Source organism: Oncorhynchus keta, chromosome 7 (genome assembly GCF_023373465.1).
Source record: "Oncorhynchus keta strain PuntledgeMale-10-30-2019 chromosome 7, Oket_V2, whole genome shotgun sequence".
NCBI lineage: Eukaryota > Metazoa > Chordata > Actinopteri > Salmoniformes > Salmonidae > Oncorhynchus > Oncorhynchus keta.
Genome location: NC_068427.1, coordinates 16,161,574 through 16,305,752, shown reverse-complemented (window position 1 = coordinate 16,305,752; position 144,179 = coordinate 16,161,574). Strand labels below are relative to the sequence as shown.

At 42.2% G+C, this 144,179-nt stretch overlaps 5 protein-coding genes and 1 long non-coding RNA gene across 16 annotated transcripts; 1 reads left to right on the top strand and 5 right to left on the bottom strand.

Annotated features, from left to right (window-relative positions):
- Positions 1–25,045: 25,045 nt before the first annotated feature.
- On the bottom strand, positions 25,046–39,456 carry LOC118386080 (homeobox protein PKNOX1-like). Of its 6 annotated transcripts, none has more exons than XM_035773479.2 (13): positions 39,105–39,345; positions 38,233–38,296; positions 37,699–37,810; positions 36,347–36,477; positions 35,939–36,110; positions 31,650–31,838; positions 30,090–30,195; positions 29,823–29,920; positions 29,608–29,736; positions 29,408–29,484; positions 29,068–29,228; positions 28,689–28,811; positions 25,046–28,477 (listed from the first exon to the last, which is right to left on the bottom strand). In XM_035773479.2, the coding sequence occupies exons 1-13, from the start codon at positions 39,136–39,138 to the stop codon at positions 28,428–28,430; spliced, it is 1,446 nt and encodes a 481-aa protein (XP_035629372.1). In that variant the 5' UTR covers positions 39,139–39,345; the 3' UTR covers positions 25,046–28,427. The 6 variants fall into 6 exon arrangements, with proteins under 6 accessions (XP_035629372.1, XP_035629373.1, XP_035629376.1 ...); XM_035773480.2 differs by having other exon boundaries at positions 38,605–39,344; XM_035773483.2 differs by lacking the exons at positions 38,233–38,296; positions 39,105–39,345 and adding an exon at positions 39,364–39,456.
- Positions 39,457–39,915: 459 nt separating this feature from the next.
- On the bottom strand, positions 39,916–44,348 carry LOC118386081 (NADH dehydrogenase [ubiquinone] flavoprotein 3, mitochondrial-like). Its single transcript, XM_035773485.2, has 3 exons — positions 44,207–44,348; positions 43,669–43,771; positions 39,916–40,237 (listed from the first exon to the last, which is right to left on the bottom strand). The coding sequence occupies exons 1-3, from the start codon at positions 44,249–44,251 to the stop codon at positions 40,068–40,070; spliced, it is 318 nt and encodes a 105-aa protein (XP_035629378.1). The 5' UTR covers positions 44,252–44,348; the 3' UTR covers positions 39,916–40,067.
- A 2,839-nt stretch (positions 44,349–47,187) lies between these two features.
- On the bottom strand, positions 47,188–55,773 carry LOC118386079 (calphotin-like). The gene is made up of 7 exons (XM_035773478.2): positions 55,670–55,773; positions 55,138–55,241; positions 54,468–54,573; positions 49,327–50,538; positions 47,848–47,911; positions 47,618–47,742; positions 47,188–47,532 (listed from the first exon to the last, which is right to left on the bottom strand). Exons 2-7 carry the CDS (start codon positions 55,180–55,182, stop codon positions 47,501–47,503), a joined length of 1,584 nt encoding a protein of 527 aa, XP_035629371.1. The 5' UTR covers positions 55,183–55,241; positions 55,670–55,773; the 3' UTR covers positions 47,188–47,500.
- A 6,954-nt stretch (positions 55,774–62,727) lies between these two features.
- On the top strand, positions 62,728–75,391 carry LOC118386078 (uncharacterized). Its single transcript, XR_004826153.2, has 3 exons — positions 62,728–62,794; positions 62,958–63,021; positions 71,678–75,391. It is a non-coding gene; the product is annotated as an uncharacterized LOC118386078 (long non-coding RNA).
- Positions 66,688–103,367, bottom strand: LOC118386077 (high affinity cGMP-specific 3',5'-cyclic phosphodiesterase 9A-like). Of its 5 annotated transcripts, XM_052522060.1 has the most exons (20): positions 103,203–103,367; positions 102,870–103,046; positions 90,765–90,835; positions 90,343–90,453; positions 88,835–88,878; positions 87,381–87,435; positions 87,023–87,093; positions 79,306–79,390; positions 78,758–78,818; positions 77,672–77,746; positions 77,408–77,494; positions 77,148–77,252; positions 76,385–76,467; positions 76,092–76,248; positions 75,780–75,893; positions 75,449–75,553; positions 67,525–67,653; positions 67,318–67,413; positions 67,133–67,190; positions 66,688–67,016 (listed from the first exon to the last, which is right to left on the bottom strand). In XM_052522060.1, the coding sequence occupies exons 2-19, from the start codon at positions 102,930–102,932 to the stop codon at positions 67,143–67,145; spliced, it is 1,560 nt and encodes a 519-aa protein (XP_052378020.1). In that variant the 5' UTR covers positions 102,933–103,046; positions 103,203–103,367; the 3' UTR covers positions 66,688–67,016; positions 67,133–67,142. The 5 variants fall into 5 exon arrangements, with proteins under 5 accessions (XP_052378020.1, XP_052378021.1, XP_052378017.1 ...); XM_052522061.1 differs by lacking the exons at positions 77,672–77,746; positions 103,203–103,367 and adding an exon at positions 77,824–77,898 and having other exon boundaries at positions 102,870–103,167; XM_052522057.1 differs by lacking the exon at positions 103,203–103,367 and having other exon boundaries at positions 102,870–103,164.
- Positions 103,368–103,980: 613 nt separating this feature from the next.
- On the bottom strand, positions 103,981–131,909 carry LOC118386075 (glucose-6-phosphate exchanger SLC37A1-like). 2 transcript variants are annotated; one of them, XM_035773475.2, is made up of 20 exons: positions 131,673–131,736; positions 126,462–126,543; positions 126,160–126,233; positions 125,722–125,827; positions 125,392–125,470; positions 118,166–118,301; positions 117,921–117,997; positions 117,623–117,789; positions 117,425–117,483; positions 116,748–116,828; positions 116,525–116,653; positions 113,305–113,395; positions 109,221–109,283; positions 108,893–108,978; positions 108,637–108,685; positions 108,376–108,449; positions 108,194–108,272; positions 107,948–108,045; positions 106,437–106,513; positions 103,981–105,345 (listed from the first exon to the last, which is right to left on the bottom strand). In XM_035773475.2, the coding sequence occupies exons 5-20, from the start codon at positions 125,436–125,438 to the stop codon at positions 105,330–105,332; spliced, it is 1,329 nt and encodes a 442-aa protein (XP_035629368.1). In that variant the 5' UTR covers positions 125,439–125,470; positions 125,722–125,827; positions 126,160–126,233; positions 126,462–126,543; positions 131,673–131,736; the 3' UTR covers positions 103,981–105,329. The 2 variants fall into 2 exon arrangements, with proteins under 2 accessions (XP_035629368.1, XP_035629366.1); XM_035773473.2 differs by lacking the exon at positions 126,160–126,233 and having other exon boundaries at positions 131,673–131,909.
- Positions 131,910–144,179: the final 12,270 nt, after the last annotated feature.

The following is a 144,179-nucleotide window of genomic DNA, read 5'->3' as shown; positions in this document are numbered from 1 at the left end:
TGATAATTTTTAGGGCCTTCCTCTGACACCGCCTGGTGGAGAGATCCTGGATGGCAGGCAGCTTAGCCCCAGTCATGTACTGGGCCGTACACATTACCCTTTGTAGTGCCTTGCGGTCGGAGGCCGAGCTTTAGCTGTACCAGGCAGTGATGCAACCAGTCAGGATGCTCTCAATGTTGCATCTGTAGAACCTTTTGAGGATCTCAGGACCGATGCCAACTCTTTTCAGTTTCCTGTAGGGGGAATAGGCTTTGTCGTGCCCTCTTCGCGACTGTCTTGGTATGTTTGGACCTTTCTAGTTTGTTGGTGATGTGGACACCAAGGAACTTGAAGCTCTCAACCTGCTCCACTACAGCCCCGTCGATGAGAATGGGTGCGTACTCTGTCTTTCTTTTCCTGTAGTCCACAATCATCTCCTTAATCTTGGTTACGTTGAGGGATAGGTTGTTATTCTGGCACCACCCGGCCAGGTCTCTGACCTTCTTCCTATAGGCTGTCTGAGTTGTGCTTGGTCATGCAGTCGTGATTGAACAGGGAGTACAGGAGGGGACTGAGCACGCACCCCTGGGAGGCTTCAGTGTTGAGGATCAGGGTGGCAGATGTGTTGCTACCTGCCCTCACCACCTGGGGGCGGCCCGTCAGGAAGTCCAGGATCCAGTCCCTCAAAGCTCATCACTAAGCTAAGGATCCTGGGACTAAACACCTCCCTCTGCAACTGGTCCTGGACTTCCTGACGGGCCGCCCCCAGGTGGTGAGGGTAGGTAGCAACACATCTGCCACGCTGATCCTCAACACTGGAGCCTCCCAAGGGTGCGTGCTCAGTCCCCTCCTGTACTCCCTGTTCACCCTGTTCACTCCCTGTTCACCCACGGGTCTTGTGTTTCTGGGATCACAATATAGTAGCCATATCTAGGAAAACCAACGTTCCAAAGGCTGGGCCTAATATAGTGTACAAGAGGTCAGACAATAAGTTTTGTAGCGATTCCTATTTTGTCTGTGGTGTGTAATGAGGAGCAACCAGACACTGCACTTGACACATTTATTAAATTGCTTATCCCAGTTACTAATAAGCATACACCCATTAAGAAAATGACTGTAACAACTGTTTAATCCCCGTGGATTGATGAGGAATTGAAAAACTGTATGGTTGATAGGGATGAGGCAAAATAAATGGCAAATAGGTCTGGCTGTACAACCGATTGGCAAACGTACTGCAAATTGAGAAATAGTGTGACTAAACTGAATAAAAAAGAAGAAGAAACTATAATATGAAACAAAGATAAATGACATAAAGAATGATAGTAAAAAGCTTTGGTGCACCTTAAATGAAATTTTGGGCAAAAAGGCAAACTCCGCTCCATCATTCATTGAATCAGATGGCTAATTTATCACAAAACCCACTGATGTTTCCAACTACTAAGATTAGCAAACGTAGGTATGACATGCCAGCAACAAACACTGACACTAGACATCCAAATATATCTGACCAAATTATCAAAGACAAGCATTATAATTTTGAGTTCCGTAATGCAACTGTGGAAGAGCTGAAAAAAATATTGTTGTCTATCAACAATGACAAGCCACCGGGGTCTGACAACTTCGATGTAAAATTTCTGAGGATAACAGCGAATGCTATTGCAACACCTATTTGCCATATTTTCAATTTAAACCTATTAGAAAGTGTGTGCCCTCAGGCCTGGAGGGAACAAAAATTATTCCACTTATTCCCCCAAGGGGCCCAACCAATCAGCCTGTTACCAACCCTTCGTAAACTTTTGGAAAAAATGGTGTTGACCAGATACAATGTTATTTTACAGTAAACAAATTGACGACAGACTTCCAACACTCATATAAGGAAGGACACTCAACAAGCACAGCACTTACACATATAACTGAATATTGGCTGAGATAAATTTATGATAAAAAGATTGTGAGGGCTGTTTTGTTAGACTTCAGTGCAGCTTTTGATATTATCGATCATAGTCTATTGCTGGAAAAAAGATATGTGTTATGGCTTTACACCCCCTGCTATATTGTGGATAAAAAGTTACATGTCTAACAGAATACAGAGGGTGTTCTTTAATGGAAGTTGGTTAATACATGACTCCATATGTGTTATTTCATAGCTTTGATGTCTTCACTATTATTCAACCATGTAGAAAATAGTAAAAAATAAAAGAAAAACCTGGGAATGAGTAGGTGTGTCCAAACGTTTGACTGGTACTGTATATACTAGGCGGTGTCAGAGGAAGGTCCAACAAATTGTCAAAGACTCCAGTCACCCAAGTCATAGACTGTTCTATCTGCTACCGCACGGCACGCGGTAACGGAGTGCCAAGTCTCGGTCCAAAAGGCTCCTTAACAGCTTCTACCACCAAGCCATAAGACTGCTGAACAATTAATCAAATGGCCACCGGACTATTTACATTGACATCCCCCTTTGATTTTGCTGATACTCGCTGTTTATTATCTATGTATAGTCACTTTACCCCTACCTACATGTACAAATTGCCTCAACTAAACTGTACCCCGGCACATTGATTTGGTACCGGTACCCCCTGTATATAGCCTCGGTATTGTTATTTTATTTTTTACTTTAGTTTATTTAGTAATTGTTTTTCAACCTCCATTTCTTGAACTGCATTGTTGGTTAGGGGCTTGTAAATAAGCATTTCACAGTAAATTCTACACCTGTTGTATTCGGCGCATGTGACAAATACAATTTGATTTGATTTGAACTTGTCCCTGGTCCAATGGCTCAATTTACCCCACAGCAACCATTTTGACTATATTAGCCCACACAGCTATAAGGCTGCATTTTATGCTAGGTTTGGGACCTTATATTGAAGCTTATAGAGACCCCAAATGATGTATCAAACTGTTTTTAAACAATATACTTTGAGTTAGATGCAAGCATCATGAAACCTATAACACAATACATTTATTTGACTTTGTGAAAATCAGGTTTTTTGGACCTAAATTGATTCCCACTTTTTCCATGTGGTTTCTTCCTTCAGACTCATTGAAATTATGACCTATTCCTAAATATTTGGTCACATGACAAATGTTATGTATAGAAACTAATCCTTTAGTAAGGATTACTGTTTGAGGATTATTAAAACAGAAGAGGAAAGGTTTCACATTCCAACCTTATGTCTATGCTATTGTCTCCCATGTTGAACTCAAGCAAAGAGTATGAGCATCTCTGGGTTGTAAATCCTAATCCAGTCTACAGTTTTATTTGCATGGCATGTGCAGAGCGTCCTCTGCTGGCAAAACCCAAGCATGGCACAATACCTCTCTGAGGGAAAAGTTCACACACTACTTACAGTGAGGGGGAAAAGTATTTGATCCCCTGCTGATTTTGTACATTTGCCCACTGACAAAGAAATGATCAGTCTATAATTTTAATGGTAGGTTAATTTGAACAGTGAGAGACAGAATAACAACAACAAAAATCCAGAAAAACGCATGTCAAAAATGTTATAAATTGATTTGCATTTTATTAAGGGAAATAAGTATTTGACACCTCTGCAAAACATGGCTTAGTACTTGGTGGCAAAACCCTTGTTGGCAATCACAGAGATCAGACGTTTCTTGTAGTTGGCCACCAGGTTTGCACACATCTCAGGAGGGATTTTGTCCCACTCCTCTTTGCAGATCTTCTCCAAGTCATTAAGGTTTCGAGGCTGACGTTTGGCAACTCAAACCTTCAGCTCACTCCACAGATTTTCAATGGGATTAAGATCTGGAGAATGGCTAGGCCACTCCAGGACCTTAATGTGCTTCTTCTTGAGCCACTCCTTTGTTGCCTTGGCCGTGTGTTTTGGGTCATTGTCACAATGGAATACCCATCCATGACCCATTTTCAATGCCCTGGCTGAGGGAAGGAGGTTCTCAACCAAGATTTGACGGTACATGGCCCCGTCCATCATCCCTTTGATGCGTTGAGGTTGTCCTGTCCCCTTAGCAGAAAAACACCCCCAAAGCATAATGTTTCCACCTCCATGTTTGACGGTGGCGATGGTGTTCTTGGGGTCATAGGCAGCATTCCTCCTCCTCCAAACACAGCAAGTTGAGTTGATGCCAAAGAGCTCCATTTTGTTCTCATCTGACCACACTTTCACCCAGTTGTTCTCTGAATCATTCAGATGTTCATTGGCAAACTTCAGTAGGACTACAATCTTGTCCCTGACATCGTTGGAGAGCTCTTTGGTCTTGGCCAAGGTGGAGAGTTTGGAATCTGATTGATTGATTGCTTCTGTGGACAGGTATCTTTTATACAGGTAACAAACTGAGATTAGGAGCACTCCCTTTAAGAGTGTGCTCATAATCTCAGCTCGTTACCTGTATAAAAGACACCTGAGAGCCAGAAATCTTTCTGATTGAGAGGGGGTCAAATACATATTTCCCTTAATGAAATGCAAATCAATTTATAACATTTTTGACATGCGTTTTTCTGGATTTTTGTTGTTATTATTCTGTCTCTCACTGTTCAAATAAACCTACCATTAAAATTATAGACTGATCATTTCTTTGTCAGTGGGCAAATGTACGAAATCAGCAGGGGATCAAATACTTTTTTCCCTCACTGTACTGTATCTAGCGATTGATTATTGGAGACTGAGAAAGCCTCTGGCAGATTACCAGGACAATCACTTTCCTTATGGTGGCATAATGTAGCATAATGCTTGCATTGATTTAATATAATTTTGTACAAAGCCAGGGCATGATTTACAAACAACACAAGATTTTATTTTAAACAGGGCAAATAGATCAGGCATAATAAAACATTGAAGCTACAATCAAATAACCTTGTTACCTGGTCCCTTAGTAGTTGAGACTATTTCCCTTAAATATTGATGATTCCCTGCAAGAGAAGCAGAAGTGAGAATAGGAGAGATGGGTTCCAGAGCCAGACATTCATATATAATATGTGGGAAGTTGGGGCAGACAAAGGGTACCAGTCAATCGTTTGGACACACCTACTCATTCCAGGGGTTTTCTTTATTTTTTACTATTTCCTCTTGTGGAAAAATAGTGAATACATCAAAACTATGAAATCAAATCAAATCAAATCACATTTTATTTGTCACATACACATGGTTAGCAGATGTTAGTGTGAGTGTAGCGAAATGCTTGTGCTTCTAGTTCCGACAATGAAGTAATAACCAACAAGTAATCTAGCTAACAATTCCAAAACTACTACATTACATTTACATTTAAGTCATTTAGCAGACGCTCTTATCCAGAGCGACTTACAAATTGGTGCATTCACCTTATGACATCCAGTGGAACAGCCACTTTACAATAGTGCATCTAAATCTTTTAAGGGGGTGAGAAGGATTACTTTATCCTATCCTAGGTATTCCTTAAAGAGGTGGGGTTTCAGGTGTCTCCGGAAGGTGGTGATTGACTCCGCTGTCCTGGCGTCGTGAGGAGTTTGTTCCACCATTGGGGGCCAGAGCAGCGAACAGTTTTGACTGGGCTGAGCGGGAACTGTACTTCCTCAGTGGTAGGGAGGCGAGCAGGCCAGAGGTGGATGAACGCAGTGCCCTTGTTTGGGTGTAGGGCCTGATCAGAGCCTGGAGGTACTGAGGTGCCGTTCCCCTCACAGCCCGTAGGCAAGCACCATGGTCTGTAGCGGATGCGAGCTTCAACTGGAAGCCAGTGGAGAGAGCGGAGGAGCGGGGTGACGTGAGAGAACTTGGGAAGGTTGAACACCAGACGGGCTGCGGCGTTCTGGATGAGTTGTAGGGGTTTAATGGCACAGGCAGGGAGCCCAGCCAACAGCGAGTTGCAGTAATCCAGACGGGAGATGACAAGTGCCTGGATTAGGACCTGCGCCGCTTCCTGTGTGAGGCAGGGTCGTACTCTGCGGATGTTGTAGAGCATGAACCTACAGGAACGGGCCACCGCCTTGATGTTAGTTGAGAACGACAGGGTGTTGTCCAGGATCACGCCAAGGTTCTTAGCACTCTGGGAGGAGGACACAATGGAGTTGTCAACCGTGATGGCGAGATCATGGAACGGGCAGTCCTTCCCCGGGAGGAAGAGCAGCTCCGTCTTGCCGAAGTTCAGCTTGAGGTGGTGATCCGTCATCCACACTGATATGTCTGCCAGACATGCAGAGATGCGATTCGCCACCTGGTCATCAGAAGGGGAAAGGAGAAGATTAATTGTGTGTCGTCTGCATAGCAATGATAGGAGAGACCATGTGAGGTTATGACAGATCCAAGTGACTTGGTGAAGCGAGAATAGGAGAGGGCCTAGAACAGAGCCCTGGGGGACACCAGTGGTGAGAGCGCGTGGTGAGGAGACAGATTCTCGCCAAGCCACCTGGTAGGAGCGACCTGTCAGGTAGGACGCAATCCAAGCGTGGGCCGCGCCGGAGATGCCCAACTCGGAGAGGGTGGAGAGGAGGATCTGATGGTTCACAGTATCGAAGGCAGCCGATAGGTCTAGAAGGATGAGAGCAGAGGAGAGAGAGTTAGCTTTAGCAGTGCGGAGCGCCTCCGTGATACAGAGAAGAGCAGTCTCAGTTGAATGACTAGTCTTGAAACCTGACTGATTTGGATCAAGAAGGTCATTCTGAGAGAGATAGCGGGAGAGCTGGCCAAGGACGGCACGTTCAAGAGTTTTGGAGAGAAAAGAAAGAAGGGATACTGGTCTGTAGTTGTTGACATCGGAGGGATCGAGTGTAGGTTTTTTCAGAAGGATGGCAACTCTCGCTCTCTTGAAGACGGAAGGGACGTAGCCAGCGGTCAGGGATGAGTTGATGAGCGAGGTGAGGTAAGGGAGAAGGTCTCCGGAAATGGTCTGGAGAAGAGAGGAGGGGATAGGGTCGAGCGGGCAGGTTGTTGGGCGGCCGGCCGTCACAAGACGCGAGATTTCATCTGGAGAGAGAGGGGAGAAAGAGGTCAGAGCACAGGGTAGGGCAGTGTGAGCAGAACCAGCGGTGTCGTTTGACTTAGCAAACGAGGATCGGATGTCGTCGACCTTCTTTTCAAAATGGTTGACGAAGTCATCTGCAGAGAGGGAGGAGGGGGAGGGGGAGGAGGATTCAGGAGGGAGGAGAAGGTGGCAAAGAGCTTCCTAGGGTTAGAGGCAGATGCTTGGAATTTAGAGTGGTAGAAAGTGGCTTTAGCAGCAGAGACAGAGGAGGAAAATGTAGAGAGGAGGAGTGAAAGGATGCCAGGTCCGCGAGTTTTCCTCCATTTCCGCTCGGCTGCCCGGAGCCCTGTTCTGTGAGCTCGCAATGAGACGTCGAGCCACGGAGCGGGAGGGGAGGACCGAGCCGGCCTGGAGGATAGGGGACATAGAGAGTCAAAGGATGCAGAAAGGGAGGAGAGGAGGGTTGAGGAGGCAGAATCAGGAGATAGGTTGGAGAAGGTTTGAGCAGAGGGAAGAGATGATACTACCTTATAGACACAAGTGTAAGGGGATAAAGAATATGTACATAAAGATATATGAATGAGTGATGGTGCAGAGCGGCATAGGCAAGATACAGTAGATGGTAATTGAGTGCAGTATATACATATGAGATGAGTATGTAAACAAAGTGGCTAGTGATACATGTATTACATAAGGATGCAGTAGATGATATAGAGTACAGTATATACGTATACATATGAGATGAATAATGTAGGGAACATTATATTAGGTAGCATTGTTTAAAGTGGCTAGTGATATATTTTACATCATTTCCCATCAATTCCCATTATTAAAGTGTCTGGAGTTGAGTCAGTGTGTTGGCAGCAGCCACTCAATGTTAGTGGTGGCTGTTTAACAGTCTGATGGCCTTGAGATAGAAGCTGTTTTTCAGTCTCTCGGTCCCAGCTTTGATGCAGCTGTACTGACCTCGCCTTCTGGATGATAGTGGGGTGAACAGGCAGTGGCTCGGGTGGTTGCTGTCCTTGATGATCTTTATGGCCTTCCTGTGACATCGGGTGGTGTAGGTGTCCTGGAGGGCAGGTAGTTTGCCCCCGGTGATGTGTTGTGCAGACCTCACTACCCTCTGGAGAGCCTTACGGTTGTGGGCGGAGCAGTTGCCGTACCAGGCGGTGATACAGCCCAACAGGACGCTCTCGATTGTGCATCTATAGAAGTTTGTGAGTGCTTTTGGTGATAAGCCGGATTTCTTCAGCCTCCTGAGGTTGAAGAGGCGCTGCTGCGCCTTCTTCACGATGCTGTCTGTGTGGGTGGACCAATTCAATTTGTCTGTGATGTGTACGCCGAGGAACTTAAAACTTACTACCCTCTCCACTACTGTTCCATCGATGTGGATAGGGGGGGTTTCCCTCTGCTGTTTCCTGAAGTCCACAATCATCTCCTTAGTTTTGTTGACGTTGAGTGTGAGGTTATTTTCCTGACACTACACTCCGAGGGCCCTCACCTCCTCCCTGTAGGCCGTCTCGTCGTTGTTGGTAATCAAGCCTACCACTGTTGTGTCGTCCGCAAACTTGATGATTGAGTTGGAGGCGTGCGTGGCCACGCAGTCGTGGGTGAACAGGGAGTACAGGAGAGGGCTCAGAACGCACCCTTGTGGGGCCCCAGTGTTGAGGATCAGCGGGGTGGAGATGTTGTTGCCTACCCTCACCACCTGGGGGCGGCCCGTCAGGAAGTCCAGTACCCAGTTGCACAGGGCGGGGTCGAGACCCAGGGTCTCGAGCTTGATGACGAGCTTGGAGGGCACTATGGTGTTAAATGCCGAGCTGTAATCGATGAACAGCATTCTCACATAGGTATTCCTCTTGTCCAGATGGATTAGGGCAGTGTGCAGTGTGGTTGAGATTGCATCGTCTGTGGACCTATTTGGGCGGTAAGCAAATTGGAGTGGGTCTAGGGTGTCAGGTAGGGTGGAGGTGATATGGTCCTTGACTCGTCTCTCAAAGCACTTCATGATGACGGAAGTGAGTGCTACGGGGCGGTAGTCGTTTAGCTCAGTTACCTTAGCTTTCTTGGGAACAGGAACAATGGTGGCCCTCTTGAAGCATGTGGGAACAACAGACTGGGATAGGGATTGATTGAATATGTCCGTAAACACACCAGCCAGCTGGTCTGCGCATGCTCTGAGGGCGCGGCTGGGGATGCACATATGGAATCATGTAGTAACCAAAAAAGGTGTTAAACAAATCTAGATCGATATTAGATTTGAGATTTTTCAAAGCAGCCTTTGCCTTAATGACAGCTTTGCACACTCTTGGCATTGTCTCAACCAGCTTCATGGGGAATGTTTTTCCAACAGTCTTGAAGGAGTTCCCACATATGCTGAGCACTTGTTGGCTGCTTTTCCTTCACTCTGTGGTCCAACTCATCCCAAACCATCTCAATTGAGTTGAGGTCGGAGGATTGTGGAGGCCAGGTCATCTGATGCAGCACTCCATCACTCTCCTTGGTAAAATAGCCCTGACACACCCTGGAGGTGTGTTTTTGAGTCATTGTCCTGTTGAAAAATAAATTATAGTCCCACTAAGGAAGGAAGTGGATGGCTGCAAACTTTCTACTTTTAAACTCGGACAAAACAGAGATGCTTGTTCTAGGTCCCAAGAAACAGAGATCTTCTGTTGAATCTGACAATTAATCTTGATGGTTTTGTACAGTCGTCTCAAATAAAACTGTGAAGGACCTCGGCGTTACTCTGATCTCTCTTTTGACGAACATATCAAGACTGTTTAAAGGACAGCTTTTTTCCATCTACGTAACATTGCAAAAATCTGAAACTTTCTGTCCAAAAATGATGCATAAATATTAATCCATGCTTTTATTACTTCTACGTTAGACTACTGAAATGCTCAACTTTCCGGCTACCCGGATAAAGCACTAAATAAACTTCAGTTAGTGCTAAATGCGGCTGCTAGAATCCTGACTAGAACCAAAAAATGGATCATATTACTCCAGTGCTAGCCTCCCTACACCGGCGTCCTGTTAAGGCAAGGGCTGATTTCAAGGTTTTACTGCTAACCTACAAAGCATTACATGGGCTTTCTCCTACCTATCTTTCTGATTTGGTCCTGCATATACATATACCTACACGTACGCTACGGTCACAAGACGCAGGCCTCCTAATTGTCCCTAGAATTTCTAAGCAAACAGCTGGAGGTAGGGCTTTCTCCTATAGAGCTCAATTTTTATGGAATGGTCTGCCTACTCATGTGAGAGACGCAGACTCGGTCTCAACCTTTAAGTCTTTACTGAAGACTCATCTCTTCAGTGGGTCATATGATTGAGTGTAGTCTGGCCCAGGAGTGTGAAGGTGAACGGAAAGGCTCTGGAGCAACAAACCGCCCTTTCTGTCTCTGCCTGGCTCGTTTCCCTCTCTCCACTGGGATTCTCTGCCTCTAACCCTATTACAGGGGCTGAGTCACTGGCTTACTGGTGCTCATTCATGCCGTCCCTGGGAGGGTTGCGTCACTTGAGTGGGTTGAGTCACTGATGTGATCTTCCCGTCTGGGTTGGCGTCCCCCCTTGGGTTGTGCCGTGGCGGAGATCTTTGTGGGCTATACTCGGCCTTGTCTCAGGATGGTAAGTTGGTGGTTGAAGATATCCCGCTAGTGGTGTGGGAGCTGTGCTTTGGCAAAGTGGGTGGGGTTATATCCTTCCTGTTTGGTCCTGTCCGGGGGTATCATCGGATGGGGCCACAATGTCTCCTGACCCCTCCTGTCTCAGCCTCCAGTATTTATGCTGCAGTAGTTTATGTGTCGGGGGCTAGGGTCAGTTTGTTATATCTGGAGCACTTCTCCTGTCTTATCCGGTGTCCTGTGTGAATTTAAGTATGTTCTCTCTAATTCTCTCTTTCTCTCTTTCTCTCAGAGGACCTGAGCCCTAGGACCATGCCTCAGGACTACCTGGCATGATGACTCCTTGCTGTCACCAGTCCACTTGGCCGTACTGCTGCTCCAGTTTCAACTGTTCTACCTGTGGCTATGGAATCCTGACCTGTTCACAGGACGTACTACCTGTCCCAGACCTGCTGTTTTCAACTCTCTAGAAACAGCAGGAGTGGTAGAGATACTCTTAATGATCGGCTATGAAAAGCCAACTGACATTTACTCCTGGGGTGCTGACTTGCTGCACCCTCGACAACTACTGTGATTATTATTATTTGACCATACTGGTCATTTATGAACATTTGAACATCTTGGCCATGTTCTGTTATAATCTCCAAATGGCACAGCCAGAAGAGGACTGGCCACCCCTCATATCCTGGTTCCTCTCTAGGTTTCTTCCTAGGTTTTGGCCATTCTAGGGAGTTTTTCCTAGCCACCGTGCTTCTACACCTGCATTGCTTGCTGTTTGGGGTTTTAGGCTGGGTTTCTGTACAGCACTTTGAGAAATCAGCTGATGTACGAAGGGCTATATAAATACATTTGATTTGATTTGATTTGACTAAGCGCAAACCAGATGGGATGGTGTATCGCTGCAGAATGCTATGGTAGCCATGATGGTTAAGTGTGCCTTGAATTCTAAATAAATCACAGATAATGTCACCAGCAAAGCACCCCCACACCATCACACCTCCGCCATGCTTCCCGGTGGGAACCACACATGCAGAGATCATCCCTTCTCACAAAGACACAGAGGTTGGAACCAAAAATCTCCAATTTGGACCCATCAGACCAAAGGACAGATTTTCATCGGTCTAATGTCCATTGCTCATGTTTCTTGGCCCTAGCAAGTCTCTTCTTCTGATTGGTGTCCTTCAGTAGTGGTTTCTATGCAGCAATTTGACCATGAAGGCCTAATTCAAACTGTCTCCTCTGAACAGTTGATGTTGAGATGTGTCTGTTACTTGAACTCTGTGAAGCATTTATTTGGGCTGCAATCTGAGGTGCAGTTAATTCTAATGAACTTATCCTCTGCAGCAGAGGTAACTCTGGGTCTTCCTTTCCTGTGGTGGTCCTCATGAGAGAAAATTGTTTAAAAAAATAAAGAAAAACCCATGAATGAGTAGGTGTTTCCAAATTTTGAACTGGTACTGTGCAAAATTATAATAAATAATAAATTATAATAACTAATAACTTCATTTGCATAGCGCTTTTCAACACAAGTAAACAAAGCTCTTCACATCATAAAATAATACATTAAAAGTGCTGACAAAGAAACAATGATAGGAGAAAGGAGAACAGAAAAAAGAAAGCAAACTAAAGTCATACATTGCAATCATACATGAAAAGAATCTTTATAAAAATGTGTCTTCATCAGAGATTTAAAAAGAGCCACTGAATATGCAAGTGTCCTCTGGAAGACCATTCCAAGGTCTAAGGGCCCTAATGGCAAACGCCGGTCTCCTTTTGTTTTCAACCTTGGAATGGTCAACAGTGGCCTGCCAGAGGATCTCAGAGACATAGAATGGGGCTAAGCCTTACATGTGATTAATAATATTTTAAAATATATTCTAAAAGTCACTGGTAGCCAGTGTAAAGAAACAGGTGTGATATGGTTACATTTTATGGTGCCTATTAAAAGCAGAGCTGCAGCATTTTGAACTAAGTGTAGACAATGGAGTGATTTCTGGTTGAGACATGTATACAAAGAGTTACAGTAATATCGGTGTGAGGAAATAAAAGTGTGTATAACTTTCTCCAGATCAGTGACTGAAAATACTTCAATTTATATATGTTACATGATTAAAGCAGGTCTGGACAACCAGTGTTGGGGAGTAGTGAACTACATGTAGTTCAACTAGTAACTTAACTACATGCAGTAGCTTGGTGGTATTTGAACTAAATTCTAATCTTGGTAGTGTTTTTTTTGTAGTTAATTACTTGTTTGCCATGTAGCGGTGTAGCTTACTACTAGACCTACACACTACTTCTTCAGCAAAGAGAAAATAACCATCTTAATTCTCACTTGAAACATCATTTTTGTTTTTAATAGGCTAAATGAATTATGTTAACATCTGACAATTAGTAGTCCACAGTGGTGTAAGGGACTTAAGTAAAAATACTTTAGAGTGCTATTTAACTCGTTTTTTGGGGTATCTGTACTTTACTTGACTATTTATATTTTTGCCAGCTTTCTCTTCACTACATTTCTAAAGAAAATAATGTACATTTCACTCCATACATTTTCCCTGACACTCAAAAGTACTTGTTACATTTTGACAAGTAAATGTTCCAATTCACACACTTATCAAAAGAACATTCCTGGTCATCCCTACTGCCTCTGATCTGGCAGACTCACTAAACACAAATGCTTTGTTTTGTAAATTATGTCTGAGTGTTGGAGTGTGCCCCCGGATATCCATCAATAAAAAAAAGTAACAAATGGAAATTGTATTGTCTGGTTTGCTCAATATAAGGAATTTGAAATGTTTTATACTTTTACTTTTACATTTGATACTTAAGTACATTTGAGCAATTCCGTTTACTTTTGATACTTAAGTATATTTAAAAACAAAAACTTTTCGACTTTTACTCAAGTAGTATTTTCCTGGGTGAATTTCACTTTTACATAAGTCATTTTCTATTAAGGTATCTTTACTTTTACTCAAGTATGACTGTTGAGTACTTTTCCCACCACTGGTAGTCTATGATATTTCAGATTTAGATATGATTATATATCACGAAGTGGTTTCCATGTAGTGAACTACTTTTTCAAAGAAACTTTAATTAAGGAAACTATATATTTGTTAAGGTAGCTTTGTTTAGATTAAATATATCCAGTGTGAAGTATAATGAACAAAAATATAAACGCAACATGCAACAATTTCAAAGATTTTAACTGAGTTACAGTTCATATAAGGAAATCAGTCAATTGAAATAAATTAATTGGGCCCTAATCTATGGTTTCACATGACTGGACAAGGGCCCACCCACTTGGGAGCCAGGCCCAGCCACTCAGAATCAGTTTTTCCCACAAAAGGGCTTTATTACAGACAGAAATACTCCTCAGCAGCCCCTGGAATTTTTCGAATAAGTTGTTCATGCACTAATAAGCCACCATTTGTTTTAAAGAGCATTTAAAAAGCAACAAATTCCTTTGAAAACAGCCTATGTGGCATCGATATGAGTCAGAAACAGTTATTCTAGTCAAAATTGACTACAAAGTGTAAAACTGAGTTTGGAAAATCCGTGCGTCACAACGAGTAAATTAAGATTGGGTTTTGTTTTGACAATGCCCACTAACATCGGGTGAACAGCTGCAGAGATAGCTCTCTATCCAATAGCATAGACAGTGAGACAGACTTGCCCAGCAGCTCGGACTTTGTTTACAAAAGACAAATCTCACACGTTTTTTTTACTTGAGAAATACTGCACCAAACACCTTAGTTAGATGAAAAATCATGCAACTAAAACATCCTCGAGATAGGTCTGTAATTACTCAGTGAGGAGGCGTCTAGACTGGGGTTTTTAAGGAGAGTTTGGACCAGAGCGGTTTTATAATAGGCTGGAAAGGAGCCAGAGGTCAGGGAGCTATTTACAATAGACAGAATGTTGGGGCCAACAGTAGGCATACCTATTTTAGTAGTCTAGTAGGGATCATGTCCAAGGGGAAGTATCACTGTTAGGAGGGCACCAAGAACACGCTCAATTGTCTTAAATAGAATTTAAGTTGTGGGAGTCCTCAGAGATCAGAGTAGACATAAATTCCCTTTCAGTGTGAGTGGGGTTGGAGGGGTCGAAGGGAGGGGAGGGTATGACCTCTGGTGTGCTCAACAGATACTAGCCTTCAACACATACTAGTGTGGGATTAGAGCAGGGGATGTATCAGGGGGACAGAGCATCAAGAAGACACTTTATCATATTTTTGGTTGAAGCACCTCAGTAAGTATCGGCAAGTAGAGATGTTCAGTTCATGGACAACTTGAGAGGTTCAAAGGACCAGGATATGAAAGGGTGTATGTTTTGTTTTTCGAGCAGTTTATTTACTCAACCCAAACCATACATCTAATTTTCACATTTGGTTTATTCTACCTTAATCTTTTTAAATTAATAAATGAAAACAAAAACCTTATGAAAGATCTACTGACTTACTCAATGCCAATCTACTACTTTTGGCTAAATATAGTGAGGACGGGACAAGACAGGGGTATCTTGAACCTGTGATAGAAAATCACTGGCTGTGAAGGTAGTAGTAGCCTAACCTTCACAGTCTGCTCTGAGGTTTGCTTGGGTGGATATGCTCAGAGTAAAGTTGTTTGGAGCTTGTCGCTATGAGGACACAACTGCAGGGAGCAATGTAATTATTTTGCCATGGCTCCGTGTTTTGTACACCAAATAGGATAAGGATGGATCTTGGATCTGATTTATTGCAGCCACTTTTTTTTTTACCAATATATATTTTTTAAACAATGTGCTTTCCCTTCAATTCTATATTATTCTTCCCAGGACATTTAGTTGAATCTGAAAAGAAAAAAACAAACATGCAAATGCCCTAGCCTCAGAAGAGTAAGTGGGATCAACAGTTGGATCAAAAGTGGGATCAATGCACGATTATAAGTGAAAAATGTAAATGCTTCAGTAGTTCATTTTTAGTTACTTGCATTCAATTGTTAATATTAATAACTTCGAGGGGGTTTCCATCACAAAAAAAGATTGCTGTTTTGATACTGCTGTAAAAGTGCAGTAACTGCAGTTGACTGTGGTATTTTGGATGCAGTAGTTGCAGAATAACTGTAGTGTATTGCAATTACACTGCAAAATGACTGCAATAAAAAAACTACTTGGACAAAGTACTTTCAGTTATACTGCAATCTTTTTTTCATAGTTTTTTTCTGTTAATAATGCACAAAAATTTGAAGAGGGGGTTAGAAGTATTGTTTATTTATATCTATGGAAAGCTGAATAAATACTTTATTTTAATTTCACAAAGTAACTTGGCGAACCATCCAGTTTGTCAGATACATTCAAACCAATTAGTTTTGACATTGCACAAGTACGCAGCAACATTGCATTTTTGGTAATGCTTTATCTGTTGTCTGGCTGGTTGTCATGTGGCTCTGAGAGGAAAGACCTTATGTGTTTTTGCACCCCTTGTGTGAGATTTTACACATGAATGGGGCTAGATGTGAGAGGTGAGCTGGCCTGACCTCAGGTCACAAAGCAAGACAATTCCAAGCATTGCTTTTATGGTGTGGAACACTCCTGTGGCCCCACAGTGGGAGGAGTTTCAGCAACTGCCATTTTAGAAAGGAGTTGGTAGCATTGCTACTTCAAGGAGTCCATTACTAGCTCTCACACTGAGATGGTATGGGATTCACACATGGATCTGCATAGAAATAAAACTCCCTACTGTTTAACACAAAAATAAACAGTTTACCATATTTTTAAAGCATCTATGCCAAATAAGTGTTTCTAGTTTCTTAACTTATCTCCAAATTAAAAAATTGCATAGGTGACATACATGGACTTATACTTGCAGGATGAGCTGTACCTTCAAGGTCATTTTAACAACATAAAAATGTATGCATTGAGAATAAGGGCTTTGAACATAAAATGTGTGCATACAATGCCGATTCCTTTACGTCCAGTGTCACCTTGACTCACAAGTTGACAGTTATACTGTGTTAGTAACCAAGTGGGAAATGGAAATTTACCACATACGACTGGTAAAAACCCATTTGAACGGCCCTCCATCTGGTAATTTCTTATGGGAAACTCGTCTACCATCCTGAGCTCCCACTTCTCCCACATGCTGACGTCACCTACTAAAGAAATTAACTTGATAATGGCATTTCGGCAGTTAAATGCAAAAACAAATCATCATTGATAAGAAGCACTGTAATTTGTTAACAAGCATGATAGCTGTACTTTTAGTTTATGGTTTACACAGCTTGTTGGCCATTAGCAAATCAGTGTTTCTCAACTAGTTAAAACCACGTGAATGGATTCAACTGGTATTTACGACTTCACAACTGGTAAATTCCCACCTCCAACTTGGTTATGAACGCAGCATTACTCTATGGATAATTCCGAAACAGAGAGTCAGTGAAACAATACCATACAGGGGGAAGAATGAGGGGTTTCATGTACACTTTTTCTTTGGTTGTCCCCATGGGATAACTCTCTGTGGAAAGGGTTCTACATCTAACCCAAAAGGGTTCTACCTGGAGCCTAAAATTATTCAAATGGTTCTCTCATGGGGAAACCCAAAGAACCCTTTTAGGTTTTGGATAAAAACCTTTTTGTCAAAGTGTAGGTTTCACATGATTTCTTCACAAAACTAACACAGTGTCATAGTATTCCACCTAACAGTCTTATACTCACTATATTATAACATAATTTGAAAACTCTGAACTATGATGATGACATACTGTAAATAAGAAGTTTGTTGCCATTTAGAAGCCAGAGCAGAGAAGAGGCACTCATCAGAAGGGAGTGACAAGTGGTAAACTACAATAGGCCTACTGTATGGTGCTCTGGCATCACCTGAATGTAGGGGGAATTCAAAGTGGTTCCCTTCACTACTCAGGACTAGTACTGAGTCTATTGCAGGACTCTCCAACCCTGTTCCCGGAGAGCTACCTCCTGTAGGTTTTTGCTTCCACCCCAGTTGTAACTAACATGATTCAGCTTATCAACCAGCTAATTATTAGATGTTCGCTAGATTAGGGTTGGAGTAAAAACCTACAGGACGGTAGGTCTCCAAGAACAGGGCTGGATAGTATGTGCAACAACATGAAGCCAGCCATCTTGGTTTTTGTTGGAAACATCATCTATCATATCAATAATGTAGTACTTTCCACGACACTGGTATCTTTGTAATTTTCTGTAAGGATGAAGCACCATGTCATATAGCCTACAGCAGTGGTTCCCAACCAGGGGTACTAGGACCCCTGGGGGTACTTGGCCTATCCACAGGGGGTACTTGAGAAGGCTCAAGAGACCATAGACATGCTGGTCAAATGTACATGAAGGGGTACTTCAGGGGTACTCCGGGCACAGTAAAATTCAGTTGGTGGTACAGTAACCGAAAAAGGTTGGGAACCACAGGCCTACAGTATGCATTTTCACCTATATTTATAATATTTAAGACATTATAGCCTACTAAGCTATTCATATCATTTTTCTCTCCAAATCATCACATTTGCATCAGTGTTCATTTTGGCACTCTTTTTTAGATTGAGTCTAGTCTTAGTGATTTTTGACAAAAATAGAATTAAGTCTTAGTCACATTTGTCATTTAAATAATGATTTCATCTAGTTATTGTCAAAATGATGAAAACAGTGGGACATTTTAGTCAACTACATGCCCTTTCATGCTTTTCATGCCTGACTTCCATGAGCACAAACATACATAGCCTTGTCCTACAAACTTATCTTCCTAACAGCAGAAATATACAGTGTAAGAAAAATATTATATTATATAAGAATTATCTGGCCATGTAAAATCCTAATCCAGCCTACATAAATACTGCACATTAAATACAAAACAGACGCACACAAGCAGAGGGAGAGAGCAAGTGCGAGATTTTCACCCAATGGTATCGTAAAGTAGTATGATTTGCACCTCAGCATGTCCAAACGTAGAACGGGAGGTATTAATGACTGTTTCGCTCAATGATGTAGTCGAGTAACCAAACATCGAGTCCCAAGTCCCCTGTGCTTGAGTCCGAGTTCGAGTCACCAATGGTCGAGTCGACCCTATGGTTAAAGTTCAAGTCCCAGTGCTCGAGTCTGAGTCATTGGGTCCACATTAAGTTAAAATAAAGTTATTTAGACAGCCAGATATAGCGTAGTGGCAAGAGGGATTTCGTCAATAAATTGTTTGTGCCAAAAAATGTTTCCATATAGGCAACAGGTAATGTTAACAGGGCCACGATATACATTTCATGAATAAAGCCGACGTCATTCCTTATTCAAAATGTTAGAGACGCATGATTGTTCTATAGCATATTTCTATGTGAACATTCAAAAGCGTTACCTCCTGGTGAACGCGACCCAGGTTGTTAGCTGTAGCTAGCTAATGAGCCAACATGACTGAACAAGGTAGCTTAAAGAAATGGTCCAGTCCGCAAGATCCTAGTTTAAGAACGGTCTGCAATATACTTTATGAATGTAAAATGCGGCCCAATGCACGATAGAAAGAAACGTATATATTTTAGATGAGATTTGGGTTTAGTATAGGCATATAGGCGTAATCACAGTGGGGGGGGGACAATTTATTAAGATGGAATTCCGAAATGACCGTAGTTAAATTGACTTTGCAATAAAAGTAATGCTTGTTAATTATTATTTTTCTGTACACAGACTAAGCCAATTCCTCGTTATCTAAACAACATGTTCATCAATTGAGAATGCATTAATGATTTAGGTAACATTTTACTTAAAATCCTTCAGTTATAACGCATTATGGTGATGTTATAAGGCATCGTAAGACGTGTCATGTAATATACCCTTTTATTATGTTATATAATCTAATAATGATGCTGATTCCTGGATAAATAATAGACGTTTAGACCTCTTTATAAGAGATTATATATCATGTTGTTTATAACAAGTAATAAAGCATTTATAGGCCTACCTGCAGGCAATGTTAACAAAGTGTAACCACGATTTACCTCCAATAGCCTATTCAGTTGTGTAACTTTTCAAAAAGTCATGTAAATCTCACCTACTAATTAATTAATCGTCCATATCATAATGATTTCTGATTGCATAAGAAAGAAACCCATGTAAAATCTAAGACAGAAAATACTTCAGACTGATTAAGAGAGTAAACTTTGCTATTTTATCTCCACTAGTCTGCAATCAAATAATTCATCATGAGACGCATAGGCTACTTGAACTAAAATGTTGCAGTTGATCCATTATTGATATATTTGTAGCCAATCGATGATCGATCAATATGACTTCGAACAAGAAAAGAGCTCATGGCCAACATTTCCATTGTAGTAAACTCGTGTTTTGGATTGGCGGAGGGTAAAGATCGGAAGTAGTTTATTTATGCTAATGAAGGAGTTGGGGTTGTAGATATTTACGTTCGACGGCGGGAACCGCCCTTCATTCACCACATGGTTAAAAGCAGGGGACGTTCGCGCCACTTTCACAATTTTACTACGATTCACAAAGTCCTGTCGAATCAAAATAGCAGCATACGGGGATGCGTTTATTTCTGTTTTTTTTACTTCGCTACGACGCATTTGACAAGTTTATGGTTTAGTTTCGTAGGTATGCCTGGAGCATTGACAGTAAACGGTAAGTCTGCAGTAGTGAGTGAAGATGGTGGATTTCAGAGGCGAATGTCTTAGTACGCGCATGTTATTGACAAGAAACCTGTTGTTAGCCTCTTCATGGGATGCGACTGTAGAAGTTAAACAATGCTTATTTATGCATTTTATTTATCAAATTGATGCAGGGAATATATTCTCTATCGGCTGTTTTTGCATTTAAAACAATGTAACGTTAAGAGGCGCATGGCCCCTTCCTCCATAGTTCTGAGAATGAGGGAGATTTGAAAAGCGTGCACTGCTGCCTCTGCAATGCTTCTACTAGTGTGGCTAGTGTAAGTGAACATTACTTTAGGTAATTATGGATATGTCGCTGGAAATATGTTTGTGTAATGGTATACATTTTATGATCAGGCAATAAATAAAGTTGCGTTATTTTGTCTGTTCAGTGGCGTGTGCGTTGAAGTGCTTCCAGAACAAAGCAGTAACACATGGGGCTGAAGGCCGCGCGCCTCTGCTAGCTTGGCAGGCTATGCCAACGAGCACTTGGCTAACTAAATTACTTTGCCTGTCATTCAGATAGCTCGTTAGCCACCCGCTGGTTGATAGCTGTATAAAATTATTGCTGGGCAGACTTTGTTTCGCGTGTTAAGTGTCCATATCGTGTAGTCGGTGACATCAACAATGTTGAAAAATATGCGCAGAGTTGAAGGCCGGGAGGCAACTTTAGCTTGTTACAGTAATGGCTTGCGGTTTTGAGCTTCGTATCTGTTCTTGTTTTCATACGTTGGTGTAAATCTTTCCCACATTTTGTACTAGACTCTCAATCTATGATTTAGCACTAACATTAACATGCCGAAGTTGGTCTCAACGTGACACTTGTCGTGGCATGGGCTGCCAGCGAACGTTAGCTAGCTTCTCACATGCTTTGTATGCAGCGTCTTGATGTGTGGATTCATGTTAAGTTCGCGATATATCATTCGCGTGGGGCGCTTGGCCAACTAGCAAGGCATATTTCCATACCTCAACATGTGTAGTCTATGGATCTGTTAAGTTGATTATGGGTTATATTGGTGGTTTATTACAACTAAAATGTATATTGGTATTGCGGACTCGGCGGCGCCATGTTAGCTAGTGCACAACGTGGGGGAGGGGTATTGAATTTAACGCATGTGCAGTTCCTACGACGTGGGCCACAAGTTGCGCATTTCATACAAGATTTACGTTTGCCATGACTTCCAAGAATCTCACTATTGGATTAATTAGCACCATGTTGGTAGATTGCGTGCTTGATCTTTACGCCTGTCCAAATCGCCTTGTGTGATGCATTGACAATATCCGTTTGTTTAATTCCGTGAACAGAATTGAAAGTAACATTGAGCCAAAAAATATCAGCATGGGTTACTTTACAATTTCTGTTGCCAGGCATGTCACAATGTATTCCTGTTCTGAAATCGTTTTGCGTGATGTAGGTTTAATTTCTCAACTAGTGATCAAGTTCTCAACCTTAATCCTATGTATTTTAGAAAATTCTGTGCATTAGTCTTAACATAAACAGTAGAAATTAATTGCTTTTTCTCCTTTTGCAGACAGTCATTGCATTGTGATGCACCCCTAGAATCAGATCCCAGATCACAAGTAATTGACCCCGAAGCCTAGCATCTGTTGGTGTTGGAATGCTTCACTGAACTGGCAGTCACTGTAGCGTCAAAGTGCTTACAGTGCAGGTAGTCTTCTAATATCTACTGCAGTGAAGGCACTTTAAGCACTATACTGACACTGTCTTCATTGTACACTAATCTTCCGAACCTTCACTGGTGCTTATGCTAAGGTGCATCTAGTGCAGATAGTGAATTAGACTAGCACCTACTGCCCTAAGTGCTCCTTCTGGCATAAGGGTCTGGGACTCATCTGGTCTATGACGTGTATGATTTATTCTTGCAGATCTCTGCTAGTTTTGCATAGTTGCACTACAAGAAAAATTGAGTTGTGCAAATCTATGCAAAACTGTCGGTGGCCTGTGTGTCCATCTGTCCTGTTTGTCTACATTGACATCGGTTGAGCATCCTGGAAGGCGCTTGGACATCCAAGACCCTTTCTCCCACAGCAATGTTAATGTGCGCTGCAGATGGGTTTCAGCAGTATTAAAGTGCTTATAGTGCAGGTAGTTTTATGGATATCTACTGCAGTGTGAGCACTTGAAGTACTTCTAGATGCATGCATCACCACCGGGTACAGCAGATGCCACTTGGGGATGGAGCCACTGGTCTCTGGTTAGTTTTGCTGGTTTGCTTTCAGCTTTTCAATGTACTGCTGTGCAAATCCATGCAAAACTGATCATAGCAGTGATTTAAAATCATTCATCAGAATAGCAATCCCTTTCTGTGCAGGTTGGGATAGGCAGCAATGCTCATTACTTGTATGGTATTGCACTTGTCCCGGCCTGTTGAGGACTTGGGGTATTGTCCTGCTGCTGAAGGTCTCCCGGGTGACATTACAGACCGCAATCTCTGAATGTTTCCAATAGATTTGAAGGAGTGTCTTGATTTGCTGACTGCTTTAATAAATTATTTACTTTTGCTTACGGCTTCACTCTGTAAACAGTATCTTGATTTCATTGTAGCTTGTCCATCCAACAGAAGATGGTATTGTTATTTCAAAGATGAATGTAGTAACATTGTGTTGAAAGCAAACATTTTAATGATATAGGACAAAATAAAATGTTGATTTCAAGATGTTGGGATGACTGTTTGTGTGTGAAATGGTTTCTCAACTTTATAAGCCTTCATTTGTCATGTTGAAGGCGTAAACCAAGTTTGTTTTAAATGGAGACTAAATCTGTTTAGTGGCTGTGATAAGCACTTTTTGTTCATATTAATGTTCTGTTGGTCCTTAATATGACCCCTGAGCAAGTAAACGCAAAGCTATAATGTAGCTGCAAACCATGTCTAATTCTTATGTCATGGCTTTGTAGATATAGTTTGTAGCCACTTTGCACAATTATTATGCTCTTGAGTATGAAACAAGCCCATTTTGAAATTACATGACCAATGTGGTGAGATATGCTCTGTGGCAGGGATGTCAAACGAATTCCATGCAGGGCAGAGGAGGAAGTGCGGCCTGAAATCTGTCCACTAGAATAAACCCACGAAGTGAGGAATTGAGGTCGATGCGCATGTCTAATCTGGTAAACAAAAAAATGTATTTACTATTTTGCTACATGAGCCTTACTTGATTGAATAGAAGTTCTGTGATGGTTAGGTTATGAATGCACTGATTGCATTTTGGCAACGGACCCAATAATTACTAAATTGGCGTTGTGTATGCAAGAGATGGACATATAACCTGTTTTAATATGGACATTGAGGCCTTCCACCATTTTAAAGTAGCCAAATAGGGTGGGGATTCCTGTGTTTGCAGGAATCAGCCAATGAAGAAAATTGGCCACCTTTAAAATGGAGATGGCACTACCCATGCTGTCAGGTGCTGCAGTGGCACAAAGATTTAGCCTGTTCATATTTGCACTCATTGGCTAGAATGGTCCTGCCTTCCATCTTTGAGGACAATTGATTTTCTTAGAGCGGTCACTCTAAGACAGTCTTTGGCAGTGTTTGTGCTTTTTTTGACTAGACAGGTGAGGGGAGTTCCTATCTAATCAGGTACAATGGAGTAGTGACAACACCAACACTCGACCCTCCGTTAAATTAACTTGGCACCTGGGGTGTGTTCAGCAGGACAATGTTTTGGAACGTTCAGATGGAAATGTAATGTAGAACAAATATTCCTCCATGTAGATAGAAATGCCACAAATCCATCTGCAACATTTGGCACATATGAACTGAACTAGTCATGTCAAGTTGTTGATTGGTTTAAGCCTTAAAGAGATCCTATTAACTACATGTAGGGTGAGACGTGTTCTGTTTCCCAGCAGCATTCTCCTAGCCTGCAAGATCCATCTGACAACACAAAGATAAAACGTGTGTAGGCTATACTATTTCCTGTCTAGAGTTATCCTGGTTACTAAATTCTCAATTACCACTTGAATAGAGTAGGCCTGTCTTTTTAAGATTTTGATGCAGGTACCATCGGTGTCATGTAAAATGTTCACGTGCGCCAGGGATTGTGTGTTGTCAGTTGAACTCTTTGATATTTACTCACTATTGCATAAACTGTTGTATTTATGTCAGGAGGTAAAATTGGCTCTGTGGATGTGACCAGAGAATGATAAAATAGAAAGCATACACGTTGCAGTTATGGTTGTATCCAGCAGATGGAAGCAAATGCTTTAAGCTTTCCTCGGTTTTTAGCGATTTCATGGCCCAATGGTGGGAATTGAGATCGCATTTTAGCACGTATTTATGGTTTTACGAGCGATCAACTGGCGATAATCTGGTGGCCATCTGTTTTTATGTAAGAACATATGAATAATTAGTGGGTGTTCTGCAACTATAGGGAGAAATTGTGTATTCAAGTGTCCAATCCAAAGGTATAATGGCAGTGTGAACATGCAAATAAATATCTACGGTGTATACATGAGTCCAAGATCTGAGCCACCCTAAAAAAAAATGGTAAAGCATAACAAATGCATCCGCTTTTTTGCTGGTGTGTATGCAGTTCATTATCAGCCTGCCAAAATGATATGTTAGTTGTGGAAGGTCTGAACTGCCATATTTTCAACGCAGCATACAAAGTTTGGTTTTGAGTGTATGTCTTCATGTGTATACAGTACATTGTGTGTGTTCTACTGCAAGGAGTCATTGTTGTCCAGGCCTAGCCCAGCCATATCATCGCTTACCAAGTTGTGGGCAGTGTCTTGAGGTTACCTGTGGTTGTATGCCAGGGTGACATACCTGCCATAACCTGTGGGGTTGACCGTTTGTCACAAATCATGTCTATAACCAAGCACAATGAAGGTAGAGTAACACTTGACAGTTGGGTTTAGGCATTGTTTATTCCAAAATAAAGCTTTAAGGCAAACAGACAGAAGTGAACAGTAGATAAAAAGAGACATGTGAGAGAGCAGCTGAGACCCACCGGACCCCGAGCCTGAAACTGGGGATCTCAGGCTCAGGTTTGAATGATACATCGGTGCAGGTTTTCATAAATTGTGCAATAATATGAAAAATAAGATGGAGCGTTAGGGAAAACAACATTCCTTAAAGCTGGCCCTTGGTCAGCCATAGCACTAGTCTTTCATTCCCCAGAGGACCAATGTGCCGTGCCATCTGTAAGGTCTGAGGATCCCAACTGCACTCTTGATTAACACATGCAAAATATCCTTTTTTTTTGTTTGTATTGCATCTGTCTGCCGAAGCACCATAATATCGATTTCAGTTCCATGTGATTGTGTTATAAGCCTAGTGTACTGGATTGTGCACTTGAAAGTGACATCTATGCTACTATTATAAATGATTACAAAACATAACACTGGCAAAACTGGACTTGTTTGTAGAAAATTAGAGTACTGCAATCAATTAACTGTGATCAAGTACATATCAGTCAGTATATTTGAATTTCAAAACTGTGATTGACAATGTAACATTACTATGCCTTAGCCAAGTCAGTGTCCTGCATTTTAGCTTCCTTTCGACTAATTTCACTATAGGTATATAGCTTCATCTAGTTAAGCGTTCTGTGGTAGTTAGGTCTTAAAAAAAAAAAGACCTACACAAGGCCTTTTTCAGATCTGGCGTTTAAAACCAATAGGCATTTTGTTTCTCATTCGTCTTAAATATTTAGAAAACTTAATCGGACCCTGGTAAATAGGGCAACTAGCTTAAATAACGAACCATTTTGTACAAACATTTCATACAAAACAAGAGAACACAAACTCAAAAACATATCCTTATGTTCGTATATAAATAAGCATCGCCATTTTTTTCTCACGGGCTCTGTTGGGCCTATATAGCTTGGCAGCTTGTAGTCCTAAAAAATGGAAAGGAGTTAGCGTTTTCTACCTCCGGTTTGTTAGGCATTCCTATGGGAGGAAATGATGTGGTTTTGGGATACATGCTGAAAATGAAGTCTGGGGTTAAAACAGGCTCAGGAGGTCTTATACATTTTGTTCTGAGATATCAGTCAGTTAACATGACCTTTATGAAGTCTTCGTGCTTAAAATGTCAGTTGCTAACGAGTAGCCATCTGTCAGAGAAATGGAACTACAGTAATAGCCAAATTCTTCGTCACACCTTCTGCTTTACCAGCTTGGATGGTAACGTTATATTGTTTTGGTCCAGGTTGCAACATATCTCTTCAGCGAGAATGTGCTTTTTTTAGTTTCCCTGAACAATGTTGTCCAGAGACTACTTTGGCCCAGCAGATAAGGTAAACTAAAAGGCTGAACACACCGCTCGCGTCGTAAAATACATTTTGAAATCTGTTATTCAATTATTGTGCGCGCGCCAAAGAGCGTCTGCGTTGCCATGGGCTAAAATAGAAGTCATTCCAATTTGCGATGCGGATCGCGCTGCAAGATCTGCCTCTCCCATCTCATTGGTTTATAGAAGCAAGTACCCACTTGCCATCTCCTCATTGGTTATACCCACGTGGGTGATCGACATACGAACGAGGTCAGTGGCAGTGATGCACCTAATTTATGACAGTTGCCAATCGCAATATAAAGTCATGAGAAGAAAAAGCCTGGAAGGAAGAGAGATGACTAGAAACGATTCGGTTGACCGTTTGTGTGGATTCATTGGTGGAGTAGAGGACCTTGTGCATTTCAGGTAAAATAACAACTCTGTTTATATCCCAGGACAAATTAGCTAGCAACAGCAAGCTAGCTAAATTTCCATAAATGTTTAATGCTTTTTGAACCTGTCCCCAAATTAATATAATTGGTTAAGAGTTTGTTTTGATATTTTAAGCTGTGTGTCGTGCTCGCGTTTGGTGTGGGGGGACAATACATTTATGCATGATGGTGCACGCGCACTGCCGGTTTAGGTTCCGTGTAAGCCTGTTATATTTTTACATCAAAGGTATTTGATCAAAGGTGTACATTAAAAAAAAAAAAGTTAAACTTATGACATCCCACTTGTTTTGATTACATAAATGCCATTAAAAAAACAAAGTGATGTTAGCTGATATCTCAAAGAACAAAAATGTTTAAGATCTCTTAAGCCTGTTTACCACGTACCTTATTTTCCGCATTTAACAACAATTTCCCCCATAGGCGTTGGCCAACAAGCCATAGCGGAGTTAACCTCCCATTAGTGCCTACAAAACGATGCTATTGCTCTCTAGAGACCCATTTCCCCAGCGTGTCATGAAAAGTTGGGCACGAAATTACTCGTCAGATACCTTGTTTGCCATACGATCACATCCAACTTAAAATGCAGCTTGTGCAAGTTAACAATTGGTTGTCTATAGCAATCAGTCTTGAGTGTTTTCATGGTCATCACAAACTCACTGTTTAAATGTGTTAAGGTCCCGACATCAGCGTTAGCTATCCTGCTACAGAGCTTTCTAATGTTAAACGCAGTTTCATGGTAAACAGAAAATGGCTCTATAGGGCCAGTCTGTAAGCCTGAGTCAGTCATGGTCAGAGTGGGTAAAAGTCACAGGCATGCAAAGTGAACAAAACAAACTATTACTTGAAACTTGGCAGCCAAAAGCAGATTAAATGGAAAAATAAGAATCATTCAACATTTATTAACGGAGCGTACAAATGTAATTTTTTTTCAACACTTCATGATTTGTTTTGGCTGCGTCCGTTCTTTGTCTTTTGGAGCATAGAATTATATTATACAAAAAAAGTGCACTCGCCTACAGACTACGTAGTGAAAAACAGTTTCTGAAATGAAACTTCTCACACACAGCGCACTCCATTCAATAAATGGACATCAGGAGTGCTCCCGTATATCTTGTGGTTGTGCTGTGTAAACTGATTTAGAGTGTGTGCAATGCAATATCAGTCTATCTACAGTACATACATGATCTGAGCCGCCATTATTTTTTTGCATAACATTGATCTGATTTTGTGCTAGTGTGTGCACACTTCATTAGCAGCCTACATCATTCAATATCAGTCTGCATACATGTATGTTTGTTGTGGAAGGCCTGAATTACCATATTTTCAACGCAGCATACAACGTTTGTTTTTGAGTGTGAGTCACAGGAAGTTGGTGGCAACTTAATTGGGGTGAACGGGCTTCTGGTAATGACTGGAGCGGAATCAGTGGAATTGTATCAAATAAATTAGCCTAGTTTTCAGGTGTTTGATACCATTCCATTTTCTCCATTCCAGCCATTTATTGAGCAGTCCTCCCCTCAGCAGCCTCCTGTGGTGATTGTATACAGTACGCCTGTGTGTGTCCTACTGCAGGGAGTCACTGTTGTCCAGGCCCAGCCCAGTCATCTCATCATGTGGTCCTTCTGTGGCTCAGTTGGTAGAGCATGGCGCTTGTAACGCCAGGGTAGTGGGTTCGATTCCCGGGACCACCCATACGTAGAATGTATGCACACATGACTGTAAGTCGCTTTGGATAAAAGCGTCAGCTAAATGGCATATATTATTATATTATATTATTATATTATTATTATTATTATTATATTATATATTATATTATTATATTATCGTCCCTGCTGTCTCCTGATTCGTCTTCGCTGTGCCCGCCGATTATCACTTGCTGCACGGCCAGCGTGGCGCCGTCTGAAGTCAGGCTCTGGAGACCCTCCACACTCATTGTTACCATGGTGCCTGGGGAAGAGGCAACCAGGAGAGGACACATCAGCGACATTACATTTAGTCTCTTATTGAGAAAGAAGTTGCTTTACCAGGAGAGCCTTGACTTTGCCTTGTGAATGAATTCGCCTTGTGTCTATCATTCCCAATACAGTAAGCTCTCCTGTGCCTAGTTGCTTTAAAAACAAGTATAGCCAACAGCTCTAGCAACTCGCAATACACAGCAGTGCTGATCCAATGACCATTGTGGCAAGCCAGTAGCCATATGTACCATCTGCGATCTGGACCTGTTGTTGGGTCATCCCCGTGGCGATGGAGTCAGGCCAGAAACGCTGTAGCGGCCGGTTCGGAAGCGGTTTCTTGGTTTTGGCCGTCTCCGAAGAGCTGGCGTCAAGCATGGGCTGCAGGATCCGCCTCCGCGCATTGATGAACCTGGAACGGAAGGAGAGATTGGACCCATCATGAGAAGGGGAACGAGTGTTGACCAATCACTTAAGGGAATTGAAGAGTTTGAAACATTACTTGAGGTTCCCTCTAAGAGAAGTCGTTCTGTCATTTCATGCACGTTGGCGGTTATTCATGGTAGTATGGCATGGGTTCATGTAACTCACCAGTTGTTGACCTGGAGGAGGCTCAGGTTAGTTTGGGTAGCGATCTGTTTCTTCTCATCCTCTGTGGGGTATGGGTGCTATGGAAACAAAACAATTAAATAACAGTAATTACGTAGGGCAAGATTAAAACACTGCTAGCCAACCAAATCCCAGAATCATTCCAGGTTGCAACCCATAGAGTTGGCCTGTGTTCTACTCACCCCGATGTGCTGGAAGAGCCAGGAGCGCATGACGTTGGTCGCTTGTTTTGGAAGGACGCCACGCTTGTTCTTGGACGAGCTGTCGTTGTGGCCGAAGAAGCTCAGGTCCTGGTTGAGCTGCAGCTGAAGCTGCAAGAGAGGCATTTACATTAGCACACTCTTCAGCAGGCAGTAAATGTCAACGTTTTATATTTTAGTCCAGACAGATGTTTTACCTGTGTGTTCTGAATGTGTATAGTCTGGGGAGAGAGCGTCTGTGACACCAACTGACCCTGTGAGTTGACTACTGTGACAGGCTGGTACACTGCGCCACCTGGAGGACACGCACATGTAAGGGCTGCAAACAGACCACTTTAAACTGCAGGTACAGAGAAAGTGTACCAGCTGGTTTCAGTCTAACAGTCCTATTGGGCTGATGGCGGTGAGCAGTGGTGGTTGGTGTCTGAGGGTACCGGTGTTTGTTGTATGCCAGGGTGACATACCTGCCATAACCTGTATGGGGTTGACTGTTACGTTGCCTTGCCGCAGGGCTGACGCTGCCACCACAATCCCCTGGGGACTGAGGGTTCCTTTGAAAGAGCTGGAGGTCTGCACAACACACACAGAACACACACACCGGTGAGTTAAACACTATTCCGCCATGGGGCGGTAGGGTAGCCTAGTGGTAAGAGCGTTGGACTAGTAACCAAAAGGTTGCAGTTTCAAATCCCCCCAGCTGACAAGGTACAAATCTGTCATTCTGCCCCTGAACAGGCAGTTAACCCACTGTTCGGTCATTGAAAATAAGAATTTGTTCTTAACTGACTTGCCTAGTTAAATGAAGGCTCAGTTCACCTTTATTTTTTTACCTTATCAGGTGTATATGCTACATAGGGTGTGTCTGTGGTGGGTGTATAGCACAAGTGTACGGTGGTATGTACAGTGGGGCAAGAAAGTATTTAGTCAGCCACCAATTGTGCAAGTAATCTCCCTCGATCTGGGGCTCCACGTAAGATCTCACCCCGTGGGGTCAAAATGATCACAAGAACGGTGAACAAAAAACACAGAACCACACAGGGGGGACCTAGTGAATGACCTGCAGAGAGCTGGGACCAAAGTAACAAAGCCTACCATCAGTAACACACTACGCTGTCAGGGACTCAAATCTTGCAGTGCCAGACATGTCCCCCTGCTTAAGCCAGTACATGTCCAGACCCGTCTGAAGTTTGCTAGAGAGCATTTGGATGATCCAGAAGAAGATTGGGAGAATGTCAGACGAAATCAAAATATAACTTTTTGGTAAAAACTCAACTCGTCGTGTTTGGAGGACAAAGAATGCTGAGTTGCATCCAAAGAACACCATACCTAATGTGAAGCATGGGGGTGGAAACATCATGCTTTGGGACTGTTTTTCTGCAAAGGGACCAGGACGACTGATCCGTGTAAAGGAAAAAATGTATCGTGAGATTGAGTGAAAACCTCCATCCATCAGCAAGGGCATTGAAGATGAAACGTGGCTAGGTCTTTCAGCATGACAATGATCCTAAACACACCGCCCAGGCAACGAAGGAGTGGCTTCGTAAGAAGCATTTCAAGGTCCTGGAGTGGCCTAGCCAGTCTCCAGATCTCAACCCCATAGAAAATCTTTGGAGGGAGTTGAAAGTCCGTGTTGCCCAGCAACAGCCCCAAAAGATCACTGCTCTAGAGGAGATCTGCATGGAGGAATGGGCCAAAATACCTGCAACAGTGTGTGAAAACCTTGTAAAGACTTATAGAAAACGTTTGACCTCTGACATTGCCAACCAAGGGTATATAACGAAGTATTGAGAAACTTTTGTTATTGACAAAATACTTATTTTCCACCATAATTTGCAAATAAATTCATTCAAAATCCTACAATGTGCTTTTCTGGATTTATTTTCCCTAATTTTGTCTGTCGTAGTTGAAGTGTACCTATGATGAAAATTACAGGCCTCATCTTTTTAAGTGTGAGAACTTGCACAATTGGTGGCTGACTAAATACTTTTTTGCCCCACTGTGTGTGTGTGTGTGTGTCTGTGTACCTGGGTCTTGGTGGGAGAGTAGCCCTGTCCAGGTGAGTAGGGGCTGCCAAGCTCTCCACTCAGCATGGTCTCGCTGTTCATCTTGGTCTTGAGGCAGGCGATGTAGCGGCTGCAGAAGTCTTTACAAAGGTCACTCACCTTCTCCAGCTCTAGCAGGTGGATCCGCAGCACCTGGATGGCCTTCACCATCTGGAGTCAAAGGTGAGGGAGGAGGAGTTAGCAGAAGCAAGGACATTTGCACTAGAAATGGCATGTATGTTGTCTGTAGTGTTACGTAGTACATTCATTATTCCACTAGTAGCTACTTTGGTATAAGGCCTTTGTCATGCTGTGTGTGTAATGTGTACCCAACTTGCTTTATTAACCCTTTAACATGAAACAGTAGCTCACTTTGATGCGCTCAATACGGAAGTGGTCCGATGAAGCGGATGCTAAGATACAGGACTGTTTCGTTAGCACAGACTGGAATATGTTCCGGGATCCATCTGATAACATTGAAGATTCTCCACATTGGTCCCCGACTTCATTAATATGTGCAACAACGACATCGACCCCAGTGACCAACCAGAAGCCATATTCCATATCCCAACTAGAAGCCATGGATTACAGGCAACATCCGCACTGAGCTAAAGGCTATAGCTGCCGCTTTCAAGGAGTGGGACACTAATCCGGACACTTATAAAATGGGACTGCGTTTATAAATGGTATCATCCCTCCCACAAACTCCACTGGCTCCCAGTTCAATATATGATCATCTTCAAATTGCTTAGGCTCACCTACAGAGCACTAAATGGACTGGTGACCACATACCTTTACTGACCTCCTGCACCCATTCACTGCGCTCCTCTGACACTGGCCTCCTCACCATCCCTCGCTAGTCTAGTTTACTTACATGGGTAGTCTGTCATCATATTTAGTGTTCTCCATGCGCAGTCTCATGTTTACTGTACTTTTAAACACAATGTATTCGGAAAGTGTTCAGACCCCTTGTCTTTTTCCACATTTTGTTAAATTTTTCACATCAATCTACACAATATATCCCCCCAATGACGAAGCAAAAACAGGTTTAGACATTTTAGGAAATGTATATAAAAAAACAAACTGAAATATGACATTTACATAAGTATTCAGACGCTTTAAGTACTTTTGTTGAAGCACCTTTGGCAGCGATTACAGCCTCAAGTCTTTTTGGGTATGACGCTACAAGCGTGGCACACCTGTATTTGGAGTTCCTCTCAAGCGCTGTCAGGTTGGACAGAGGGCGTCGCTGCACAGCTATTTTCAGGTCTCTACAGAGATGTTCCATCAGGTCCAAGTCCAGGCTCTGGCTGGGTCACTCAAGGACATGCAGAGACTTGTCCTGACGCCACCTCTACGTTGTCTTGGCTGTGTGCTTAGGGTGATTGTCATGTTGGAAGGTGAACCTTTGCCCCAGTCTGAGGTCCTGAGTGCTCTGGAGCAGGTTTTCATCTATCTCTGTATTTTGCTCTGTTCATATTTCCTTTGATCTTGACTGGTCTCTCAGTCCCTGCTGCTGAAAAACATCCCCCCAGCATGATGCTGCCACCACTGTAGGAATGGTGCCAGGTTTCCTCCAGATGTGACACTTGCCATTTAGGCCAAAGAATTCAATCTTTGTTTCATCAGACCAATCTTGTTTCTCATGGACAGAGTCCTTTTGGTGCCTCTTGGCAAACTCCCAGCGGCCTGCCATGTGATTTTTACTGAGAAGTGGCTTCCGTCTGGCCACACTACCATAAAGGCCTGATTGGTGAAGTGCTGCAGAGATGGTTGTCCTTCTGGAAGGTTCTACCATCTCTACCGATGAGTACTAGAGCTCTGTCAGAGTGACCATCTGGTTCTTGGTCACCTCTCTGACCCAGGCCCTTCTCCTCCGATTGCTCAGTTTGGCCAGACTGCCAGTTCTAGGAAGGGTCTTGGTGGTTCCAAACTTCTTCCATTTAAGAATGATGGAGGCCACTGTGTACTTGGACCTTCAATGCTACAGAAATGTTTTGGTATCCTTCCCCAGACCTGTGCCATTGACACAATCCTGTCTCGGAGCGCTACAGACAATTCCTTCAAACTCATGGCTCGGTTTTAGCTCTTGACTTGCACTGTCAACTGTGGGACCTTTATATAGACAGGTGTGTGTGCCTTTCCAAATCATGTCCAATCAATTGAATTTACCACAGGTGGACTCCAAGTTGTATAAACATCTCAAAGATGATAAATGGAAACTGGATGTCGCTGAGCTCAATTGAGTCTCCTAGCAACAGGTCTGAATAGTTACCTTATTTAGGTATCTGTATTTTTAATACATTTGCAAAAAAAAGTAAACGGTTTGCTTTGTCATTATGGGGTATTGTGATTGACAATGAATTTTGTTTAATACATTTTAGAATAAGGCGGTAACATTACAAAATGTGGAAAAAGTCAAGGGGTCTGAATACTTTCTGAATACACTGTACTTTAATTAATGGGATTTTATTGCTTTTTATCCTACTGATTTTCTTGTGTATGTAAAGGGACTTTGCGTGTTGTGAAAAGTGTTTAAAATAAAATGTATTATTACAAGAAATCTCACTAAGACCTCTGAGCCATCAAACAATCAAAACGTCAATACAGGACTAAGATCGAATGCTACTACCCCACTCTGACATTCGTCGGATGTTGCAGAACTTGTTTACAAAGGGAAACCCAACTGCGAGCTGCCCAGTGACGCAAGCCTACCAGACAAGCTAAATTCCTTCTATGCTTGCCCCGAAGCGAGCAACACTGAACCATGCAGAAAGCACTAGCTGTTCCGGACAAGTGTGATCTCATTCTCTGTAGCCAATGTGAGTAAGACCTTTTTTTTTTTTTTTAACGGGTCAACATTCACAAGGCTGGTCGGGCCCAGACAGATTACTAGGATGCATACTCAGAGCGTGGCTGACCCCGTCTAATACCTACATGTTCCAAGCAGACCACCTTAGTCCCCTGTGCCCAAGAACGCCAACGGTAACCTGCCTAAATGACAACCACACCGTAGCACTCACATTTTGTAGCCATGAAATGCTTTGAAAGGTTGGTCATGGCTCACATCAACACAGTCAGTCATCCAAGACACCCTGGACCCACTCCAATTTGCATACCACTCCAACAGATCCACAGATAATGCAATCTCTATTACACTCAACACTGCCCCCTCCCACCGGGACAAGCAGAACACATATGTGAGAATGCTGTTAATTGACCACAGCTCAGCATTAAACACCATAGGGCCCGCCAAGCTCATCACTAAGCTCTGTACCCTGGGACTGAACACCTCCCACAGTCTAGTAATTTTACTCCCTCTACGTTAGGTTAATGTGCTGTCACTACCATCATGGGACATTTGATTTAGTCTGTGTTTCAACATTCAACCCACATAATGCATAGTACATTTAAAAAATTGAAACACAAAAACCATGATTCTCTTTTAATAATTGAACAGAAACCGAACAGACCTCAAACACATCGCTGAGCACTAGTGCTTAGTTCCCTCCTGTACTCACTGTTCACCCAGGACAACAACCTATCCCTCAACAGCAAAACAAAAGTAGATCATTGTAGACTACAGGAAATGAAGGGCCAAGCCCGCCCACATCCACTTCGGCAGGGCTGTAGTGAAGTGGGTCAAGAGCTTTCAAGTTCGTCTGTGTCCACATCACTAAGGAATTATCACAGTAAAAACAAAGACTGAGAACTCGGGAGACTGAAAAGATTTGGCATGGGCCCTCAGATCCTCAAAGTTCTACAGCTGCACCATTGAGAGCATACTGACTGGCTGCATCACCGCTTGGTATGGAACTGCTTGGCGTTAGAGGGTAGTGCGAACGGCCCAGTACATCACTGGGGCCAATCTCCCTGCCATCCAAAACCTTTATACCAGGCGTGTCAGAGGAAGGCCCTAAAAATGGTTAGACTCCAGCCACCCAAGTCAGTGTTCTCTCCGCTGCCGTAGGGCAAGCGGTACCAATGTACACAGTTTGGAACCGACAAGACCCTAAACAGCTTCTGCCCCAAGACATAAGACTGATAGTTTGTTTAATGGTTAACCATCTCTTTTCTCTCTACCTTGTTGGGAAGGGCCTGAAAGTAAGCATTTTACTGTTTGTCTACAGCTGCCGTTTACGAAGCATGTGACAAATAAAATGTGATTTGACATTCGATGTGTCAATTGCAGATATTTTGTGAATAGTGTCACTAGAGGTCACAGTGATGCAAAATCATTCAGAGTATTGACAGCAGACGAGGAAGCTGACCAGATTGTCGAGGTCAGGATCCTCGCTGAAGAATGCTTTGCCCTCTTTCTCCTGGCTGCAGACAAAGTTCTCGATATCCACGTCAAAGCTGGCTGACGTGATGCAGTCTGAGCCCTGTGTCGACTGCTCACATTTCTCAAAGAGCAGGGCCAGGAGAGGAAACAAGGGATGCCTGCCACACACACACACACACACACACACACACACACACACAGAAAAACATTACCAAATTGCTACTATCTACAGTTGTCACATGTTGCCATTTCTACCCCATACTTTTATTTAGGTAGGGCACATAAGCCCGATCATCGTAGACTGCCATCGTCACTAACATTATCCTGATTAAAAGTAGTTGAGGGCGTCGCTTGACTAAAGTTTTGGCAGGGGGCCAACAGTTAGGAGGTGTACCGGTATATGGAGGCCTTATCTACATCAAAGGGTGTCTGGGGTTCAGTGGGGGCAGGACTGGAGGCTGCAGCCAACCTCTCCTCACTGAACTTCTGATCATGATCAGCATCACTCTCCTTCTGCTCCACACCCTGCATGAGGAGAGATGACAGCAGAGTAAGGAGCAATAGTGGTGGACAGGTAAAGCTCAGAACCCTTCCTCAACAATAAGGCATGAGAAGATTGGAAATGCCAACAAGACCAATAGGTATAGGTACTAAAAATTATAAAATGCCATTTACCAGACGCTTTTATCCAAAGCGACTTAGTCATGCGTGCATACATTTTACATATGGGTGTCCCAGGAATCAAACCAACTATCATGGCCTTGTAAGCACCATGCTCGACCAACTGAGCTACAGAGGACCACTGAGTACTTCAGTACAAAATGGAAAGGATATAGCATATCTTAACAATTCTAAAATTGGTGGATGATGCAGAAGTGTCCTGGCCATGGCAGTATCTCTGGTCAGTGCCAGAATAGAAAGATGGGTGGTGGCATATCATATTTAACCGTTATTGATAGCCATGCCAAGCTTTAACTTGTGCTGCTTTATTCAGATTGTCAGTCAGTGTGTAGTTACTCCACAAAACGAACCTAAATGAGTGAAAGGAAGCATGTACAAATATAAAAATATTCCAAAACATGCATCCTGTTAGCTATTAGGTACTAAAGTAATACTGCAAAACATTTGGCAAAGAAATTGACTTTTTGTCTGGAATACAAAGCATTATGTTTGGGGCAAATCCATCAATGATGGTCTGCTTTCCAACAGACACTGGGAGACAAATCCACCTTTCAACAGGACAATAACCTAAAACGCAAGGCCAAATATAACCTGGAGTTGCTTACCAAGACGACATTGAATGTTCCCGAGTGGTTTATTTACAGTTTTGACTTAAATGGCTGTCCAGCTATGATCAACTTCCAACTTGACAGAGCTTGAAGAATTTAAAAAAAGAATCAAATGGGCAAATATTGTACAATCCTGGTTTGTAAAAGCTCTTAAGAGATCATTGACAAAAAGGGCAAAAATAATTTTAAATCCCACTTTGTAACACAATGTGGATAGTCAAGGGGTGTGAATACTTTCTGAAGGCACTGTATATCCATCTCCTTGCCCATACATTTTGCAATACTAGTCATTCTAAATCCATTAATGACTCCATTAATGATACTTTGCCATTAACTGACCGATTTAAGAAAATGTCAATTATCATCTCAAGAACTTCAAATCTTCCCTTCACCCACCCTTGTGGTTTATGTAGGCCTCAAATCGGAGCCTCAGACTAAATTTGTCCTTCTGACCCACCTGCTGCTCTCTCTTTGTGTACTTGTCCATGGAAACTGATTGGGCAGCCATCATATTCACTGCAGACGCCACAAACACTGAAGCATTATAAGGATGTGGAGAGTTGGCGGACCTAGAAAGAGACATAAACCCACACATTTTTGAGAAGTAAAGACTATTACTATATCAATGATGATTAATTATGATTATACTAATGCAGGGCAAATATGAAAAACTGACTTCTAATTAAAATGGTAGTACTGATATTGTATTGTGAATAGAGTAGGGTTGTGGTGGGAGAAAGTTGTTGCGCTTCAGTGAAAATTTATTTGAATGGTTCATGTAAATAGTTTTTCCTTCTGACAGAACAAATGCTATAAACATTTGATCGTTGTGATAGTCTAAATACCATAACATTCCACTTTTATACTTGGCTAAATGTCCATATTTCTATGAATGGAGCATTGCAAAGCTTGATTGCTCTGACAGAGGTGGTCTTCTACTTTACTTCAATACCATAAAAACGATATAATCCAGCTGCCTATTTGACTGTACCGTCTGTGTTCAAAGAGAATGGGACAACATGCATCCATCTCATGTCTCCATCCAGATGAAAGGCCTTTGATGATTTGGGGAACACAATGTATCAAGTTTATTCACTTCCATTCCAATGTTTTGTTCACGTTTAACTTGTGTTCAGCAACATACCATACAATGTAGCGAATTGACAAGAAAGCGATGAAGGTCAAACATATCCGTCTATCATAATTAATGTTTACACACCCACCATGTTGAACTGACTAGTTTGTAGGTGGTTAGTTAGCAAGCAAGGATCAGCTGTAAACCATGTGTAGGAAGACGGTCGAGTGAGAATTCAGTCGAGAAAATTAAATTTTTGAGAACGTTAGCTACATAGAAAATGTTTACCTCTTCATATCCAGATTGTACGGTCGCTGGATGAAATAACACGCTGTAGCTATAGTAGGTCATTTACGAAAACAGCGAACGCAGCTAGGTCAGTAACGTTAGCTAATACATTTCAGTTTTATTTGACAATCTTTTCGAAAACAACCTCAAACTTATGTCAACTATAATATGCATCACCCCCTCTACGGCCGAGACACCCACTGAAGCATCCTTGTTTTAAACGTAGGTTGACCACATTTACTCAAACGTAGCTAGCAGAAGTGCCATATTTATCAGCGGCGTTTGCTACGGATTCGCTAGCTAGCCGCGCGGGATAACAAACTGTCAGCTTATTGAAGTGCATATACACGCCTAGTTCATCCAATATGTATGTACATTGTATTCCAGTATTATTACTGTTAATGTGTAAATATGTCTCTTTAATTTGAGATGGTTCTAAAATCCTGCCCACAACAGTCAAGCAAGCAAGGAACAGATGCCCTTCCCTTCCCCATTCGCACTTCTACTGATGGGGATAACGCTGGGGCCTCTCATCTAGCTCTTGCCCTTTATTTTCCAGAATCCTTCTCCGCCCAAAACGCGGACATTTTTAACTCTTGTAGATTTGCATCTTCCTTGGCCCCGGCCATCTATTCCCTGCCAAATAAACTCCACTGGCCTGGCTGTGTCCCTAGCTTTAGCCCTAGGCATTTTTTCTTTGCGTCCCAGATTGTTTGATTGATAGGGAACAGAAAAACACGATTTTGAGTGACAGCTTACCTGAGTGCCAATCTTCGTCACACTGACAAGCGGCTGCAGCAATGGGGACTCGCAGTTGTCGCGCTGCGTCATCGCGTCTGGTCACGCAGGGTCATTTACTCATGAATATTTATAAAGTGGGAGTCTTCGTCTGGTGTGCCTTTTTCCTCTCCCATAGAATCTAGGCACGCGGCTGGTAGCGTACAAGGCTAAATCTATACCACTGCTGCTCTCTAGTTTTGTTCAATCCAAAATTAAAAGCCCGTATACCAATTACATTAATGTATTTAACTTGTAATTTACCAATACCCATCCTCCCACATCAGTGGGTATTATTACACAGAAGATCCATTCTTCTATGATGTGTATTGATTGTAAATGCTGTGATTAGGTCATGTGTACTGTACTTTCAGGCCCAGAGTCATTCGGGAGTAATTCAAATAGACCGTAGAGTAAAAACATTTGCATGCACAGCACTATTCAAATGACCCCTAAAGTTAATTCCAGAAAATAAGAAATGTTAGAAAATATCTAACTTTATACAAGAGAAAAACCTCAAACATTACACAAATGTCAAAGCCTCATATCCCTTTCGTGTAGTTTAATATCATACATTTCCTATAACAATTGCAAGCACGTCTTAGGGATCGTAAAGTAGAGGGGGAAATTATTCTTAAGACACCCGGGCCATCACGTGGCCTGGTGTCCAGGCAGGCTGGGCCATCTCAGTGTCTGGGGGAGGGTCTGCCGGAGGAGGGCTGGGGCAGACGGTACTTGGCCATCTCCAGGTCCAGGTCTGCGAAGGTGTAATGGTTGTAGTTGTGGTGCTGGAGGTTCTTGTAAGTACTGTTGTCGAACGACTCGGGGGCTGGCGCTGGAGGTGCCTCTGCCGCCTCTTAAGGGGTTAGAACACAAAAACGGGTATAAGAGAAAGCACAGTAATATAGGTAACCTGGCTGACCAAGGGGCTGGAGTTTATTAAAATAAAACCATAACTCAAAAAGATAGAAATAAGCAGTTTGCTGAATTAGTGAGTCCCTTTTGGTTTTAGGGTCTTATTCAGAACCCTATCAACCATCAAAACCTAGCAGAAAAACAGCACAGTGCTCAGTGCTGCCTGCAATCCATTGTGTAAATCAAATTGAAGGCTGACCGGGGTACTGCAGGCTACCATTACAATCCAAATTCCTTAACTTGCTCTGTGTGGGATTTTAAAATAAATCCGATCAAGAAGCAATTATTGGCACCAGGATTGTCTTCGAAATGTTGTTTTATTTACACTAAGACTGCCATTTTTTCCATTCACTATAACGGGGAATCCTGTTTTCTGCAAACAATGCCTGCAGTACCACAGTCAGCCTTGAACATTCATGGCTTCAAATGAGAGGGGGCAGTTGTTCTCCCCTAGCTGGGCCAAAGTTTGTATCTAAACTATTTCAAAGATACTGTTGGATTTTCCAAACTCGCCGCACTCTTGCCAAAGAGGTAGGCTCACACTGCTCATAATAGCATATGCACAGATCAAATATAAGGCATGAACTCTGATTAAGGTGTTTACATGTGCCAATAATGAAAATAAATTCCTACAAAATAAGGGTAGTGTTCACATGACTAATGCCAAACTATTGCCATAATCAGTTTAATATCTAATTATTAGTGTGCATGTAAATATACTAGACAAAAGAGTGAGGGGGGAGGAAACAGAGCACGATTAGTTTACTGCCATTTTTTTGTTTTGTGAGAAAATATCCAATGTGAGCCTGTAAAATAACATGTATCGCAGCATCTTTCAAAAATATACAGTAACAATGATGGTGTGGGGTTAAAGTGTGCAGAAGACAAGGAAAACCTCAATCTGCACAATGCAGGCAAGGCAATATAAAATACATTGCTATGTAATTAACGTTCTATATGCAAATATAGATCCTAAGTCCCAACTGGGAACCATCAGTACAGAGGTAAATGCAAGTAGAGCCGAGCATTTAACGCAAACATGCGTCATGCACTTGGCTGAAGTAGCCAAAATTATCGTGTGAAATGAGTCTACTTTCACTTTAAGAATTTTGCATTACACACAGCAAGAATACTAGCTAGAGCAAATTAAATGGCATAATAAAATGGCTGGGAGAAAAAAAACAAAGCAAAAGCACTTATGTTAGGCACTTTAGAGTATTAACATTTAACAGTATGTGTTATGTTATGAAAAACAACATTTAGAAGAAATATAGCCATCTGTGGTTGGAAAGGTCCACAGAGGAGAGAAATAAAATGGTTTTATGGAGGTGCGGTGTATACCCTCAGAAGCCTCAATCGGTACTGCATCAACCAGGGCCTCTGCATTCAGCTCCTCTCCTGCTTCAGTCACAACAAGGGCGGTGTCTACCAGCTCCTCCTCCGCAGCTTCATCTACCAGCTCCTCTGCGGCAGCTTCATCTACCAGCTCCTCTGCGGCAGCTTCATCTACCAGCTCCTCTGCGGCAGCTTCATCTACCAGCTCCTCTGCGGCAGCTTCATCTACCAGCTCCTCTGCGGCAGCTTCATCTACCAGCTCCTCTGCGGCAGCTTCATTTACCAGCTCCTCTGCGGCAGCTTCATTTACCAGCTCCTCTGCGGCAGCTTCAACTGGGGCAGCTTCAGAAACAGCCTTGGCTGGTGCAGCTTCAACGGGGGCTCCCGATGCAGCTTCAATAGGAGTTCAGCGTCAACTTTTACAGGGGCAGCTTCAGATACTTGTTCTACTGCTCCTTGAGCTTCGTGGGCAGCTTCCATGACAGCTTCTGGAGTGGCTTCTACTGCAGCTGCGACTTCTGGAGTTGTCACTTCAACCTCTGGGGCAGCAGCGATCTTAGGGGCAGAGTCTACAAGCTCCTCAGAACTTGCAGCAGGGGCCGTTTCAGGGGCAACCTCCACAGCAGCTTCAGCTGGGGCTGCTTCCTGGACTGGAGCGGGGTCAACCAGCTCAGCACTTGCAACCAGTAGTGTGGTCACGTGAACCTCTTCGGCTACAACTTCTGTTGCTTTTTCCTTATCTTCAGTAACGGCATCCAGAGTCACTGCAGGTGTAGCCACTCGCACAGCTTCAGCAATGGCCGCAAATAAATCTACTAGGATTGCTGGTTTTACCTTTGATTTCACTTCAGACTTATCATCCTCCACAGACTCAGCACGATGGGGCTCTGGGTTCAGTGGAGGCAGCAGCAGCCACTCTGGGTGGTTCTGCAGAGAATGGAATGTCTTCTCGCGCGGGAGATTCAGAACATACAGTAAAAACAATCTCAGCGACAGGGGGAGCAGCATCCACGATTCGGTGGCAACATCGATTACAGGTGAGGCAAAATCGATGGGAGCAGCAATGTTAGCGACTGGAGCAGGTTTGGCGACAGCCTCCGCTTCAACTGGGGCCTCTCATGACTGCTTCAATGGCAATAGCATGGGCGACTGCTGTGGCCTCAGCGACTGGTGCAGCGGCTTCTACTACTGGTGTTTCTGGTGCTGCAGCGTCCTCTGCTAAAGGAGCTGCAGTCTCTGCAACACTCTTAGAAGCAGGAGCAGCCACCTCAACGACTGGAGAACTACATCGACAGCAGGACGAGCCATTTCTTCGGCCACAGCAGTTTTACAGGCGTAGCTTCGGCATGGCTTGTGGAAATGGGAGCTGGTTCTGCAGATGCGGAAGCTGCAACAACTATTGTTTCGGCAGTGACAGGGCTAGCCACTGTTTCGATTTCACCTAGAGCCTGTGCTGGGAAAAGTCCTGAGGCTAAAAGCTTAACAGGAAGGCAAATGTGGTCTTGTAGGCTAGTAGTGCTACCCTCTCTTCTGAGGCCTCTAGGGCTGAGCAAATGGTACAGGTTACATAAAACTACCAATACCAAACAACATACAGAAAACTCACCTAACCCCAATGCTTCTGTAGAACTACAGAAATACAATTGGCTTTAGAAAATGGTCATGATTTATCTGTAAGATTCCAGGAATTTGGTCATTGGATTAAGTTTGTTGGCACATAGTTTGAATCATGGAGATAATCCAAGTGTGGGCTATACCAGAGAAAGAAATGTCATTCAGGTTTAGCTACTCAGGGGAAAATAAGAAGGACCTAGCAATGGCATATAAAGTAAACCAGTATTTCCCAACTCCAGTCCTTGAGTACCCAAATAGCACACATTTTACCCCAGACAAACACACCGGAGTCAACCTGTCAACTAAGTTAATCATTAAGCTGAATCAGGTGAGTTTGTATGGGGCTACAACAAAAAAGGTGTGCTGTTGGGGGTTATTGAGCGCGGAGTTGGCATTGACATAAACAAAAACCTGTGCTCTTACTTGCAGCCTTCGCCTTTTTAGCTTTCTTTGGCTGCTCCACCTTGGTGCAGAATGCAGCCACAGAGGGGCACCTCGAAAGGACCCAGCTCTCTCGCTGGAGAGCCTGCACAGAAATAAATGCATTCCATTGTAAATGCAGCGTTCATTAGCCTTGGTGTAAGTCTATTTTTGCCCTCCTTATGGAATTGTCATGCTGACCATGTATGGCTTGACAAACTGGGACCAGCCTAAGCACCCGTGCCCTGGCTCAGTTATTTAATGTGTTACCAAGCTATCATAATGAGCACGTATTTTTTATTATGCATTGTACAATGTCATCACCACAATTTACGTCTAAATAAAAAGCCATAGGTGCAGCCAAGTCTCAAAACGTCAGCTAACAAGCAGTCCAGCTCAGGTCAACAGGACCGGCGAATTCGGTTGTTTAACAACATTTTTGGGGGCTACGTTGATTAGAAACCAATCATCTAACGAATACGTTATTTCTGATATTACAACTGAAGAACAACATATTTAGTCAATAACCACAACATTTTACCTTGAGAGACCCCAGTCGTCCTAGCCAAAGTAAGGAAGTCGCCATTTTGGTGCTCCCTCTATTATTTTCCGTGGGGAAACAAAAGACGTGTACATACACATCATTGGCCTCTTTTCTTTTTTTCCTGTGTTTAAAAAAAAAATGGCGGTTGGCAACCGAAAAGTACATTACCGCCACCAACAAGACTGGATAGTGTAAATCCATTACACTATGTGATTCAAAACGGGGAAAAATACTAATAAAATGATCCTGCCAACTAACCCTTCACTTACCAAAACCCACCATTCCACTACCTTGCTTTCTTTGGCGGGTGCAGGGTGCAGTTGCAGAGGGGCTCCTCAAAAGGCCCGAGCTCTCTTGCTGGAGAGCCTTCACAGAAAAAAATAACATTCCATTGTTTTGTATTGTAAATGCAGCCTTCGTTAGCCTGGGTGTCTATTTCTGATCCTTTTCTGATCTACGCCAGGCCAACATCCACATATTGTGGTGAATTGCCTCCTCTTAGAAACCTAATGTGCATCTCCGCTGCGTTTTCTAGATAATCCTCTGTGGAATGGCATATACGGCGCAGTCTGAAAAACTGTCTTCTTAGAAGTCCTCTTTTTAATGGCTCAGGATGGAAGCTGTCCCCCTATAATAGAGTATATCTGTCTGTTTCTTTTCTATACAGAGTTGTTAACAAGGGTTCAATTTGATTTCTCAATCCACATATCGAGGTAATGAACACGTTGAGTGTCACATTCAATAGTGAATTTGAGATTGGGGTCAATGTCATTGAGTAGTGTCATAAAATCTGACAGCTCTTGTTCAGTTCCTTACCATATGCAAATGTCATCAATATATCGATACCACTTCAGGACTTTATTCAAAAATAGATTTTCCTTTTCATTATGAACAAAACGTTCTTCAAAAAGACCCACATAAAGGTTCGCATAGCTCGGGGCGAATGTGGAGCCCATCGATGTTCCATTCGTTTGGAGGTAGTATTCATCATCAAACCTAAAATAGTTATGTCAAAACATATTCTGCCAGCTCTAGAATGAAGTTTGTTGGTGGATATTCATTAGTATCTCTGTCTCCCAAATAGTGTGCTAGTGCTGGCAGCCCCCCCCACACACACACACACATACATGGGGGATGCTGGTATATAGACTCTCGACATCTGATGTGATCAGAATAGTCTTCTTTTAAACCCGTTATTGGTGAGATCTTGTTTATGAAGTCTATAGAGTATTTTACATATGATGGCAATGCTTGCACGTGAGTTTTAATTAAAAAGTCTACAAAGTTCGACAATGGCTCTAGCATTGAGCCTATTCCTGCAACCACTGGCCTGCCTGGATAATTGCCTTGTGTTTTAAGGTTTGTAATTTTGGTAAAACGTACAGGCATGGACGTATAGCAGATTTGCAGTAAAGATATTCATATTCAGGTTGAGATAAGGTGGTTTAATAGGGCTCCAGATTAGAGCATATATCCCTTTGGAACACCTGTGTGGGGATCAACACTCAGTTTTCTGTAGATACGTTCAGTACTGAGTTGTCTCTGAATTTCTTTATATTTTTCATAGTCGAAACAACCACAGCACCCTCCTTTTTCCTTCATCTTGTTCCTCTGTTGCCATGCACCTGCAAAGAGATTGCTCAGATGTGCGAGTGCCTTTTGAATTTTGGGCCAAATAAAAAGTAGATTTTAGTCATTTATCAGATGCGTACAGGAGCAAATAGGGTTAAGTGCCTTGCTCTAGGGCACAGACAGATTTTTCACCTAGTCAGCTCAGGGATTCGAACCAGCAACCTTTAAACTAGGCTACCTGCTGCCCTATTTAAAAAAAGTACACATTTTAAAGGAGGTTGGTGGCACCTTAATTGGGGAGGATGGGCTCATGGAAATGGCTGGAGCAGCATTAGTGAAATAGTATAAAATACAAAGACGGTTTCCATGTGTTTGATGCCATTCAATTTGCTCCCTTCCAGCCATTATTATGAGCCGTCCTCCCCTCAGCAACCTCCACTGATATGTTCCATCAATATACGGCACCCCAAATCTAATATGTGGACATACAGCATCTGTAATTAAAGGTTAAGGCAAATCTGTATTCATCTTATTCATAGGAATTTATGTGCAGTTGTACAATACATACACTGAGTGGTACACCACCCAATCCACAAAAATAGTTTGCTTCTACAGTGAGTCACATGACCGTGGCTTGCTATATAAAGCAGGCAGACAGTTACTGTTCGAATGAACGCTAGAATGGAAAAAACGAGTGACCTAAGTGACTGAGCGTGGTATGATCATTGGTGCCATCTCAGAAACAGCAGGCATCTTGAGGTTTTCATGCACAACAGTGTCTAGGTTTACCGAGAACGGTGCAACAAATAACATCCAGGTAGCGGCAGCTCATTGAGAGGTCGAAGAACAGAAAGAATCATGCAAGCTAACAGGCAAATAACAGCGCAGTACAGAACAGCATCTCGGAACGCACAACTCGTCAGTCCTTGTCACGGATGGGCTATTTCAGCAGACTGCCACACCGGGTTCTACTCTTATCAGCTAAAAACAAGAAGCGTCTCCAATGGGTATGCTATCACCAACAATGGACAATTAGGAGTGTAAAAACATTGCCTGGTGCAACATATCCCAGCTCCTGTTGTGTCATGCTGATGGCAGAGTCAGGATTTGGCATAAGCAGCATGAGTCCATTACCCATCCTGTCTGGTGTCAACAGTACAAGCTGTTGGCGGTTGTGTGGGAAATGTTTTCCTGGCACACGTTAGGTCCCTTGATACCAATTGAGCAATGTTTCCATGCCCCAAATAATTCAGGCTGTCTGACCCAGTACTAGATGGGTGTCACTAATAAACTGGCCACTGATTGTGTATGGGTAGTCTCTTGACTTAAGCATTGCATGTGATGTACAATGATGACTTACAACATATTGATCCACTTTCGGATGAAACATGCAACGGAGACAAAAGTAAAACAATATGGATCAGAGTTTATTTTTCCCTTATCCAACTTAAAACATTTCTGGATCTTCATCCTATGCAAAAGCATATTTCACAGCTCAAAGTGCAGCATCAGCTTGTCCTCCAACACGTACGTCTAATACAGACTAATTTGCAAGAACATTTCTAGATACACGGAAACAGCTGTATACCCCACAAACAAAATGAATGAACATTATTTTAGCCTTGATTAGATATAGTAGCCTACGTAATTTATTACTAGATGTCCGCTTCAAAGAACAGATTGACAGGAAAAGACAACAGAAAAGTTGACTGGTGATGTTTACTTGGGGGCAACTTCCTCCAACTTGGGCTCTGAAGAAGGAGAGAAAGGGTGTGAGATGAGAATTCTATGTAAAGCATTTTTTAAAAGATTCATGACCTTTATAAAACTACTAACCTGGGAACTTGAACTCTGGAAAAGCTGTGAGGTCACCACCGCCATACAGCCTCTGGAGTTTAGTCAGCTCTTCTGCCAAGTTCTTCTCATATGCAGGGCCTGCATCTACCAAACCACCACTAGCCCTGAGAGAAAAAAATAGGCCTAAACGTCAGCTTGATGACAAAGGGTGTGATTGTAAGCAAAACCGAAGCGCTAGCCACACAAAAAAAAAAAACTCTGTCACTTACGCGCTCTTTGAGGAATACTCGCGGATCGAATGCAGGAATAGCTTCTGGATGGGGTCCAGTTGAGCTGAGAGTCCAAGAAAAGACAATTATTTTCCATTCATTCACAGAAATTCCAACTATGACCATGCCCCTTTGGCTTAAACCATATGATTAAAAAAACAAATCCCATCTGTGACCTAAACCCTCATGCACAAAACAGCACCTGGGAGTGGTAGACAGTATAGCATCTACAGGGGTAAGAGAGGAAAGGATTGAGTGTGAAAGGTCAGGTAACAGGTTAAATAAGTTCCGTGTCATGCTAGGCATCACAAGTTGGTGCCATCACTTATAGCACCATAGCATCACTTGGCAGACACTGGATCTATATTTGAGATTGAGATGTCCAATTTAAATCCCTGCATAACCAATTCATGTACATTACAAAAAAGGTAATCATTGACAACCTCTTCCCCTACTCATGTTTAATTCCACACACAGCAACCAAGGTGCAAACTCAAACTCACCGAGTGCATTGACCACAAAGTGGATGGAAAGTTGACATTTCCAAAGTAATCTCATACAGCACCAAACAAATACAGAAGTGAGGGGATCAATTACAGATAACTGATATCATGCACCTCCCGGGTAAAACAAGTGCGACAAGGGAAGAGTAGGAAATCAGACCCCATTTCACAATGTAATCCATCAGTAGCTGCCCAGAGGCAACAGACTGGCCAAAACCCTGGTTGGTTAGTATGACCATAACATTACTTTTGACAGTACACAGTAACTTTAGCATTAACCGTACAAATAATCTTTAACAAACACGCCAAACAGTAGTTTTAATTATTTAAAAAAACAAAATTAGGGGCATTGAGAATCAAGTCTTTGAAACAATATTTGGTGAAGGGAATAGAGGACGAGGAAATGAGGAGTTGTGCAAATACATTAATTGGCAGGTAAATGACATCACAATGATCAAGTGAAAATAGAAAGGAGAGGCTGAGAAAAAAAGATGAGGGCAGTTCAGAATTAGTGAGTGCTGGAAAAACATGGCAAAATAAAGTGCAGAAAGACACTGAGCCAAGCAGATCAGTGCAGGCCATCACAGATGAACCCATGAGAAAATGATGATGCATCCAGATGCATGCATCAAGGTGGTCAAAGCAGCATGGTTACAAGTTAATGCACACAATCCCAGAAGGACCACAACTACACAGAGGAGAATGGGGTTGTGTGGCTTGAGTCTACATGGCTGCAATGTAGAAATGTGGTAGTTAAGGGACATATAGCATGGAGTAAATAAGCCCACTAAAAGAGATAAGCCAATAAGCTGCCCAATGCAAGAACGAAAAGCGCTTTTGTGATTTTGGTTATCTTTACAAGTTATCCTTACAGTTATAATATATTAACATCAAATGGGAATACAAATATGACTGTTGGTAGACTGTAGGGTCCACAGAGAGGAGAGAAGGGTTTAGGGGGGGGGGGGGTGTATACCCTCAGAAGCCTCAATCGGTACTGCATCAGACGGGGCCTCTGCAATCAGCTCCTCTCCTGCAGCCTCCGCCACTACAGGGGAGGTGTCTACCAGCTCCTCAGTGGCAGCGTCAATGGGGGCAGCTCCAGCTACAACCTCTGCAGTAGCTTCAGCCACAAGCTCTGCAGTAGCTTCAGCCACAACCTCTGCAGTAGCTTCAGCCACAACCTCAGCAGTAGCTTCAGCCACAACCTCAGCAGTAGCTTCAGCCACAAGCTCAGCTACAACAGGGGCTTCGGCTGCAGCTTCAGCAGGGGCAGCTTCAGCCACATCTTCTGCAGCAGCTTCAACTGGGTCAGCTTCTACTGGAGCCTCTGCTACGGTTTCAACATGGGCTGCAGCTTCAACGGGGGCAGCTTCAGCCACATCTTCTGCAGCAGCTTCAACTGGGTCAGCTTCTACTGGAATCTCTGCTACGGCTTCAACATGAGCTTCAGCCGCAGCTTCAACAGGGGCAGCTTCTGCATGGGCAACCTCTACTGGGGCTTCAGCTGCTGGTGCAACGGCTTCAGCGGGTGCAATGGCTTCGACAGCGGGTGCGTCTTCAGTGGCAGTTTCAACAGCGGGTGTGGCAGCGTCGGCTGCAGCAGCAGTTTCAAAGGCAGGGGTGGCTTCAACTGCAACGGCTTCAGCTGCAACAACGGGGGCAGCTTCAGGTGCAATGGCTTCAACTGCAATGGCTTCAACAGCGGGGGCAACTTCAGCAGCAACATCGGGAGTGGCTTCGGCTGCAATGGCTTCAACTGCAACAACGGGGGCAGCTTCAGCTGCAATGGCTTCAACAGCGGGGGCAGCTTCAGCAGCAACAACGGGAGTGGCTTCGGCTGCAATGGCTTCGGCTGCAATGGCTTCAACTGCAATGGCTTCAACTGCAATGGCTTCAACAATGGGGGCAGCTTCAGCTGCCAGAGCAGCGGCTGGAGTCGGTGCAGCGGCTTCAGCAACTGCTTCACCTGAGAGGGCAACGGTTTCTACAACTGCAGCGGGAGCTGCTACAGCTTCAGTGGCGGCGACAATTGGCTCTGCGGCAACTGCTTCAAAAGGTTTGAGGGTGGCAGCAAGTTCTGCTGCGGCAGCAGCTGCTGGTGTCACGTCTTTCCTGGGAAATTCCACATATGTTCTGTGTGGGACAAGCTTCTCTATATCGAAGTATGTTTTGCCCTGGGACTTTTCTAGGACGGAGGAGGGGTGAAAACAAAGGATTTATTTACTTCTATTCATACTCTATGTAGTGTAAAAGGCTTGGACACCAACTTTTCCATAAAAATGTGGACGAAAATTACCCAGCACAACATGGCTACCCCCAGAGTATTCAAGAATGTCCCTTTGCAAGACACATATGGTGACTAGACAAGTGCCAAATTTCAAGCAAGGGTACAAAAAGTGTTGTTGTAATATTAAAATGGACTGCTGGTGGCACATACATTGGAGGACAGCTCAGTAATGTCTGGAATGAGCACACTTAACGGTATAAAAACACAGTTTGATACTAATCCATTCCAGACATTATTATGAACTGTCCACCTCTCACCAGCCTCCTGTGGGAGGGACATATTACAAAACCCAAATGTGAATCAAAGTATAGTTTCATAATTGAAGTGCTTATGTGCCACTAAACAAAAATTGGCCACTAGATAAAACTAACTTTCATTAACAATTCAACTTAAGGATACAGGTATTTGAAAAATAACAGATTTATAGGCCTATTACTGAAAGTTGAGAAATGTGGACACCTGGGGAAGGAAGACTTTAAATTCAAAATGTTCACCACAATTCTTTTTTTTTTTAATGGTTGAACTAGCCAAGATAATTGTGGTACAAGTAGCCCGCAGAAAACAAATCTCTAGAAGATTCAGAATTGTAGATTTTTCAGCCTTTAGGCTCCAGGGACCCAAGAACGCTTGAGCATCACTTTCCCTTCAGCATGTAGACCTAAATGACTTCAGTTAGATTATCATCTTCAGTTCTTCTCCTAACATCGTCTTGACTTCTGCCAATGTCTTTGGCACCTACTGTACACAGCGTCTTCAGCATCTGAAAATTATTTAAAATGTAATCTGGGGGGGCAAACCTTTCTTCTATGCAACTTCATAATGACAGTGCTGGTCAATCTTCAGTAAAGGCAGGATTATGGAGTGTTCTTGATTAGTTATGGAAATGTTCCACAATACTTCATATTTAAAAGTCTCACGACAAATAGAAATCTTCTGGGACAAATGGAGTGGTCATGTCACAAGTGGGGTGTTTAATCAGTCAGATTGGGGTGTTTATTCAGTCTTGACATCACTGGGTCTTCATCCTCTTCTTCCTGGAGCAAAAGATTAATGCCGAACTGGGCCCTTTTATTACAGCTAAATGAAATCTCTAGATGGTTCACAGCCTAGTCTCTCACTTTGTCATGGTGTGCCAAGTATTTGATGCCTTTGTAAAATATCCAGCAAAATGATGCTAAAAGGGTCAGTTTATGGAGTTAGTCAGTCTATTTGCCTAATTATACTTGTACCACAATTTGAGCACTCTCACTATGCTCAAGAATCTGCTCTAGTGATGGGAATTTGGGCTCTTTTTACTGACTCTGACTCGCCCTGCTGGCGAACAATGATCTAAACTTGAGTCATGATTGTACAAGCTTCTCATTCAAATGTTGCTCACCATAGGGGGCTTATTGGAGTGGTCACTTGTGACAGACTTGTAAAAGTGTGCTTAAAAACAAAGTATCCTAAAACGTTTTATTTTTTAAACATATTTCAGCAAATAAACACCTGTTTCAAATAAACTTAGGGTCTAAATGAATTGTTTATGAGATTACCATGGACAAAGCTTCTGATTATTGCCACAGTCATGTGCATTAAAAAAAATAAAACACCTAACTCAAGCTAGGAAGTGATGAAATCCGCAAAAGCAAAATTCTGTTGAGGCAACAGCCAGGCATTTTGGAATAGATCCAAAACAGAGATGCATGAAGTCGAACTTCAACGTTTAGGCGGTGGGCCGAAGCAAGCTATCTGCTTTAGCTTTCGAGATGATCGATCTCTGTTGAGGGGGAGCTAGTTTTTGCATATCGTGTCTATTTATTCTGAACATATTTCCATTTGTTGGTAATGTCAATTCTTACACATTTTTGCAAAAAAAATGGCTTTTTTGTTAGAGAAAGAGAGAGACCTCTGTCCGACAAACTGCCATTATGTAGTCTTATATTTTCAATCTTCGAACTATTTAGTTATAGAAATGCGATACCATCAATGCAATATATAAAATGACTCCCAACATAGAACGCAGCAACCTTGGTAATGTATTTTTGTAATTTTCTACATGGTAGAATAGTAAATAACATCAAAACTATGAAATAACACATGGAATCATGTAGTAACCAAAAAAGAAATATTATAAAATATATTTTGATTTGTTTAGTAGCCACCCGTTGCCTTGATGACAGCTTTGCACAATCTTGGCATTCTCTCAACCAGCCATGTTATAAGTTAATTTGTGGAATTTTTTTCCTTAATGTATTTGAGCCAATCAGTTGTGTTGTGACATGGTATGGGGTGGTATACAAAAGACGTACAAAAAAACAACAAAAAAACACTTCCTTGGTTACTGCATGATTCCATATGTTACTTCATAGTTATGAAGCATTCTGCAGCGATAGGCCATCCCATCTGGTGTGCGCTTAGTGGGAAAATAATTTATTTTTCAACAGGACAATGATGCAAACACACCTCCAGGCTGTGTAAGGGCTATTTGACCGAGAAGGAGAATGATTGAGTGCTGCATCAGATGACCTGGCCTCCACAATCACCCGACCTCAACCCAATTGAGATGGTTTGGGATGAGTTGGACCGCAGAGTGAAGGAAAAGCAGTCAACAAGTGCTCAGCATATGTGGGAACTCCTTCAAGACTGTTGGAAAAGCATTCCAGGCGAAGCTGGTTGAGAGAATGCCAAGAGTGTGCAAAGCTGTCAAGGCTGGTCAAGGGTGGCTACTTTAAAGAAAATATATTATTAAAATCTAAAATATATTTGATTTGTTTAACACTTTTTTGGTTACTACATCATTCCATGTGTTATTAGAGAGTTTTGATCTATTCACTATTATTCTACAATGTAAAAATAAAATAAAAACCCTTGAATGAGTAGGTGTGTCCAAACTTGAACTGGTACTGTATATACAGCGCCTTTGAAAAGTAGTCAGACCCTTTGACTTTTTCCACTTTGGTACGTTACAGCCTTATGCCAGCTCTAGGAAGTGTCTTGGTGATTCCAAACTTCTTCCATTTAAGAATGATGGAGGCCACTGTGTTCTTGGGGGCCTTCAATGCTGCATACAGTTTTTGGTACCCTTCCCCCAGATCCTCGACACAATCCTGTCTCGGAGCTCTATGGACAATTCCGTCGACCTCATGGCCTGCTTTTTGCTCTTACATGCCTTTCCAAATGATGTCCAATCAATTGAATTTACCACAGGTGGACTCCAATCAAGTTGTAGAAACATCTCAAGGATGATCAATGGAAACTGGATGCACCTGAGCTCAATTTTGAGTCTTATAGCGAAGGGTCTGAATACTTATGTAAATAAGGTATCTATTTTTTAAAAATTATAAATTTGCAAAAAAAAATCTAAAAACCTGTTTTCTCTCTCATTATGGGGTACTGTGTGTAGATTACTGATTTTTATTTGATCCATTTTAGAATAAGGCTGTAAAGTAAAAACATGTGGAAAAAGTCAAGGGGTCTTAATACGTTCCCTAGGCACTGCATCTACATCCCATCCCAGCACATGGGCTGTTAGTCTACACTTGTTGTTTACTAAGCATTTAACAAATACAATTTGATTTGACTCTAGCGCCGCAGGAGCATATACCAACCCTACTGTCAGCAGGTCAAACAAACTAATTAAATGAACTAGTCACTCAAATCATCAAATCTTATTGGTCACATACACATGGTTAGCAGATGTTATTGCGAGTGTCGCGAAATGCTTAAATGCACAACTAATCATGACTCGGGTACGTAAAAAGCGTTGTTCAAAAAGAACCAATCGTTCGTGAACTCCACATCACTAATCTGCTCAAGTATCATACACTACAAATAATTGTACTTACTCTCTGAACTGCTCTTCTTGGGCTTCTTGGGACCACCAGCATTCGTGCATAAGGCAACAGCTGCAGGAGCTCTCCTCAAAGAGCCCCAGCTCTCCGCATGCACGCACTGATCAAAGTACACACGAATTAGTGATAATTCACATGACTGCAACAAACTAATAATTGTCAGACAAAACTTGAGATTTGCAGTTAGTTAACGTTCAATGTTGAGTTGGTTGGCTATTACATTTAAGCGCAGAGATGTTAGCTATAGCAGAAGACTAGCTACTCCTACTACATGGCGAATAGGCCCCACCGCCCAGCCATCTAGCTGTCTAACATCAACGTTTACGTATAGAAAGTTAGCGAGCGGTCACAATCTTAAATAAATAGCTGATATAGCTATATACTTTGACAACTTGTTTACTCACTCAATAGTTTCTCATATTCTAAATTAACCACGTGTGCACTTGATATGAAAAGTATACCGCTAACGTTAGCTGGATAGCTAAGTTATCTAACGTTTGCTAGCGCTTTCCATGTTTCTAAAATCCAATCAAGCACACAACTCACGTTTTTCTCAGCACAAATGGAAAAACAAAGGAGCAGGTTATTATAGGTGTCTTTTCGAAAACAATGGTGCGTTAAAACCTTAAAGAACACTGTGGTTATGTGCATGACATTTCATTACCTTGAGAGAGCCAAGTCGCCCTATCCTCAGCAAGGAAGCCGCCATCTTTGCGCTTTAAAATCCTTCCTATGGAAACACTGCTTGATCTTCGGCCCGCAGTCTGCCTGTGTGTGTTTTAATAACAAAACAAATACAAATATATTCCATCATTTTTTTAATCATCACTTTATAACAGAATGCATGTGATCATTGTTAGGGAAGTGAGTTAATTTTGCGACACAACAATTAACAAATATGGAACGTGTTCATTGAAGCAGTAATAACAATAGTTATTACACGTCTGCAATATAGAACGATTACATGATTGATAATTTATGCGATTGCCAGTTTGTATTTTAATTATTCTTTACGAATGTGAGATCAGGGTCAATATGCCGTTGCCATAAGTTCAGTGAACGTTTTACCAACTTTAGTAAAGTTCAATGGCTTCTTTAGTCAAGAAACATCCTCAAACTAAGGTTCGACCAATGGTGGATATTTGCTATATTTCTATAGCCTAGCTATGAAGTTAGAATGAAAATAGGATATCTACCAATAGGTCTGGAAGGGCAAATCTTGAAGCTCCTCTGCCTGGTGGTCACAGCATCAAGCGGCTTTACGTAACAGAAGCTCAAACAGTGACAGTACACACCCCCCTCAAGTCTGGGACACAATCAGTGCAATGAAAGTGCTTGTGGCAAAGATAACAGCAAATATGTTTTTAACTAACCCATTGTTCTATCAGTGTAACAGTGTGCAAGAGTTTTTATATAATCTTCAACATAATATCAACATTTATAATGCACAGTTGATGGACCTATCAAGTTTGTTTTCCGCACTTCCTTTTGTTTTCATACTGCTTCTGTATTCAGGTCCAGCTGCACATGAACATGACATGAAACAGTTTTTCAACTCATCTTGACATGAGTTATGTAAATCTCTATTCAGGCAATAGTTTTCTCCCTTGTTAAAGTCACCTTACTTATTTTAAAGCAACAAAGCTTAGTTCATAATTCAAAGGAGTGTACATTTTGTTATTTGATGACGTAAATGAGGTGCGACAAATCCTTTCGCACATCTGTCACAGAGTTTCTAAATTCAGAGGTGCAACATCACACAATTTCCGGAAACGCTTGTGAAGCAGACCCGGTCGGGATTTTATTAGTAAATGAGAGAAGTTAACATTTCTTCCATGGTTAATTTGATCGAAATCTAAAGGTACAAACTAGATTCGACCGTTAGACCCGATTATGTGTTTCTGTGCATGAGTTTATTAGCTCGCCAACGTCGCCATGGCATCGCCCACAAGCGTAATCGAGGATGTTTATTGGAGAAGCAGTTTCTAATTATCTTCATACTGTACTGTCTTTGCTTCTGTGCTGGTCCGTGCTATCACGAATCCTTGGGACGTCTCTACCATATACATATTAATGAATAGAACGGGCTTGGAAGCTCTAACCCTGGCAATTGAATTTCCTGATTTGTTGTTCTATTATGACTAAGTACGTTTGTTTTCAGAATTTAACAAATAAGAAGTAGGCCTGTCTTTTATTTCAATATTCTACTAATCCACAACGATTTATAAAACCATATTTTTAATACTTTTAATATTTCCATCAATAATTAGTCAATTATTGCACCTGATTTTGACCCTGAAAATATGACTTATATTTTATCTTAAAGCTTTTCAGCAATTAACTAAATGTGTGCAGTACGAATGAGAATGATGGAGGCCACTGTGTTCTTGGGGACTTTCAATGCTGCAGAAATTTTGGTACCCTTCCCCAGATCTGTGCCTCAACACGATCCTGTCTCGGCGATGTACGGACAATTACTTCGAATTCATGGCTCGGTTTTAGCTCTGAATGTCACTGTCAACTGTGGGACCTTATATAGACAAGTGTATGCCTTTCCAAATCATGTCCAATCAATTGAATTTACCACAGGTGGACTCCAATCCAGTTGAAGAAACATCTCAAGGATGATCAATTGAAACAGGATGCACCTGAGCTCAATTTCGAGTCTTATTGCAAAAGGTCTGAATACTTCAGTAAATTATGTAATTCTGTTTTTTTGATTCGGGAAAAATTATTTAATACATTTTAGAATAAGGCTGTAAAGTAACAAAATGTGGAAAAAGGGAAGGGGTCTGAATACTTTCCGAATGCACAGTATCTACTGTAGGATCAGATGATGGAAGAGAGCAAGGTACACCCTTTGTTTTTATCGATGGTCTAACTCCTCCCTTAACAGAGCCGAAAATGAGGCAATATGCTTATTTCTAGCACTTAAATGGTTTAGGGACCGTGTAAAAGTCCAATATCTGTGATTACATGTCAGCAAAAATATAAATGTTTTTGCATTACCATTCATGAGGGTTAGCCCTATATGAAGATTACACACTGTATAGGGCTTCCAGTTTTTAGTTACTAAAGGTGCAATATTTGACCCATTTCAAACCAAATTTTAGTTGTCATATGCGCCGAATACAACAGCTGACCTTACCATGAAATACTTACTTACAAGCCCTTAACCAAAAATGCAGGTCAATAAATAGTTATGAAAATATTTTCTAAATAAAATTAAATGAATAGTAACACAATAAAATAACAATAACGAGGCTATATACAGCGGGTACCGGTACTGAGTCAATGTGTGGGGGTACTGGTTAGTCGAGGTAATTTGTACATGTAGGGGTAAAGTGACTATGCATAGATAATAAACAGCGAGTAGCAGCAGTGTAAAAACAAAGGGTGGTGGGGGGGTCAAATGGCCACCTGGATTAACTGATCAGCAGTCTTATGGCTGCGGGGTAGAAGCTGTTAAGAAGCCTTTTGGATGTGTCGTCCGGTAGCAGAGAGAACAGTCTATGACGCGGGTGACTGGAGTCTTTGATCATTTTTTGGGCCTTCCTCTGACACTGCCTAGTATATAGGTCCTGGATGGCAGGACGCTTGGCCCCAGTGATGTACTGGGCCATATGCACTACCCTCTGTAGCACCTTACGGTCAGATGCCAAGCAGTTGCCATACCATGCGGTGACGCAACCGGTTAGGATGCTCTCGATGGTGCAGCTGTAGAACTTTTTGATGATCTGGGGACTCATGCCAAATCTTTTCAGTGTCCTGAGAGGGAAAAGGTGTTGTTGTGCCCTCTTCACGATTGTCTTGGTGTGTTTGGGCCATGGTGGTTTGTTGGTGATATGGACACCAAGGAACTTGAATCTCTCACACTGCCAGGTCTCTGACATCCTCCCTATGGGCTGTCTCATCGTTGTTGGTGATCAGACCTACCACTGTTGTGTCGTCAGCAAACTTAATGATGGTGTTGGAGTCATGCTTGGCCACGCAGTCGTGGGTGAACAGGGAGTACAGGAGGGGACTAAGCACGCACCGCTGAGGGGCCCCTGTGTTGAGGATCAGCATGGCAGATGTGTTGTTACCTATCCTTACCAACTAGGGGCGGCCCATCAGAAATTCCAGGATCCAGTTGCTGAGGGAGGTGTTTAGTCCCAGGCTCCTTAGCTTAGTGATGAGCTTTGTGGGCACTGTGGTGTTGAACGCAAAGCTGTAGTCAATGAACAGCATTCTTACATAGGTGTTCCTTTTGTACAGGTAGGAAAGGGCAGTGTGGAGTGCGTAATCTTAGTCCTGTTTTGATGCTTTGCCCGTTTGATGGTTCGTCTATGGGCATAGCGGGATTTCTTATAAGTGTCTGGATTAGTGTCCCGCTCCTTGAAAGCGGCAGCTCTAACCTTTAGCTCTGTGCGGATGTTGCCTGTAATCCATGACTTCTGGTTTTGATATGTACGTACGGTCACTGTGTGGGATGACGTCCTCAATGCACTTATTGATGAAGCCATTGACTGAGGTGGTATATTCCTCAATGCCATTGGATGAATCCCGGAACATATTCCAGTCTATGCTAGCAAAACAGACTTGTAGCATAGCATCTGTGTCATCTGACAACTTCTCTTATTGAGCGAGTCACTGGTACTTCCTGCTTTAGTTTTTGCTTGTAAGCAGGAATCAGCAGGATAGAATTATGGTCAGATTTTCCAAATGGAGGGAGAGCTTTGGACAGGTCTCTGTGTGTGGAGTAAAGGTGGTCTAGAGTTGAGTGTGGCCAGCCAACTGTATATTATCTGTGTCGTAGTTGAGCCATGACTCTGTGAAACATAAGATATTACAGTTTTTAATGTCCCGTTGGTAGGATAGTCTCGAATGGAGCTCATCGTTTATTCTCCGGTGATTGCACGTTGGCCAATAGAACAGATGGTACAGGCGGATTACCCACTCGCCAACAAATTCTCACAAGGTACCCCGATCTCCGCCCACTGTACCTCCGTCTTTTCTTCATGTGAATAACAAGGATTTGAGCCGAGTCTTGGAGAAACAGTATATCCCTTGTGTGGGACACATTAAATAAAAAATCTTTGTCCAGTTCGAGGTGAGTAATCGCTGTTATGATATCCAGAATCTATTTTCGGTCAAAGAGACGGTAGCAGCAACATTATTTACAAAATAAGTTTTTAACAATGCGGGAAAAAAACACAAAATAGCACTTGGTTAGGTGCCCGTAAAACGGCAGACATCCCCTCCGGCGCCATTCTAATGTTAAAGGTGTAATAAGGATACTTGCAACCGAGGACAGATGATTTGTATGCGCTACGAGCTTCAGCACTCAGCGGTCCTGTTCTGGGAGCTTGTGTGGCCTACCAGTTCACGGCTGAGCTGTTGTTGCTCCTAGACGTTTCCACTTCACAATAACAGCACTTACAGTTGACCGGGGCAGAAATTTGACGAACTGGCTTGTTGAAAAGGTGGCATCCAATAACGGTGCCAAGTTGAAAGTCATTGCGCTCTTCAGTATGGGCCATTCTACGGGCCAATGTTTGTCTGTGGAGATTGCATTGGAAGTGTGCTCAATTTTATACACATGTCAGCAACGGGTGTGGATGAAATAGCCGGATCCACTCATTTGAAAGGGTGTTTACATACTTTGTATATATAAGTCCATACCTTTGGCAAATGTGCAAACATATTGCAAGTTCCACCTACATTTTGCTATTGGAACATCACTGTCATAAAACGCTTCTCTAATTATTTACTTACTGTAACTACTTTGGTTGAATTTACAAGTGATGGATCTGTATTGACCACAGTTTGTTTCTAAAGGGTTAGAACACCATCTGGTATTGCTTTACACATCATTTAATTTCCCTTTGGTGAGACAGGGAGCTCAAACATTGAGCAGCTGGCCCACAAGTAAAATGTCCTTCCTAAACCAAAGTTCTAAAAACAGTGACTTGTTTTAATATTTTATGACAAGATAATATAATATACATATGAGGGGAAAATTTGTTTGTATAGAAGGGACAAACAATTAAGCATGTTTGTGGAAATCAGCCAGTTTAATTAACAGGACGTTTTTCAACGACAAAAGGAAACTAGTATTGTAAATCAAAAGCTGGTTGGGTCCTTAAAGTAATGCTGTATCCAACAGACCCTTTTTCAGTACACGATACACTGACGTCACGCACAGATGTGGCAATAAGAAAGCTATCGCCATCATTTATTCTAAATCAAATACATTTTTGGGTTCTCACTTACAACGCTGTTTTGATTCTTGATTGAACAGTCACTAAGATTATATTTGGTTGTGATCTTTGCAAAATAACTATTTTGTATGCAGCAGTGGTTAGCTATAATGCTAACACTCATTGACACAGGCTGTAGGAACAGCTAGCCAAATAGCCATTTTACTGGTTGAAGTTGAAGTGTTTTTTAAGTATAATGCAGTTGATTTGAGATGATGACACAAACATTATATTAAGCAGGACATTCAGGCAAGCCTTATAATCCATGTATAATTCAAAAGTAGTGGGAATTGCACTCATAAGCAACATGTGTACAGTGGGGAGAACAAGTATTTGATACACTGACAATTTTGCAGGTTTTTCTACTTACAAAGAGGTCTGTAATTTTTATCATAGGTACACTTCAACTGTGAGAGACGGAATCTAAAATAAAAATCCAGAAAATCACATTGTATGATTTTTAAGTAATTACTTAGCATTTTATTGCATGACATAAGTATTTGATACATCAGAAAAGCAGAACTTAATATTTAGTACAGAAACCTTTGTTTGCAATTACAGAGATCATACATTTCCTGTAGTTCTTGACCAGGTTTGCACACACTGCAGCAGGGATTTTGGTCCACTCCTCCATACAGACCTTCTCCAGATCCTTCAGGTTTTGGGGCTCTCGCTGGACAATACGGACTTTCAGCTCCCTCCAAAGATTTTCTATTGGGTTCAGGTCTGGAGACTGGCTAGGCCACTCCGGGACCTTGAGATGCTTCTTACGGAGCCACTCTTTAGTTGCCCTGGCTGTGTGTTTCGGGTCGTTGTCATGCTGGAAGACCCAGCCACAACCCATCTTCAATACTCTTACTGAGGGAAGGAGGTTGTTGGCCAAGATCTCGGTATACATGGCCCCATCCATCCTCCCCTCAATACGGTGCAATCGTCCTGTCCCCTTTGCAGAAAAGCATCCCCAAAGAATGATGTTTCCACCGCCATGCTTCACGGTTGGGATGGTGTTCTTGGGGTTGTACTCATCCTTCTTCTTCCTCCAAACACGGTGAGTGGAGTTTAGACCAAAAAGCTCTATTTTTGTCTCATCAGACCACATGACCTTTTCCCATTCCTCCTCTGGATCATCCAGATGGTCATTGGCAAACTTCAGACGGGCCTGGACATGCGCCGGCTTGATCAGGGGGACCTTGCGTGCGCTGCAGAATTTTAATCCATGACGGCGTAGTGTGTTACTAATGGTTTTCTTTGAGACTGTGGTCCCAACTCTCTTCAGGTCACTAATCAGGTCCTGCCGTGTAGTTCTAGGCTGATCCCTAACCTTCCTCATGATCATTGATGCCCCACGAGGTGAGATCTTGCATGGAGCCTCAGACTGAGGGTGATTGACCTTCATCTTGAACTTCTTCCATTTTCTAATAATTGTGCCAACAGTTGTTGCCTTCTCACCAAGCTGCTTGCCTATTGTCCTGTAGCACATCCCAGCCTTGTGCAGGTCTACAATTTTAACCCTTGATGTCCTTACACAGCTCTCTGGTCTTGGCCATTGTGGAGAGGTTGGAGTCTGTTTGATTGAGTGTGTGGACAGGTGTCTTTTATACAGGTAACGAGTTCAAACAGGTGCAGCTAATACAGGTAATGAATGAGTGGAGAACAGGAGGGCTTCTTAAAGAAAAACTAACAGGTCTGTGAGAGACGGAATTCTTACAGGTTAGTAGGTGATCAAATACTTAAGTCATGCAATAAAATGCTAATTAATTACTTAAAAATCATACAATGTGATTTTCTGAATTTTTGTTTTAGATTCCGTCTCTCACAGTTGAAGTGTACCTATGATAATTACAAATTACAGACAAATTACAGACAAATTACAGACCTCTACATGCTTTGTAAGTGGGAAAACCTGCAAAATCGGCAGTGTGTCAAATACTTGTTCTCTCCACTGTAGATGACACTTGCTTTGTATGAGTGGAACTGGGATTCAATGTTTGCCATGTGTTTTCCAGAGTTCCCTCAGCGCAGCTGTTTGGGATGTATTAAGGGGCAGAGGAGCGGTTGGTGCCATTCAGCAGCTGGAAGGTACAGGTGTAGAGCAAACACGACTTAAAAAACACAAGATTATACAATATTGGCTTAGTAAACACACACAAACACCAAGATTTGGTTTGTATCTCTTATACTCTCACTGTGTTGTTTGTACTGTTCACAGAGCCCCGGTGTTGTTGTTGTTTGTTCCCTGCAGTGCAACAGTGAAAGCCCGGAGTTGAAGAGAGAAAACGTACAGCCACATTGGGAGGCACATCAGGGTGAGTCATCGCACCGACAAATTACCACATCGCCCCCTCACCATCCGTCAGTTAAGTGCAGAACTAACATGCGGTGTGTATGCACTCTGCTCCCTTTCTGCCTCCTAATGTTCCCTGAGCTAAGTAGTTCTAATGCAAAGTAGTCAGACTTAGAGGAGACTTTACATTCACATTTGCTTTACTCCCACCATTCACTGACATTCCAACACACACATACATACAGTACGCACAACATATGCTCACACACACCAAAGTGACACAGATGCATACTGACGCCCCAAACACACACACACACACACACACACACACACACACACACACACACACACACACACACACACACACACACACACACACACACACACACACACACACACACACACACACACACACACACACTGCTGATACTTTGTTTATAATATATCTCGATTGCCTAGTCACTTTTACCCCTACCTACACCTGCACATTGACTCGGTACCGGTACTTCTTATATATAGTTTCGTTATTGTTATTTTGTTCCATTTTTTTTATTTTGAGCAGTTTTCTTAATTTTTAACTCTGCTTTTTGGGAAAGGGCTCGTAAGTAAGCATTTCACAGTAAAGTCTACACCTGTTGTATTCAGCGCATGTGACAAATAACATTTGATTTAACGGTTTTCCCTGATGTGGCCACTATATGGCACTGTAGGCCTACTCCACCTAGCCACAACAGTAGAAACATAATCTGTGCGACAAATCATCAGTTTCGTAACACTTGAGGGGTATTCCAGAGGACTATTCCCGAAAACCGGATTAGTGATTTAGCGAAATGTGTCAAAACCGAATTTGTGAAAACTTTCCAGGCTCCAGAAAGAGAGCCTGGTCAGGAACCATAGCAACGAATGCTCTGAATCAAACATGCTACCTACTACGTCAACTTGATTTTAGCCTGTCCGGTGAATAAATAAATATAAGACTTCTCCGCCAATCAGATTCTTGTTCATCACTACCGCCTATCCCTTCTTGGAAAATCCACTTGACATCGGAGCCTGAATTGTTCGCCGGGCTCTCCAGTGGGAACGAACTATTGGACCTAGAATACATCCTTTAGACCATAAAGAATTCGGAATTATTTTTCCACAAGGTCAGTAATATATCTGGTCAATTTACTCAACCCATACCAAATGTAACTCAACGCGGTTTCGCTATGACTGCTATACAAACTCTGTGTATGTTTTTCCACTGGAAGTTTCCTGTACAATGTGGGCGATGCTCAACTATTTGGCAAGGCAACTGTGTGTAGAACCGTAAAATGAGTCTACATCGCATTGAATATATATTTGTATGTATTTGTTGCATTCCCTGGCCATCAAGCTGTCCATATAATAATCAATGAGGACTTTTACAGAATTGCAGGTATAGTAGGCTGTGATAGGTTGACTGCCAGCGATGCTTTGCTAACCTCAAATTAATAAAGCTAAGCAACATAATAAACATGATACATAGCCAAATTCATTTTTCCAAACGTCATTGGTGCTATAGGTGGGACACATATGCTCCATTCAAAGACCATTCTAGACCAAAATGAAGGGGAGAAAATCGATTCACAGCATAAACAAACAGCTATTGAATACTGTAGCCTACACAAATCGAATCATTTTCATAAACAGTCATGAAATTAAATGATCCTCCTTCTTTTGTTTTACATTACATTTAAGTCATTTAGCAGACGCTCTTATCCAGAGCGACTTACAAATTGGTGCATTCACCTTATGACATCCAGTGGAACAGCCACTTTACAATAGTGCATCTAAATCTTTTAAGGGGGGGGGGGGATTACTTTATCCTATCCTAGGTATTCCTTAAAGAGGTGGGGTTTCAGGTGTCTCCGGAAGGTGGTGATTGACTCCGCTGTCCTGGCGTCGTGAGGGAGTGTGTTCCACCATTGGGGAGCCAGAGCAGCGAACAGTTTTGACTGGGCTGAGCGGGAACTGTACTTCCTCAGTGGTAGGGAGGCGAGCAGGCCAGAGGTGGATGAACGCAGTGCCCTTGTTTGGGTGTAGGGACTGATCAGAGCCTGGAGGTACTGAGGTGCCGTTCCCCTCACAGCTCCGTAGGCAAGCACCATGGTCTTGTAGCGGATGCGAGCTTCAACTGGAAGCCAGTGGAGAGAGCGGAGGAGCGGGGTGACGTTTTTTTGTCAGATGATCTGTGACCCCCATTGGGTTATAACTAAACAGAGAACACATTGTTGGGCATGTAGTCATGAAAAGCACTATGAATTCAATAAATTATTATTAATCCTACATTAGGCTATGAAATGGACCTGCAATTGTGACATAGGCTACAACAACTTCCATATTAGGCCAAAGCCTTGACACTTAATATCACCAGCGGTGCAATAAAAGTGCTCTATAAAGTGCAAAGTGTTGTTACTAATCAGCCATGTGTGTGAGCTAGGCCTATTAGACATTGGAATTGTGTCACTACACTTGGCCAAGCTCTGTCTGCAATTTTCTGGCAGGCTCCCTCTATGGCTTTTGCAGCAGTGGATGTATTACTTGTTTTCATAAATATATGAACCATATTCGTTGTATGTTCTTACAACTGTTTCTTGTTGTAGACGTGAAATATTGGGCTCTGTCTTTTGACTCCGTATCCATAGTTTTTTCTGTCATCGACTTGAGGACCTTTTTTAATGTTGTGTGCACGCGCCAGATCAACCAATCTGCGCTCCACTTAGCCTAACAACTTAAATGAGAAGCATCTGTTCTGGAACCAAGGAATCCTGGACTCCCTCATCTGGTTAACACAAGCCAGATATGTTCAGGGAACCCTGAATTTGTTAAACCATCTTTCTGAAATACTAATACCCCTCTGAACTAGAGTCAGGATGTGCCTGTAGTGTCATACCTTGACCACTGGGGGCCCAAGTCCTTCCACTGTCAAAGTACAGTATGTTAATATATACCATTTAGCTGACGCTTTTATCCAAAGCGACTTACAGTCATGTGTGCATACATTCTACGTATGGGTGGTGCCATCATGAGCACGTTCCCCTGCCCAGGCATTGTTGACTCATGCCAGATCTCACCACGCCTGGATAGGTATTTTACTTATCAGCTAACCACACAACAATCTGGTGCCCAACATCAAAGTCGTTGACGTGGCACGCAACCATTGGTTGATGAATGCAACGTCTAGCCAGGGGAACAGGATTCTGATCATGCTGCAGTGGCAGTGCATATCTGTCATTCATTGTCTACCCTCCATAATACTCTTACCATGCCTTTTCTTCTTAAAATAAACCCTTGTATGTTTGGCATGTATGTTCTGCATTGAAAGGCTTTAGGTGTTTCAACATCCTGTTTGACTAAGTCACGTTTTGTATGGGTCACCCCCACACTGACAGCTCCTTAAACCTTCAATAGTTTCTATGTTCGCTAGAAATATGCAGAAAGTAAACAGGGAGTGGAGGCATATGGAAGGAAGGCACATTTCTGATCTACAGCAACAAGGCCACGTGTGTATGATGTTTGGAATGTTCAGAATGCTGAGTGCACAGGCTGACACGCTACATGGCAAAGAGTAGAACAGAGTGGTTGAGGAGCACTTGTTACCCTTTCTGTCTATCTTAATCATATGAAACTTATCCACAGCTAAAATGAACATAAATACGTCTAGAAATAAGACTAATAAGCTTTAATAATGGTAATATATGTTATAAAACAAAATAAAAAACATTATGTGAAAGGTTATAATTAAAGTAAACCTTTTATTTTGTAGGAAACAACGAAGGCAACTAAAAATCTGTACATTCTGTATAAAACAACATTTTTAAAAAAAACAATAAGAGAAAATCTAAATATTGTTCACTGAAGTAGTCTGCTGTACAAGTCGACATTCCCTGATAAAAGCTTTTGGATTGTCCATCCGACCAGTCAGTCAAGTAGCTTGGTCTGTTTCCATCTTCCTCTGGTCCCATTCCTCAGACTATGCTGACTCAACCTTTACCACTGTAGGAAGTTTGAGTTAAAACAGAGGAACACACATTCATTTCATCTACCCCGCACCAGAGCCATATAGTATAGAGAAAGACTTTGCTCAATGCAGCCAGTTTAAAAACAACTACCTTTGTGCTTTCATTTCTTCTTCCCCATAGTCAAGTTCTCACTTTTCTTTTTCTGCACCTAAAGTAGAAACATTCACAGGACTGTTAGTCACCGCTGCTACACATAAAAACATAAAAACATGTCCTTCTTTAAATAAAATGTTAAAAAATAAAAAAACACATGTACACACACAAATACCTCTGACCTCATTCATGGCATCGTCAATCTGCTTGAGCTCTTCGTATCTGTCTCGCGACTCTCTCAGAGGCTGGACCATCACATCCTCAATCTGAGGGAACAGCTGAGACACACAGAGAGAGAGAAAGGAGGCAGGCTTTACCATCATCATCATCATCATCAGTCCTATCACTCCAACATTCTCTTTTTATAGTCCCATCTATCCATGGCTCACCTTCATGACGGTCTCAAACATGGGGATGAGGACAAACTTGATGAAACCGATCTGAGCGGTGGGTTTGGTGACCTTCTCTCTGTCCATGAAGGGGGCCACGGGCAGGCCCTCTGCCTTCTCCCTGTCACTCTGTGGAAAGGGTGGAGAAGAGAGAGAAAGATGTCAGTGCAATCCATAATTCTTTATACAAATGGTAAATAGTGTATCTATAGTACTTTCAAAGTATTCACAGCCCTTTACTTTCCCCACATTTCGTCGTGTTACAGCCTGAATTTAAAATGGATGAAGTCAAGATTGTGTGTCACTGGCATACCAACAATATCCGATAAGTTCACATTTTTACAAATTCATTAAAAATGAAAAGCTGAAATGTCTTGAGTAAATAAGTATTCATCCACTTTGTTATGGCCTAAATAAGTTCAGAAGTAAAAATGTGCTTAACAAGTCATATAATAAGTTGCATGGACTCACTCTGTGTACAATATATACATAAATATATTTTAATGACTACCTCATCTAAGTATCCCACACATACAGATAATTGTAAGCTTACTCAGTCGAGCAGTGCATTTCCAACACAGATTTAACCACAAAGTCCAAGGATGTTTTCAGAGGCAAAGAAGGGCACCCATTGGTAGATGGGTAAAAAAAAAAGCAGACATTGAATATCCCTTTGAGCATGGTGAACTTATTCATTACACTTTGGATGGTGTATCAATACACCCAGTCACTACAAAGATACAGGCGTCCTTCCTAACTCAGTTGCTGGAGAGAAACCCGCTCATGAATTTCTCCATGGGGCCAATTGTGACTTTAAAATAAATTCTGAGACAACTTAGTGATGATGAATTTTACAAAAGACTCCCAAAGAACCCTACTAATCAATTAAACTCTGATTCATATTAAATTGTCAATTTTTGAATGGAGGGGAAATTACAAAGACAATATGAGTACATGAAAGTTGACTGCCCAAACATACCTGTCATATACGCTCTACCCAAAATTCACAAGAGCATGACACCACCTATACCATGCAGGCCCATTGTGAGTAGTAACGGACAGAGAATATCTCTACCTTTGTAAACCATTTTGTGAAACCCTTCCCACGTATACTAGAGACTCTATTGATTTTACATATTTTTAAAAAATCTGTGGATTTTCAATTCTGTGTACTCTTCATGTTACCATTCTATATACTTGAATAAAAAAACAAGAGCTGGCACACACCCAGAGACAATTATTTTATGTGCTGACTAAACTATGAGCTATAAAAAAAAATAAGAGTCACACACTCTATACATAAACTTCCAGTAATTTATTGGGTTTCGGCATCACTGGATTCAGCACTACCTGTTTTTCAAAAATTTCTAGATATACAGTACCAGTCAAAAGCTTGTACACACCTACAGTACACATTCAAGGGTTTTTCATTATTACCATTTTCTACATTGTAGAATAATAGTGAATACATGCCACATATGAAATAACACATGGAATCATGTAGTAACCAAAAAAAAGTGTTAAACAAATCCAAATGTATTTTATATTTGAGATTCTTCAAAGTAGCCACCCTTTGGTTTGATGACAGCTTTGCACACTCTTGGCATTCTCTCAACCAGCTTCATGAGGTAGTCACCTGGAATGCATTTCAATTAGCAGGCGTGCCTTGTTAAAAGTTACTTTGTGGAATTTCTTTCCTTCTGAATGCGTTCGAGTCAATCCGTTGTGTTGTGACAAGGTACAGTAGGGTTGGTATACAGAAGATGGCCCTATTTGGTAAAAGACCAAGTCCATATTCTGGCAAGAACAGCTCCAATAAGCAAAGAGAAACGACAGTCCATCAATAAGTCACGAAGGTCCGTCAATGCGGAAAATTTCAATAACTTTGAAAGTTTCTTCAACTGCAGTTGCAAAAACCATCAAGTGCTGTGATTAAACTGACTTTCACGAGGACTGCCACAGGAAAGGAGGACCCAGAGTTACCTCTGCTGCAGAGGATAAGTTCATTAGAGTTAACGGCACCTCTGATTGCAGCCCAAATAAAGGCTTCACAGAGTTCAAGTAACAGACATCTCAACATCAACTGTTCAGAGGAGACTGCGTGAATCAGGCCTTCATGGTCAAATTGCTGCAAATAAACCACTACTAAAGTACACCAATAATAAGAAGAGACTTGCTTGGGACAAGAAACATGAGCAATGGACATTAGACCGGTGGAAATCTGTCCTTTGGTCAGATGAGTCAGAATTTGAGATTTTGGGTTCCAACCGCCGTGTCTTTGTGAGACGCAGAGTAAGGGAAAGTATGATCTCAGCATGTGTGGTTCCCACCATGAAGCATGGAGGAGGAGGTGTGATGGTGCTTTGCTGGTGACACTGTCTGTGATTTATTTAGAATTCAAGGCACACTTAACCAGCATGTCTACCACAGCATTCTGCAGCGATACGCCATCCCAGCTGTTTTGAGCTTATCATTTGTTTTTCAACAGGACAATGATGCAAAACACACCTCCAGGCTGTGTAAAGGCTATTTGACCAATGAGAGTGATTGAGTGCCGCATCAGATGACCTGGCCTCCACAATTACCCAACCTCAACCCAATTGAGATGGTTGGGGATGAGGTGGACCGCAGAGTGAAGGAAAAGCAGCCAACAAGTGCTCAGCATATGTGGGAACTCCTTCAAGACTGTTGGTAAAGCATTCCTTTGAGAGAATGCCAAGAGTGCGCAAAGGTGTCATCCAGGCAAAGGGTAGCTACTTCGAAGAATCTAAAATTAAATATATTTAGATTTGTTTAAAACTTTTTTGCTTACCACATGATTCCATGTGTTATTTCATAGTTTTGACATCTTCACTATTGCTCTAGAAAATAGTAACAAATGAAGAAAAACCCTTGAATGAGTAGGTGTGTCCAAACTTTTGACTGCCATATATATATATATAGGAATATAGGAATGTTTGAAAAACAGTTGGCGCTGAATCCAGACCTTAACCCCTTTCTCTCCAATATTCTCCTAATTCTGAGATATTTGGATGACATTTTCGTGAACTATGCAGGCACCCAGGACGAACTTTTGGAATTCCATGCTTATCTAAACTCTATGAATGAACAACTTCATTTCACCTTTAACCTTTCACCTATCACAAATCAGTTTTCTTGATGTGATGGCTATTAAGGACAAAACCTCCCTCTTCACAGATCTCTATACAAAACCTACGGACAGGAACACCCTCAGTGGTGACAGCTTTCATCCACGTCCACTTATTAAAAGTCTCCCTATATGTCAATTCAGTCGTATCAGAAGAAAATGCCGCTCTGATGCCTCTTATCCGAACCAGACCACGGACCTCACGCAAAGGTTTAAGGAAATGCCGCTCTGATGCCTCTTATCCGAACCAGACCACGGACCTCACGCAAAGGTTTAAGGAAATGCCGCTCTGATGCCTCTTATCCGAACCAGACCACGGACCTCACGCAAAGGTTTAAGGAAATGCCGCTCTGATACCTCTTATCCGAACCAGACCACGGACCTCACGCAAAGGTTTAAGGAAATGCCGCTCTGATACCTCTTATCCGAACCAGACCACGGACCTCACGCAAAGGTTTAAGGAAATGCCGCTCTGATACCTCTTATCCGAACCAGACCACGGACCTCACGCAAAGGTTTAAGGAAATGCGGTACAAAGACAATTGGGTAAAACATGCCAATGATCAGTTTGAAGGACACAGTTAGAAAGCCTTCAAACAAAAGTTCAAGAAAAAGCAGAACGTTTCCCATCATGCTTCACTCAAAACTCACCAATACTGAAACATTGGGGAAGGCATTTAAGGACATTATCAAAAAGGACTGGTACATTATTGATACTGACCCACAATTGAACCCCATTTTTAAATATCCCCACATACGGTCTTTAAAAAGACGCACACATGAGAGACGTCGTGGTTAAATCTCATTACCCACCAAAGAAAAGGGAAACTTTCCGGGGTGATTACAAATGTGGCCAATGAGCTCAATGCAGCTTCACATACAAATGCAACTCATTTACCCACCAACAGCACGGGACAAAGATGTAAATTAAAAGGGCCTGATTATCTGCATATCCACCAATGTTATTTACATGTTGGAAATGTCCTTGTGGTCTGTCTTACATAGGAGAAACCCGTAGAAGCCAAAAAGACACGAATCAGTGAGCACCGCAGCAATATACGGACAGGTGAGACAAGAAATATGGTTTCTGTTCATTTTGTACTGGACATCCTATTAGTTCTCTGAGATACGTTGCAATAGAAATGGTCAAGATGTTATGCAGGGGGAGGGGACATTGAGAGGAAACTTCTTCAAAGCGATTCTTTCTGGATCCACAGGCTCAACAAACTGTCTCCTCTTGGCCTTAACAAGGAATTTGACTTCAAACCGTTTTTATAGTTTCAATATGTCCAAATTGTTTTTTTGTTTTTAAAAATCCTAATTGAATATTTTAGGTATGTTACTGTAAATATTGATCACATTCCTTGTGTATGTATCACGCCCTGCTCTGTTTCACCTGTCTTGTGCTTGTCTCCACCCCCCACCAGGTGTCTCCCATTTGTCCCCATTATCCCCTGTGTATTTATACCTGTGTTTTCTGTTTGTCTTTTGCCAGTTCGTCTTGTCCCGTCAAGTATTACCAGCGTGTTTTCCCGGTTTCGAGTCTTTCTAGTTATTGTTTTCTAGTCTTCCCGGTTCTGACCATTCTGCCTGCCTGCCGTTCTGTACCTCATTGACTCTGCCCTGGACTACTGACCTCTGCCTGCCCTGACCCTGAGTCTGCTTACCATTCTGTACCTCATTGACTCTGCCCTGGACTACTGACCTCTGCCTGCCCTGACCCTGAGTCTGCTTACCATTCTGTACCTCTTTGACTCTGCCCTGGATTATTGACCTCTGCCTGCCCTCGACCTGCCCTGCCCTGGCCTGGCCTGTCCCCTTGTATAATAAATATTATGAGAACTGTACTCTCCGCCTCCTCCTCTGCATCTGGGTCATATCCTGAGTCGTGATAGTGTGATCATATATTTTGATACATCGAATGTGTTATACATGATTTTTTTTTTTTTTAACCTAATGTTTCAGGAAGTGATGTCACTGAGCACTGCCCCTATATATAGGACCTTCTACACCCACTTGGGATGTTGATGCCTGATGAGGACCTAAGGGTCGAAACGTAGTTATAAATAAATATCACCAGGGAGCAGCAGTGAGCAGCGTTTCCCTTTCTGTTTTTCAGGAGTTTGGCTACAACTCCAGCACCTTTGGAAAGTACCTGGATGTGCAGATGTTCTTCAGCTTTTTGACTTTAAAACAGTGAAAGAGTTTAATGGCTGTGATAGGAGAAAACAGAGGATGGATCAACAATATTGTTGTTACTAAACAAAATGAACCTAAATGACAGAGTGAAAAAAAGGAAGCCAAATATACACTGGAGTTGCTTATCAAGACGAAATTGGACGTTCTTGAGTGGCCTAGTTACAGTTTGGACTTAAATCGTCTGGAAAATCTATGGCAAGACCTGAAAATGTTTGTCTAGCAATGATCAACAACCGACTTGACAGAGCTTAAAGAATAAAACAAATAATAAATGTTGTACAATCCAGGTGTGCAAAGCTCATAAAGACTCATAGCTGTAATCACAGCTAAAGGTGATTCTAACATGTATTGACTCAGGGGGTTGAATACTATATTAGTGTTTTTTTAACTTTTCATATTTATTTTACAAATGTTAGAAACATGACAATTCAATCAATTGCAATCCCACTTTGCAACACAACAAAATGTTTAAAAAGGCGAGGGATATACCTGAAGGCACTGTATACTGTATGTCAAAATACAATGTTTCAGGAAATGTGTTGTTCCATTTTCACACAGACTAATGTATCAATATTGAGATATGAGGCAGGTATGACACATACCTTGAATTACACAGTAGGCTATGTACTGTATAAAAACACATATACAGTATATGGGGGTTTACACAGTAGGCTATGTACTGTATAAAAACACATATACAGTATATGGGGGTTTACACAGTAGGCTATGTACATTTACATTTACATTTAAGTCATTTAGCAGACGCTCTTATCCAGAGCGACTTACAAATTGGTGCAAACACCTATGACAACCAGTGGAACAGCCACTTGCATCTAAATCTTGTTGGGGGGGGGTTAGTATAAAAACACATATACAGTATATGGGGGTTTACACAGTAGGCTATGTACTGTATAAAAACACATATACAGTATATGGGGGTTTACACAGTAGGCTATGTACTGTATAAAAACACATATACAGTATATGGGGGTTTACACAGTAGGCTATGTACTGTATAAAAACACATATACAGTAAATGGGGGTTTACACAGTAGGCTATGTACTGTATAAAAACACATATACAGTATATGGGGGTTTACACAGTAGGCTATGTACTGTATAAAAACACATATACAGTATATGGGGGTTTACACAGTAGGCTATGTACTGTATAAAAACACATATACAGTAAATGGGGGTTTACACAGTAGGCTATGTACTGTATAACAACACATATACAGTATATGGGGGTTTACACAGTAGGCTATGTACTGTATAAAAACACATATACAGTAAATGGGGGTTTACACAGTAGGCTATGTACTGTATAAAAACACATATACAGTAAATGGGGGTTTACACAGTAGGCTATGTACTGTATAAAAACACATATACAGTAAATGGGGGTTTACACAGTAGGCTATGTACTGTATAAAAACACATATACAGTAAATGGGGGTTTACACAGTAGGCTATGTACTGTATAAAAACACATATACAGTAAATGGGGGTTTACACAGTAGGCTATGTACTGTATAAAAACACATATACAGTAAATGGGGGTTTACACAGTAGGCTATGTACTGTATAAAAACACATATACAGTAAATGGGGGTTTACACAGTAGGCTATGTACTGTATAAAAACACATATACAGTAAATGGGGGTTTACACAGTAGGCTATGTACTATATAAAACACATATACAGTAAATGGGGTTTACACAGTAGGCTATGCACTATATAAAAACACATATACAGTAAATGGGGGTTTACACAGTAGGCTATGTACTGTATAAAAACACATACAGTAAATGGGGGTTTACACAGTAGGCTATTTACTGTATAAAAACACATATACAGTAAATGGGGGTTTACACAGTAGGCTATGCACTATATAAAAACACATATACAGTAAATGGGGGTTTACACAGTAGGCTATGTACTGTATAAAAACACATATACAGTAAATGGGGGTTTACACAGTAGGCTATGTACTGTATAAAAACACATATACAGTAAATGGGGGTTTACACAGTAGGCTATGTACTGTATAAAAACACATATACAGTAAATGGGGGTTTACACAGTAGGCTATGTACTATATAAAACACATATACAGTAAATGGGGTTTACACAGTAGGCTATGCACTATATAAAAACACATATACAGTAAATGGGGGTTTACACAGTAGGCTATGTACTGTATAAAAACACATATACAGTAAATGGGGGTTTACACAGTAGGCTATGTACTGTATAAAAACACATAAACAGTCCCCTTTGTATGTATTTTGACAGTTCTATTTGGCTATATACTATACCAGTATTTTGGATTTGAGATTAAATCACATTCAGTGACAGTACAGAATGTCACCTTTTATTTGAGTATATGTTTCATATATCTTGTCCCCCCATTTGAAGATGTCATAAGTATTTGGACATATTTCACCTCAAATGAAACATTTCATCTCAAATCCAAAATGCTGGAGTATAGAGCCAAATTAAAAATGTTAGAACTACTGTTGAAATACATGCATAGGTAGGTAAGTGTACAGTATAGATAGGGATTCACATACCTGCATGAAGTACTCCTCCAACAGACAGTCCGCCCAGGGCTCAGCCACCTCCATGGGTCGCACCTCGTTAGAAATGTCACAGCACTTAATGAGCACCATCTTCAGCTGGGCGGGCCAAAGGTCACACAGTGCAGAGTTCAGTATGGGGAAGGGGTCTACTAGATTTTTTCACATAGATAGCAGCACAAAGGACTAACAAACATACATAGTGAAGTTGTAAATATAGAATTACTGCATCGGGCAGTAGGACAAATACACTGCACAAACTGTAAGGGAGTGGAAAATACGCATTCTATGGTAGGGACAAATACATAGTCAATTGTATCCTTACACAAGTGACATGTTCTTCATCAGTGAAGTCAAAGCTGTCCACTTTATGCTTGAAGGAGTCCAGTATCTCGCCATGTCGTGCCATGTCTGTGGCCAGTATCAGTGTGATGATTCCCTAAGACAGAAATAGGCGGTTAGATCAGAATATAGACTAGACTACTGCTATAGTAGTACACACACACACACACACACACACACACACACACACACACACACACACACACACACACACACACACACACACACACACACACACACACACACACACACACACACACACACACACACACACACACACACACACACACCCTACCTGGCGTATCTGTTTGAAGGCCTCGGGGTCGAAGGTGGAGAAGATGTTGCAGTCGGGCTGGGAGAAGATCTGGAAGGCTACGGCACAGTGGTGATTCTCCAGAGGGGAGATGTCATTGTAGCGTACTGCCAGCTCCGTCCGTGCATTTATCTGGTACCTGAGAGACAGAGAGGGAGACTTGGTCTCACAGGGGCTTGCTTGTTGAATGGAACCTGGACTATATCAAACTAGGATAGACAGATGGCAGTGGTAGAGTAAGAGAGAGAGAGAGCGAGAATAAAAGCATGGATTACATGTTGTTGTATCCGGGGTGATCCAGATCGTGGCACACTGCAGCTGTCATCAGAATCAGAATGTCCACCTGGGTGAACGTCTCCTGGAAGACACACAATTCACAATTATTATTATTATAAGTGGCACAACTAATGGTACATCTGTGTTAGCATGTGTGTGTGTGTGTGTGTGCACGCATGTGTGTGTACGCATCATGCAACTATGCACACGTAGGTACATGCATGTTTGTGTAAGTGAGTGTGTGGTGTGTGAAAGAGTGTGTTTGTGAGATCTCATTAGCACATCATTAACATGGGCGTCTTGTAATCGGCCATTATAGGCTTTGATTAATAAACCTGTCATGAATGGTTGTCCATGACAACAGGGTTCGAGATGATGTCTAAGGGAGTGTCTCCAAGGGAGTAGAATTTATCTCTCAGACACCTCTCAGCTTTTCTCTCCCTCCCCTCGCCCCTCCTCTTCAAGTACAAACATCATTCTTCCTCACCAACCCCTCATTCTCATCCCTACAATATTAGTGCTGCCCTTTTATAGAGCTGAGGTATTACTGTAGTATATTAATCTGGTATTACCTTCGGTATTACTGTTGTATTACTGTAGTATTATTACTGTGGTATTACCGTCTGTGTTACCTTTGGTATTACCTTTGGTATTACTGTGGTATTACTGTCTAAGAGATCGTCTCCAAGGGAGTAGAATTGATCTTTCAGACACATCTCTCAGCTTCTCTCTAGTATTACTGTGGTATAACTGCGGTATTACCTGTAGGCTGCAGAGGCAGATCATGCTGTACATCATCTGGGTGACACAAAAACAGTGACGGAAGTTATGAAAGGGATTCATCCTGTAGTTGTCATGGATACAAAGCTGCAGGGAGGGAGAGGGGGGGATGAGAGACAGAGGGAAGAATGAGTGAATGTGTGAGACCACCAGACAGCGACAACAAACCTACCACTCGTAACATGAAACAAGTGGAGCAGCAGCAGATTCTGAAAAGTTGTAGATATCTCTAGCCGTCTTACCAGCCACCGCTTCAGTGTGATGGGGTTCATGTTGAAGTCTTTGACCAGGTCCAAGTCGTGGTACATGTGCTCCAGGCAGCTCAGCATCTGGTCACATGAAGCAAGGAGGAGTGAGACCGAAGGTGAGCGATACTTTGTTGCGGTTGACCACATATGGTCAACAGTTATATATGGTTGTAGTTGATCCTCTATGGTCAACAACTCTATGGTTGAGTTGAGTGTTTATGGAAGTTGAACCTCTAGGGCCCAATCCCCTGTCCTCACCTCATTGGGCTCCCACTGCCACACATCAAAGGTGGGTTGTCTGAGAGCTTCCACTGTCTCCTGAGACAGGTGGTACTACACACACGCACACGCATGCAGATAGAGAACAGAAGGGGCGGAGAGAGAAGAACAAAGTGAAGTCAGCATCTTACCTCGTTGGACTCCCACAGCCAGAGGCCAAAGGCAGGCTTTCTGAGGGCATCTATGGTCTGCTGCGAGAGCATGTACTGCAGGCGACAGAGCTCCCAGTTAACCCTGTTTTTCTCCGCTGGCTGTGGGCTCACCTCTACACACACATACACACACACACCCGGGCATACCTGACTACAGGTTTAACCTCAGTTAGTTTCACCCTGTATTTCTTTAAGTGAGGCAGCTTGCCACTAGGTCCTTTGCACTCCGCCTACCAATGAAATCTAGGGGAAACACAGGCACATCTAAGATGGGTACACCTAACTAGGGACATGCTGTCAGAGACGGAAATGAAAGCAAGACATCTCACAGGGTAATTTTTTTCTGGTAGGGCGGGGCGGGTGAGCGTGGGTGGGGGGAATAAGTAGACCAGAGATGGCTGTTGTTGGGCAGTTTCCCATTGAAAGCAATTTTGTCTGTGTAAGTGGGCGTTCCCTCTATCGTATGAGCACGCCAGAGATTACAGAGGAACCGTGAGCTCACACGGGAAATCATGCTCACGCAAGAGAGGGAACGCCCACTTACACAGACAGGAATCTTGACCATTTTTTTAATGGAAATCATCTTTGATGCTGTGTCTGATAATAGGAGGTGCATCTCTCACACTATTTTAATTTGAATGCCATTTATCAGATGCTTTTATCCAAAGTCATGTGTGCATACATTTTTTACGTATGTGTGTTTCCAGGAACCCACTATCCTGATGGTTCAAGAACCATGATCTACCAACTGCGCTACGGAGGACCAGAGGATCACACAACTGATTCTGGACATTCAAAAGTGGTGTTCTGACGCTATGGACATACAATACCTGATAACAAGCTCATTGACAATGACAAAACACAGACTGACGGTGACAATGAAGTAGGAGGAATTTGCAGACCACTCACTTACTTTGGGGTAAGAGGGCACATCTCTGCGCGGTGTCAGCTTCTTGTTGTCATCCAGGAAATGACTACAGTACAAAGCAAGCAGTAACCAATTAATAGAATCCGACCATAGACACACACAACATAGTGCGAAGACTGTAATGAAATATGACATTTTAAGATATAAGCAATCCTTCGTAAGAATATCAGTAGGCCTATATAACAGGATGTAACAGTCTGTAACAATATCAGTATGAGCCATTACTGCTCGCACAAGCCGAGGCACGTGCAAAGCTACTTACTGATCTGGGGGCAGTTGTTTTAAAGCCCTGCTAATGACAGACAAAGGAGAGGAAGTTTTCCTCCAACACTTCCTCTACTAACTTCCTCTAACTAGGAGCTAAGAAAGACTATTCAATGTAAGACGCAGAAAACAAACACCATTCAGGATTACATTGGACATCTTTATCAGGATTCAGGTCAAAGCTAAAGGGTCAAGATTAATCGTTATCATGATTCAAGTCAAAGCTAGAGGTCAATGTTCAAAGATGACCAGATAACCATGTGACTAACCTGTTGTTCCGGGAGGCCATCTCCTCCCGGAGCTTCTTGATGTCGCTGCGACACTTCTCTATCTCCACCACCTTCATCCCTTCCACTGCAGAGAGAATGAGAGAGGGAAAGAAAGAAAAAAAAGAGAGAGAGAAAGAGGGGTTAATATATCCTATGTAACCAATAATCAGGTGACCTGGACCTGAAGCAGTCAGTCACCCGGAACAAATTAACCTCAAAACACCCCCCCAGCCATCACAGTAGCAGTACTTCACAGTGAAGGACGATGTAATGATTAAAGATTGATTACTGATTAAATGTTCCCACTGGACTGCACAGTGAGGCTGGGGCACCATGCGTGTCTGGAACAAATTGTGACAGAACAGTTGAAGGCCATAAAGGCCTTTTAAACATACAGTACTGTGCAAAAACTGGAGGAAATCCAATGTACTACCGGTACTTTGACGGAATGAGGCATATCAAGCCATCTATATCAATTCAATTTTATATCTGTTTTTACAATCTGATTAGAGAGATCTAACACATCAAATCAAAGCTCAAAGGGAAGCCAGCGAGCATAGTGTGGGACAGTGTAAACAAACTTCCTTGCACACAACAAAATGGACAGAAATAGATTAAATAGGCAGCACTATGATTTACTATAGGGTCAAGGACAGCTAGCATAGATGTCGGATCTTAATTTGATCACCATGTTGTAGGATAACTTTCCAGCAATGCAGGTAATTTAAAATGTGTAGTGTATTTGATGTTTAAAAAGGCTTCTGAAGTTTTTTACTTGCTATATTGTATTTACTTCACCACCATGGCCTTTTTTTGCCTTTACCTCCCTTATCTCACCTCATTTGCTCACATTGTATATAGACTTATTTCTCTACTGTATTCTTGACTGTATGGCTGTGTTGTTGTATGTGTCGAACTGCTTTGCTTTATCCTGGCCAGGTCGCAATTGTAAATGAGAACTTGCTCTCAACTTGCCTACCTGGTTAAATAAAGGTGAAATAAAATAAAAAAATAAATGAAAAAATTTGTTGGAAAAATTGTTGGAAAAATTACTTGTGTTATGCACAAAGTAGATGTCCTAACCAACTTGCCAAAACTATAGTTCTTTATCAAGAATTTTGTGGAGTGGTTGAAAAACGAGTTTTAATGACTTTAACCTAAGTGTATGTAAACTTCCGACTTTAACTGTATAGTGTCTAGCAGTGGCTATACATGTCAAGGCTACAGCTAGCATTGTACAAGTTTATGATAAAGCATATTTCCCACCTAGTCTATAGTTTTTCTATGTGAGTTCTCTTTGGTCAATGTCTAGGTGAATAACATGAGGTCAGAAAATAATAATATGAGGTTAAACTAGAGTAGAGAACATAATACTGATGTAGGAGCTTAATTTGAGCCAGTTTGCCACAGCAGGGAAATAATCCTGCTGCAACAGGAAATGTGAATTATTATGTTGATTATAATTAATGGACATTTGTTTAGAGGTTGATACATTTTTCATAAGGGAAAATCAAGTCAGAAATTTCAACCTGGAAATGTCAAACTTCAGAAGCCCGTTTTCTCCCCAATTTCGTGATATCCAATTGAGATCCAGTTACGATCTTGTCTCATCGCTGCAACTCACCAACGGGGTTGGGAGAGGCCAAGATTGAGTCATGCATCCTCCAAACATGACCCTCCAAGTCCTGCTGCTTCTTAACACACACTCGCTTAATCCGGAAGCCAGCTGCACCAATGTGTCGGAGGAAACACTGTTCAACTGACGATGAGGGTCAGCTTGCAGGCGCCTGGCCCGCCACTAGAGCGTGATGAGCCAAGTTCAGCCCCCCTGGCCAAACCCTCCCCTAAAAACCCTCCCCTAACCTGGACGACGCTGGGCCAATTGTGTGCCGCCCTATGGGACTCCCAGTCATGGCCGGTTGTGACACAGTCTGAGATCAAACCCCATGCTGTCGTGACACTGCAACACCTTCGACCGCTGCGCAACTCGGGAGGCCTCTCCATTGCCAGCTCTTGTCCCCTTACTTGCTAGCCAGCCAACTTGAGCTAACACAGTCACGTCAAACAGTGAAACCCAAATAACAGAAAAATAGCATGATTTGCATTTATTTAAGCTGTTTTCTAGTATTTGGATACATCTATAACAATGAGCTAATGAAAATGTGCTCTCTCGTCAGGACACTGTTTAGAGGAGCTAGCCAACAACACATCTAACAAAATCAATTCAAACTGAAGCTGGAAAGACAGCAAACTAGCTGTATTTCATTTCATTTGAACTGTTTTTCTATTGACATTTCTTTGTATACATATCCATAAAGATTACGCTAATTCATGATTTCGGCTGGTTGAGAAAAGCTGCCTGCCTCTGTCTCGTCCCGACTCCCAACTCGTTCATTAATATGGGACAGCTGGAGATCGAATTTCAATATTGAAACAATGTTGCAAATGTTGCAGAGACAGCTAGCATGGTTTATATAAATCTACGCTGTTGAAAACCAAGTTCTAGTCCAAAAGAAAGGGGAGATCATGTCTAAGATGATTTTCTACAGTGGAGATTTTTATAAAGTTTATAAATTGCCTGGTTGGGTTGATGGATAGCACAGTGAGATGGAACAGTAAATAGGCATTTCAACGTCATAGCCTTAGCCGGTAGTAACTTGTGGAATAGGCACTGGCTGGAACGCGGTTTTAACCCATCAGCATCCAGGATTAGACCCACCCCGTGTATAACAGGTGAATAGAGAATGTATGGTATGTCAGTCTATTATGTTAAACCAAAATCTCACATATCAAATCAAAGATCCAAACTTGGTTAGTAGACAGTTTTGTACACTATTTGAAATGTAAAAACACTGTTTAACAACCACTAGACACAAGTATGTTTTAAAGCTGAACAAATTTGCATTGCTAAATATATCAAGACAAAACACCCCATTCAAACCCTACTAAATAGTTAAATCCCCCTCCTTCGGGGGTGTACGTTACTTTTTTTACCTTAAAGGGAAACTTTCCCGCTAGACACTATTTGGGGTGTTTTTCCAGTCTCCCTAAAAAGCATACAGATGGCGCTGACAGACATGGCAGCTTTGCTTCTAGCTCCTAAGCAACTTTGCAGTATTTCTTTTTTGAGGTGTTACTTCTTACATAAAAAAATCATTCTGGGCTAATTGTGTTATTACATACAGCCGGAAATCAATTTTGGATATCAGAGCGGCAGTAACCAGCATTACGACCAGGAATACAACTTTCCCGAATCGGATCCATTCGCACCCCCCCGGGTAAATGAACTTATCCCAGAGGCTGCTCCAAGACGCCAGCAGAGACGCCGGCAGAGAAGAGGTATTCAGAGTGGACTTGTAGTCCGACTAATGTTCAGTCTCTGGTCAACAAAGTAGACGAGCTCAGGGCGAGGATCTCCTTCCAGAGAGACATCAGGGACTGTAACATACTCTGTTTCATGGAATCATGACTCTCTCCGGATATACTGTCCCTATCCATACAGCCAGATGGGTTCTCAGTACATCACACAGACAAGAATAAAGAAGACTCTGGGAAGACGAAGGGCGGTGGTGTATGTTTCATGATTAACCACTCATGGTGTGACTGTGATAATGTACAGAAACACAAGTCATTTTGTTCACCTGACCTTGAACACAATCAAATGCCGACCGTATTACCTCCAAAGAAAATTATATTTGTTTATAGTCCCCCTCTAGCCGATACCACTATGGTCCTCAAGGAACTACACTGGACTTTATGCAAACTGGAAACCACATATCCTGAGGCCGCATTTATTGTAGCTGGGGATTGTAATAAAGCAAATTTGAGGAAAACACTATTGAAGTTCTATCAACACATTGACTGCAGTACTGGCACTGGGAAAACACTCAACCACTGCTATTCTCTCTTCCGGGATGCCTACAAGGCCCTCCCCCGCCCATTTTGCTCCCCCATTCCTATATGCACAGAAAGTACATGCGCTAAGGTCTATTCAACACTGATCTGACCAATCAGAATCCATGCTTCAAGATTGTTTTGATCACTTAGCCTGGGATTTGTTCCGGGTAACCTGTAAGAATAACAATGATGTATACACGGACACGGTGACTGAGTTCATCAGGAAGTGTATAGGGAATGTTGTTCCCACTGTGACTATTAAAACCTACCCAAACCAGAAACCATGGATAGATGGCAGCATTCACGCGAAACTGAAAGCGCGAACCACCGCATTTAACCAGGGCAAGGTGACTGGGAATATGTTTGAATACAAACGGTGTAGTTACTCCTTCCGTAAGGCAATCAAACAAGCAAAACGTCAGTACAGAGAAAGTGGAGTCGCAATTCAACAACTCCAGGGCTCTCGTTCTCTGTGGCCGACATGAGTAAGACATTTAAGCGTGTTAACCCTATCATGGCTGCCGGCTCAAACAGCATCCCTAGCCACGTCCTCAGAGCATGCGCAGAACAGCTGGCTGGAGTGTTTACGGACATATTCAATCTCTCCCTATCCCAGTCTGCTGTTCACACTTGCTTCAAGATGTCCACCATTGTTTCTGTACCCAAGAAAGCAAAAGTAACTGAACTAAATATCCATCGCCCCCTAGCACTCACTTCTGTCATCATGAAGTTATTTGAGAGGCTAGTTAAGGATCATATCACCTCTACCTTACCTGACACCCTAGACTCAGTTCAATTTGCTTACCGTCCCAATAGATCCACAGATGATGGAATCACAATTGCACTACACACTGTTATATCCCATCTGGACAAGAGGAATACCAATGTAAGAATGCTGTTCATTGACTATAGCTCAACCTTCAACACCATAATACCCTCCAAGCTCATCATCAAACTTGGGTCTGAACCCCACCCTGTGCAACTGGGTCCTGGACTTCCTGATGGGCCGCCCCCAGGTGGTGAAGGTAGCAAACAACCTCCACTTCACTGATCCTTCACCCATGACTGCGTGGCCACAAACGCCTCCAACTCAATCATCAAGTTTGCAGACGACACAACAATAGTAGGCCTGATTACCAACAATGACGAGACAGCCTACAAGGAGGAAGTGAGGGCCCTGGCGGAGTGGTATCAGGAAATGAACCTCTCAATTCACAACAATACGTCAACAAAAACAAAACGGAGCTGATCGTGGACTTCAGGAAACAGCAGAGGGAGCACGCTCCTATCCACATTGACGGGACAGCAGTGGAGAAGGTGGAAAGTTCCAAGTTCCTCGGCGTACACATTACTGACTATCTGAAATGGTCCACTCACACAGACAGTGTGGTGAAGAAGGCGCAACAGCGCCTCTTCAACCTCAGGAGGCTCAAGAAATTTGGCTTGGCCCCTAAGACTGTCAAACTTTTACAATACACAATTAAGAGCATCCTGTCGGGCTGTATTACCACCTGGTACAGCAACTGCACCGCCCGAAACCGCAGGTCTCTTGAGAGGCTCGTGCGGTCTGCCAACGCTGTATTCTATTCTACTGTATTTTAGCCAATGCCACTCCGACATTGCTTGCCCTATTATTTATATATTTCTTAATTCCATTATTTACTTTTAGATGTGTGTATTGTTGTGAATTGTTAGATATTACTGTACTGTTGGAGGTAGGAACACAAGCCCTGGGAATGTCCTGGAATCGCTGAAAATTCTGGATATTGTGGTTTGCTTACAACCAGGATATTTAGCTGCCCTGTTTCAACTGGTGAAATTCAGAAATGCTCGTGTTTGCGTGTAGTGAGGAGATTCAAAATGTTTATGACACATAATATATTAACAACATATTAATGGACTGAGTATACAAAACATTAGGAACTCCTTCCTCATACTGAGTTGCACCCCCCCCCCTTTTTGCCATCAGGACAGCCTCGATTCGTCGGGGCATGGCCTCTGCAAGGTGTAGAAAGCGTTCCACAGGGACGCTGGCCCATGTTGACTCCATGGCTTCCACTCCGAACAGCTCGATCCATCTCATCCCACAGATGCTCAATTAGATTGAGATCTGGTGACTGGGCAGGCCACTGCAGTAAGCTGAATTCACTGTCATGTTCGTGGGACCATTTCTGGACAATCCTAGCGTTGTGTCATGGGGCATTATCCTGCTGAAGAAAATCATTTCCAGATGGATACACTGCTGCCATGAAGGGATGCACCTGATTGGAAATGATTTTGAGATATCCTATGGCTTTCAAACTTTGCTCCACTTTAGTCAAGGGGCCCAATGCGTGCCATCAAAACACACCACCAGCCTTCAATGTTAACACGCATGTACTCGGGGTTTTCTCCATACCCTAGTCTTCCCATCAGCGTGAAACAGCAGGCCAGGTAATGTTTTTCCAATTCTCCAGTGTTCAGTGTTTTCGTTCCTTAGCTCACTGCAACCACAGTTTTTTTTTTTTTTGCTGAAATAAGTAGAACTCTGTAAGGTCGTCGGCTGCCATACCCCATTCGTGTCAAGGTAAGATGAGTTGTGCATTCTTTTCTGGGTCTTTGGGCACCATTGTTGTACTGGACTGTCAGTTGACTAACTGTAGCCCATCTGTTGCTCTGCACAATTCATGTCAGCCTCCATTTTCCCCTTTCATCAATGACCCGTTTAAACCACTGGCCTGCCTTCTCGATACACACGGAAAACTGTTGAGTGTGAAAAACCCAGCAGTGTTTCACTCAAACAGGTGCGCCTGGCACCTACTACCATACCCTGTTCAAGGGTACTTAAATATTTTGTCTTGCCAATTCACCCTCTGAATGGCACACATACACAACCCTTGTCTCAATTGTCTCAAGGCTTAAAAATCCTTATTTAAACGTATCTCCTCCCCTTTATCTACACTGACTGAAGTGGATTTAACAGGTGACATCAACAACGGATCTGTATTCACCTCGTCGGCCTATGTCATGGAAAGAGAAGGTGTTCCTAATGTTTTGTACACTCAGTGTATAGTGAAAATAGAGCAGCGGTGAAATGTCCCTTTAACATCTTTATTTTTTATTTTTATGATGTTAAAGGGACATTTTTTTATGACTCAATCTCCCAGGGCTACCATTTCTATTAACATTTCCCATCCAGCCAAGTTAATGAGTGGCGATTAAACCTATTAAAATATGCCTGCTCACATACAGTAGTAGAACAATGTTCACTGCACGCTTTATTGCAGAGTTTCAGTGAGGGTTCCATTGCCTCATACACGGGCCACACATCATCTTACTGAGAGTGAATCTTGCCTATGCCAATCGGCCATCGCTCATCCATATATTTACATGTACATATTCTTATTCATTCCTTTACGCTTGTGTGTGTAAAAGGTAGTTGTTGTGAAATTGTTAAGATTACTTGTTGGATATTACTGCACGGTCGGAACTAGAAGCACAAGCATTTCGCTACACTCGCATTAACATCTGCTAACCATGTGTATGTGACCAATAACATTTGATATGATTTGATTTTTGAATATGGTTTCAGGGCATCTGCTTGGTATTACATTTAAGTTATTTTTTTTCTCCATTGTATGCCACTCTTTAACTAAGAGTCACCATAGAAAGAAATCATCTGTTAAAAGGACCATACTGTATTCTTCTAATTCTCTGCATTCGGTGTATTTGCTCTGTAGACCCCTTACTATTCCCCATGGTAGGTAACAATACTGTGATTTAAGCAGAGGCTGTCTCCTCTCTAGGGAGAAATAAACACACAGACAGACACAGTACTCACACTCCACTCTCTTCTCCAACATGGCCAAGCGGTTCGTCACCTCCGTCTTCAGCTCGTTGATTTTAAACGCTCTGCAAAGAAAGAGTGAAGGACAGACCGAGAGAGATGGGGAAAGAAGAGAAAGAGGAGATGGAAAGAGACGGAAAAGGAGTGAGAAAATAAGATAGAGAGAGAGAGAGAGAGAGAGCGAGAGAGGGGGAAAGAGAGAGCAAAAGGGACATAGAGCAATCATTATCTGAAAGCAGCACACAATAATACAGTGACACACAAATAGCATACATTTACGAGAACAAGGGAACAAAAAGCATTTACCAAGCCAGAGGCAACATTTCCACGAAAGCTACATCAGTGCTCTTACCTGGAAAACTGCTCTGCCACCTGTGTCAATACATTCTGGAAGAGTTCCTCTTTATCTGGAAGAAAAAGATGGTGCTGCGTTACACACAGGAAAAACACAACTCATGCACGTCTCTCTGTGCTGTAACTACAACACTGCACACGTCTGAAGCATTTCATTATATCAGAGCCTGGGGGTGTAACAGATATCGAGTGCCCCTTTTATCACACGCATGCACACACACACACACACACACACACACACACACACACACACACACACACACACATACCTTATGTAAACCAGCAAAAACAAGAGAATGAAACAAACACAACAGATGGCAAAAGAAGACAGAGTGTTTTCTCTGTCTCACTACACATACCTTATGTAAACCAGCACAACAAGAGTCAGATGGCAAAAGAAGAGAGAGTGTTTTCTCTGTCTCACTACTGAACGCAGTAGTCGCGTTTCGAGATGGTGCCAGCTTGATATGTTAACAAGGCACTTGTAATATCCCTTCCCACACACAGAAAATAACTCCATGACAAAAACAAAGCTCTGCTATTGGTGCAGTGCAGACCTATGGCCAAAGTTCACCTGAGAGGCCAATAAAAGTGCAGGTATGTGAACTAGTAAAACCATCTGGCACCTGTTGGACTGATCCTATTGTACACCGTGTCACATTAATGCTGTCCTAATGTACACCGTGTCACATTAATGCTGTCCTAATGTACACCGTGTCACATTAATGCTGTCCTATTGTACACCGTAAAACCATACCACTAGATGTACTGGTGCCTCTTGGGCAGTTCACATTGTTGATTGAGGACCTCTTTACCGAGGAATGTGATTGGTTCTCTTGAATGTTTAATATTTGTATTATGTGGTATTTGTAAAAAATTGCAGGGCTCCCTTGTCCAAGAGATCTTGGGCCTGCTAAAATAAAGCTTTAAAAAGTGTGGAACAAAGACACAAGCTGCTGTTCATGGAATTTTTCCCAGATGTTCAGCTGGCCTGTCTGTGTACTCTTGTGTGTGAGTGATGACCGAAAATAAGGATGTTGTTTTGTCGCCTTCCCTGCACTGGGGAACTGGTTCTCATCACTCTGTTAAATCAGCCAGGTTTACTAGGTGACATTTCCCATAAACGGAGGTCATGAACCATGTAACTTCACTAACCAAGCAAAACAATAAATAAATAGTGTGTGTGTGTGTGTCTGAGTGTGTTTACATCCTTGTGTCTATTGCCTACACGTTTTGATGACTATGCTTGTTTATGTGCAGTGTGCACATCAGGTATGTGGGATAGTGTGCTGTGCTTTGTGTGTGTGCTCATGCTTGCTTACATATATGCTATATACGATATGGTACCTATGCATATGCTAATAAGCTATTGCATATGTGATGTCAGCAATGCTTGTCTATTTGCATAGTCAGTGCATGTGTGTGAAAAGCCAATGGCCCTCTGGGACTCACCAGCTAGCTGTCCTCCAGTCAGGGGCACCACTCTGTATGGTGACCTTCAACACACACACACACACACACACACACACACACACACACACACACACACACACACACACACACACACACACACACACACACACACACACACACACACACACACACACACACACACACACACACACACACACACACACACACACACACACACACACACACACCAGTCAGTTTAGACAGCAAGTGGTGCACCGCTCAAATATGTTCCCCCTTCCTCCTAATCAGACATGCTGTGAATGTCCTCTTCCTCCCACTCTCTTACTCAGCGTCTGAAGTGTGAGGACACGCTGGGGGCTGTGTGTGTGTCTTTTTGGTTTTACTATCATTGTGGGGACCAGAAGTCCTCACAAGGATAGTAAAACAAGGAAAGGTGGGGACATTTTGACGGTTCCTACAAGGAAAAATGCTATTTTAGGCTTACATGCTGACCATACCGCTCACGTCACGTGAGCAAGCATTGCAAAATAATGTACACATACATGTTATTCAATAATTGCGCCAACACTGCTTGCGCGCGTCTACGTGGCCAGGCGCTAAAATAGAATTTGGTTCTATTTGTGACGCTTGACCGTCTGCAAGTCCCGCCTCTCCCATCTCCTCATTGGTTTTTAGGATCATATACCCACGTGGAGGATGAACTGAGGTCCACACTCCAGTCCAGTTGGTTGTGGTAATGCACCTTAAAGTTGGTTGCCAACCACCATTGTGCATTTCAGGTAAAATAACAAACCCTAATGTTTATATCACAGGACAAATTAGCTAGCAACAGCATGCTAGCTAGCTAAATTGCCATACATAATGCTTTTCGACCTGTCCCAAAATTTATATAGTTGGTTCAGAGTTCGTTTTTTGATATTTCCAACTGCGTGTCCTGATCGCGTCTGATGTGGGTGGACAAAATCAACATGCACGCAATGGCGTGAGCGGTCTGGTCAGCATGTTAGGGGTTAGGTCTAGGGTTAGAATTAGGAGTTAGGCCATTTGGCCTAGGGTTAGGGTTAGTAAAACATGTGTGTGTGTGTGTGTGAGCAGTGTCTAGCTCACTGATCACACCCTGACCATGGATCTGTTAGTATTTTCAGCCTAACAAGTCCTAGGCAATAGGGCACAATCTGGAATATTTCCTGCTGTTGAATGGACATTTAAATCAATAATATAATGCTTTACCCTTGAAGAATTTAACTTTTTCTTATGAGTTTAGACTGCCAAAATGACAGATTATGCATTTAAGGACCAGCATATGTATTTTTCTGCTATAAATGTAAACACAGATGGAAATGAAGGTAGCCCTCTAGCCCATGGCTAGTACTTTTCAGAATGGGCTAGTAGAAAATGTGTCCCACTAGCTCCCCGGGCTAGTGAAAATGTATCTTTTAAAATATCACATGGCACAGATTTTGGACCAGGGCTAGCCAGTAAAGAATTGCAGTTCCATCCCTGAATGTAGATGTGTCAGGGCCTACCTCTCGGTGTTGTGTGGCATGGTGGGGTCGATGGACACCATGGCTCCCGTGGAATCCAGCAGAGACAAGGTGGTGTTCCTGTCCAAAACAGACAAAGCAGGGACACTCTCTCTGAGGATGTGTCCCACTATGGTTCAATGAAGAGAGTGTAGGTGTTGGGCACATTCCAAATATCAATCAAGGAAACCAAGGGAAAGATGAAAGCTAGTCAAGACTATTGGGACTAGGCCACTCACTATAGAGTATTATCTTGTCACTAATATGAGTTCTCAACGTGGCATCTAATAGAAGTGATCCGCAAAACAACATTAGAAAAGCAGCCTAGCAGACAGGGAGATTAAAGGATCCTGACAGGATGCTGACAGAGACGACTCTAAGCTTCACAGCAGAACTGAAGAGGGGAAAAGAGAGCAGAGAATTACCTTGGAAGACCTAGAGCGGTACAGAATAACTCCTTGATATCATACGGGCTGCAGAATCTGCTGAAGACCACCTACGGGAAGGGTAGCAAAGACAGGAAACATAGTCACGTTCTAGTACATATATGACATATAATGCATGAAACCAAAATGGGTTCTACCTGGAACCAAAAAGGGTTCTCCTATGGAGACAGTCAAACATTCCCTTTTGGAACCCTTTTTTTCTACGAGTATATATTCTAAAATATATATGCAGAAGTGTTGGAGATACTGATACCAGACGTGGAATACATTCCCAGTGATCAGGGTGGAACAGCAGACCACGGTGTATTTAGTCAGTCTACTATCCTCTCAAGCACCACCAGAGTACAGTGTGAAAATGGACCAACCACCCCACTAGGGAGAGAAGGAGAACTTTGAATTGACAGGTCTCTCATTCTGGGCTTTTCCTTTGATTAAAAATGCGCAGATTCCAGTGCACCACAGTAAATATCCCCTCCCCCCGTCCCACCCTCCCCCTCTCCTTTAATTGCCTTCCAAACAAAGTCCGTCAGTTATTTCTCGTGTCAGCCCCAGGTTCACCAACACAGACGACTTTGACCCATGTAGATAAAATCATCTTGATTCTTATGCTATTGGCAGGGGCAACAAAGTCGACAATAGGTGACAAAAGGAACCAAGGCAACAAGGGTAAGAAGGAGACGGAGAAATGTGTAGGGTAAGAAGGAAGAGAGGGGGGGGGGGTGATGAGAGAGACAGAGAGCACTCCAGAAACCTGTCAGTGGCAGGCTGTCAGGTGTGTAAGACAGTGATGTGTTTAGTTCAGAGACACGTAAGCAGGAGCCACTTATGTTCACAAACAGACAATTCACCATGAAATACAATAGAAATTGCAGGATTGTATGTTCACAAATCATACATTTTCACTTAGTTATTGTTAATCAATTTCCCATATCCGTTTTCAGATAAATACATAAAGGCTATGTAGGCTCCATTTTCAGTGATGTGAAATTGTAATTCAATTTCACTCTATTGCAATTCAACAAAGAGAAGAGGCGAATAGAAACATCCTGTTCCATCTCCTCTCTAGAGACGTGTAGTAGATCTACAGTAACATTACATTTACATTTAAGTCATTTAGCAGACGCTCTTATCCAGAGCGACTTACAAATTGGTGCATTCACCTTATGACATCCAGTGGAACAGCCACTTTACAATAGTGCATCTAAATCTTTTAAGGGGGGTGAGAAGGATGACTTTATCCTATCCTAGGTATTCCTTAAAGAGGTGGGGTTTCAGGTGTCTCCGGAAGGTGGTGATTGACTCGGCTGTCCTGGCGTCATGAGGGAGTTTGTTCCACCATTGGGGGCCAGAGCAGCGAACAGTTTTGACTGGGCTGAGCGGGAACTGTACTTCCTCAGTGGTAGGGAGGCGAGCAGGCCAGAGGTGGATGAACGCAGTGCCCTTGTTTGGGTGTAGGGCCTGATCAGAGCCTGGAGGTACTGAGGTGCCGTTCCCCTCACAGCTCCGTAGGCAAGCACCATGGTCTTGTAGCATCCTGTCCATCTCCTCTCTAGAGACGTGTAGTAGACCTACCGTAACATCCTGTTCCATCTCCTCTCTAGAGACGTGTAGTAGACCTACCGTAACATCCTGTTCCATCTCCTCTCTAGAGACGTGTAGTAGACCCACCGTAACATCCTGTTCCATCTCCTCTCTAGAGACGTGTAGTAGATCTACAGTAACATCCTGTTCCATCTCCTCTCTAGAGACGTGTAGTAGACCTACCGTAACATCCTGTTCCATCTCCTCTCTAGAGACGTGTAGTAGACCTACCGTAACATCCTGTCCATCTCTTCTCTAGAGACGTGTAGTAGACCTACCGTAACATCCTGTCCATCTCTTCTCTAGAGACGTGTAGTAGATCTACCGTAACATCCTGTCCATCTCCTCTCTAGAGACGTGTAGTAGACCTACCGTAACATCCTGTCCATCTCTTCTCTAGAGACGTGTAGTAGACCCACCGTAACATCCTGTTCCATCTCCTCTCTAGAGACGTGTAGTAGATCTACAGTAACATCCTGTTCCATCTCCTCTCTAGAGACGTGTAGTAGACCCACCGTAACATCCTGTCCATCTCCTCTCTAGAGACGTGTAGTAGATCTACAGTAACATCCTGTTCCATCTCCTCTCTAGAGACGTGTAGTAGACCTACCGTAACATCCTGTCCATCTCTTCTCTAGAGACGTGTAGTAGACCTACCGTAACATCCTGTCCATCTCTTCTCTAGAGACGTGTAGTAGATCTACAGTAACATCCTGTTCCATCTCCTCTCTAGAGACATGTAGTAGACCTACCGTAACATCCTGTTCCATCTCCTCTCTAGAGACGTGTAGTAGATCTACAGTAACATCCTGTTCCATCTCCTCTCTAGAGACGTGTAGTAGACCCACCGTAACATCCTGTCCATCTCCTCTCTAGAGACGTGTAGTAGATCTACAGTAACATCCTGTTCCATCTCCTCTCTAGAGACGTGTAGTAGATCTACCGTAACATCCTGTTCCATCTCCTCTCTAGAGACGTGTAGTAGACCTACCGTAACATCCTGTCCATCTCCTCTCTAGAGACGTGTAGTAGACCCACCGTAACATCCTGTCCATCTCCTCTCTAGAGAGAGGTGTAGTAGACCCACCGTAACATCCTGTCCATCTCCTCTCTAGAGACGTGTAGTAGACCTACCATAACATCCTGTCCATCTCCTCTCTAGAGACGTGTAGTAGACTTACCGTAACATCCTGTTCCATCTCCTCTCTACAGTAACAGTACTAGTGCCTTAACATCTGAGCGGATGCAACAAGGAAACCTACTCAGTATGCATAATATACAGTGACATACAACAGCCCTTTGGTAAAAGTAATACAAGTGGGTCAGGGGTAAACATTGTCTTTGTCATCTGTCATGCTTAGGAAGGATGGCATGATGCACGTAGAGCTCTGACTCTCTTCATTGTGTGTGTGTGTGTGTGTGTGTGTGTGTATGTTGCTGTGTGTACTTAAACATGTGGAGGTGGCGCTGCTGCCCGCTTCTGTTTTCGATGATGGATGACGCTAGCTTGACAGCAGAGAGTATGCTAAAGGACAGAGAGCATAAGGTGGTAGGGTAAGCATAGGAGCTCTCTTGTATGAGGAACCAGGTTCGTAGATAGTGCTGACAAACCTGGATGTTTATGGACCCTCCATGTCATCTAATAATAACTGATGAATAACCAGTTCCTCTCTAATACCCGAGTTCTGTTCTTGTTGAGTTTCTATACAGTGCCTTCGGAAAGTATTCAGACCCCTTGACTTTTTGCACATTTTGTTACGTTACAGCCCTTTTCTAAAATTGATTAAATTGTATTTTCCCCCCTTTGTCATTATGGGGTATCTGCACACAATACCCCATAATGACAGAGCAAAAGCAGGTTAATAGAAATGTTTGCTAATTTATAAAAAAAATAAAAAATGGAAATATTCAACTTATCTTTAATAAACGTGCAAAGATTTCTAAAAACCTGTTTTCGCTTTGTGATTATGGTGTATTGAGTAGATTGCTGAGGATTTTTCTTTGTACTATCCATGTTAGAATAAGGCTGTAATGTAACAAAATGTGGAAAAAGTCAAGGGTTCTGAATATTTTCCGAAGGCATTGTATATGGACACCTAAACCAACATGCAAAATTACATAAATCCACACTCCTGATTATCCAACGGCACAGGAAATACCGTATTCAAATGCAATCACACACAGAACATGCAGAAGAACAATGGAGCACGTAAAGCAGGAACTAATCAGCATCATTTCTGAACAAGGAAGCTAGATAATAAAACACACAATGGCAGCACTACACAGTCAGTCACGCTGCAAGTGAATGAAACACTCCTCATTATTCACTATGGACTGAAGGACTGGAGCCTGGAACCCATCTGGCTATAGCCTTAAAATGCAAATGATCTGTGCATAAGTACAAAAACAACCATCTCTGATAATTGAATGAGTTCAAACCAACATAGACCCTAAAACCACAATGTTCGAGTCCAAATTATAACATAGGTCAAACATCATCAACTTTCAGGTCAGACAAAGGCCAGGAGTGTGGAAGAGTTAAGATGGAGTGTCGCCTTCTTAGTCCAAAAGTGGAAGTGGGGTCACAGGCTCTCTTTCCATTTCCCCTGAAAACCGGAACATCTGGTTGTTGGGGACTCGGCAGAGGTTACCACCAAACTGACTTGTTGTGGATAAAAATCAGCTTGTGATGACATAGTGCACCCAAAATGTACTTTTTCGCTTAAGTTTTCATGTACCGAATGAAAATCTAGAAGTTCAATGTGTTTCCATCGCATTTTCAACTCTACTGATAGTTTTGTCACAAAAATTGTTGCAATGAAAAGCAAATGTGCCTACTTTGGTCTTGGCATGTGTGCTGTAGCCAACATCTCGCAGATACAGTATGGGTAGGCTGTGCGGGTAGGTTAGTCTACATAATGAAATAAGAGTGGGATCATCATGTCACCAGAATATGACCCTCGATATTTATTGGAAATGAGCATCAAGGTCATCACCGTGCACTTTCACTACCCATCATAATTTATTCATCTATAGCCTAATAAACTGCATGGTTTCCTGAGTCGTAGTGGGAGGACCACACACCAAGTCATCGCATAACTCCAAGTTGACTTTGATATGATGGTTATTGTATCAATATTTTTGCATAAAGGTGTTTCCAATGCCATTTCTCGCATAATTAATTTTACCGACACAGAAAGATCCAACCATGTCGAACAAACAAATTCTGTCGGCATTTATAAAATTGCACCGAAACTTTCCGTTTACATTAAAGCTGTCATTTTTTGGCCCTACGGTAAGACTCCACTCGCATAAAAACTGTGGATGGAAAAGTGGTTAGTAATGTGCTCCTGTGCATAGAGCTGTGCTGGAATTATGATAAGATCCGATAGGTCCCTGTTGTTATGACTGAGCTGTGAGAAGTAAGGTGCGACACTAATTTAGTCTGATGGGAAGTCATATTTAGAAATGATTGAGCAGTGATAATAAGTATGAGAGAGAGAGGAGAGAGAGAGAGAGAGCGAGAGAGAGAAAGAGAGAGAGAGAAAGAGAGGGAGATAAAGGAATGCAAGCGTGAGAGATAAAAAGAGAGGAGTGTGTGAGAGGGATAAAGAGAGAGAGAGAGAGAGAGAGAGAGAGAGAGAGAATGTGTGTGTGTGTGTGTGTGTGTGTGTGTGTGTGTGTGTGTGTGTGTGTGTGTGTGTGTGTGTGTGTGTGTGTGTGTGTGTGTGTGTGTGTGTGTGTGTGTGTGTGTGTGTGTGTGTGTGTGTGTGTGTGTGTGTGTGTGTGTGTGTGTGTGATTGATAGAGCAACAGTGTGAGAAAAATGCAGCGTCACATAGACACAAGAGAACGAGAGAGGGAGAGAAAACAACAGAGGATGGGGGAGAGAGAAAGAGAGGAGGTGCCATATTTTTACCCCAGCAACAACTGACCAATGGCAACCGAACAATATCAGAAATCCAGAACAAAAGATTACACATAGTCAGAGATGAATTGACTTATCTCTATGAGCTCACAGATGTAGTCACTGACTACGAGCCTACACCACAGCATATCCTAAACCAGCTGAACGAACAGGCTCACAGAAAAACACCAAACAAACATAATGCAGACTTGGAATGAATTCCATAACAAGTGACACGGTCTGGTCTGCAATAAATGCAAAGTGCCATCGGAGTGGAGCATAAAAGTCTTTGTTTTTCCTTTACGGCCCTGGTCCTCAGTCTCCTCCACTCCACTGGGTGTAAGTGTAAAGAGTCCTCTGGACGGGATCTAGACCCACCATTCTGGCTCTGTTTGTGGAGGCTAATTGACATGGATATAGTCTGTGTGAGATTAAAGCAATTGCACACAAGAGGGCGTGCTAAATGACTTTGATCGAATTTGACTATTGAAACTATGTTGCAAATGTTGAGAGACAGACAGCAATGTTTGTACAACCTCCAGATATTGCAAACCAAATGTTAGGCTAGAAGCAAGGGGAAAAAAATGTCTAGATGCCTTTTACAGGGGAGATCAAGTTAATGAATTGGCTGGCTGGGCTGTGGAGGAGCAGGGAACAAGATTCCCAATTTTGCATTATAGGCCTACATATAAAACTGTTTTTTTAGTATGGTTTAGAACGAGTCTCAACCAATCACAATACTTGTTTTGATCAACCCATTGTAGAATAAGGAGTTTGTGATACTATACAAAACTGTCCTTAGGCCAAATCCTTACATGAGATACAAGTAACACGTGAGGTTTCATGTGGCGACTGTTCCAGTGATTTCTGTAGCTTCTGTAGCTCAGTTGGTAGAGCATGGTGCTTGTAACGCCAGGGTAGTGGGTTCGATCCCCGGGACCACCCATACGTAGAATGTATGCACACATGACTGTAAGTCGCTTTGGATAAAAGCGTCTGCTAAATGGCATATATTATTATTATTATTATATTATTACACAAACAAATCTCAAGTTAAGATGTGGCCCCTACATGCTGAAGTTTTGATCATATATGTAAGAAACCTGAGCATTCAATCAAATCAAATGTATTTGCAAAGCCCTTTTTACATCAGCCAAATGCAAATATAGAAACCCAGCCTAAAACCCCAAACAGCAAGCAATACAGACGTAGAAGCACGGAGGCTAGCATTTCATCCTGGAATCTAGAATGGCGGGTATATCTACTGTAATAGAAATGTGTAGACTACATGCTGGGTTTAAAATGTGCGGGAGATTATCTTAAATGATAGTAGTGGCAGTCTACATAGACAGTTCCTGTACTTTTCTAGACTGGAATTGTACAATGGGCCAGCAAAGTACAGTGGCTTGTGAAAGTATTCACCCCCTAGGCATTTTTCCTATTTTTCTTTTGCTTTACAACCTGGAATTAAAATTGATTTTGGGGGGTTGCATCATTTGATTTACACAACATGCCTACCACTTTGAAGATGCAAAATATTTCTTATTGTGAATCAAAAATGAAATAAGACAACAAAAAACTGAAAACTTGAGTGTTCAACCCCCCAAAGTCAATACTTTGTAGAACCACCTTTTGCCGCAATTACAGCTGCAAGCCTCTTAGGGTATGTCTCTGCAAGCTTGCCATATCTAGCCACTGGTATTTGGCCCATTCTTCGGGGCAAAACTGCTCCAGCTCCTTCGGGTTGGATGGGTTCCGCTGGTGTACAGCAATCTTTAAGTCATACTACAGATTCTCAATTGGATTGAGGTCTGGGCTTTGACTAAGTCATTCCAATACATTTAATGTTTCCCCTTAAACCACTCAAATGTTCCTTTAGCAGTATGCTTAGGGTCATTGTCCTGCTGGAAGGTGAACCTCCGTACCAGTCTCAAATCTCTGGAAGACTGAAACAGGTTTCCCTCAAGAAGTTCCCTGTATTTAGCGCCATCCATCATTAATTCAATTCTAACCAGTTTCCCAGTCCCTGGCGAAGAAAAACATCCCCACAGCATGATGCTGCCACCACCATGCTTCACTGTGGGGATGGTGTTCTCTGACCACTCTTCTTTAAAGCCCAGCTCTGCGGAGTGTATGGCATAAAGTGGTCCTATGGACAGATACTCCAATCTCCACTGTAGAGCTTTGCAGCTCCTTCAGGGTTATCTTTGGTCTCTATGTTGCCTCTCTGATTAATGCCCTCCTTGCCTGGTCCGTGAGTTTTGGTGGGCGGCCCTCTCTTGGCAGGTTTGTTGTGGTGCCATATCCTTAAAATCTTTTAATCGTGGATTTAAATCGTTCCCCGTGGGATGTTCAAAGTTTTGGATATTTTTTAAAACCCAACCCTGATCTGTACTTCTCCACAATTTTGTCCCTGACCTGTCTGGAGAGCTCCTTGCTCTTCATGGTGTTGCTTGCTTGGTGGTGCCCCTTGCTTTGTGGTGTTGCAGACTCTGGGGCCTTTCAGAACAGGTATACTGAGATCATGTGACACTTAGTTAAATAAAGTCCACCTGTGAGCAATCTAATTATGTGACTTCTGAAGGTAATTGGTTGCATAGCAACGGGGGTGAATACACATGCATGTACCACTTTTCCATTTGTTTTTTATTTCACAAATTTTGACTATTTTGTGTATGTCCATTACATGAAATCCAAATAAAAAACGATTAAAAAAAGTTGTAATGCAACAAAATAGGAAAAACGCCAAGCAGGATGAATACTTTTGCACTGTAAAACACTTTAAATATCTGGTCCTCTCATCTTAATCTTAGAATGAATTATTCTTCCTCTAAGGCATTTCATCAAGCATGTAATGATTAGCTGTCATTTTTTCCCACTCAAATGAATGATAAGCTATCATGCTTTTACCAAAATCTAACTCTGCAGGCTCTATTTTAACAAACCTAACGCAATGGTAAATCTAAGCGCAGGTGGTAGCGCTATAGGTTGGGGCTTGGCCCATCACTAGCCAATCAGAACGTGTTCCATGGCGAAATGTGGTTGCTTCAAGTGGTGTATTTACGGTCTTATATGTATTGCCTTGGAATCAACTCCACTCCCAATGCTAGTCCATCATAGTTTGTTAAATGGCTTACAGAAACTAAATGTAGACCTATCTTTGATAAATAAAGGAACTTGAACCCAATTTCACTCGACATTGTTCTATGTAATTGTATGGCTACAGTAGCATTCACACTGATATAGGGGCTAGGCCTACTGTAAATTGAATTGTGGCTGAGCATTGACATGCCAAACATTATCAGTAAGCAATATTAAATTAATTATTTATGAGGCCAAAAAAAAAGAACAATTCTAATCAAAACCACTTGTTTTAAATAGCCTACGTCACTTCCAGACTACAATTTCTCCCCGTGGGTATATAATATTAAAACAATGTAGACTACGGAGGGTTATACGCACATCCAAACTTTTCACAGTAGCTGGACAACAATCGAATATAACTAGAAAGGGCGAATGTCCATTCACCGTTATAATGCTCCACAATAGGCCTATGCTTTACGACAATAATCGGAAACATTTTACAGATCACCTCGCATTCACACATCTCCAGAAGTTGCATTGCAAGCGCGCCACTGACGTTGTCACCATGAAACCAGGAAGGTGAATCATACTAAAGGTTGGTTGTAATAAAATTCAACAAAAGAAGTATTTTTTTTTTTTTTTTTTACAACAATAAATGAATGTAAAATGTAATACAATCGCCAGGATTAAAAAAAGACACATTGCTATTGAATTAGCCTTCGTTATGGTAGGCCTAAGGGAGGGCTTGGGTTTTTCCAATTTTACAGGTTACAGAACTTTTAAATACGAGGTTCACTGGTATCCATTCACCGAGGTACTCATCTCGTTTCACGGTGGGCGTGGACACGTAGGCTACATCATGGATGTGGTTTTACGCAAATCCAAAACGTGACCTGCATGGCTAAAATAATGTGGGCCTGCCTTCAATGCATAGATAAAAAGAAAATGTCAGCTCAATGTTTTACTCCTCTCAAACCTTATATTTTAATAAAGCTTTGGTGATTAAGATGTATTTACAAGCGGTCTCAGTAGCCAAACCCTTTATCGACAGTCTTGACTAGCCTACTTCGCGATAAGGCTACTGTATGCTTGGTTTTAAATCAAATAAAACGAAATGGGGAAAAAAGATTCGTTTTTATATTTTTAAAAATGAAATATACAGGCACCAAAAGCACATTGGGCTACTCTTGCTCCATGCGCATAGTGCGTCACGGCTGGATAGGCTGCGTTTCTGCTGTAAAAACCCATGCCATAACCAACTGCATTACTGCTAAAACCAGATTTTGGTTGGTCTTAAATAACCCTATCAGCGCTACCTGAAAAATCAGTTCTTTGGATACTGTTTTTTACGGATATCAAAGAGGTAAACTGCCGAATTTAGCGTTAGAAAATGCCAGTCTGACAGTTTTTACATGACGAAATGACAAACTAACGTGCGTTTGAGACTAGCGCCGCCTTAACGCCAGCCAAAAATAGAGCCCTACATGTTGCCACTCCACACAGGTTCACAAAAACTGTGCAGTTTCTTGTGCAAATGTGTAAATCTTGATAAAGATCTAAACACACACGCATGCATATACACACAGAGGACAGTGAATGTGTCCAAACAACATCTGAAAATTCAGTTTTTGATATTGCTGGACAAAGTTGATTTACTGTTTAACTGCTTTTTTCTTCTTCATAAAAGTGAGGCGAGGAAGCAAAAAAAAAAACAATCCCCCAAGAATGGGCAGAATGGGCATTATGACAGTTTCTTTATTCTGAACATATCTCTGATAAACGTCAATAACAGCAGTATTAACATGTGTATAATAGAATACAATATCAAGTGTTTTTTCAAATGAAAAAAACTTGACCAAATGTATAATCAGTTCATTACTATAAATGTATAGCCTAACTATGCTTTAATTAAATATGAATACAATGCAAATATTATAAAGGCTTATCATAGACCACACTTTATAGGAGAAATAGGCTACTAAAGATGGCCAATCATTCAAGTTTGGTCTTTCAAACAGTGCTGGACTTGGACAGGAACTCACCAGCACCTCAAATGTTCCACTGCTTGAGCTCCTGATCCTCTTACAGAATATTAGCTCAAAAGTATTGCACCTAAATATAAACAGTACCAGCACCCAAAATGAGTACTGGCTCCTACTTCAGTGTAATTCAAGCACCGCTATCAAATAAGTGCAATTCAACACCTATCTACAGGATAAAAATGTAATTTCATGCGATACAGGCTATATAGTAGAATATGTATGCTTTTCTAATTCAAGAATAACAATAAATAAATGTAATAAAATAAAATGTTAATTTATAATGTGTTCATGACCTATTAGCCTATAGCCTGCAACAAAATAGTAATACACATATGAATAGGCCTATCATAGACTAGGCCTTTACTTTGAAGAAAGAGGGACAATCATTCAAGTAAGGTCTGTCAAATTAATGTAGCATTGGAAAAAGTAAATTTCAATCCGGCCATAAAGTAAACTATAGCATCATCTACAGAATATAACTGATATTCAAAATGCGCAATTAAAAGCATAAATCCATTCCAGAGCAAGTTTTACTAAATTCGAGGCCAGTAGGCCAATATAGTCAAATCACTACTTCCTCCTTCGATTGCCTCATCTGGTTGCCAGGAAAAGCTTTGCTGAGGAATGCCCTGATCTCTGGCCAGTCGTTTGGTTCGATGATGACGTTGTTTCGGGTATTAATAGCTTCTAATAGGTAAACATATTATGCTTTAACCGTGCATTTAACCGATTGTTTATAACGAGGGACGTCCCACCAAGTTAAACCTGGACACAAATAGGAATTTGCGTCGTCCTCAGCTATGCTGGCATGCGAGTGAAAATTAACATCTGCACATACAGGTCCGGAACGTTTGTGCGTCAGTGTCCAATCAGAGGCCCGAACATAACAAGCGCGTGATCTGAGGTGGTTTGGTCTCTGATTCTCTCGCACCAGTTTGGGAAATCCTCAAAGGACACAAAAAACGATACATATTTTAATAAAAGTGAAGCGGGGGCGAAAAGTGAAGCTGCGCATCCGTTAAACAGTAAATCAAGTGTCTGGCATATGCATAATCCATCAAAAAGTGAATCGATTTTTTTTGCATTATCAATTACATTAGGCTATTCATTGGTCCTTGTGGTCCTTCTGTAGCTCAGTTGGTAGAGCATGGTGCTTGTAACGCCAGGGTAGTGGGTTCGATCCCCGGGACCACCCATACGTAGAATGTATGCACACATGACTGTAAGTCGCTTTGGATAAAAGCGTCTGCTAAATGGCATATATTATTATTATATTATCATTGTAACCACGATTTGTATATGAATATTATTGAGGGTTTCCTATTCTATAGACAGCATAACTATCATTGCACCGTTCTTCCCAATCTTTCCTATGCAATATTGGACCTCTTCCCATTTAGGCCTACAGGGCAGGGTGTAGGTTGATGATGAAACAGGCTGACATGATATAACGGTTGATTGACAGTTATACCTTCTGAATTCTGCCATCCACGTCCAGGTAGATTACTCGGTACGCCGAAGAAGCTGATCCCATCTCTCTCCACCCCTCAAGCCTCTCTCGCCGCTGCCGAGGAGTCGGATTGCGGGCTATAGGCTACCACTCCGTTCCGTGCCCGAATTGGAAAACCCGAGAGCCGTCTGTCCTTCTCTGAATGGGCAAATGAAGTTAGCGTTTCAACATCTCTTTCTCTCTGGAGCACCTAGCTAGCTCTCATCTCATAAACCCCCTCCCTCAGCCGCTCTCAAATGAGTCGCACGCAGACAAACACACACTGGGAAAACTGAAGAGCAGGGATCATCGTACGTTTTCTCTTATCGCCATAGTTACCGGGGCTCCTCAAGGACGCGTGAGTGGGGTAGTTTGCCTGCCCACACAGCCCCCAGTCTGTTCGCGATGTTCATTCCCTTTTACGAACAAACGAGGCTATATTCTATTGATAATATGGCTATTCAAATCCTATATAGTCTCTAAAAACTGTATTTTTGGTCAAAGCACACGAGAAGAAAGGAACCGAAGAAAGAAAACCAAAAAGCAGCCAGCAAGCGCCGTGAAAAAGAGATGTTTCACATGTAATTTAGTTTCTTGCATGGGCGCCCACGCGCTTCCCCTGATGACATTAAATCAAGCCTTGTAGGCTCGAGTCAGCTCAGGGGTTTTGTGATGCTATGCGTGGGAGAGAAGTCATGGGCAATCAAAACATACTAATACTTTCAATAAAACCCGTCATTGACTGTAGTGTATAATCCGGCATAATTACGTTTTGGTTTATTATGAGAACCTACCAGTCCCAATAACGGGTTGTTCATTTTTTACAGACAGTTTCAGAGAATAATAATTCATATTTGATTTGGCCTGCAGTACTTTTCAGAAACAAAGAGAGATTGCCTGTGTGTGCCTGCCTGTGTCACTGAGTGGAGGACTAGCTTTCAGAAGTGTACATTTTGTTTGACACCTGCCACCTCCAGCTGGGAGACTTGAGACCACTCAGCCTAACTGGAACACACTTAGCCTGGTGAACAAAACAATTCAACATTATGCTTAGAAACCAAGACAGATCTTTTGTGAAGAAGCTTCCAGAGAATTCAGCAACATAGCCACTCGCTTTTTATTTATCTACCAAGATATCTTCAGAAATAGACAATTGTCACCAAGACCGTGTACTTATGAGTCATGTAAGAATCAGACAAGTAACTGAACAAAGCAAGTGCCTGACCAATGAACAAACACACACAAAAAAAAAGGTACACAGTATTTCAAGTACTACCATTTAAGCACTGCAATAATGATTCAGCTTCCACCAAGAAATGCTCTATCGCCACAAAGAACAATGACACGTTACTGGATGGGGTCCCTTCCATTTCAATTCAGTTAAATATGGGCAGTGAATTGGAGTTAACCACAGCCCCAGGCATCTGCCAGAATGAAAGTTCATAAGAATATAGATTACTTTTTCATGAAGGTACATAGGCTACCTTTCTTCACTCATTTGGCACATTAAACTCGGAGGTAGGAAGCATTAGTCACAGGAACGTCTTTAAAATGTTCACAAAGGCAGAATGAATGTGAGCATTTTAAGGTTTGGGATGATGGCATTTGGTGTTTTCTACACATAGTAAAAATATCACAGTTTAACATTGCACTGCATAAATAACTGATTTGAGAAATGGTTGATCCTCCTCGGGAGTTGATATGCAGAATTCCATACTCAAACACAAAATGTTACATTCAAAGTCCCAAAACATAAAACTGTACCATCATTTGCTGATCATATAGGAACACAAAATATCAGTACCTTCATATACCTCCTAAACAGAGAAAATACATAGACCACCAGAATGTTTTTTTTCTCCATATCAATTACTGTGCATTTCCCCACAATCTTTGGTTACATAAGGCTGAAGTGGGCCCAATATGCTCTAGAAGTGTATAAAAAAAATCTAAATAAAAAGTGGTATGTGCTCAGAGGGACTGGATGGCTTGGTTGGTTGCTTATTCTACTCCGCTACTTAATCTTCATCGACTTTCATTCGGTTCCAATAGGTGCTGCTACACACTAGTTCATGTCAGCTACTGCTGAATCGACAGCGATACAGCCAAGCTCACAGTGACAACAGACCTTTAGAAAGAAGTGCTGCCTGTCTATGTCTCTTTGTGAACATTGTCTAGCTCTTGGGCTCAGTTTTTCAAAAACTATCAGATAGTATTAAAGGCATATTCATAGAACAGACAAATCATTGACTTAAAATCCAGATAACCAAATCCCTATAAACCAGGGCCCAGTTAAGGTTGAGAGGTGACCACAGGCAGGGTGGGTTCAGGTCATCTCAGTTAAAAGGTCCAGTCCAGGGTAGTGGTATAGGATGCAGTGTGTCTGTGCTGAGCGAGGGCCACAGTTTTTCCACTTCTCGGTCTAGAGTTAGTGCAAAGTGCTTAGTGCTCCTTCATCCTACAAGACGGAAACAGAAAAACAGACTTTGATCCCTAAACAAAAATCTGCATAAAAAGAATGTGCAGTTTCCCACCAGAGATGCGTTTCCATCAAATTGATAAAAAGGCTGTGAGTGATGACCTAGTGCACATATAAATGCATTTTGTGGTTAAATTCTGACGTACCGAATATTTTTTTTTAAAAGTTAAAATGAGTTTCCATTGCATTTTCAACTCTGTTTTTTTTCTCCCACAAAAAAAGCTACGTTATATAGCGAGTGTGCCCACTGCTATTGGCACGTGTGCTCTAGCCAACAGCTCACAGTTAGGCTACAGTGCAAGTATAGCCTACATGATGAGATGATTATGGACAAAAGAGTAATCCATTTTATTTGTCAAACAGCAGCCAAGCATTCTATTTATATGTGAAAGAGTTGAAGCTGTTGCAGTGCTTAAGGTGGTCCAGGAGACTGTTCCCATAAAGAACAACCTTTAAGTGATGGAACATTCACCTAATCTTGTATGGAAGGAGGGATGTGGAGATCAGTGGCAGTTCTTGTAGAATAAATGAACTCCAGTATTGAATTTGAATAGCATTTGAAAAGAAACAGGGTGTAGATTCATTTGTTATAGAAACAGATTTGGTTGATATACATTTTGAGGATTTGAAGGCGATGAAAGAGTGGAGAGGAACTGGCACAACAGTCTGAGTTGCGCTTCCTCACAACATGTTTTTGGAGAATGAAGAATAAGTTATTGGGGTTGCTTTTATAAGTACTGACCCAGTATATATTGCAATATGAGATAAATAGATAGAGTAAGGTGTAGTACAGATTCCAAATTGTTTTGGGGGGGGGGTTTATTCATCTGATGACACCAATACCTTTCACAATTTATTTGGAGTTGATTTAGTGATGCGTTTCTAACGGTCTTTATCAGGGAAAAATATGGTGTCATCGGCAAACATAAAAAAAAGACAATGAAAAATTAAATACAAGTCATTAACATAGATCATAGAACATGATCAATGGCATCAGTTACTATAACAAAGCCTAGATACCACTCGATACCGCCATACTACAACAAGTAGAATATAAACAAGTCACTTACTCTACAGTGGTGCTGCCAGAACGAGGTTTAACCACGTTACCAGAGGTCAGCTCCTTCATCACCAGCCGCAGCAACAGCTACAGAGGAAACACATCCACACACAAAGCCACATTCTATAAGACCCACATAAGACAAACATTAAGAGGATAGGGGGCAGTATTTTCACTTGGGATGAATTGCGTGCCCATAGTGAACTGCATCAAACTCTGTCCTAGATTGCTAATATATGCATATTATTATTACTATTGCATAGAAAACACTGAAGTTTCTAAAACTGTTTGAATTATGTCTGTGAGTATAACAGAACTCATAGGGCAGGCAATCTTCCAAACAAGAAATTAAATTCTGAAAGTTGGGGCAACTTTGACTTCATCGCCCCCTCCTTTCCCAACAAGATATGGATCTGGAAGCACTTCCTACGCCTTCCACTAGATGTCCTCATTCAGTAGAAAGTGTAATGGAGCATTTGCTTTGAACTTTGACCTAATGGGAGGGAAAATAGTCAGTGTCCCAACTGAATGCCATTTTTCTGTGGCGCATTTCTCTGTGGGTGCTACGGCTGTTCCAGTCGGTCCCAGATGAAAATGTATGATCCGGTTGGAACGTTATTGGATATATATGATAATAACATCCTGAAGATTGATTCTCTACTTAGTTTGACCAGTTTATTTGACCTGGAATATATCTTTTGGATGTTTCCGGGCGAGTTATCTTGGACCAGCAGTCAGTTTTTGGGCACGTGAGCTGAAAGTGATAGCAAATGCAGCTACTTGGACACTAGTATTGGACATTATGGAACAAAACAACGATTTATTGTGGAACTAGGACTCCTTGCACTACATTCTGATGAAAGATCAAAAGGTAAGGGAATATTTATGTTGTAATTTCGTATTTCTGTTGACGCCAACATGGCGGTTACGTCTGAGCGCAGTCTTAGATTATTGCAATGTTAGGCTTTTTCCAAAACGTTTTTACAAAAAATCTGACACAGCGGTTGCATTAAGAACCTTTAGTCAAAGTTTATGATGAGTATTTCTGTTATCTGGCGTAGCTTTCTATAATTTCTCCGGATATTTTGGAGGAATTTCTGAACATGGTATCAATGTAAACCGAGATTTGTGGATATAAAAATGCATATTATCGAACAAAACATAAATGTACTGTGTAACATGTCATATGAATGTCATCTGATGAAGATTTTCAAGAGGTTAGTGATTCATTTTATTTCTAATCCTGCTTTTGTGATTTTATCTTTGGCTGGAAAAAATGGCTGCGTTTTTTCTTTGGTTTGGTGGTGGTCTAACATAAATATATATTTTGTGTTTTCGCTGTAAAACATTTACAACATTGACATGATGGCTAGATGAACAAGATGTTTATCTTTCATTTGAGGTATTGGACTTGTTAATGTGTGAAAGTTAAATATTTCTAAAGAATATTTTTGAATTCCCTGCGCCACCTTTTCAGCTGAAACCCTGCGCCAGCAGGTTTTTACAAGCATCAGCACCTACCAGCAGTGCTAGGAAGTCAGCTGCCATCAGCATGTAGAAGACCTGATCCCAGCCCTGTGACGACAACACTCCTGCCAGAAGGGGGCCTATTGCTGCACCTGAGAAGAACAGATCACAGGACAGTTTGTAAGTCACAGAGCTAGACCTATGCTAAATTCTAAAGCAACCCCTGGTCATTAGCTATCCCCTCATGGAGCTAACTTATCACATAGGATCTACTGGTATGGATGGAGGTGAGAGACTGACCTATTGATCCTGTGCCGTCAATGATGGCCGTGACAGTAGAAAGGGCCCTGGCATTGCCCTTGAGGCTCTTGTGTGTTCCCTAAGTTCAAAGGTCAAAACAGAGTGGGAAGGGATATGAGGTCAGAGACAGAGGATTATATAAGTGTAAAACAGTGAGAAAGTCTCACTCACTACACACTTACCAGATCAGCAGCCACTGCTGTTGTAATTAGGGCATATGGCCCATTCACAAGTCCTCCACACACCAGTAGCATACCTATGAAGAAAATGGCCCATCACAATTATCCACACGATCATAGCTCTGTTCACCTGTGCGTTATTGACAGTCAGAATAGTACAGCCATTATGTCAACGGACTCAGGAGCGTGATTCATGAAGTCAGTCTACAATCCCTCTCACAAGAGCAACACAAACTGGACTTAGTAATATAAATTGATCCTTACCTATGGTCGGTCCCAGTCCAAACTCGCTGATCATAGAGAAGCCATAAAGCTGAGATACAGAACAAAAACATAAAAAAAGATGTCCTATAAGATTAATGATGCATGCTTATGTTTAGCCCTTGAGATGGTCAACGGTCCTCTGAAGCTCAGTTGGTAGAGCATGGTTCTTGCAACACCAGGATAGTTGGTTTGATTCTCAGAAACAGAGAAAGAAAGAAATAGAAACAAATGGAGCCACACAGGGAAAGAGACTCACTATAGGAGCAGCCAGCAGCAGCATCACTGCACAGGTGGTGGCTCTCTTTCCCAGCTTATCAGATATGACCCCAGCCAATATTCCCCCTACACACAGAGAAAGAGATGAGCACAACAATCAAGATGTGTGGTTTGCGGGTAGTTCAATTCCAATGATGAATTAGGAAGTCCTGACATCATTCATGCATTTTTACAAATCAGATCTCTGACACACACAGGAGCATACAAATATCCAGATCATAAAGTTATTTGGTTCGTATAAAGAGTCATACAAAAGGATCAGAACTACAAACAACCACTGAAAAAATTTTTAAAAAAAGAGAACATACCCACAATTCCTCCCACGTCAAACAGAGTGGAGAGATCTCCGGCCTTCTTGGCATCTAGGTGAGCTGAGAGACAGGTCTATTATCTTCACACACCCTCTGGCAAACTAAACAAGTGACACAGGATACTAAACAAAAACAACAAGCAAAGCATAGGTATCCTCTCACAGTGGTTCCCAAACTGCTGGAAAGGGGCCCCGAGTGAAAACGTTTGGGAACCTCTGTCCTAACAGGTAGAACTGGTTTGACCACAGATTATCAAGAAATACAGTGCATTCGGAAAGTATTGAGACCTCTTGACTTTTTCAACATTTTGTTATGTGGTCTAAGACACTGCATCTCAGTGCAAGACGCGTCACTGCAGTACCTGGTTCGAATACAGGCTGCGATTGGGAGTCCCATAGGGCGTTGCACAACTGGCCCAGCGTCGTCTGGGTTTGGCCGGGGTAGGCCGTCATTGTAAACAATAATTTTTTCTTAACGGACATGCCTAGTTAAATAAAATAAATACATATTCTAAAATTGAGAAATATTTTTTTATTTAAATCAACCTACACACAATAACCCACAGTGACAAAGCAAAAACAGGTTTTCAGAAATGTTTGCATCAAAAACAGAAATTCTTTATTTACAGAAGCATTAAGACCTTATGCGATGTGACTTGAAATGGGCTCAAGTGCATCCTGTTTCCATCGATCATCCTTGAGATGTTTCTACAACTTAATTGGAGTCCACCTGTGGTAAATTCAATTGATTGGACATGAATTGGGAAGGCACACACAGTTGACAGTGCATGTCAGAGCAAAAACCAAGCCACGAGGTTGAAGAAATTGTCCGTAGAGCTCCGAGACAGGACTATGTCGAGGCACAGATCTGGGGAAGGGTACCAAAACATTTCTGTAGCATTGAAGGTCCCCAAGAACACAGTGGCTTCCATCATTCTTAAAAATGGAAGAAGCTTGGAACCACTAAGACTCTTCCTAGAGCTGGCTGCCTGGCCAAACTGAGCAATCGGTCAGAGAGGTGACCAAGAATCCGATGGTCACTGACAGAGATCCAGAGTTCTTCTGTGGAGATGGGAGAACCTTCCAGAAGGACAACCATCTCTGCAGCACTCCACCTATCAGGCCTCTATGGTAGAGGGGCCAGACAGAAGACACTCCTCAGTAAAATGCACATGCCAGCCCACTTGGAGCTTGCCAAAAGGCACCTAGACTCTCAGACCATGAGAAACAAAATTCTCTGGTCTGATGAAGCCAAGATTGAACTCTTTGGTCACAATGCCAAGCGTTACGTCAGGAAGAAACCAGGCACCATCCTTACGGTGAAGCATGGTGGTGGCAGCATCATGCTGTGGGAATGTTTTTTTAGAAGCAGGGACAAGGAGACTAGTCAGGATCGAGGCAAAGATGAACGGAGCAAAGTACAGAGAGATCCTTGATGAAAACCTGCTCCAGATCGCTCAGGTCCTCAGACTGGGGAGAAGGTTCACCTTCCAAAAGGACAACGGCACTAAGCACACAGCCAAGACAACGCACGAGTGGCTTCGGGATAAGTCTCGATGTCCTTGAGAGGCCCAGCCAGAGCCCGGACTTAAACTCTATCGAACATCTCTGGAGAGACCTGAAAATATCTGGCAGCGATGCTCCCCATCCAACCTGACAGAGCTAGAGAGGGTCTGCAGAGAAGAATGGGAGAAACTCTCCAAATACAGCTGTGCCAAGCTTGTAGCTTCATACCAAAGAAGACTTAAAGGCTGTACTCGATGCCAAAGGTGCCGAGTAAAGGGTAACTGTGATATCAGTTTTGTATTTGTAATACATTTGCCATTTTTTTTGTTGCCATTATGGGGAACTGTGTGTTGATTAATGAGAAAAAAAGATTGAATCTATTTTATAATAAGGCTGTAACATAACAAAATGTGGAAAAAGTAAAGAGGTCTGAATACTTTGACTGCACTGTAAATGTCAGATTGCAGATAGATACAGTATGTCTCAGACAAAGTCTAGCAGGTAGCGGGCAAAGAATGCATGCCCTGACACTTCTTATCGAGCTCTCCACAATGCCCTGGATTCATGTACTGTATACTTGACCAAACAGACAGAGTTCCTATACGAATGTAGCAGTGGGTGAGGGTGTTGGTGCAGTGTAATGTAGTGGTTCTCAACTGGTTTTGCCTTGGGACCCAAATTGAACCATGTTATCTCAGTCGCGACCCAATATTCGTATGACAATATGTTTAGGGCAAAATGCAATCTGGAAAACAATTTTTAATGCTATATTGACAATGTATTTAGCAATTATATTAGACAAGGGAACAACAATCACACCTTTTCATTGTCAATAATTCCCATATTACTCATATTCTTGATGAAGAATTTTGGCAACTCACTTATTTGAGACCACAACCTGTGCTAAAAGGCACTACTTATAGATTTAACTCTGCAAAAAAGAAACATCCCTTTTTCAGGACCTGTCTTTCAAATATAAATCCACAGATCTTCATTGTAAAGGGATTAAACACTGTTTCATGCTTGTTCAATGAACCATAAACAATTAATGAACACGTATCTGTGGAAAGGTCATTAAGACACTAGCAGCTTACAGACAATTAAGGTCACAGTTATGAAGACTTACGACACTAAAGAGGCCTTTCTACTGAGTCTGAAAAACACCAAAGAAAGATGCCCAGGGTCCCTGCTCATCTGCGTGAACGTGCCTTAGGCATGCTGCAAGGAGGCATGAGGACTGCAGATGTGGCCAAGGCAATAAATTGTAATGTCCGTACTGTGAGACGTCCAAGACAGCACTACAGGGAGACAGGACGGACAGCTTCACAGGATTGGTACTGCCGAACATCACACCTGCGGGACAGGTACAGGATGGCAACAAAAACTCTCCGAGTTACACCAGGAACGTACAATCCCGCCATCAGTGCTCAGACTGTCCGCAATAGGCTGGGCGAGGCTGGACTGAGGGCTTGTAGGCCTGTTGTAAGGCAGGTCCTCACCGGACATCACCGGAAACAACTTCGCCTATGGGCATAAACACACCGTGGCTGGACCAGACAGGACTGGCAAAAAGTGCTCTTCACTGACGAGTTGTGGTTTTGTCTCACCAGGGGTGATGGTCGGATTTGCATTTATCGACGATGGAATGAGCGTTACACCGAGGCCTGTACTCTGGAGCGGGATTGATTTGGAGGTGGAGGGTCCGTCATGGTCTGGGACAGTGTGCCACAGCATCATCGGACTGAGCTTGTTGTCATTGCAGGCAATCTCAAAGTTGTGCGTTACAGGGAAGACATCCCCCTCCCTCATGTGGTACCCTTCCTGCAGGCTCATCCTGACATGACCCTCCAGCATGACAATGCCACCAGCCATATTGCTCGTTCTGTGCATGATTTCCTGCAAGACAGGAATGCCAGTGTTCTGCCTTGGCCAGCAAAGAGCCCGGATCTCAATCCCATTGAGCACGTCTGGGACGTGTTGGATCGGAGGGTGAGGGCTAGGGCCATTCCCCCAGAAATGTCTGGGAACTTGCAGGTGGCTTGGTGGAAGAGTGGGTAACATCTCACAGCAAGAACTGGCAAATCTGGTGCAGTCCATGAGGAGATGCACTGCAGTACTTAATGCAGCTGGTGGCCACACCAGATACTGACTTTTACTTTTGATTTTCACCCCCCCTTTGTTCAGGGACACATTATTCAATTTCTGTTAGTCACAGGTCTGTGGAACTTGTTCAGTTTGTCTCAGTTGTTGAATCTTGTTATGTTCATACAAATATTTACACATACTAAGTTTGCTGAAAATAAACGCAGTTGACAGTGAGAGGACGTTTCTTTTTTGAAAATACTGTTTATATTGAAAGTTTATATTGAAAATACTGTGATTAAAGAATAATAGTTTTCAGAGAATAATTTATAAAACAAAAAAGTAGGTTCATTGTCATTTATACACACTTTCTACCTGGTATTAGTTTAAATTCAGACAGGAGTATCTTTTATTAAAAAAACATGAAAACCCACTTAAAACCCCCTTTCGCGATCCACCAGTTCAGAACCACTGATGTAGTGTCATGTACATACCCGTTTTCGTGATGTAGAGCGGCAGCCAGAAGAGGAAGGTGTAGCTGACCAGCTTGGCAAACAGCAAACAGAGCGAGAACTCTATCACTCCCTGGAGAGAAAGAAAAGCATACCGTCAACAAATAAAAACTATACATTTCTCTAGAATAGAATGGCGTGGTACTTTGCATGGTGTATGCTAAGTGCCAGGGGTTTTCCCGGTTGCTTGTACAGTACCCATGCATTTCTTTCAGATCTATTTAAGTGTATAAGGAACATGTGTCTGTAGGTATTTTTCTACAGTATAAAATGGTATTGGCAACAATTTGATGTACAAAATAAATTAACAAAACCAACCTGCTTTTTTGTATAAACATTTTTTTTAAAACATTCTAAATCGGGTCACACAGGCTCAGAAGATTCCCGTGAGGGCAGGACATTTCCTAAGGAAAATAGTCCTGACAGTGCTTCTGCCATGAAGTCTTGGAGACCTAAAAACATATTGGCTGCAGATATGATGTCCAGCTTCTTGGTCTTCTTTGACACTTGTGCTGTACAATGAATCACTGTGGCTATAAATGCCACAATATCTATTTTCTCCTTCCTTCAATTACCAATACAGTGGTTGCACTGTCCTTCTCTCAGCACATATCAAAGCTGCTGGCTAAAGTTAGAGGAAACCAAGTCTAGATTTATTGTAATCACTCCTCTTTAACCCCAGCTGCCAAACTAACCCGGATTCTGATGACCATCTACCCCTGCTAGATTACAGAGATCATTTATAGATTGGCAGGTAAGGGTGTTCTCTAGAGGCTAGAAGAAGAACATCACCATTCGGCCATCAGATTTGCCACCAATGCTCCTTATAGGACACATCGCTGCATTCTATACTCCTCTGTAAACTGGTCATCTCTGTATACCCGTCGCAAGACCCACTGGTTGATGCTTATTTATAAAACCCTCTTAGACCTCAGTCCCCCCTATCTGAGATACCTACTCATCCTCTACATACAACACCCTTTCTGCCAGTCACATTCTGTTAAAGGTCCCAAAAAGCACACACATCCCTGGGTCGCTCCTCTTTTCAGTTCGCTGCAGCTAGCGACAGGAACAAGCTGCAAAAAACACTCAAACTGGACAGTTTTATCTCCAGCTCTTCATTCAAAGACTCAATCATGGACACTCTTACTGACAGTTGTGGCTGCTTTGTATGATGTATTGTTGTCTCTACCGTCTTGACCTTTGTGCTGTTGTCTGTGCCCAATAATGTTTGGACCATGTTTTTTACTGCTACCTTGTTGCGTTGCTACCATGTTGTTGTCATGTTGTGTTGCTACCATGCTGTGTTATGTGTTGCTACCATATGTTGTCGTCTTAAGTCTCTTTTTATGTAGTGTGTCTCGTGTGTTTTGTCCTATATTTATATTGCATGTATATATTTTTTTTTTATCACAGGCCCGTAGGAGGCCTTTTGGTAGGTCGTCATTGTAAATAAGAATTTGTTCTAAACTGACTTGCCTAGTTAAATAAAAGTTAAATAAAAAAAATACAGGTCAGGCGACATGTACTGACCATTCATGGAATTCTCTGACTAAAGGTACTCGTCATCTACACTACCGGTCACAAGTTTTAGAACACCCACTCATTCAAGGGTTTTTCCATTTTCTACATTGTAAAATAATAGTGAACACATCAAAACTATGAAAACACATGGAATCATGTAGTAATTAATTTATTTTTAATTTTTGTTAAACAAATCAAAATATATTTTATATTTGCCACCCTTCAAATAGCCACAGCTCTGCACAATCGTGGCATTCTCTCAACCAGCTTCGCCTGGAATGCTTTTCCAACAGTCTTGAAGGAGCTCCCACATATGCTCAGCACTTGTTGGCTGCTTTTCCTTCACTCTGAGGTTTAACTCATCACAAACCATTTAAATTTGGTTGGGGGATTGTGGAGGCCAGGTCATCTGATGCAGCACTCCATCACAAATTATTGGTAAAAACAGACCGTACACAGCCTGGAAGTGTGTTGGGTCATTGTCCTGTTGAAAAACAAATGATAGTCCCACTACGCCCAAACGAGATGGGATGGCTTATCGCTGCAGAATTCTGTGGTAGACATGCTGGTTAAGTGTGCCTTGAATTCCAAATAAATCACAGACAGTGTCACCAGCAAAGCACCCCCACACCATCACACCTGCTCTATGCTTTATGGTGGGAAACACACATGCAGAGATCAGCCGTTCACCCGCACTGCGTCTCACAAAGACACAGCGGTTAGGAATTTTAGAAATTAGACATTTTGACTCCAGACCAAAGGCCAAATTTCTACCGGTCTAATGTCCATTACTTGTGTTTCTTGGCCCAAGCAAGTCTCTTTTTCCTATTGGTGTCCTTTAGTAGTGGTTTCTTTGTAGCAATTTGACCATGAAGGCCTGATTTAAGCAGTCTCCTCTGAACAGTTGATGTTGAGATGTGTCTGTTACTTGAACTCTGTGAAGCATTTATTTGGGCTGCAATTTCTGAGGCTCTAATGAACTGATCCTCTGCAGCAGCGGTAACTTTGAGTCTTCCATTCCCGTGGCGGTCCTCATGAGAGCCGGTTTTATCATAGCGCTATAACTCCTTTGACAGGCACCCTGCTCAGAAGAGCAATACATGTTACTTCTGATGTGGGCAATTTTGCCAGATTCAGTCCACACCTTTTCTGTTCTTCAATGACACAATTAACCAAAACAAGGCCGCTTCTAGCCACCTTGATTGAACCCACCTTTCCCACTGCTTTCTTCAGTGCTCGATAATACAAATGGATTTCGCAACTGAACCTACTTGTCCAAAAAACAGTTCCATAAGAAATGCATTATTGGACCGGTCCTTGTCTTCTACTACAACTTTTGCTGGTTTAGTTCCATTCTTTGATTTCACTCATTTCCATTCATTATCACACTTCACTTGCCGGACTTTCCGATTAAAGCACAGTCGCCATTTTCCAGTGTCCTCATCTGCGTGCTTTCACCCCTCCCTGGTACTTGACTGGTCAATTAAGGTAATTGATTGGTTAGAAACTCACTGCACCTGGTTATCTATGTCTTGAATTGGACATGAATTGAAAGGCAATAATAAAAACCAGCAGATAAATGGCCCTCCAGGAATTGAGTTTAATTAACAGCCCTGGGCCTTTGCCTTTGCTATTGTGTGTGAGAGATATGGGTGGTGTGAGAGGTCAGGCGACTGACCGGAATGCGTAGAGCTCCCATGAAGCTGATGGCCGAGGGCTCGGATTCGCTCTTCACCACCACCACCTGCTGTACTGGGACAGAAACACTACTGTTGTCCTGAGGGAGCAGCAGCTCTGTGTCCCAGTTCTGAGAGAGATGGAGGGGAAAACATGGGTTAATAACACAGATCCACATACAGACAGTAACATAAACACAGACAAACTCATAAAAACAGGCACACCTCATATTTGTCTCCCTGTTTGTATGAATGGTACAGTTGCTTGTGTCCATTTGTCCCATTCCAGTTCTTTGTCAGCTTTTGCTGCATGAGAAAAAAAAAAAAGTACAATACAGTTTACCACAATGTTACAGGATCTATAGTTTAACATCACTATTATACACACAGTGTTCCACCAGCTACTAGTGAAGAAAACTAATGCAGTTCACAGTAGCGTGGGAGACTGAAAATGATACCTGTCAATCAAGAAGAACCCTAAATAAAGCTTATACAAGGAATCTGCCCACATGGTAAAAGTTAATCATGTTTCATCCCTTTTGATTTGTGTGTCCGTCTCCAGGGAGGCATTTTTACCAGAGCCAGCCCACACTCAGAGACACTCAGGTACTCTACGTCTACGCAAGGAGCTAAAGTGGGCGACAGTTGTCTAGGAAACGGTTGTCGGGCGCGATGTGCGACAGATGTGATGCTATCCAGGCAAATTCTGATGACCTGTGATCCACACAATGATCCCATTCTTGGACACACATTTTCAAACTAGCATTTAAACTAAGCATTGAACCAAGAGGGGCTTTTTCCTGTCTATATCTGTGAATTTATACCTCTGAAATGTCCTAAATATTATGTCTATACTAAGTAGGGATGCTTTTGAGAACAAGAGAGACATCCTAAGTACTCACATTGCTGCGGCAGGGAGCAGGGTTCTGTACAGCATGGATGCTTCTAAGATCATTTGGATCTACAGACAAAACAGAGTTTAAATGTTTTAATATCAGCATGCAAAAATCTGACCTTCGCATAAATCATGCATTGAAGCTAAACAAAGGCAAATGGAACGAGTCTTTCACTCCTCCAACCAATCACGTAGCAGTACTCACGTTCAATGAGGAAGAGGAAGCAGATGATTCCCATGGCAGCAATGATGAGGCCAGGAACAATGAAGGACAAGCCCCAGTTGGAGGAGACCCAGTAGCCTGCGATCAGAGAGCCCAAGATGTTGCCCACCGAGGTGTGGGAGTTCCATATGCCCATGATCAGACCCCTCCTATTGGAGACACCAGTTAAAGTATTCTAACTTCAATGTATATTCTATTTTCTATTCAATGTATCTCCTATAACATCAGTGTATCTGAACTATGGAGGAATTGTTTCATTTTAACAGATCTTGTGGCTTACCTTCCCTTGCCAAACCAGTTCCCGATGCATGTGACAACACTGGGCCAGCCAGTCGTCTGAACCAAGCCATTAGCCACCTGAGGCAGAGGAGAAACAGAGAATTAGAAAAACATTCAGAATATAGAACTGTTGTCTTCTGAATTCTCAACTAGTCTTCCTATGAAATGTCAGACCAAGAATTTTCTATGACTTGACTGATATTGTACATGTGTAGGTAGTTACAGTAGGTCCACTTTGTGACTTACCTGGACAAATATATAGAAGCCAAGGCTGTGGATACTGTAAATGTAGCCCAGGCCAAACAGACAGGTGAAGAGGCCGCTCATCAGCATGCCAAACGTCAGGTACAGACGGATGGGCAGGCGCTCACCGATGATGCCACTGCAGGACGCACAATGACATTTTAACAATGCATAAGTTCATACAGGCTGACAAAAATGGCTAGCATATTCAGCATAAAAATAGGCTGGCATATTGAGAATTTTTCATCCACCCCTTATATAAAACGAAACATCAATTTTGAATGGAAAAAAAAAAGCATTAAAATATCAACACTATTCGGCATGACATCCAGCACAAGCTTGGCTAGAAGCCATTTGACCTTGCTGGGACAGAGTTAGTTATGCAACACGGTCCTTGAAAAGCACACTGTGTTCATGTTGTAACACAGAGAGACAGAATGAGGACCCTTTCAGGGCTAAAAGAGAGGGAGGGAAAGAGTGAGAGGTGAGAGCGAAAGACAAAAGAGAGAAGAAAAAAAAAAGAGAACGCAAGGAGCGAGATATTCCCCCCTTGACAACTACAATAAAAACAACCAACAAAAATGGGTCACAACTCCTGCAGGTCTGTCGCACACTGGGTCTGTACATAGTCAATGGTAGGCGGAGGGGACTATTACTATTAGGTACAACTACAGCTCATCCCTTGGCAGTAGTACTGTAGATTACTTTATCGCCGACCTCAACCCAGAGTCTCGCGGTGTTCACAGTCAGCCCACTGTCACTCCTACCAGATCACAGCAAAATCAGTCTACTCTACTTGAACAGAGCAACACTGATATCACGAGACAAAGCCAAAACAAACCGCACACTTAAGAAATGCTATAGATGGAAAGTAGTGTAGAAACTTACCAAAAAACAACAGGAAACAACAATCACTTTTAGACAACTTCCTGGACAAAACATTTCACTGCAATAGTGAATGTGTAAAACTGGCAATAGAAAGCCAAAACAGTATATTTGACCTTCCAGCCTCACCATCAAATCTAAAAATGACAAAATGGTTTGATGATGAATGCAAAAACCTAAGAAAGAAATTGAAAAACATATCCAACCAAAAACAGACCCAGAAAACCTGATCCTACACCTTTACTGTGTTTAAACACTAAAATGGTACAGGAATACACTAAGGAAAAAGGAACAGCACACCAGAAACCAGCTCAATGTTATTGAAGAATCCATAGAATCGAACCTTTGTCGGGGAAAATCCGAACACACTAAACAACAACATGAAGAGCTAACTATCCAAAACAGAGGTGTCTGGATAAACCACTTCTCATTTTGGCCCTATGAAGAAAGAACAAAAACATAGACATGATCAATTACAAATCTAACAATCCTCAGCTCTGGCATCTTCCCCAATACTTGGAACCAATGACTGATCCCCAAAAACTACTGTGGGATCTGCATCAACAGCAAATTCTCTTCATTATCATTAACAGCAGCCTCCTACATTTCCCCAGTGAAAACATCCTGAGCAAATTTAAAAATTGGCTTTTAACCAAATTACCATGTGACAGACCACGTATTCACCCAGCACACCCTAAAAAAAAAAAAAAAGCTTGACTCAATTTGACATAGGGGTCAGCTAAATAAATTGATGGAATGCGGTATAAACAACATAAAATCCACAAAACAAATGTGCGGTTAAAATTTAAAAAACAAACAGATTTCTTTCCTCAGTGCTGTGTGTTGAAGCAGGGATGCTGCTTGAACCCCACCCTCTTCAACATACATACAGTTGAAGTCGGAAGTTTACATACACCTTAACCAAATACATTTAAACTCAGTTTCACAATTCCTGACATTTAATCCTAGTAAAGATTCCCTGTCTAAGGTCAGTTAGGATCACCACAATATTTAAGAAAGTGAAATGTCAGAATAATATCTGAATGATTTATTTCAGATTTCCTTCTTTCATCACATTCTCAGTGGGTCAGAAGTTTACATACATGCAATTAGTATTTGGTAGCATTGCCTTTAAATTGTTTAACTTGGGTCAAACGTTTTGGTTAGCCTTCCACAAGATTCCCACAAAAAGTTGGGTGATGGCCACTCCAATACCTTGACATTGTTGTCCTTAAGCCATTTTGCCACAACTTTGGAAGTATGCTTGGGGGTCACTGTCCATTTGGAAGACCCATTTGCGAACAAGCTTTAACTTCCTGACTGATGTCTTGAGATGTTGCTTCAATATATCCACATAATTTTCCTCCCTCATGATGCCATCTATTTTGTGAAGTGCACCAGTCCCTCCTGTAGCAAAGCACCCCCACAACATGATGCTGCCACCCCCGTGCTTCACGGTTGGGATGGTGTTGTTCAGCTTGCAATCCTCCCCCTTTTTCCTCCAAACATAACGATGGTCATTATGACCAAACAGTTCTATTTTTTTTCATCAGACCAGAGGACATTTCTCCCAAATGTACGATCTTTGTCCCCATGTGCAGTTGCAAACCTTAGTCTGGCTTCTTTATGGCGGTTTTGGAGCAGGGGCTTCTTCCTTGCTGAGCGGCCTTTCAGGTTATGTCGATATAGGACTCGTTCTACAGTGGATATAGGATACTTTTGTACCAGTTTCCTCCAGCATCTTCACAAGGTCCTTTGCGGTTGTACTGGAATTGATTTGATTCGCACCAAAGTAAGTTCATCTTTAGGAGACAGAACTCGTCTCCCTTCCTGAAGCGGTATGCGTGGTCCCATGGAGTTTATACTTGCGTACTATTGCGTACTTGTGGAGGTCTACCATTTTTTTTGCCCGATTTCTTTTGATTTTCCCATGATGTCAAGCAAAGAGGCACTGAGTTTGAAGATAGGCCTTGAAATACATCCACAGGTACACCTCCAATTGACTAAAATTATGTCAATTAGCCTATCAGAAACTCCTAAAGCCATGACATTATCTTCTGGAATTTTCCAAGCTGTTTAAAGGCACAGTCAATTTAATGTATGTAAACTTCTGACCCACTGGAATTGTGATACAGTGAATTACAATTGAAATAATCTGTCTGTAAACAGTTGTTGGAAAAATGACTTGTGTCATGCACAAAGTAGATGTCCTAACCGACTTGCCAAAACTATAGTTTGTTAACAAGAAATTTGTGGAGTGGTTGAAAAACGAGTTAGTGACTCCAACCTAAGTGTATGTAAACTTCCGACTTCAACTGTACATACATACATACATACATACATACATACATACATACATACATACATACATACATACATACATACATACATACATACATACATACATACATACATACGAGAGGGCACTAGAACAGTCTGCAGCAACAGGCCTCACCCTACTAGAATCTGAAGTCAAATGTCTACTGTTTACTGATGATCTGTTGCTTCGGTCACCAACCAAGGAGGGCCTACAGCAGCACCTACACTACCGTTCAAAAGATTGGGGTCAAAATAAACATTTTCGTTCATTACAATAACATCAAAGTGATCAGAAATACAGTGTAGACATTGTTAATATTATAGCCTTCATTTCTCAGAACAAGAATAGACTGACGAGTTTCAGAAGACAGTTCTTTGTTTCTGGCCATTTTGAGCCTGTAATCAAACCCAAATGCTGATGCTCCAGATACTCAACTAGTCTAAAGAAGGCCAGTCTTATTGTTTATTTAAGCAGGACTACAGTTTTCAGCTGTGCTAAAATAATTGCAAAAGGGTTTTCTGATGATCAATTAGCCCTTTCAAATGATAAACTTGGATGAGATAACACAACGTGCCATTGGAAAACAGGAGTGATGGTTTCTGATAATGGACCTCTGTACGCCTACGTAGATATTCCATTAAAAATCAGCCTTTTCCTGCAACAATAGTCATTTACAACATTAATGTCTACACTGTATTTCTGATCAATTTGATGTTATTTTAATGGACAAAAAAAAAATGCTTTTCTTTCAAAAACAAGAACATTTCTAAGTGACCCAAACTTTTGAATGGAAGTGTAGATCTTCTGCACTGATTCTGTCAGACCTGGGCCCAGACAGTAAAAAAGTAAAATAAAAAAATAGACAAATAATTGTGTTGCAAAAAAGGTCCCGTCACCAGGACCACAAATACAAATTCCATCTAGATACCATTTCCCTAGAGCACAAACTATACCTACCTCTGCCTAAACATCAGCACTACTGATAACTTCCAAAAAGCTGTGATTGATTTGAGAGACAAGGTAAGAAGGGCCTTCTACGCCATCAAAAGGAACATAAAATTCAATATCCCAATTAGGATCGGACTAAAAATAATTGATATCAGTTGAAATTCTTGAAATCAGGGTCTGCTCACCAACCAAGAATTCACAAAATGGGACAAACACTCTGCACTGTGGAGATCACGAAATTTCATCAGCCGGTGATTCTCAAGCAAATAACACATTTAGCATCTCCTGGCTTCCGCACATGGCCTACAAGCCACTGATACAGACCTGTAGAACATCTACATTTTTAAAAGTCTAATAACTCCATGTAATATAGCCTACACCGTCACAATAAATCCATTATTTATTTTAGACAGGTCTAAAGAAACATGATAGGAAAATGTAGTCCATTTCAGAAGAACAGAGTAGCATACTTTGAGTGGTCCTTATGTTAGGTCCTGATCTGGCTATGTTAAATGGCTGTGGCCTACACCAGTTCATTTAGCAGACAAGAGTTGCTTCGAATTCCTTGGAATTATTTTATATTATAGTACGAAGAATACTACTGAACAAAGCTGAATGAAATAGAAAGGATATTTTCTCCAAACGACGTGAGGGAGTGCGCACATGCGGCTAACAAATAAATATATACTTCTATTTGCTTAATTTTAGAGTTATACGTGTAACTTTAGTTGTTCTACAAACATTGGACTATATGTTTAGATTTTAATACATGTAAGGCTGCATGATGCAACTCTAATGATTTTTTAAGTTGCTTGAAAAGGCACAAGCTCCGCTTTGTGTTTTTTGCACAGACTGTACACACACACACTTCCTCAGTAGTCTCTCCTTCACAATCTGACAAGTACTTGATAATGCCTTGAATTTCCCGGCTGCATCCGCTTTGTGTGGCCGTAATGCACCCGAAAAAAAAGCCATGCCTTTTGCGGCGTGGCCGTTGTGTCCTTGGCCCGGAGTGCTGGGTTGTGCCCTTCTCCCAGAGTGCTCAAAAGCACCCCTCACTCACATGGCTTTCCATCACGTGATTGGGTCTTTTTTTAGGTTACAAGTGAAAACAGACACATCGGGGACGCAACTGCGCGCGTACTTATCCAATTCTGAGGTGCATATTGAAGATATCGGAAGAACTGTCCACATTTACTTTGTCAGCCATCAAGAAGAATAGGCCTAACAAACAGCAAAAGCACTAGCCTGTCAATCTACTATCCCCCATAGTACCAAAGTTGACCTATTCTATGTGAGAAATATTCCAAACATAGTCCGGGACAGCTGCGGGATGCGATAGATCCCAAATTAATACAACCACGAGAGTAAAAAAAAGAAAATTAGCAAGAGAGTCTGCTAAATGACTTAAATGTAAATGTAATGTGGCTGACGCAACAGATCAGAACGTTTAGCTTTAAATGTTGCTAAACTATTAAGCTGTTTCATTCATTGTAAGTGCAGCAAAGTGCACATGGCAGAAGGCTAAAAGCACAAATGTTCCATTAGCAGGAAAACACCATTATCAAAAGTGACCACAAATGTGATTATTCATGTAATGCTTTTATTATAAAAGGTGCATTTTTTATGGTGAAAAATGATCTTCCCCAAACTTGAAACTCAAACTTATGTAATATATAATAATAATATATGAAACTCAAACAGTCATGTGTGCATACATTCTTATGGGTGGTATGCCAGTTAGCGGCTGAGCTACAGAAGGACTATGCCAGTTAGGCTCTACACCCCTTGTAACGCGAATGAATGTTCTTCATTTTAAGAAGTTATTTTGGCCACGTTAGTTGTGATACAAACCTTATAAATGTCACGCCCTGGTCGAAGTATATTGTGTTTGTCTTTATTTATTTGGTCAGGCCGGGGTGTTTTGTCTTGGGGTTTTGTTAGGTATTGGGTGTGTGGCTTAGTGGGTGTATCTAGCAAAGTCTATGGCTGTCTGGAGTGGTTCTCAATCAGAGGCAGGTGTTTATCGTTGTCTCTGATTGGGAACCATATTTAGGCAGCCATATTCTTTGAGTATTTTATGGGTGATTGTTCCGGTCTTTGTGTTTGCACCAGATAGGGCTGTTTCGGTTTTCACATTTCCTTCATGTATAGTTTTTTCCTTCATTAAAATATCATGAATCATCATCACGCTGCATTTTGGTCCGATCCTTGTTCCACCTCTTCGTCAGAGGAGGAGATGGAAGAGAACCGATACAATAAAAAATAAAAAAAATGTAGGCCTATGGGCCAGGCTACATAAGGTCTGAGACCATGATTAGAATAAAAGCCACAACAACAAAAAAGGCATTGTCTTACGCTGGGCATCATTCACGAGTAATAGGCTAATATTGTCACCCAATCAGACTATTCTTGATTTAATCTGGTCTTTACATATGTTTTGATTTAGAATGGACCATTATCATGCACCCATCTCCAAACTGTGGCAGGAGAAAAAAAAAAAAAAAAAACACGACACTTTTCCTGTGGTTCATTTTCATGGCAGCCAGGTAGGCTATACTCCTGTTGTAAAATAAGCAATGTGCTTAATATTAGGAAAGTTGAGAAATAAATTATAGTAGGCCTATAGAAAGCTGAAGGATCCTCTTTTTAAGAGCCCATCACTCTTGTTTTCTCACACCATTTCATAGCCTATAGAAAAATGTTGCGCAACATGAGCTCATGAACTCTCATGAAGAGTTTGATTAGATTTTAGATGACATTTGCATTGATGTCAGAGTGATGAGAGGGACAATAGAGCGTTGGGTTCCAGGCAGTTAGCAAGTTGGTAGGTTACTAATGACCATCAGCAGCATCAGAGCTTGGAGAAGCCTAATCACTGTGACTGAACAGTCATGTGGAATTTGACTGCCTTCAAGACTCGTGACCACCTGCGGTAATACGGTCACCGCAACAGCCCTAGACTCTGCAGTGTGACTGACTGAAGGATGAGAGATAGGGGAAGCGCTTTATCCGATAACTAGAGCCCAGAGGTATTCCTAATCAGGTAATGTGGACAGTCTAGTTTTAGCCTTACCTGAGGAACATGCCCACAGCATAGGCACAGAGGAAGGAGTAGTCCATGGCTCCCAGCAGCTGCTTATAGTTGCTTTTATCTAGATATGGAGGTAGTTTTACATGAGAATGACATCAATTCAACCAAGGACCACTCATCTGAATACAGGCTCCTGGGTTTGGGTATGGGGATCGACAACAATGTGTGAATGAATAGTAACAAATGTGTGATTAGTGATAAGTGTAGGGATAGAGGAGCATAACATTTAGTAGGACAAGTGGGAGAAAGAGGGATTGAGAGACTGAAAGAGGGGGGGGGGGACACAACGACAAGGGTTGAGTGGGGTCTCACCAAAGGGTTTCCAGCTGCACTCTGCAGCTGTGTGGAGGTTTGGCAGCTGGCTACTACTGGCCGTGGAGAGCTCATTGAGAGCTGAGCAGTTCTTATGCAGCTCACTCTGTGGAACAAATGATCATGTCGAGCAAACATTCACATGTGTGTGCACGCACTGAAAAAAAAAGCACAAACTACAGTAAACCCAACATATATAGCTGGTCAAACATTAATCTAAAATACATCTAATACTAAATGTCAAGCTGCTTCCAGCCATGCTATGGTTCCAAGGTAAACAGTGGTGGATAACATTGGTTACATAAATAGTTCATCACTGGCTCTGCTTTGGGAGGGACACTGTCATTCTGATATACTGTCACAGACAGGGGCGCAACTTTGGGGGGGGGGTGACCATTTATTTTGTATCCAGTCGGATAAACACTCCAAACAGCCTACCCGACAGCTCGGAAGCGTCCCATGGTTCTAAAGCACACCGGTGCCTCGTTTTGTATCATATTCCAATGATAAAACTGGGGGGGACGAAAATGCAATTTCAGAATGTTGCGCACCAGATATAGTAGCAGGATGAATCACATTAAGGCTGATCAGGTTACAATAACACCTGTGCTGATAACATGTGTATTTAATGTGTGGATAGGTGTATATTTAGTAAATCTCTTATTATGTGCTATGCCAGTATAGTCCACTAAATTCCCTATAGGGACATCAGATATATAAATATATTACACACACGTTACCTTGACGATGCTGATGGGTTTTCTGGACAGGTGGAAGCTGGTGTACAGCAGGAAGGTGAGGCTAAATGTGAAGGCTCGGTACCTGGAGGGAGACAACACAACACAAGGGGGCAGCAGTGAGAAGGGCTGGATAGAGGTCGTCAGTGGGTAGCATTCATCCCTGACCACTAGCACTGATATAGTGGTCAGGGATGAATCATTCCCACAATGGTCAATGTGAGGTTTGGGTTTAGGGTAATCTGATCCTAGATATGTCCTTAGATAAGCTCAGCAAAAAAAGAAACATCCGCTCACTGTCAACTGCGTTTATTAACAGCAAACTTAACATGTGTAAATATTTGTATGAACATAACAAGATTCAACAACTGAGACATAAACTGAACAAGTTCCACAGACATGTGACTAAAATAAATGGAATAATGTGTCCCTGAACAAGGCGGGTCAATATCAAAAGTAACAGTCGGTATCTGGTAAGGTTACCCACCTCTCCCCACCAAGACACCAGCAAGTTCCCGGACATTTCTGGGGGGGAATGGCCCTAGCCCTCACCCTCTGATCCAACATGTCCCAGACATGCTCAATAGGATTGAGATCCGGGCTCGTCGCTGGCCATCGCAGAACACTGACATTCCTGTCTTTCAGGAAATCATGCACAGAACGAGCAGTATGGTATTGTAATGCTGGAGGGTCATTTCAGGATGAGCCTGCAGGAAGGGTACCATATGAAGGAGGAGGATGTCTTCCCTGTAATGCACAGCATTGAGATTGCCTGCAATGACAAACTCAGTCAGATGATGCTGTGACCCTCCACCTCCAAATCGATCCCGCTCCAGAGTACAGGCCTCGGTGTAACACTCATTCCTTTGACGATAAACGTGAATCCGACCATCACCTCTGGTGAGACAAAACCATGACTCGTCAGTGAAGATCACTCTTTGCCAGTCCTGTCTGGTCCAGCAACGGTGGGTTTGTGCCCATAGGCGACGTTGTTGCCGGTGATGTCTGGCGAGGTCCTGCCTTACTAACAGACCTACAAGCCATCAGTCCAGCCTCTCTCAGCGTATTGCGGACAGTCTGAGCACTGATGGAGGGATTGTGCGTTCCTGGTGTAACTTGGGCAGTTGTTGCCATCCTGTACCTGTGCAGGTGTTGTTACACGTGGTCTGCCACTGTGAGAACGATCAGCTGTCCATCCTGTCTCCCTGTAGCGCTGTCTTAGGCATCTCACAGTATGGAGATTGCAATTTATTGCTCTGGCCACATCTGCAGTCCTCATGCCTCCTTGCAGCATGACTAAGGCATGTACACCCAGATGAGCAGGGACCCTGGGCATCTTTCTATTGGTGTTTATCAGAGTCAGTAGAAAGGCCTCTTTAGTGTCGTAAGTTTTCATAACTGTGACCTTAATTGCCTACCGTCTGTAAGCTGTTAGTGTCTTAATGACCGTTCCACAGGTGCATGTTCATTAATTATTTATGGTTCATTGAACAAGCATGGGAAACAGTGTTAAAACCCTTTACAAAGAAGATCTGAAGTTATTTCGATTTTTATGAATAATCTTTGAAAGACAGGGTCGTTTCATTTATTTGACCCAAGTTAAACAATTTAAAAGGCAATGCTACCAAATACTAATTGAGTGTATGCAAATTTCTGACCCACTGGGAATGTGATGAAATAAATCAAATCTTAAATAAATCACTCTACTATTATTCTGACATTTCTCATTCATAAAATAAATGAGTGATCCCAACTGACCTAAGACAGGGAATTTTTACTTCGATTAAATATCAGGAATTGTGAAAAACTGAGTTTAAATGTATTTGGCTAAGGTGTATGTAAACTTCTGACTTCAACTGTAATTCAATGTTAAAGTACACAGTGAGAACTGGTAAGTATAACAAAGGCCAGGATGTGCCATTCCTTTAACTCTCCCACTCACTCAGTCATTTCCTTGTGGACTTGTGCAATTGGCAAACAAATTGAGTTTAACATATCCGGACACGTCTAACCCCTGACCTAGCCAAACACAGCCACCTCGACGTGGGTCTGCCCCTGACCTAGCCAAACACAGCCACCTCGACGTGGGTCTGCCCCTGACCTAGCCAAACACAGCCACCTCGACGTGGGTCTGCCCCTGACCTAGCCAAACACAGCCACCTCGACGTGGGTCTGCCCCTGACCTAGCCAAACACAGCCACCTCGACGTCGGTCTTCTCCTGACTTAGCCAAACACAGCCACCATGACGTGGGTCTGCCCCTGGACGACCCTGACCTAGCCAAACGCAGCCATCTCGACGTGGGTCTGCCCCTGCACGAGCCAAACACAGCCACTTATGGCAGTCGATGTCTTAACACCACCATAAACCATTCCTAGAGACCAATTGCTAAGGAGTGGAAAGTAGCCAGAGGGAAGAATCCCTGATTGCCTTTGCACATTCACAACAGCCGGGCAGCATGTGTGCGTGTTTGTATCTCTCTCTCCATGTGTCGAGTGGGGAGGGGGTTGTGTTCATAAGACATGACAGTAAGGGGACAGTTAGGACACTGGCTGTGTCTTCCTTGTTGCCAGTAATTTAGTGAAAAACATGTCAGTGGCTCTGTGACACCACAGAACACCACCACTGTCCCACCTCAAATAAAACCTTATTTGCCACATGCGCCGAATACAACAAGTGTAGACTTTACTGTGAAATGCTTACAAACCCTTAAATACTTACAAACCCTTAACCAACAGTGCAGTTCAAGAAGAAGAAACGATTTAACAGTAGGCTAAAATAAATAGCCATAATAAAAAGTAACACAATAAGAATAACAATACCAAGTCAGTGTGCAGGGGTACAGGCTAGTTGAGGTAATCTGTACATGTAGGTGGGGGCGAAGTAACTATGCATAGGTAACAAACAAACAGCAAGTAGCAGCTGGGGGAAGACAAACAGGTTTCCCTCAAGAATTTCTCTGTATTTAGCGCCAGCCATCATTCCTTTAATTCTGACCAGTTTCCCAGTCCCTGGCGATGAAAAACATCCCCACAGTATGATGCTGCCACCACCATGCTTCACTGTGGGGATGGTGTTCACGGGGTGATGAGAGGTGTTGGGTTTGCACCAGACATAGCGTTTTCCTTGATGGCCAAAAAGCTCAATTTTAGCTCCATCTGACCAGAATATCTCCTTCCATATGTTTGCGGAGTCTCCCACATGCCTATTTTTTTCTTTAAGCAATGGCTTTTTTTCTGGCCACTCTTCCATGAAGCCCAGCTCTGTGGAGTGTATGGCATAAAGTGGTCCTATGGACAGATACTCCAGTCTCCGCTGTGGAGCTTTGCAGCTCTTAAAGGGTTATCGTTGGGCTCTTTGTTGCCTCTCTGATTAATGCCCTCCTTGCCTGGTCCGTGAGTTTTGGTGGGCGGTTTGTTGTGGTGCCATATTCTTTACATTTTTTACTAATGGATTTAAATGGTGTTCCGTGGGATGTTCAAAGTTCAGGATATTTTTTTTTAAAAACAACCCTGATCTGTACTTCTCCACAACTTTGTCCCTGACCTGTTTGGAGAGCTCCTTGGTCTTCGTGGTGTCACTTGCTTGGTGGTGCCCCTTGCTTATTGGTGTTGCAGACTCTGAGGCCTTTCAGAACGGGTGTATATATATGCACTGAGATCATGTGACAGGTCATGTGACACAGATTGCACACAGGTGACTAACTAATTATGTGACTTCTGAAAGTAATTGGTTGCACCAGACCTTTTCCTTGCAAAGGGGGTGAATACATACGCACGCACCACTTTTACAATTTTAATTTGAGAATTTATTTAAACAAGTAATTCTTTCCATTTCACTTTACCAAGTTGGACTATTTTGTGTACATTCATTACATGAAATCCAAACAAAAATCCATTTAAATTACAGGTTGTAATGCAACAAAATAGGAAAAATGCCAAGGGGGATGAATACTTTTGCAAGGCACTGCAATTACAGTCACTGTGGGGACGACGTCATCGATGCACTCATTGTTGAAGCCGATGACTGAGGTGGTATATTCCTCAATGCCATTGGATGAATCCCGGAACATATTCCAGCCTATGCTAGCAAAACTGTCCTGTAGTGTAGCTTCCGCGTCATCTGACCACTTCCGTATTGAGCGAGTCACTGGTACTTCCTGCTTTAGTTTTTGCTTGTAAGCAGGAGGACAGTGGTCAGATTTGCCAAATGGAGGGCAGGTGAGAGCTTTGTATGCATCTGTGTGTTTTTTTATTTATTTATTTCACCTTTATTTAACCAGGTAGGCCAGTTGAGAACGAAGTTCTAATTTACAACTGTGACCTGTCCAAGATAAAGCAAAGCAGTGTGACAAAAGTGTGTGGAGTAAAGGTGGTCTTGGATTTTTTTTCCTTCCTGGTTGCACATGTGACATGCTGGTAAAAATGATAGGACCAGACATACGGGGTGGCAGGTAGCCTAGTGGTTAGAGCATTGGGCCAGTAACTGAAAGGTTGCTGGATCGAATCCCCGAGCTGACAAGGTAAAAAAATCTGTCGTTCATCCCCTGAACAAGGCAGTTAACCCACTGTTCCCTGGTAGGCCGTCATTGTAAATAAGAATTTGTTCTTAACTGACCTGCCTAGTTAAATAAAGGTTAAATAAAAAATATGATATAGGAGAAAGTGCAGAGGGAGACTGGACTGGCTACAGCCACTGTCACTCACACTGTATAACAAGTCCGTCTGAACGCAATTAAATGTGATAAAGCTATAAGAAATACTTCAAAGTCAGGTTCAGAACAGGGTTCTTGATAATAAATAAGATCAGGAGTTGTTCCTGAGCAGGAACAACTCCTGGCCCTAATAATGACTGGGATACATGATCATTAAGCTGCCTGTAAGTATACAGGGCTATACAGTAGATGGTACGTATACCCTACTCTCCATGATGTATGGGAACTTAGAGGACAGTTCTGTTATTTGCACAGTGTTCTCTTTCTCTGTGTCCCGGCCAATTCACTCTTGCAGAAAACACATAATTAGGACTAAATAGAAACAGACACACTCACATGTACACTCCTGCACAGGCACATACGTGAACATTATGGCTTGAGCCCCGAGGTCTCTTCATCATAAGTCATCAACAATTTACAACTAAGTTCACGTGTAAGCCAGACCTGTACTGACAAACCAACAGAAAGTATTGATCTGACAGACAGACATACAAAACTCACCACTGGTCTCTGTTGAAGGAGGCCAAAAAGCGGATGCCAGGTGGCACTGGGGCCATGATGATTGGGTGATAACGGGCACTGCGGGGTCAGGGGTCAACAGATATGTTGATCTCACAGCAATGATGACCAACACACAGAACTGCAGCTCACCTCTGGCCAGAAGAACCCTGTGAGCTCAACACTAGGCCTGGGAGACATGGCCAAGAACCTTCTGGAATAACCCCTCAGAAGTGTTCTCCTAAAGGGAAAAACAACAAAAGAACATTTCAAACATAGCAGGGCCTCTGAAATTGGCATGGGCATCTCTCTCCATTCCATAATGTAAGTTATATAACTTAAACTTTGTTGATGTACAGTTAGGAAAGTATTCAGACCCCTTGACTTATTTCACATTTTGTTACGTTAGTCTTATCCTAAAATTGATTAAATAAAGGAAATTACCCAGCAATCCCCACAATGACAAAGCAAAAACAGGTTTAGACTAAATAAAAAACATTTAAATATATATATACACACACATACACACCTTATTTACATTAGTATTCAGACCCTTTGCTGGGAATTTTGCTTAAATTCATAAAAAAAAGTTTGCTTATAACAGTGAACCTTTTTTGTGGGATACACAAAGCAATTCTCAGTCTTGTGGCATATTTTGGTTAAACTCTCCCCAATTCAATGGAATTGCAACCCTCTGCATGCACAGTGCACTCTTCCATCACATGTACAGCTGATTCTCAGGATCTTGCACACTAATGAGATGCTATTGAGCCCACACTACTACAACTGTCTGAGCTAAGGACTACATGCTTTCTGGTACATTTTGATTACAATACTGGGTGGGGTGAATATTTTATATGACATACATGATTTTTTGTTTACTAGTAAACAGTAGCCTACAGCAAAGTGTGTTTAAATCACCTCTAACTTAATTTTTGCTACCGTGTGAGTTTTAGCTTGCTTGAGCCTGCTAACTGAGGGAGTGTTAATTCACCTGTTTCCATACACATTTTATTTTAAAACATTTATCTTAGATTAAACAACTCCTTAACTATTTATCTGTACATGGAATTGTATTTGTTGTTTTTGTTACTCCTTTTTACCCTAATCTTTACAGGAAAATGCCACGGGCACTATCTGATGTGTGGCGACATTTCACTGCAGCTAATGTAGAAGGAAAAGCTGTGTACATTTGCAAATACTGTGCCAAATCATATGTGAAGAACACAACAAAGATGCAGAATCATCTGGCCAAGTGCATAAAGTTCCCTCAGCGCTCACAACAAGCAACCTCTGACAAAAGTCCCTCTACTTCTAGTCGAGGTGAAAATGATGAATCAGAGACTTTATCGATAGCAACAACTCATGGTCCTCCTGGAATCAGAAATGTTTTTGACTCAATGGAGGAACGTAGTCAGAGAAATGCTGATGAATGTCTTGCTCGAGCTGTGTATGCAGCTGGTTCACCTCTGATGTTCACAGGCAATGTGTATTGGAAGTTTTTCTGAATGTTCTTTGCCCAGCATACACCCCTCCAACCAAGCATGCTTTATCTACTAATTTGCTGGATGCAGAGTTCAAGTGAAGGTTAAGCAAATCATAGAGAAAGCAGACTGTATTGTAATCATCTCTGATGGGTGGTCAAAAGTTTGTGGGCAAGGAATAATTAACTACATCAGCTCCACCCCTCAACCAGTATTCTACAAAAGCACTGACACAAGGGACAACAGACACACCGGTCTCTACATTGCCGATGAGCTGAAGGCAGTCATCAATGACCTAGGACCACAAAAGGTATTTGCACTGGTGCTGCGAACATGAAGGCTGCTTGGTCTAAAGTGAAGGAGTCCTACCCTCACATCACACCCATTGGCTGTGATGCTCATGCATTGAATCTGCTCCTCAAGGACACCATGGTACTGAAAACAATGGATACACTCTACAAGAGAGCCAAGGAAATGGTTAGGTATGTGAAGGGTCATCAAATTATAGCAGCAATCTACCTCACCAAGCAAAGTGAGAAGAATAAGAGCACCACATTGAAGCTGCCAAAGCAACTCGTGACAACATATCACATCAGCCATCTGGTGGAAGGGACTTTGTGGATCTGAGGCTCTTTCCCCTGTTGCCTCCATCATCCTCCAAATCCCACCAACATGAACTGCCTCAGAGTGCAACTGGTCCTTGTTTGGGAACACACACACACAAAAGCACACAACAGGCTGACCGATACAAGGGTTGAAAAAATGGTGGCTATCCAGGCAAATGTGAGTCTTTTTGACCCTGACAACGAGCCATCCTCAACAAGGTTGGGAAGTGACAGTGAAGATAAGGCCTCAGAGTCTGATGTTTAAGAGGTTGGCATTGAGGAGGTCCAGGGAGAAGACATCGAAGCCTGAGAGGAAGACAACCAAAGCTTTAGTTTCTAGACTATCAATTTAAATTTGAAAACATACAATGGATCATTTGGAATCATTCAATATTCCCTTTCTTTTGTTGTTCAGTGAAATCATCCCATGTGAAGAGTCAACTAATTTAATTAAAAGTTCAATTTGTAACTAAATTGTTTTTTATTTTGGACGGATTTAAACATTTCCAATTATGTCTACTTATGATAAGGTAAAATGTTTATGTTTCTGTCTCCATATGATATGGTAAATATATCCAATGCAAAAAACATCTACATTTAAATGGTATTAATATTAATGAGCATATATTCCGGTTCAATGCCCAAGGAAAGTTTCCACCTCTGAATATTCCCCAAAATGTGCTGTCACTGCTGCTAAAGGTGCTTCAACAAAGTACGAAGTAAAGGGTCTGAATACTTATGTAAATGTGATAGTTCAGATTTGTAATACAGTTGCAAAAATGTAAAAAAAAAACTGTTTTTGTTTTGTCATTATGGGGGATTGTGTGTAGATTGTTGAGAAAAATAATATTTCATACATTTATAATAAGGCTGTAACATAACAAAATGTGGAATAAGGGGTCTGAATACTTTCCAAATGCACTGCACATGTCCAAGGAAGGCATTGTAGGCTACAGTAAACTTTCCACCAAGCAACTCATCTCAGTAGGGATCAGATATATTCCTGGCATTCAAACAACTTCTGTTTCGTACTCTGGGGATCAGATGTGTAGCAGAGGACAGCAGAAGTATCATTGCTTTTATTACCAGACATGAATAACCTACTATGCTGGAATCTTGGTCTGAAAACATGACGTTGCCAAGCACTGAACCACCAACTGTGTATCTAGCGACAGCTTGGCTTGCTTGTAGCTACGCCTACTGTACAATTTAACTCCATCATGGGTCTCTGCCACGACATTAGTCATTTACACTACTGGTATGGTCACCATCATTTTAGTACTTAAAGTGAAAGTTGAATGGATTAATTCTACATAGGCTACTAAGTAACACGCGAAAACTTTTGCTCCACCACAACCATTCCCTACAGCAGCCTGCAGTAGAGCTAATTGCAAAACCTCATACCTGGAATCTTGGACTGCACATCAACTGGACCAGGCTTTATATTTAGATGTGTGGCAGTTGCAGAGCCTCTAAATGATTTACTGAAGTTAATTAGGCAACTGAACTTCAGTAGTCAATACTGGTGTCACCTGTTATTTTAAAATAAATATATTTTTCCCAATTTAGGGACTTATTATCTAGCATCCCAATTGAGATTAGTTGTATACAGAGCCAAATACTAATTATCTTGGGTTGTTGTAAAAAATATATATATATATAATCAAAATAGGACGTCCTTGTGTGACAGCCATCAAAGAGAGAAGCATACTGCAGGACATTTGCTAGTATGCCACCGTCCATACTATGTTTTCAATGATTATGATCATCAAATAGTTTGTAACCAATCGTTTCTCCAATTTCCTTACATATGTTTATATGTACACTAATAACTCGATATTAAACTGAGTATGGCAGTAGGCATCATGCAATAGTCATGTAAACACCTTATTCTGCTCATCTTAAATCGCCATAAAGTCAAAATCGAAGTAGCTTACATCGATTAAAACACCTAGTGTAAAAATGTAAACACTTTTAATCCGCATTCGAGCTATTTAATCTGCCCATGTCCTACCACCAGCCGAGCGAGCCTCCCTCTCTCGCGAAATGAGTCAGGGAAAAAAATGTGTGCGTCTTGAAGTAGTTTTCACATACAAAATGTATGTCCTTACTTAGAATAAAATATCCTTCCCAAAACTAACATGGTCTGCATTGATCAGTGCCATCAGGTAGCTTGATTTCAGATGTGCCCATGTAAATATGACTATTAGGTTAATCGTTATTTTTGCAAAACATGTACATTTGCGGCTCTAACTATTATATTAATTCGACTAACGTTATACACAATAATCGCATTATTGCGTGCACGTAACCGTGCTCTCCAATTCACTTTCTACTCATCCTCGTGCGTTCGACGCTTGACAGAAAAGGAGGTCTGTCTGTGGAAAATCGCCGCGCCCATCAATTCACAGACACAGAGAGAGAGACATTATCAAACTTGCCGTGGTTGAAATACAGGGGGGAAACCAAAAGACACGTCTTGTTTCTCGTCCAAAAAGGCGGCAGGTTGTCAACTACAACTTCCTTCTTCTTTCAGACCAAGGTGTAACTGTCACACTTCAGTGAGGGGTTTCGATAAATCTCGCCGGTGTAGGCGTGTTTTGCATTGGTTGAAATGTGATTGCATTTAATGTGAAACCGCGCTGCCTCCCAGGCGTGAGCCACGTGTCCCGTTCAAAGCTCACGGCGAAGTAGGCAAAAGTGACGTATCTAAGCATGTGTAGTAATTAGTTGGACTCTGTGTTTCCCATGCGAAAGTGATTGCTTTTTATTTTTTTATTTTGTATTATCTGCCTTCCCAATGAAAAATAGTCAGAACATTCAAACAGTTACTTAGGGAATATAAATATGTTTCTGGACGATGCACCATGCTGCCTTGTTGACATAATGACCAAGTGGCACAGACAACTGGTTGGTTTGATATCAGGGCTCCTTCCTCCCCGCTTTCTCCCGATGACGTGACGGGCCTTTGCCCGGTGCCCCGCGGCTCAGCATAATCGAATCCGCCCAATCACACTGGCCGCCCAACCTCTCCTTTGGTCTACAAATGACGTCAGAATAGTACAAGGAACCGCTGTGTCTGATGTTCCTGGCTAGATATTTTTTTGAAAGCATTTTGGTGTGGCAACAAAGTGAATGAAGAAGGGAATTAGATAAAACATGTATCTGTTACTGGAAAACCAAAAAGCCTGTAGTTGGCCTATTTTAATAGGATTTAATGATAAGGATATATCATCCTGTTCAAATAGGCCAGATTAGCCCTGTTTGGTTTTCCAGTAACGGATACATATTGTCAATATATGATAAGCCTGAACATATTTCACATGGAACAAAAACAAGTTAGGATCTTAATGCAACAGTTTTGAACACATTGATGTTTATTTATTCTTTTTTTTGCAGGTTTATTTATGTTTTTACCAATATTCTTGATCGGTTACGTTTCTGAACCCGAGTCACACATTGAGGGAGTCATTTTATACTGGCCCGGTTGAACCCGGCCAAAACCTGCCACGTCATAGGATGAAAACGTGAGGGGAAGAGCACTGTTATCAAATCGAACAGTAATCTGCGCCGCTCGGTCATTTGGTCACCAAGGCAGCGTAGTGCATCGTCCAGACACATACAACATCTCTTTTCCACAAAATAAAATATGGAAACATAAGATAAATGTTTGAACTCATACGGAAAAACTAATATATTATAATATATGTACACACAGTATATGAGGGGAATTCAAAATATATTTACATATATGTACAGAGTATATTCATGCGAAGAGACATGGAGTTGCGTGCAGACATGATGCCTTTCGAATTCAATGCAATGTTATCCTTAATCCCCTGCGTATACCAACACTGTGCATAGCATGGTCAACACTTGGTCCTCTTTCTTTTTGATGACTGTGCATAGTATATTTTAGAGAGTAGCAGCTAGGCCATAGAAACATGTTGGCTTATCTGTTCCCAGCAGACACTTTTGTATTGTGGTTTACTTTCAGAGCCCAGAAGCAAGAATAATGGTTTATTTTTGTGTGCTGAAAAAGCTCTGTTGGCATTTCTTCATCTCAATACAAAGGTCAATTTCAATGCATTCTATTTGAACATCCAGTGCTGACAACATACAGAAGAGCCACGTATCTTGGCTCATGAGCTTCATCCGTGGAGGACAGATAGTTGTGGAGGGCCACACATGACCATTTCAGGGGTACACTGATTGGACGACTAAGAATCCTTGCAGCCATGATGCCAAATGCATTCTTTGACTCTCCGACAACAAGGGTGCCAGTACTTCCAGGTACTCCATGGTTCATTGAGATGGATACCTGTGAATGAGAGGTAACAAGATAATATATTATATACACTATACATGATATATCAGTGGCGGTCGGTGCCGTTTAAGAGGGAGGATGATCTTTTCTTTTCATGAGCATGGCCTTATAATACAGCATATTGGATGACTCTCATTCATATTCCATTCATCCAGTTCAATGTAACATTGATAGGTTTAGGCTACTATATAATACTAACATTTTCCCTGTACCCATCATGAGGTTGTTACAACCTAGCCTATGAATGAAAGTTTATAATGTAAGTGCACAGGCCAAGAGAAAATTTGAGGTGACAGACAGTGACACATTCAATACCGCCTTGCACACTCTTGCCTGCATCTAGCTGATCTATGGTGTAATCATTAATCAAACAGTTGCAAACGAGAGCTTCTACTGGACAAATTCAGGTATGTTTATCTCCACATCGTTCCGTTTGCTTCCGTTTAAGAAAAGTTATTCAACAGAATTGGCGGAATGAATACACCCCTGATCAATCATAAACACAGTTCACTTTCATAGCAGCCACATTGTATTCCTTCTCACATCTATGCTCCCCAATGGGGGGTGATAAAGGCCTAAATTCAGCCTAGTTAACAGTACCACCGTGTGGCTGTCACCTACCATTGAACGTGTAACTAACATGTCGTCATACCAATGCCTTACTAACGTCTGCGTGACGCCTGCGCGTTAATGAAAGTCATAAGGTGCATAGTTTAAATTTATATGAATTAAATCTCAACCATAAATGTTAGAAACTTTGTTTTTCCCGTGCAAGCCGACATTCCGATGTAGCCACCTTGAGCTATAGTGTAGCCTACGGCTTGTGTATTTCCTGTTATCACTAATGGCCTAGAAAATATTATGTCCAATCTATAGGTAATCTGTCTTTCCCTCAGCACCCCATGGGAAAGCATGTTATCTTATCTTGCTGTATACAGATCTAAATGTTGTTGGCCAATCACAGACTATGTTGTTACCAGTTCCCAGTAGCCTACATTACAGAACCATAAGACTTGTGTCCGTGGCTTTCAGTCGAATAGAGGAGTTCATAGGCTTTCCCAGAGGATACTTGCTATCTGGGATCCTTGTGATGTCCCTACCTCAATCAAGTAGAAATGTAAAATGATTAAGATAAGAGTTATAGTTTAGGGGTCATGGTAGGGACGTCCCAAGAAATCCGGATAGCACTGATCATTCATAGAGTGAAACACAGGCATTGAATTTGAGAGCTCGGCTGCGACACAGATATTAATGTGTTTGTTTGGCAGACACGGTTTTAGAGAGTGTCTGCCCCAGATTGTCTCTAAGGAAACTATGAAAATAATTACCAAGATGTCCTTGATTCGATTGAGGAGTAAGTAGGCTGTATTTAAGTATTTAAATGATATAGTTAGGAAATAATATTGCCTACGTACTTTTGACAATACATTATCAACAATAAATATGTTATTTAAAAAAAAACTAATTTGCCTTAACACAGTATGCCTAAATATGTCCTGTGTTAATAGGGGAGTATGTTTACAATAGTAACGTAATTTGATGTGCTCGTATTATTTATTTCATGGATTAATTCAATTGTAAATGAAAATATACACACGTTGTGCTATAGGATATATACATACAGTGCCAGTCAAAAGTTTGGACACACCTACTCATTTTTACTATTTTCTACATTGTAGACTAATAGTGAAGACATCTAAACTATGAAATAACCTATATGGAATCATGCTGTAACCAAAAAAAGTGTTTAACAAATAAAAAATATATTTTATATTTGAGATTCTTCAAGTAGCCACCCTTTGCTTTGATGACAGCTTTGCACACTCTTGACATTCTGTCAATCAGAGGTAGTCATGAGGTAGTCATGAGGTAGTCAACTGGAATGTATTTAAATTAACAGGTGTGCCTTGTCAAAAGTTAATTTGTGGAATTTCTTTCCTTTTTAATGCGTTTGAGCCAATCAGTTGTGTTGTGACAAGGTCGGGTATGCAGAAGATAGCCATATTTGGTAAAAGACCGTCCAGATTATGGCAGCTCAAATAAGCAAAGAGAAACGACAGTCCATCATTACTTTAAGACATGAAGGTCAGTCAATGCGGAAAATTTAAATAACTTAGAAGGTTTCTTCAAGTGCAGTCGCAAAAACCATCAAGCGCTATGATTAAACTGGCTCTCGTGAAGATTGCCACAGGAAATTAAGACTCAGAGTTACCTCTGCTGCAGAGGATAAGTTCATTGGAGTTACCAGCCTCACAAATTGCAGCCCAGATAAATGCTTCATGATCGAATTGCTGCAAAAAAAACACCACCAACGGACACCGGTGGAAATCTGTCCTTTGGTCTGGAGTCCAAATTGGAGATTTTGGGTTCCAACCGCCGTGTCTTTGTGAAACGGGTGTGGGTGAATGGATGATCTCCGCATGAGTATTTCCCACCGTAAAGCATGGAGGAGGAAGTGTTATGTGTGGGGGTGCTTTGCTGGTGACACTGTCTGTGATTTATTTAGAATTCAAGGCACACTTAACCAGCATGGCTACCACAGCATTCTGCAGTGATACGCCATCCCATCTGGTTTGGGCTTAGTGGGACTAAAATTAGTGTTTCAACAGGACAATGACCCAACACACCCAGGCTGTGTAAGGGCTATTTTACCAAGAAGGAGAGTGATGGAGTGCTGTATCAGATGACCTGGCCTCCACAATCCCCCGACCTAAATCAAATTGAGATGGTTTGGGATGAGTCGGACCGCAGAGTGAAGGAAAAGCAGCCAACAGGTGCTAAGCATATGTGGGAACTCCTTCAAGAGTGTTGGAAAAGCATTCCAGGTGAAGCTGGTTGAGAGAATGCCAAGAGTGTGCAAAGCTGTCAACAAGGCAAAGGGTAGCTACTTCGAAGAATCTCAAATATAAAATATATATTTTTTCCACAACCAATGTCATATTTATAACCTTACCAATAAAAACTATGAAGTCAACTTTTTTTCATCATCAAAGTGTCCTTTAACACTGCACATTCATGAGCGCAAGATTTCTGAAGAGGCCTCCTAACCATGCCTGATCAAGCAGAAACACCATCCCAGACATTAGGTCAACTTACTACAGTGGCAGCCATGGAAGCTCCATCCTTCCACAATGTAGTTCCACCAATCTGTTTTCCAGGTTCTGCATACAATCATGACTAATTATATATCTCTGAGCCTCTCTAGCCTCTTTCTGCACCACTATGTTCCCCACCAAAATTACAAAACTTAACCCTCAAATTGCTCCCACATTGACTATAATCATGTTCCCCTCCACACTTCACAACTCTTTACCTTCCTATACATTGAACAGCTAGCTACATGTCCCATTATTTGGCATTTAAAGGGATGGGACAAATTCTGTCACATTGAAACAAAGAAATCCTATCTGTACTTTCCCAGGCATAACATTCTCAAACCTCAGCAGCACTGATAGGCTTTCACTTCTTTTACCTTCTTTCCTACTGATTAACCTTTTGGCCTCCATCACTCCCTTCACATTTAATTTAATATAATCTATGGAAATAGATATTGGGACATCAATGAGGACTACCCTCAACCTAGCGTAAGCACCAGGGACATGGCTTTTAATCTTCTTCCCATTAAGCTTTTCTATTTTCAGAATCTTGTCTTGCTTTGCCAGGCTACCACAAAATATGAACAATCTACCATTTCCAATGAACCGAGCCAATTTCACTTCACCTACCTCTTTTTCTACTGCATTAGTTAGTTGGATAGGGTGTACATTTACATTTACATTTAAGTCATTTAGCAGACGCTCTTATCCAGAGCGACTTACAAATTGGTGCATTCACCTTATGACATCCAGTGGAACAGCCACTTTACCATAGTGCATCTAAATCTTTTAGGGGGGTGAGAAGGATTACTTATCCTATCCTAGGTATTCCTTAAAGAGGTGGGGTTTCAGGTGTCTCCGGAAGGTGGTGATTGACTCCGCTGTCCTGGCGTCGTGAGGGAGTTTGTTCCACCATTGGGGGGCCAGAGCAGCGAACACTTTTGACTGGGCTGAGCGGGAACTGTACTTCCTCAGTGGTAGGGAGGCGAGCAGGCCAGAGGTGGATGAACGCAGTGCCCTTGTTTGGGTGTAGGGCCTGATCAGAGCCTGGAGGTACTGAGGTGCCGTTCCCCTCACAGCTCCGTAGGCAAGCACCATGGTCTTGTAGCGGATGCGAGCTTCAACTGGAAGCCAGTGGAGAGAGCGGAGGAGCGGGGTGACGTGAGAGAACTTGGGAAGGTTGAACCCCAGACGGGCTGCGGCGTTCTGGATGAGTTGTAGGGGTTTAATGGCACAGGCAGGGAGCCCAGCCAACAGCGAGTTGCAGTAATCCAGACGGGAGATGACAAGTGCCTGGATTAGGACCTGCGCCGCTTCCTGTGTGAGGCAGGGTTGTACTCTGCGGATGTTGTAGAGCATGAACCTACAGGAACGGGCCACCGCCTTGATGTTAGTTGAGAACGACAGGGTGTTGTCCAGGATCACGCCAAGGTTCTTAGCGCTCTGGGAGGAGGACACAATGGAGTTGTCAACCGTGATGGCGAGATCATGGAACGGGCAGTCCTTCCCGGGAGGAAGAGCAGCTCCGTCTTGCCGAGGTTCAGCTTGAGGTGGTGATCCGTCATCCACACTGATATGTCTGCCAGACATGCAGAGATGCGATTCGCCACCTGGTCATCAGAAGGGGGAAAGGAGAAGATTAATTGTGTGTCGTCTGCATAGCAATGATAGGAGAGACCATGTGAGGTTATGACAGAGCCAAGTGACTTGGTGTATAGCGAGAATAGGAGAGGGCCTAGAACAGAGCCCTGGGGGACACCAGTGGTGAGAGCGCGTGGTGAGGAGACAGATTCTCGCCACGCCACCTGGTAGGAGCGACCTGTCAGGTAGGACGCAATCCAAGCGTGGGCCGCGCCGGAGATGCCCAACTCGGAGAGGGTGGAGAGGAGGATCTGATGGTTCACAGTATCGAAGGCAGCCGATAGGTCTAGAAGGATGAGAGCAGAGGAGAGAGAGTTAGCTTTAGCAGTGCGGAGCGCCTTCGTGATGCAGAGAAGAGCAGTCTCAGTTGAATGACTAGTCTTGAAACCTGACTGATTTGGATCAAGAAGGTCATTCTGAGAGAGATAGCGGTAGAGCTGGCCAAGGACGGCACGTTCAAGAGTTTTGGAGAGAAAAGAAAGAAGGGATACTGGTCTGTAGTTGTTGACATCGGAGGGATCGAGTGTAGGTTTTTTCAGAAGGGGTGCAACTCTCGCTCTCTTGAGGACGGAAGGGACGTAGCCAGCGGTCAGGGATGAGTTGATGAGCGAGGTGAGGTAAGGGAGAAGGTCTCCGGAAATGGTCTGGAGAAGAGAGGAGGGGATAGGGTCAAGCGGGCAGGTTGTAAGTGAGGCCATGTAGTCTCATCAAAAACTATCACCACTTTCCACTCCAACACTTTACTCTTGCTTCCTACCTTGGCCCTCTTTCTGCTTTCTTTACAAGATTGCTTTCTGTATCATGATCTCTCTTCTTCCCATGTCTTTCCACAACCGACCATTACGTTCCTTGACCCTCATACTCCTGCTCCATACCATCAGAATTGACACACACGTTGTTCGCATTCCAGCACAGCCGTTGCTTCACCAACTTTTTATCCTTTTCCTCCATTTTGTCCGCACTACTCGCCGACATTTCCAACTCCTCCCCACGTCAAGTGTCTCTCTCTCTGTGTGTGTGTGTGTGTGTGTGTGTGTATATATGTGTGTGTCTTCTTCGATGAGGTTTAACGGCAGTTGGCATCCAATAAATGTTGCATTACCACCACCTACTAGGCTGGAGTACAACTTTGCTTGAAAAAATAAATCCCCTACCATCTAACACTACACTCAGAAAAAAAAGAAGAAGAATAGTAACACCACCCTACTCTACTATTTAAATCAATTTAGTCCTACCTCAGGCCAACAACCTTAAAGGATGGGACACCACCACTTAACACACCCTGTAACTCTCCTGATGTTATGTCTCGCACACCCAAATACCTCTTTGCAGCTGCCACCACAATCTCAATTATCTGT

Coding starts and splice junctions, on each gene's coding strand:
- LOC118386080 (XM_035773479.2), bottom strand. CDS start 39,138: ATGAGAGGCCCCAGCGTTATCCCCATCAGTAGAA. Junction 29,737..29,822: donor TACACATTCAGAACACACAG/GTAAAACATCTG, acceptor CCTCTCTTGCAG/CTTCAGCTGCAGCTCAACCA. Junction 28,478..28,688: donor ATCAGGAGACAGCAGGGACG/ATAATATAATAA, acceptor CAGAAGGACCAC/ATGATGAGATGACTGGGCTG.
- LOC118386081 (XM_035773485.2), bottom strand. CDS start 44,251: ATGGCGACTTCCTTACTTTGGCTAGGACGACTGGGGTCTCTCAAG. Junction 43,772..44,206: donor GACGACTGGGGTCTCTCAAG/GTAAAATGTTGT, acceptor ATTTCTGTGCAG/GCTCTCCAGCGAGAGAGCTG. Junction 40,238..43,668: donor TAAAAAGGCGAAGGCTGCAA/GTAAGAGCACAG, acceptor TAACCCCTTAAG/AGGCGGCAGAGGCACCTCCA.
- LOC118386079 (XM_035773478.2), bottom strand. CDS start 55,182: ATGGCGGCTTCCTTGCTGAGGATAGGGCGACTTGGCTCTCTCAAG. Junction 50,539..54,467: donor CAAGAAGAGCAGTTCAGAGA/GTAAGTACAATT, acceptor CCTCCGTCCTAG/AAAAGTCCCAGGGCAAAACA. Junction 47,533..47,617: donor TCCAGAGTTCAAGTTCCCAG/GTTAGTAGTTTT, acceptor CTCCTTCTTCAG/AGCCCAAGTTGGAGGAAGTT.
- LOC118386077 (XM_052522060.1), bottom strand. CDS start 102,932: ATGGGATCAGCTTCTTCGGCGTACCGAGTAATCTACCTGGACGTGGAT. Junction 88,879..90,342: donor ATGCCACACAACACCGAGAG/GTAGGCCCTGAC, acceptor TGTGTGTTGAAG/GTCACCATACAGAGTGGTGC. Junction 79,391..87,022: donor GTTGGAGAAGAGAGTGGAGT/GTGAGTACTGTG, acceptor TTCTCTCTGCAG/TGGAAGGGATGAAGGTGGTG.
- LOC118386075 (XM_035773473.2), bottom strand. CDS start 131,728: ATGGCCCCAGTGCCACCTGGCATCCGCTTTTTGGCCTCCTTCAACAGA. Junction 117,484..117,622: donor CTTCCTCTTCCTCATTGAAC/GTGAGTACTGCT, acceptor TTTTGTCTGTAG/ATCCAAATGATCTTAGAAGC. Junction 106,514..107,947: donor CTGACTTCCTAGCACTGCTG/GTAGGTGCTGAT, acceptor TTTCCTCTGTAG/CTGTTGCTGCGGCTGGTGAT.